This window comes from Nuphar pumila, chromosome 2 (assembly GCF_984573655.1).
Source record: "Nuphar pumila chromosome 2, dmNupPumi1.hap1.1, whole genome shotgun sequence".
In the NCBI taxonomy this organism is placed as follows: Eukaryota; Viridiplantae; Streptophyta; class Magnoliopsida; order Nymphaeales; family Nymphaeaceae; genus Nuphar; species Nuphar pumila.
In genome coordinates this window covers 22,650,885-22,795,063 of record NC_143250.1, presented here as the reverse complement: position 1 = coordinate 22,795,063, position 144,179 = coordinate 22,650,885, and the positions used below count along the sequence as shown (strand labels likewise).

The 144,179-nt window shown below is 36.7% G+C and overlaps 2 protein-coding genes and 2 pseudogenes across 2 annotated transcripts; 2 read left to right on the top strand and 2 right to left on the bottom strand.

Moving 5' to 3' along the window:
• Positions 1 to 7,869: 7,869 nt before the first annotated feature.
• On the top strand, positions 7,870 to 9,144 carry LOC149845023 (uncharacterized; annotated as a pseudogene).
• A 25,939-nt stretch (positions 9,145 to 35,083) lies between these two features.
• On the bottom strand, positions 35,084 to 37,850 carry LOC149845022 (large ribosomal subunit protein eL24z-like; annotated as a pseudogene).
• Positions 37,851 to 37,879: 29 nt separating this feature from the next.
• Positions 37,880 to 72,407, top strand: LOC149845021 (U-box domain-containing protein 33-like). Its single transcript, XM_089986773.1, has 10 exons — positions 37,880 to 37,927; positions 38,324 to 38,489; positions 38,839 to 39,042; positions 42,549 to 42,673; positions 43,325 to 43,449; positions 44,605 to 45,007; positions 46,110 to 46,208; positions 46,368 to 46,802; positions 63,113 to 63,853; positions 72,023 to 72,407. The coding sequence occupies exons 1-10, from the start codon at positions 37,880 to 37,882 to the stop codon at positions 72,203 to 72,205; spliced, it is 2,529 nt and encodes an 842-aa protein (XP_089842899.1). The 3' UTR covers positions 72,206 to 72,407.
• A 14,273-nt stretch (positions 72,408 to 86,680) lies between these two features.
• LOC149845020 (uncharacterized) lies at positions 86,681 to 117,312 on the bottom strand. The gene is made up of 10 exons (XM_089997427.1): positions 117,175 to 117,312; positions 92,596 to 93,067; positions 92,346 to 92,482; positions 91,713 to 91,757; positions 91,574 to 91,627; positions 90,835 to 90,939; positions 90,475 to 90,681; positions 90,053 to 90,138; positions 88,482 to 89,683; positions 86,681 to 87,465 (listed from the first exon to the last, which is right to left on the bottom strand). The coding sequence occupies exons 2-10, from the start codon at positions 93,029 to 93,031 to the stop codon at positions 87,140 to 87,142; spliced, it is 2,598 nt and encodes an 865-aa protein (XP_089853553.1). The 5' UTR covers positions 93,032 to 93,067; positions 117,175 to 117,312; the 3' UTR covers positions 86,681 to 87,139.
• Between the last annotated feature and the right edge of the window lie 26,867 nt (positions 117,313 to 144,179).

Sequence of the window (144,179 nt, the reverse complement as noted above, 5' to 3'; positions counted from 1 at the left end):
GCAGCATTTGTCAAGTTTGATTCACATAATTAAGGTGCTCCACTGTTCCACAATGGCTTAAAAAGAAGGCCTAGCGGAAGCTAGACTAATGATGATCGATTTCACCATGGATCTATTAATATGCCCTAAACTTTCAGATAATCCCTGCTCAGCTAGGAAATGAAAGGGGGTCTAATGAAACAATCAACCCAAAAATTTGGCTGTCTTTCCATTGCCTAAACTTCACCCTGCAATGCAGCCTTAACACATGCACACCACGACTAATTCCATTCTAACTTTAGGAACACTAGTTAGCCTTCTTGAAGAGACAAATAGACTTTCTAGATAAGTTCTTAGCAGTGAGAAACTTTCTCAGCTGGTTCTTCCTAGACATGAACCAGAGACCTCGTCCACAAATGAAATCACCGAACCTATGATCCAACGAATTATGACAGAATTCAATAGAACTTTTTTGGGGAGCAAGTCATCCTTCTTTGTGTTGTGCTCTCCAAGTGTGCTTGTTCCCCCTTCTTCTTTATCAATGAATGGCAAGACTTTGTAAAATGACCAATTAGAACATGTGAAAGTTGATCACCATGATGGACAGAATGACCAATAGCCGCTGGCTAGTCTTCACATAAGATGAAGCATGTCAAATGTATAATAAGTTGTGTTTCAACTGAATTGAATGGACACCAAAAACTTTGCTATTAGTTATGAACGCGAGCCAGTACAAGGACAGGAGTGTTATTGTTGAGGATTTGTAGTAAAGACTAAGGATACAAGGCGCATGTAATATAAGACATCAATTGTGAGATTTCATGTGCTACTAGTTTTTCATGCAAAGAAGAAGACAGTAGAAGAAATCTGTGTTTTACTGACGCACCTGGCAGTAGCGCCATTGTAAAATGCATTTTACTGGCAAAAAAAGGGGTGTGCCAGTAAAACATGGACTGGAAAATGATATTTCACTGGCACAACTTTGAGTTGCATCAAAGAATATAAGGTTTTATTGGCACGCTGCTTCAAACAGTGCCAGTAAATACTTATCTCCGACGCCAATAAAGAAGAAATCCCACAATGCCATTATAAATACATTTTCTGGCACAGTAAGGACTGCGGCAGAAAAGAGAGTTCCCCCCCCCCCCCAAAAAAAAAAAAAAAAATTTGATGTGTTCATCTCCCTTTCTCTGTCATCGCTGCTTCTCCCTTTCTTCATCCCCAATCTTCACTGAGATGTTGATGATCGCACGATGCAGAACACCGGAGACCTAATCTTTATCCATCCTTCTCCCTTAATCCCTCATCCAGGTCTCTCTCTAAACAACCAGAGGGAGGTAGAGGAGAAGATGCAGCGGCAACACAAGGCAGATTGTAACGACTCAAATCGGGGCCTCTCGAGCCCAGGTTCGTGGACGTTAGTTTTTCGAAGGAAAATTATGAAAATAACCTTAAAACTATGCTAGAAAAAAATTTATAAAAATTAAAGATCCATACATCCAAAGATAATAACCATTACCATCCAATATTGTTATAAGTACATTAACAAAATAAATAGAAAAATAAACTCAATAATACTAAGTATGGTGAAGTCTGATGGCAGCCGAGTAAAAAGTCTATGATTAGCTTCTTTTGTTGGCAGTAGATTCTGAACCTACTGTTATAACCAAGAGAGGGGGTGAGTCTACAACTGAGTAAGTTTTTATTTACAAATTAGACAGGATCATTACAATTGTAGTGAGCTCTAAGCTCCTAATTTTAGTTTGCTAACCAAGCACATATATTGTTCATAGATTTTTACCCTTTTTATCATATCTCTAACATCATTCTCAAAATAAATACTCATATTCTACTCTAATCGACTATTCCAAGAATATCCTCTTCAGGTGTAGCAACCCATGTAGACAACTCAGAGTCTACGACGTTGGCTAGTCATATGAATCACTTATAACAACATAGTCAAAACCGGCTAGACTATGGACACAATTGTTGCAGCTGCTCGCTAAGAGCCACAAAGTACTCATCAGTAGCTAGCCGAAGAGCTCAAGAGGCTATGTCTGCCCCTAAGGTACTCAATGAGCTATACCTGTCCCCAAGGTGTCGAGAAGCTATATCTGCTCCCAAGGTTTTGTGATTTATGCCACATTCTACATGTGACTAGTGGGTAATGCTTGAACCCTTAAGGGTCACCTAAGATTTTCTGAGCAAATCATAAGGTACAAACGAGGTATACACCTCCAACAATGCCCTAGACCATGCCTCACCTAGTAGAATTTCTTATCATGCTCTGTGTTGTTATCTTATGCACATTATTTTTTCAACTTTCAGTTCTTAAAGTTAGTGCTTTATATAATCATCAATGTATGTCCACTAACTACTTATAACATGTATACACATATCGTATATTTAAAGATAATATTCCACTACAAAGTCTAGTAACTAAGTCACGACACTTACAATGTCCCTCCTAAAGTATAAGCGTGATGTTCTTAGAACAAATCTCATCTCAAAACTCTAGAACTTTGCATTCATTTCTTGAAGTCATACATCAACCTTTAACAATATTTTACATGCAGAAATGCTATAATAAACTCCACACAAGATACATTCATAATTTGAATAATATCATAAAGCAAGAAACATGTAGCATGTATCATCACATTTAAGCATCATACAGAACGTCAGGGTTATGGATTTTTAAGCATGCTAAACAGTTATTTTATTCAAAATAAAATAAAACTAGCACACTTAAAATATAAGGAATCATATTGCATGATGCCTAAACTAATCAACATGTATTTTATTTAACTAAGGAGAAATTTGCAAATGTTCACTTACCTGGAATACTTAAGTTCCAAATTCAAAGAATAACCTTAATCTTCTTGTAAGTTTTGATCTGAAATAGACAAAAATCCCATAATCATTTAAAGTCACGTTTTGGTAAAAAATTATGAAAATACATCTAAGTTTTAATGTCAAACTCTGACTCTGTATTCTTAAAATTTGCCATCATATCTCTTGGTGGTGGATCTTACTCGAAGAGAGGAATCCAAGGATTCAAAAATTACTTGAATCTGATATCAGAGCAAAAAGTTATGTCTCATTTACTAATTGGGCATATCGAGGGCAAAATATTTTTTTTACTTTTCAATCACCCTTGGGTTCATGTGATTTTTCTTAATTCATTTTTTTTACACCACACCTAATTCGCATTCACTACAATTTAGATTTAGTGCAACTGGATCATTCAATTGACTTTCTGTTCCAGATCCACTCTTATTAAAAAATGGTTCATTTAAGTTTTTAACTATAAACTTAACTGAATCTAGGATCTGGTACTCCCGATAGAAATATTTTCATGATGGTTTGGCACAAGTATAGCTTCAACTATGAGAAGAACATAGATTTAGACTAACTCCAGCTGGACCCACTTAGTTTTGGATCCACTTTATGTACACACGGTTCGATTTGAGTTTGGATCCAAACCCGAATCCCACTTGAGGTCTTTGCCTTCTCGATTTCAACCGTTCTTCGTGTACATGTTCATATCCACTTTTGCCCATATATATATATTCTCATATTTACATATATATTTGTTTATTACATATATTTTCTAAAACCTGGCTGACTCAATCTAGACCAAGGTGGTCTACCCTAAATCGTTAGCCCGACTCGATCTGGACTGAGTCATATCCTTTATGTACACACAAGCAAAAAGTTTATGCATACTGATATGCGTAAATAAATATACAGGTCATTCGTACCTATATGTATAAATATACAGATCACATATACTTTTATATGCACAGAAATTTTAATATATAATCATACGTACCTGTACTTATGAATATACTTATGCGCACATGTTATTCAAATATACTCTTACATTCACATGCAATTCATGCATACAGTTATACATTCATTTCACTTAAGCCTATAATTAGGCTCACGAACAACACATGTATATTATTATGCATAATAATTTATACAGGTATATCGTCTTGCTCTCTTAGCAATTTATGCATCGTATTATACACGTTTATTTTCTCCTATTACCCTAGGATGCACAAGTGATTAATAGTTACGATATAACCTACGTAACTCATATATCATTCTATGGTGACGTAAACATACAATCCACACATACCTTTATGCGTACAAAGAAAAACCATTTGTGCATTTTTTTTGTATATATCAAGCATGCTATTCACATATACCTTTATACATATATGAGTACACAAACTAAGTACACCCTTGCATAATTAAACACATAATCCACACATACTTTTATGCATATAAGTTATTCAAATATATATAATCATAAACACCTGTATTGACAGATTCACTTATGCATACAGGTCATTCGAGCATACACTCATACTCACGAGAAATTCATACATATCGTTATGCATTCATATCAATCAACCATATAATCAGTTTGCAAATAGATCATGCATACCTTTATGCATAATTCACCTGAATATACAATCAATTTATAAGTCTTTTGCACTCACAAAACTTTATGAGTCAACCACTCATCTGATTCACATATTCTATCGTGTAAGTCAACCACACGATCTTAAAACCACAATAGGTTACGTACCTATGTACATAACCATAAATCATTCTATGATGATTCGAAACACAATATCCATATATATTTATATGTATGATACTACACACCAGTTGTGCATACTTCTATGCAAAATCTGTGCAAATCTACGTATATATTTATGCATAGATCTTAGAACATAGTGTACACATACCTAAATGCTTGCACCAAAACAATTCATGCATACTAGTAGTTGCGTATACTCTTACGCCCAAATCAATCAAGCATAACGCTATGAAATTAATTGTCAAACTGACATACAATCATAATAACACTCAGTTCAGCCTACAATCACGTTTCGATAGAATTCAAATATGCAATCATATTTATAATGAATTCAACATACATTTATGTATAATCTAGAATTCAAGCGAGCAATCATGACTTACACAACACTAGTGTTTAAGCATTGGTCGACCCTCATGGCTGAATTAGCGCAACTATCACTTGCGCAGTGGGACAATGGCATCTTGTGTGTGTTAGTAAGGGATGGAGAATTCATGGCATCACTTTTTTTATCATGCTTTGAGGTGCCATTCGATGTGATGGCTCTCAAGTGGGGCATTGTGAGGTGGGGGACTCCCAAGTAGAGGCGCTCTCATGGGATGACAAATTCTACTTAAGAGGGTGAATATAGAAGCACAATTAAAGCAATGAGGTTTTCACTTGGTCAGCCAGTGTAATATATGCTGGTGTTAGGGGGAGTGTATCTCTCATCTCTTTTGGGAGTGTAGCAAATTACACAGCTTGCTGAGCCAAGCATGTAGGGATTTCAACCTTTATTGCAATAGGTTTGTCTTCCCCAAAGAGGTGCTGATTGCGACACACTTAAATCCAAGAGGTAAAGAATGAAAATTCGTTTAGAGAACCTGGATTCTCACTGCTTGAAAGATATTTTGGAGTGAACGCAATAACTAGATTTTCAAGGGTGTGCATGTTAATTATGTTGCATTACTTGAGACATTACAGTGCAGCGCTGCCTCTGCCTCCTTTCTTTGTTTCTGTCTCCTTAGGAGGGCAACTTCGCCCACCCTTGCCTGCAAAGGATGAATAAGCATAATATAATATGGTCTTGTGAACACCTCAAATTTTTCAAAAATTTAAAATTTCCCTTCTTTGCCCCTAGGACCCACCTTCCGAGTCAGTCAGAAGAGCGATTGAGTCAATTTCTAATTATTTATTGGATTCACTTTCTGGTTGAAGGTCTGAAGCCCAATCTCATGACCTAATCTCTGATCCAGATCAGATATCCAAATCTAATTTTGAGCATGATTATCCTATTTTCAATTCAAAATCTAAAGTCTAAAATCAATTCACTGTATGGCTCAGATATTTTGTCCAGATCCAATCTCCATTTGGTTCCACTCTATTTATTTTTCCTCAGTTCGAGATCTAAACTCGATATTTACTCAAAAATCTTGGATTCAGATCTATTTTGAAAATCCAATTTTTAAAATTAACTCTATTATTTCAAAAACTCTCCTTTTATAAAATCCTCAAAATTTCAAATTTAATATTTCCTTAAATTTTTCAAAAAACTCATCTCGATCCCATCTCTTAAGTCCCTCATATTTTCTATGTATTTTAGGTTTTTCCTTCAAGGATATCATAAATGGGGCAAATTTTCAGAAAAAGTAAACTTTAGGATTTTTTAGAATCTTTGTAAATAAAAGCCTCTCTTTGAAATTTTTTAAAACCTCGAGGGATTGTTTTTAAAAATTTTGTAATGGCCTCCTCCGTTATAAACTAGCGCAGGGGAAGGCACCAAACCATAGAGCATCATCGAGCATTGCAAAGAAGAGATGATCAAGCCTCACAACGAGCTCTCCTGATTTCTCTTCTCCCTTTTTCTTTTCCTTCTCCCCTTAATCTCTTATTTTCCTTCTTTCTTTTCCCTCTGGTTTTTCTCCTCTTGATCGATTAAAGGAGACCAGTCCGACAACAACAACACTCAGAGGAAGCACTTCTTCTCCCCTCAATTCGATCGAGTCTGGACTGGTGAGTATTGCTCTTTCTTCATTTACTTTATTCTGTTTTGTGTTTTTCATTCATCTTATATTTCAGTATCCAGCATTAGTGGTTATTTTCCGCCTGTTTTGTGCATTTCCTTTAAATTTTATGTATTGTTCTTAGTGAATATTTCAGTTAATTAGTTGTCATTCCCTTTTCTTTCTTTTAATCAATAATTTCCATCTCTTCTCTGTGTTTTTGCATTGAATTAATGCACACATATTTCATCTTATCCTCTGTTTTGTATTTTTATCATATATTGAGCCTGCATTTGACCATCGTATATGCATTTGGTTGGTATTTCCTGCATCTTTTTTCGTTCAAAGTGAGCAACCTCTATGCTAGCATCCATCTGTGTGAGCAATGGTTTGACATATGTGATGTAGAGAGCCTGGCTGCAGCATCGTATAGTCTTCTCATCTCATCGACACCTATTTCCACCTGCATTTCATCATTTACATCTATTTGAATCTTCAGTTCACATCTGATCATCTGTGATTCCAAGTTTGTAGATGGTCATTGATGTTCCTCTGCTAGACATTATGCATTGGTTGTTTCCTGTTTTAATTGCATCTATATCATAGCTCATCTGCATCATATCCATGACATCCATCAACACCCAACATATCCTTGCAAGTATGAGAGGTACCTTCATTGATGTAGCCTTTGTGCATCGACATCCTATTTTTTATATAATACACATGTTGTGCATTCAAATTCTGCATCTCATTGGCCACTGCATCGATTCCTCTCCAACAACCTCTCATTTATATCGTATGCATATTATGGGTTCAAGCATTGCATCTAGTTGCAATCCTTGTTCACTCCCTTGGTTTCACCGTGTTATTTTTCTTTTGATTCATATGATTTTCTCACTTTCATTTGGCATCGCATTTCCTGCTCCATTTTGCGCATCTATGTGTTTCTGTTTTGAACTGATTGCATTCTCCCCTCATGTGTTTTATCACCGCACCTTATTTACCTATTTACATTAGCATTTCATTGTGTAATCTCATCTCAGTCGACATCTGATCATACGCCAATCCTTCGTCCATTACGTGCTTCACTTGTTTGCTTCATTATTGTATAAGCATAGCATCTGCATTCGTTTTAGCCTCATTGCATTTCTCTCAGCAGTTTTAATTCCAATAGCATTCTCTATCACATTCTGCATGTCAGAAGAAATTTTGGAATTGTTTTTTAGGGAGAGAAAATTGAATGGAGACTTCATATAAAAAGATTCTGATATACTCTGGGGCAGGGATGTGATGAGACCAGATGAATTGGAAGCTGGAGTAACAGTTGAGAATAGTCAACAATTTCAAGAGGCCATCAATGATAAAAATGTTGGTGGATTTCTCAAGCTCACACAAACTCAAGAGTGGGTTGCAAGTGACATGATTGCACATTTTAACAAGAAAGCAATTGTTAAGGAATGGCATAATGACATTGAAAGAAGAAAGAGACTTGGCCTGCTGAAATATGATGCTTTGAAGTAGGAATTAAGGCTTTTAACTGTTGATATGGGAGCTGCAAGATGAAATATGATGCTTTGAAGCAGAAATTAAGGCTTTTAACTGTTGATATGGGAGCTGCTTGCAGTGGATATTGTTTGTTAACCTTGTCTTTCCAGGCTGCTATCAATTATCAGAAGTTCCCTTCAGCTGCTTGTATCTTCAGCTCCTCTATAATCATGCGGATAACATCTCAAGGGAAATTGTGCCCCAGATTTTTATGCAAAAAGAAATCCAAGAAGATTGGAATTCAAAGTGATGATTTGAAGGGTTCCTTTGAAAGAGTTTTGAATGAAAGCACCTTAGCCTTGTCATCTTCTAGGCTTGTGATTCCTGTGGCCATTTATGGACTCTGGGGCATATTGCACTTTAATGATTCCTTTTATTTTCAGCTGACCACAACAATGGTTGGAATGCTTGCATACAAAGTTGTTGCTCTGGTTCAAGTTTACAGAGACAATGAGGACCTAAATTCATTTTTCTGGAGAATGAGGATGATCCAAATCCTCGAAACAAGGCTATCTGCTTTAGTTGAGAATTTGAGAAGTAAGGGTTTGGAAAACTTACCAAAATACAAACATGTACTGTGGCATGTCATCTTATATTTACTGTGTTCCAAAAATGTGATACAACCATTTAGCCCATACATGATTATTTTCTTTTACTGTATCCAAGACAAGGGCAGTACCCTTAGTTGTAGCCTCAACATTCAAAATATCACTTCCCAAAGATACATTGCCAACTATGTCTTCTGCTCTGCTATCAGCCCCATTGGTACCTTTTGAGTTTGTTGAACTGGTCAAGATACCAGCTTCTCTGTTCAGAAGAACTTGACACAGTTTCGTCCAGTCATCTTTAGGGTCTTGAACTTCCAGTTGAACAACCTTGTCAGACCCACTTCCATTAGATTCAAGAGTAAGTGCAGTACTTCCAACAATTAAACCATAATTTCTAGAGATCTCTGCATATTGTAATCAGCATCTGATCCAGCATCTTACCATCTGTTATTTGGTCATTTATGCAGCATAGGTTAATTGTGCATTAGTTCTCCTTCTTCCATTCATTGCATAATATCATCTATATATATGCCTCAGATGTGGGCGATTTTTCACTGATGTTATGTTCTAATTCATAGTTGTGTGTGATTTGTATCCTAACCATGCCTGTATATATATTTGCATCAGTTCATTTTCATGCATACCTCTGCATTAGCCCACAACTGTGTGCATTTCTACATCCTAATTCACATCTGTACATATATCTTTGCGTTAGTTCATAATCATGTATACCTTTGCATTAGTCTATGGTTGTGTGCATTTCTGTATCTTAATTCATATCTGCGCATATCCCTACACTAGCTCATAGTCATATACATCCCCGCACTAGTTCATAACTGTATATATTTCTGTAGTTTGGTTCATGGCATGCATTTCTTTGCATTGATTCACGTCTGTGCATTTCTATATATCTTTGCGATAGCATTTAGTTCCATCATCATCACGATGTTTTGATTTCACAGATTTTCCTCATTCTATTTGAGTGGTGCCGTCCATATTTCATTAGTGCCTAATGTCATCGTAGAACTCTAGGTTTTCTTTTGGATTATTGCATATCATCACAGATGTTCTCTATAGCTACCTACGAAATGTGAAATGCAAATCATGCTCATGTGCTCCAACTACAATTTTGTCACCTTCTAGTCGTAACTGCTACCTTCACATTCATGTATTCAAAGTGCACTTTAACTATACCTATTACTTTCACACTCACACATTCAACATACACTTCAGCTGCATCTGTTGCATTCATACTCTTCTTTGTCACATGGATGTAGTATTTGCAAAATATGAGTCATGTCTGTCTAATTTTCACCATATCTTCATCTCAGTTTCATTAGTATTATGTCAATCTTTAGGTTAATTTGATTTGGCATATCATATTTTAGTTTACCTTTTGCATATGGAGTGTGTATCTTTACTTCTGTTACTTATCTTTATTCACATTTCTATATCATATGCATTTCTTCATTAGTATAAGCATTGCACTTAGGCAAATGCATATGCATTTCTTCATAAGCATTACACTTAAGCAAATGCATATGCACTTTCTCATAAGCATAAACATTGCACTTAGACAATGCATATGCATTTCTTCATTAGCATAGGCATTGCGCTTAGGCAAATGCACATGCATTTCTTCCTTACCATAAGCATTGCACTTAGGCAAATGCATATGCATTTCTTCGTAAGCATAAGCATTGCACTTAAGCAGATGCATATGCATTTCTTCATAAGTATAGGCATTATAATTAGGCAAATGCATGTGCATCTCATTCATGCATAAGCATTGTATCTTTACTTATGCATATGCATTTCCATTGAAGCATAGGCATAATTATATGTATGTTAGCTTTAACATAGCATTTTTAATTTCTTTCTATATTTTACATTTCTGTTGCCTTGTGCTATCTCATATTTGCAAGAAAGCATGAAAGATCCTGATTTCTTTTCCTAGATTAGGAAGTTTCAACATTCAATTTTAATTTAAGATTGTAATAATTTCATATTAATGATAATTTCTATTTTTTCTGTTTAGATTAGAATGTATGAGCATATAGTTGCACTTTAAATTCTCATAATTACTTATGACATTTTATTCTTTAAAGAGCACTATGGTATAACACGAATGACACATGCACCATTCTAATAAGACGTAAATGACCCTAAGTAAATGATTCACATTTATGGCCATAGTCAAAATGCGAACAATACTTAGGATTTTTATCTTTTATAGAATAAAATTTGATCTATGCTTTAGGTCCTTTTTGAAAAACATCATATTTTCTAAAAAAATGGATATCTTTTTCTTTCTCTATCAGAATTTAAGATATATTTATGGCCATAATCATGAATATATTAAAAATTAATTTTATTTTAAATCCTATAAAGGAACAAAAATTTATTTTATCCTTTATTAGAATTCAAATAAAGATTAGATTAAAATATGTTTGTGACCATAGTCATAAATGTATTAAAATTTAATCTTATTTTAATTCTATTAAAGAATAAAATTTGCTTTTAAATTCTAATTTTAAACCAATTCTTTCAATGCATTCATCATTTAAGATAGAGATGCATCATTATTTTCCATATTTTTAAATTATTTCAAGTCATTTTCAAAATTCTAAGTGATTTTCGAAATTTCTTTTCCATTTTCAAGAATTAAATTCAAAAACTATTTTTGAAGTTTAATTTCAATTTCAAATTCAAAATCATTTGCAAATTCAAAGCATTTCCAAAATCATTTTCAAAATCCAAAGTAAATTCAATTTTGATTTCAATTTCCATTTCAATTTCAAACTTTCAAATTCAAATTCCTATTTCAAATCCAAACTTCAATTGCAATTTCAAGTTCAAGTTTAAATTTTCAAGTTCAATTCTGATCTTAAATCTCAAAATCGATTTCTAAGTTTGATTCTTAATTCAAAATTCGATTTTCAATCAATTTCAGATTTTAAAGTTTTCAACTTTGAGTTCAATTTCAAAATCTTCAAAATTTCAAGCACTCAATTCAAATTCATTTCAAGTTCCAACCTTTCAATTCGAAAATCGATTTCTGAATTTCAAAAGTTTACTTCTTAAAGGGATGTTTTCAAATCCATTTCAGAATTACTTGAAAAATCTGAATTTCTGAAATATTTTCAAAGAGCATACACATTCTTCAAAATCATAGCACAAGCCTTATTCAATGTGCGTTTAGGACTTAAAATAATCTCTTAGACAAATTTAGGCAAAGCAAAAAGCATTGATTTGATTCTTAGTTCAATTATCCCTGGTAAAGGCGTCAGGAATGGTTGAACCTTGTATCGACGAGTGAATCCCGTTTCTTCATTTTTCAGCAAAATTTCAAAATGGACGAGAGTTATTTCAAAATCTATCTTTCTTTCGAAAAAGGTCAAGTGCGACCTTGCAAAGAGTTTCTTTTTCTCTTTTTCCCCTCAAAAAAGAGGATTTTTTTTTTTGCAACGATCACAGGTCTCTATGCATGTGAATGATCATAAAAAACCGAATACCACTAAAGACCCTTCCCTGCTGTTCCAATTTTTTTTCAGTTTCTTTTAAATCCTGCAGCCAACAGTAATGCTCGTGCGTTCCGAATGAGCTTAATTTCTTATTTGCATTCTTACCTTCTGTTTGGCCTCAATGACATATTCTTACCTTCTGTTTGGCCTCAATGACATCATGTTCTGCCTTTTGGCGTCTTTCTGATTCTAGGTAAGCCTCTCTTTTTAGATTTTGTGCTTCCTCGATATAGCTGTCTTCAACCGCTAATCCTTCAATTTCCTTGTGATGATCTAGACCCTGAAACTAATTAAGTGGCATTTCCCATATAATAATATGACGTACCTCTACAGACATACATGTGCACATAAGGTTCATTGTGATGTCAATTGAACATTTGCATGTTCCTCATTATATGGCATTACCATGACCAAGCATGCACTTAATATGTTTATCTGGCATGCACGTGTTGAAGATTATTTGAGCCAGAAAGAAGGAGAACCTCTTGAAATATCATCAGGATTTTATGTCATGAAAATCTCAGCATTACTCGTGACTGTACTAAGAAAACATTTGGTTGTGATGACCAAGTTCATGTATTTAACTGGTCATCTCAGTCTACTTAATGATTAAAGCGTACATATATGTTTAAGAGAACACAAACACACTCAAGAACACAATATTTACCGTGGTTTGACAATGGCAATGCCTACGTGAACGGCTCTCTCTCTCTCTCTCTCTCTCTCTCTCTCTCTCTCTCTCTCTCTCTCTCTCTCTCTCTCTCTCTCTCAATCACCTGAGAGCCTTCCACATTATATTATCTATAATGTTAAGAGTTGTTGGCTCTATGAGAGTCCTTGTTACAATTGACATTTATCTTGAGATTGAGATCTTGATCCATTCTAACTCTGGACTCTTGAACAGCCTTGGATTCTTGATAGGAGAGTCCAACTTGTATTCTAACACCGTTTTGGTGTCCAAACTAGATTTTTCAAATATACAGACTGGGTTTAGGAGACCAACTAGCTTAAATATAACTCTTGAGCAATTGCATGATGCAGACCCATCTTTTGCTTGATATTTCACGGGTGCAACCTTTTCTGATATTCCCCACGGAGACGGAAGGTTCATGTAACAATGATCAAACAAAGACCTTTAACCTCTACCACGTATAAAGGTGAAAAACGTTCATTGTGCTAAAATTTTTCTATTTTTACCTTTATTCTAAGAACACAAGATTACCCTTGTAAAGCACGCAGAATGCCTAAGTACTCTCTTATCTGCTGTGAACTTCCGTTAAGATGTTGCGAGCTTGCAAATGACAAGCAAATAAGGGTTCTAAACGAAGTTCAAAACAGATTCCTACCGATCTTCTAAGTCTTGTATAAGATATTTCTAAATTTCGATTAATTATTTGCAAATCAACATTATATTTGGTTTGGCTCAGAATCAAGTTTTTCACTTGAAAATTGGCAGGTGTAACTCATTTTTAGCAGATCCTGTTTCACAAGTTCACATTCTCTGACCAGATTCAACACTTTTTTTGTGAGACATGAGGTGGTAACTGACAACGAATTTCAGTAAAATCCGAGTCTTTAGAAAGGAATTACGCGTGAGACTCGTGTTGTATATAAACCAAGTCAAAACTTTGCAAGCACTTTTAGTCAAAAGAGTTCAAAAGTGTAATACGGAGGAATCTGTATTTTCCATAGCGCAAAACCCCGATGCGGTTCCACAAATGCCAATGAAGGAGGATATATTTCATCAGAAGAATTAATGTTTGATGGTGTGTTCAAGATTGGATGGAACAGCAGAACATAACAGAGAACACATGTTATATCTGTTCTGTAATAACTTATCTGTTCTGTAATAACTGTACTATGTCCAGCATTTGTTTCGACTGAACAAGAAGTTGTGTTCTTTGTGTCCAGTGTTTGATTTTTACGAATGTGCGGACAGCTTGAACACATATTCATATGGATCAGATTACTTTGTTTTGGATAGTAGGACTCGATCCGCTCAATCATATGAGTGTTTTAACATGTTTATTATGGATTTTACCTCTAGATATGGATCTCGTATAGACTCTAAAAACTAAAATCTGTGTAACAAAATGAGTAATTTAAGAAAAAATAAGAATTGTTAGATTTTGATATATAAATGTTTTAATTGGTGTCATATTAGATCTAATTATGAAAGCTTATAAAAAAATTATGGATTTTAGCCCCAAATATGGATATCAAACTGGATCCAAGTACCAAAAAAATGTTTAAATTTGGTTAATTTGAGAAAAAATAAGAATTCATATTTTTATATACAAATGCAAAAAACATAAATAAATCATAATTCCTAAAATACAATAAAGTAAATCATAAATAAACCATAAATAGACCAAAAAATCATAAACTACAAGAAAAATAAACCATAAATAAAAATTAAATAAAATATAAAGAGCATTAATTCAAACTCTAATAAAAGAAGATAAAGAAAAAGACCCAATCAAATACAAGGAAAGCCTTGATCAAATTAAGTAAAAAAAAGCTTTAATTAAAAAATTTGACTCAAAACCCTAATCAAAGAAAAAAAATCTTAATCAAATTAAATATCAAAAACCTTAATTAAACAAAAACAAAGGAAAAAAGCTCTAATAAAAAAAATAAAATAAAAACCCTAATTAAATATATTTGATTCAAAACTCTAATCAATGAAAATAAAGAACCCAAATCAATGAAAATAAAAAAATACTAATAAAAAATTAAAGAAAGAAACCCTAATCAAAGAAGAAGAACAAAGAAGGGAGAGAGCGAGAGAGGAATGAAGAAGGGGAAGCGCGAGAGTAGGCCTCACTGCCGGATCACTGCATAGAAGAGAGAGAATGAGGGAGGGTTAGGGTTAGACCCCCTTCCACCAGAGTTTCTTTTTAAAGTGGTGTTTCCCCATTCTGTTCTCATCGTAAGAGGGGATGCAAACACAACAAACGTTCATTGCATGTATCTGACACATCCAGCGTTTGATCAGTGCAACATTTCCCATGTCCATGACATCGCGCACGAAGGGTGGGATGCACGATCAAACACCTTCTAAAGTTTTTGTTTTTTTTCTTGAAGGACAGAGAAAACATGCTCTGAATTAGGGACCTACTTGTCGTGGCTAAGCCTGCCACACTTACTATTGTTGTCCCGATGGTAAATGGTGTACATTTTATAAAAGATATTTTTGATCAAATCGATTTGTGTAAACCAAACACCAAATAATAAAATCGGTTCACACTAGGGTCAAATTTGTGTTGAACTCAAGGAACGGGGTGAAAACTTTTGTATTCCAAACAGAGCACGCCTTTATTGCTTTAATAAAAAAAAATTAAAGGAGAGTGCAACAAACAAGCGCGTAAAAACTTAATACAAATTCGTGAACAGAAAGGAAATTAATTACAATCCAAAATGTGGTCTAAGACCCTACTTAACTAAGAAATAATATAAAAACAAAAAGAAAAAGAAACAACAACCTTTGTTCACAACTACAATCCGAATTCGCAGGTGCTGATCTTTGTGCGTCCACTTAGAAACCACCCACCTAGCCCACAACAGCCACCTGCAAAATAAAAATAAACAAACAAACAAACCAAACTCCACATGACTAGGTTAGTTCAAAAATGTAGAAATCAAAAGAGAAAAAATTTAAAACAAAAGAAAAGAACAAAACTAAAAACACAAAAACTAACAGAATTTTTGTGGGTTTCTGGACTAGAACAAAGTGTCCTCCTTTCTAGGACACGACACACAAAATAAATTTTATGAAACAAAAATTAAGAAATGCAAAAACACCAATTTCATCCTACACGATTTTGAGGAATTGTCCTGTCTAGACAGATCCTCGTAAATTTGACGAACGAATGAGTAAATTGTGTCGAATCCTTCTAAAATTTTATAGATTCGTTTCTAACACAATCAAGAATATGACACACTTTATGGAGTTGAAAAACTCTACATGAAACTTATGAAGCAATTATTCTAAACAGAAAAATACAGAAAAACAATGTTTTTCTGGATAGATTCACATAAATTGATGCGACAGTCCATCAATCAGAGTCAGAATCTGACAAAAATTTGCAGAATACAAATAGACTCATCCAAAAACTAAATACAATTTACAGATTAAAAAAATGAATCTGGGAACTCCAGATACGCATAAAACAAGAATAGGCAAATGGATAAAGAAAGCAGAAAATCTAACTACCGATTTTTCCTAAATTCAATGGCTATTCTAATTAACGATTTCTAAAAATAAAATTCAATTATACTAATCAACTGAATAGAACACTAAAAAAATTAAGATCCTAATTAATCAGACAAAATAAACTAAAAAAAATTAAGAACAAAAAATAAAGTAAAGAAAACGTTATGCTAGATCTATTCGATGGTTTGAGTTGGACGATAGCCAATCCAAACCATCAATTTATATTTTTTTATGTTTTCAATAGAAAAATGAACAGAAACACATATCATAAAAAAATGCAGTAATCCTAATTAATCAGCAAAATAAAATAAATAATTTAAATAACAAAAATGCAGAAAAGAAAATGCTAATCTAGATATGATCGGTGGTTTGTATAGAACGATGGTTGATCCAAACCGTCAATCTATCTTTTTTATTCTTTTTATTTTTTTTCAAAAAAATTAAATAAAGAAAAAGTAGAATAATAAATGGATCAGATTAATTTTAAATCTATTCTATAAAAAAATTAAAACTAACTAAAAAAAGTAGAAATTTACATTGAATCTACAATCGAATAGGGGGAAGAAGGAAGTACCAAATCGAAGATTCGGCATTTCTCGATGGCTTGGGTTGAGAAGAGAGTGAGTCCTCACCTTGTGCAGCATGCAACAGCCTCCTAGAGTGGATCCTATGTAGATCTTCCAAAAGAAATAAGAAATAGAAAAGAAAAAGAAGAAGAGGAGGGAGAGACAGGGAAGAAGAAGAAGAAGAAGAAGAAAGGAGGTCATGCGTAAAGTGGGAGGAAGAGGGGATTTAGGAGGAGGGGGCGTGTTCTAGAAAGAGGGATGGAACTGAGTTCACACCCCTCTCAACTTAGTTTTTATACTAAGTTTTAGGTTTTACAAAAATTACAAAAAGAGTCCAAAAATTAAAATACTTTCTAAAAGTTACTTAAACATATTCTAATTTGCAAAAAGAGGGTGGCGCCAAGAAGGAGAGGTTTTTTTTAGAATTTTATAATTGAATCTGAGTGAATTGGGTTGCTAATCACGTGTGGATCAGATCCAAGATCCACCAGGTGTTATTTGGACTGGATCTGGGCCAGTTTTACTTGAAGTTTGCTCCAAAAATAGTAAAACAGTTATAACTTTGTCGTTTTAACTTCGAATTGAACGAAATTTGAATTGTGGCTCTATGACACCTAAATAATTATAAACATGGGCATCAACACAGTAAAATATACATAAATGCATGAATTTAATAATAATAATAATGAATGTATTTTCATAGATTATCAAAATTTTCCATGCTTATTGTTTGTTAGTCCTCAAGTAAAAACTAATCCTAAACTAATATACAATGTCTAACTCACTTTTGTAGGAATCACGATTGTATTTAGTGTATGAAACAAGCGCTTTAAACCCTTGGGTTACCTTAGTGGACGAGTGTGGTCTCGTGAGGCTTTTCAGTGATGATACCCGCAAACATCTCTGTCATGCATACTTACACAATTTTCAAAAATATTAGGCAATTGACGCTATTTTCAACAAATATATTTCATAAAATCACATTCTTTTTCATTTTTTGAATCAGCAATACCTCTACAGTAGAAAAATTTTCTATCTATTTCTTTAGAATTCAAGATTATCTATGCTTTATTCTTAGAGCAACTTGCCTACTCATGTCATCATCTATTATCATTACGCGAATGCTTTTGCACAGTTTTGCAAAACTTTTCAAAGCAATATTTGTTTTTCTTTAAGCTCTTATTATATATATATATTTCTCTCTGAGCACTATGTTAATTTTCGGATTTTGTGACCTATGTAAGGAGCTTTAGGCCAGATGGCCTTATGACACTAGACACAGAGTATCCCTCAAACTTAATCACTCGAGTCACTACAACCTAGAATTTCTATAGCTACTTGTAATTTTTCTTCATGTCATTTCCAATATCTTCACTGACCGAGATTTTAAATTGATCCATGTAGCAAGCTTTGGGCTGGTGGCTCTGAAGCCAGATGGTTTTAGAGTACCAGGTGTAAAATACCCCTCAGACTTAATTGCTCTAATTCAAAAGGCTTCATGTGTCGGTTAGACAGAGAGTTTCGATAGTCTAAGCTGCCCTATTCACATTATTACAGACACTTCAACTCGTGTCTGAACGTATCTACTAAGGATCTTATTCACATGAGCGCAAGCACTTCAACTTGTGCCTGAACCCCGCTATTAAGGGCGAACAACTAAAAACATCAAAATATTACTTGTATACTCTTTCTTTTCTTTTCTTGCTAACATTGCACATTTTCAAAAATTCAGTGCATCTACATTTGTATCAATAAAGGTAGACTCTAACAATTATAAACAAGTATTTTCTTCAAAAGTCACATAAGTAACCTCTTTATATAAATTGATTTTGGACAAAAATTCTACATGGGCTTAAAAAATTATCTTAAAATGTCAAAGACATGCAAAAACTATCATATATTTTTAAAATTTGCTTCAAAAATACCTAGTTTTATGAGTTTTATTAAAATTAATACATTGACAAAAAAAAATAGGTATGCATCATACCTTCCCCCCATGCTTGAATGTCACTATCCTCAGTAACACTTCTCCATGCTTAAATAAAACTATATAAATGCATGAATGCACATAAAGAACAACATGAAAGAGGAAAAAGGAAAGATACGACCTGATATATGTTGGAGCTCGCTTGAGATAATGCCTCATTTTGTACTATCATGCACATGCAGGGCTCCTTAAGGGGCTCCAAACTATCCTATCACTTGTAACTCATAAGCTTTATCAATGTATACCTGATCTGACATCCATGCTCGTAAAATGATTAAAAAGATAGAAAAACTACTAAAATTACAACACTAGTATGGGTTGCCTCCTAAAAAGCGCTAAGTTTTACGTCTTCAGTCAAACGAATCACTGGTTGTCTTTTATTGTCCAAGAGATCAATGGACTCAAGGTCATGTTCAATCGGGAGGTCTGAGATATATAGTTTTATCTTTTGCTCTGTCCATTGTGTCCCAAAAACTTACTCTTTTGGACCTTGCAATGGCTCTTTTTTTCGTTATGAACGAGCTTAGCCTCCACGCATATTTGAAAATCTTTATGAATCTCATGGAGATGATTCTCAGATAATGATGAGTCATGCACTGAATAGTCATCCATACAAGTCTCCAACTATGGATCAGATTGCTCTCATTGAAGATTAGTGTTATCCACATGAAAGCATTTGTCATTTCCTGTCGTTCTCATGGCAGTATCAAAGATGTTTATTTGCATTCTTTTGTTGCCAAATGAGACATCCATCTCCCTAGTATGACAATTAATCCAAGCATTGATAATAGCTAAGAATGGTCTGCCCAAAATAATGGGGGTCTGGTGAAGGACATCAGTGCCTTTCATATCCATAACAACAAAATCAATGGAAAAATAAAAGTCCTCGACCTTGACTAACATATATTTCAATATTCTTCGAGGAATCTTGATAGATCTGTCGACCAACTGTAGGATGGTGAGGTGGGTTTTAAATTCCCAATCCCAAAAATGTCATACACGAAACCCGACAATATGTTTACACTGACCCCGAGATCGAGCAAAGCACGCTCGATGGTTATGTTTCCTATGACACACAAGATGATCGGTGTCCTAGGATCCTTAAAATTAGGTGAAACTTGGTGCCAAAGCACTGAGCTTGCCTGCTCAGTCAGAAAGATTTTCTTGGGCAAAGATCTTGAATTTCTTTTCTGCGTGCAAAGTTCTTTAAGAAACTTTGCATATGCAGGCACTTGTTGGATGACATCTAATAGGGAAAGTTTATTTGAACATGCTTGAATATCTCAAACATCTCTTGCATTTTCGCCCTTTGCTTGCCAAAAAATTTTGGTTTCTCTAAGGCCTTAGGAAAGGGATCTTTGGGAATATACGAAGTAGGGGGCACAGGCCGTGGGCCCTGGCCACTTTCCTTGGACTTGACAGGAGAAGTAGACTGGTCTTTAGTCTTTTCCTTTGCTGAACTGGGTGAAATTCATTTTCACTCTAAAGGGTCATAACTGAGTTGGTCTGCTCTTGGTGAGTCTCTGTCATGTACAAGCTAGAGCGCATGGGTTCCTTATCCTTTGGGTTGACAACAGACTGACTAGGGAGGCTCCTTTCGTTGTGCCTGCCTAAGGTCTCAGCCAATTGTATCATTTGAGTCTCTAGCTTCGCTATTGACTATATATGGGAGTTAAAGTTGTTGAAAGCCTAAAAATCAAGAGTATAATAAAAAACCTACAGTTTAAAATGCTTTTGAACAAAACAAGACACCTAAAAAACAAAAACAATACAACTCTCAATGATCTTTAAATAAAAAATTTATAAAGTTTCATCAAACATATGAAGAGGTCTTTCGATTTTCACAGTTCGAAGCTCATTATAATGGATTCATATATGCAAAGGGATAAAACACACATACATATTTGATATGAACTAACTATATGAAATAAAAAGAAATAGCCAAAGGATTTGAAAAATATCTTTTTCGAACTTGGGAGTCTGTTTTGCTCCTCTAGGGCTTCCTTCAATTGAGTAGCACCTCCTCGTAAGTTGGATAGTTCTTGCAGTAGCTTTGGTAGCACCTCCGCATAGGTATAACAACTTAAGGTTTATAAGAGGAAGGGTCTGAGCATAGGCAGAATGTGGGTAGGCTTCTCTTTAAGGCAACAACCAGCTATATGATTTCTAGATGTTCTAGGTTCTAGGGGGCTATCCCTATTTATAATAATGTTGGATGAGATATGAATGAGGTTTTTTTTGGGTTTGAATCCAACTTAAATGGATTTCTTCTTATCCTCGTGGGTGATAAGACTCATCCAGGAAAAGTCCTACACAAACTGCACAAGAGGAGTTTGAGTTCAATCGAGACACACTTCCTTTGAAGGCCTATCTACGCATTTAATGAAACTAGACAACACACCATAGTGTCATCCCATGTGAGACCACACATTGGACTGTTGTCTAGTAATGGGACCGCAGACTGAACTGTTGTCTGGTAATGAGACTGCAAATTGGACTGTCATCCCATACCAAAATGGGATTTTTTAAGCCTCTTTTTGGCAGAGTTATTTCCTATATCCTTCGGTTTGTCATTTTTAGGGATTTATAAAAAATTTAGGGTGTCTATATATTCTCAATTTAAAGCTATGTATATTTGGGTCTCAAACTGACTATGATTAAGCAATATTAATGTGGAGGTTTAAACCTAAAAGATACCTTCATAAATATGCTGAATATTCTTTATTAGCCTCTTAAATCCTATCAGAATTTTGATCAACATAGGGGATTGTTGGAATTGTTATCCAAAATTATGAAATTACCTAGTTCAAACTCTTGATCATGTTTGTCTTGACTTTGACCAAGTCACCTACCTAGGCTAAGCTCATGATTATGTATAATTTGACTTTGACGTTTTACACTCTTCTAAACTAGTTGTTAGAAAATTAATTTAATTGTTATTTTACTATTGAATGCTTAGTTGAATTAGTCATTATTTGACAATTTGACTTGGTCATAACCATTCAACATCCTTGCATGGACCCTTTAATGGTCATAATGATCCAGAATCTGTCTTACTATTAGACCTTGTAGTTGACCAGATTTTGATGGATTTTTTTAGTCTTTTGAAGATCATTTTGAACCCTCAACTACTCTTTTGGTCTATTACTACACTTAATCCATTTACTCCCTTTGACTAGCCATTTGACCCACTAAATGCTATTTACTCTTAGTAGTTGAGCTCATTTAGGGCCACCTAATAGTAGCTGTTGGGCTTGGGTCTATATAAACCCAAGTTATCCCCTCCTTTTTACCATCAAAATTTTGAGGTATCTCTCTCTCTAGTCTAAACATAGTCAAGTCTAATACAGTTGAATCAAGAGGCTATTGAAGGTGGTATGTGTTGAGTTACATGGTCTTGCAGTGTAGGAAATGGGCCAACCTTTCTAAGTATGTGAAAACTCGATTGTATCCGGAGAGCAACATTGCATGCATACCTATTGCACCAAGGATCTAATCCTAAGGCAACTATTGCTTCAAAGATAACAGGTAAAATATGTGCTTCCGAGCTACTTTCGATTGAGCTTAGTTGTTATACCCACTCAATTTCCCAGAATACGAGTCATGGGAACTCAAAATCTCAGCAGCACCGAACTTCAACAATAACAAGCATACATTTAGGAAACCTAGGATGAGAATTGGAGAATATGTCCTCCATTACCGTGTTTCAAGCATGCGTGGTTCAAAGTCAATTTCAAGAACCCAGCCACGAGGAAATCACCCAATGGCCTACAAATTGTGTAGGCACCACCAATACTTGAAAACAATTAAACAAATATTACTTGAATATCGATTTGCAAGTTAGGTGTGGGGGACTGTAGAATAGGGACAATACCGCATTGTGCCCAACATGCCACCAACAACTTAGAATGGTCATCTCATTGCAGCTTTGTTAGTTTTTCTTCACCGACAATCCAAACTTCTTGCATGATCTAAGACATGGTAGGAAGTATTTTTATGACAAAGTTTGTTCCAGAGAATCCAAATTTTCTGCACAACATGAAAACTTATTGCATTTTTCAACCACTTCCAATGGAATTTCAATCCAATAACAAGGATGTGAAGGTACCCTATGCTACTAAAAATCTAGAGAACGCAAATGATGGTTGGTCTCTTGGGCTTGCTTCAGGGTCTTATTTGCTAAAACAATGGGATGTTGAGACCAAGAACTAGATACCTTGGGTACATAAAACCTGCACTTTCGGTGCCCTCTAGGAACTCTCTCAGCATCTTTGGATGATACTCAAGGATTTCTCTGTAGATGAGCTCCCTTATGTCTTCTTTTGTTATCCTTCTCTTTTCAAATTCAAACTCCATTTTCGTGATAGGCTGATCTGAAGGCTCTCCCTCAACCTTAGCTAAACCCTTGAAATATGGATCCGCCAAAGCCTGACACCACTACAAGAAATCTGTGGATTAGCGACGACCTAAATCCATCGCTAATCCGACGCTAATCTGTCACTAAGTTGTTTAGCGACGGATTAGCATTGGATTATCGATGGATATCTTCCATCGTGATTTTTTTGATGCTAATTAGCGACAGAATATATCTGTCGCCCATTCTGTCGCTAAGTAGTGATAAAATGTATCTGTCGCCAGTTTCATCGCTAAGTTGCGATGGAATAACGAATGCCAACATCCGTCATAAGGCCATCGTTACTATACGACGATTTTGGTGTTGCGACGGATTTATAATCGTTGCTAATTCATCGCTATATTCAACGCTAATAGTAATTAGCGACAGATATATCCATCGCCAATCCGTCGCAAACAAGGAAAAAATTTTAAAAAAATATTTGAAAATTAAATATCGAGAAAAAATTTCTCGTGATACAATTTATATTTTCCGTACAATTTATATTTCCTGTGAATAAAAAATAAAGTACACATCAAAATACATATAAAAGGAAGCTAAAACAATTAATCGATCCACTGTAAAATTCGCAAGTTCTAATTATTTACAATTCAACATTTATATTTTTGAAACAAAAAGAAGGTAGAACAAATTCAACACATGAATCTAATCATCGCCAAGATTTTGTGCATCCTCTTGTTCATTGTCTTGATCTGTCCCTTTAACTCCACTACACTGATTATCACCAACAACCTACACGAGAAAAGAAAGGTCAATATTGATAAACAAAATATACTGAAATAAATTATACTCTATATGTGATTCTATCATGCTCATATGTGTTCTAAAGCAGTAAAAAAACTATATATGTGATTCTATCATGCTCATATGTGTTCTAAAGCAGTAAAAAAACTATATATGTGATTTTATCATGCTCATATGTGTTCTCAAGGCAGTAAAAAAAACTTATATGTGATTCAATCATGCTCATATGTGCTCTAAGGCATTCAAAAAAATGTATATGTGATTCTACCATGCTCGTATGTGTTCTAAGGCAGTAAAAAAACTTTATATGTGATTCAATCATGCTCATATGTATTCTAAAGACAGTAAAAAAATTGTTTTTATGATTCTATCATACTTATATATATGTGCTCTAAGGAAGTAAAAAAATTGTATATGTGATTCTATCATGGTCATATGTGCTCTAAGGCAAGCAAAAAATTGTATTGTAATTATATCATGCTCATATGTGTTCTACGGCAGTTAAAAAATTTTATATGTGATTCAATCATGCTCATATGTGTTCTAAAGACAGTAAAAAAACTATTTTTGTGATTCTATTATACTCATATATATGTGCTCTAAGGTAGTAAAAAAATTGTATATGTGATTCTATCATGCTCATATGTGTTCTAAGGCAGACAAAAAACTGTATATGTGATTATATCATGTTCATATGTGTTCTAAGGCACTTAAAAAACTTTATATGTGATTCAATCATGCTCATATGTGTTCTAAGGCAGGCAAAAAACTGTATATGTGATTATATCATGCTCATATGTGTTCTAAGGCAGTCAAAAAAACTGTATATGTGATTTTATTATGCTCATATGTGCTCTAAGGCAGTAAAAAAACTTTATTTGTGATTCTATCATGCTCATATATGTTCTAAGGTAGACAAAAAACTGTATATGTGATTATATCATGCTCATATATGTTCTAAGGCAGTCAAAAAAGTTGTATATGTGATTTTATCATGCTCATATGTGCTCTAAGGAAGTCAAAAAACTGTATATGTGATTCTATCATGCTCATATATGTTCTAAGGCAGGCAAAAAACTGTATATGTGATTCTATCATGCTCATATGTGCTCTAAGGCAGTCAAAAAATTGTATATGTGATTCTATCATGCTTATATGTGTTCTAAGGCAGGCAAAAAACTGTATATGTGATTATATCATGCTCATATGTGCTCTAAGATAGTCAAAAAACTATATATGTGATTCTATCATGCTCATATGTGTTCTAAGACAGGCAAAAAACTGTATATGTGATTATATCATGCTCATATGTGCTCTAAGGTAATCAAAAAAATTGTATATATGATTCTACCATGCTCATATGTGCTCTAAGGCAGTCAAAAAACTGTATATGTGATTTTACCATGCTCATATGTGTTCTAAGGCAGTAAAAAAATTGTATATGTGATTATATCATGCTCATATGTGTTTAAAGGCAGTAAAAAACTGTATATGTGATTCTATCATGCTCATATGTGTTCTAAGGCAGTAAAAATATTATACTGAAATATTATATAAAAGGTCAGTATTGATAAACAAAATATACTGAAATAAATTATATGCAATGCACCTAAGTTAAGGCAATCAAAGTTATATGAAATCTAACGACATGCAATACATCACATGAAACTTTCATACCTGAGAGGCACCTGTAAACGAAGCTCCCCTATTCTGCAAAAAACTGTTGAACTCATCTCGGAGAACGTCGGCAATTGTTTCATGGAAGTAGTCAAGCATTGTGTCTTTAACGATCTGACGTACATCATCCCAAGAATCAGTCGGATGCTTGGAGCTGATGTTGATGGGAGAAGTCTCTGAGCCGTGACTGGAGGAAGCAACGACTGATGAGGTGTTCATATTACTCCCAAACCTGAACACACGACCCTTTTTGGGTTCAGCTGCTGCAGTCACCCATGCTGCAAGATCAAATGATGGATGCTGAGTAGAGTCATCGCCATATCGCTCTACCATCTGTTGCTCATATGACTCCTACAAAATAATGTTTACAGTATGAATTAATAATTAAGAATTATAATATTTATGATAACTTGTATATTACAATGATTATTAATACAATAAATACATACTGTTTTCGTTCTCGCCTTCTCCGATACGAACTCTCCCGTGGTCTTACGTTTATGTGTTTGAACAAACACATCCCTGTATGGCACAATGTCTTCTTTTTCTGCTTCCTGCGAAGTGAAATGATAAAAGATTTAGTTAACAGGTTTGCAACAATACTTATAGAATTGATTTGTTTATATATTGATGAGTTACCATTTTCTTCAAGTGGCTTCTAAAAGTCCTAGATCCACCTGTGTGTAGATGGGTTTCAGGCATTTTCACTCGATTTTGTGCAACCTTGAATATTTGTACAACAAATTGGGGAACCAACAACTGTTTCATTCCCAGTAGAAACTTTCGATACTCCATTCCAGGATTCTCCATGATCACTTCTCACGTATTTTGACTTCCGACCCTTTCTTCGTTATTTCATTGCCTTCATGTCTCTCCGAGATTATATTAAAGAGCCAAAGACACAAGGTAAAGAAATTTTGAGCAGCCAAAATACCCATCAATTTAAAGAAAAAGAAAGTACTAGAATATCACAACAATGTCACTAGAGCGTGATAAATCATCGTCATCAACCCATAATGTAAAAACTACCATAAAAAAAAGAAAGTCGAGAAACAAAAGAAAAGGATAAGGATTAGGCTTGCCTGATTGTTTGATCGAAAGGTTGTCGGCAGACCTAGCGCAACCATTTTCTTACACATTTCCATGTCCTCCAAAGACAATGCAATATCTGCGTGGTTAAGGAATTCTTAGCAAAAACAACCAAAGCAACGACATGTTTGGATTGCCTGGAATTCCCATTCCAGAATTGAAATTCCATGCCAATTGAGCTCCAATGTTCAGATAGACTGATTGGCAAATTCAGTAAACAATTTCCCCATGTCTGAAACTTTGGACCAAATATGTCGGAGTTCGAAACACCTAAGACTTTGTAAACGAACCCTAATGCATACAACCGATATCCGAATTCGGGAACTCAACGACCTTGGAATCCCAACTTCAACAAATTTTAGATTCAAAGCATCCAAACACACCCTAACGAAGGAAGTTCAGACTTCAGACACATAGACTTTGCAGGATAATTGGAAATTTTGCATCATAATCCAAAAGAAACAGAAGAATACCAACACCCTGCTACCAATTGCTCATTCATAAATAGCATATGATTCAAAAAATCTATAAATGAAAAGTCAAGCAGATGGCCACAAGCATACAACATCAAATCAAAGCTCTCTTTTAGTTCACTACAATAAATTCGCATTGACTCATCAGATTCATCGTAAATTTTGTTCAACGGCATCGTCCGAAGAAAGAAAGCAAGAAAAAACTAAAATCTGGAAGCAGATAAAGGAAAGAAAGAGTCACAGAGCGATCGGGAAGAAGAGATCCAAACCTGCAACAAGCTCGCTGCTCGGACTCGTGGTCGAACCAGATTCCGAAACCGGCTCCTCCTGAATTTCAATGAAATCTTCATCGTCGTTCTTGCATGAGAACGGGAGTCAGTACAAGCGAAACCCTAGCTCGTCTGGGGTTCTGCTAGTTGCCCTAGTTTTTCACACAGGAGGAATGGGGAGAGAGAGAGAGAGAACTCACCGGAGGAACACTTGGGTGAGCTTGAACGGTTGACCTAAAGACTCCATCGGAGAGGGGCCGACGCTCAGATCAACGGCCATGGGTGCGCGACCACGAGCAGGCAGAGAGCTCTCTCTCGCTCGCTCTTCCCTTTGAGGAAGTTTCCCTCCTTTCCATTTCGCAGACAGTACCGTTCAATAGAACGGGGGGCGATGGGCCAGGGGCGGCGACGGGCGGCGGAACGGGGGGCGATGAGCTGGGGGAGGGACGGGCGGCGGAATGTGGGGCGATTAGCCGGGGGAGGGACGAGCGGCGGACCGGGGAGCGACGGGCGTCGGGCTGGGGAGTGCGTCGGGCGGGAGAGGGTGGCGGCCGGAGGAGTGCGTCGGGCAGGAGAGACGAAACATGAAAGAGAAAGAAGGGTTCTGATTAGGGATTTATGGGAAACTTAGCGACGGATTTGGCGACGGCCTACTTCTGTCGCAACTCTGTCGCAAATTTACATGACCAGTTAGCGACGAAATATTTCCGTCGCTAACATCGTCGCTACGTAGTGAGGGAAAAACCTCCGTCACCAAATCTGTCGCTAAATGTTGTGGGTATTGCGACAAAAACCTGACGTCGCTAAGCCATCGCTAATTAGCGACGAATTTGGCGACGAAAGTTTTTTCGTCGGTATTTTCGTAAATATTACAGATTTTAGCGACAGATTTGTTTCTCTCATTAATCTGCCGCAAAGTTGCGACGGAAAAAATTCATCGCAAACTTTCGTCGCTAATGGCCATTTTTCTTGTAGTGCACCTCGTGACAACATTTTTTTTGTTGGAATGTGAATGAGAAGTGGTATTAACAAAATGCAGTTTGAAAGATGGATATTAATTCCATCCACAGTTTAAAAGCTTGGTTGCTGGGACTTTAGGAAATGAACGAGTTGACCAAATATAGCATAAGTTGGTGCCACCAACTCAACACTGATCTTACCCTGTCAGCCCAAGCCAAACTACTCTGCTAGAGCAAGAATAAAACCTCTCCATTCCTGAAGTGCACTTGCAGGCTTTAAACAGGGTCCCAAAACGAATGCACACATTAAACAATACCTCTTCAGCAGTAGGCTGGTCCTTTGGTTCAAATGCAAGCATTCTTTCCAATAAATGTAGAGTAAGTGGATCCATATTCAGAAACTTTTGTGTAAATGGAATTGGTTTCTTCTTATGCTTGCCACCCAAGTATCGCCTGGCTTTTTCATTATGTACCTGCATTTGAGCCTTTAGCTTGAAAAAACAAATCTAAAAACTTTTGGGATTAGTGATCTAGAACTTGTAATAGCCACTTAAAAAAATAAATCTGAAATCTAAGCATTCCTTTGGTTCTTTCTTTATTTCACTTTTTTTAATTTGCGTCATTTACATATAAGCACATAATGTTAGTGAATTTACATTTAGCTGCCACACTTTTCAAATATTTAAGATAAAGACTCACCTTTTCAAGAAATTGCTCAAATCACCCCCCATGGTATTTTTACGCTTTGAAATTACTTACTTTCCCTTCACTGTAGCAATAAAAATGAGAGGCTACAAAAGTGACATTCAATAATTAAGAATAAAGCCAAGGCTGAAAGCAAGGTACCGTATCGTTACCTGTATCGGTCAAGCCCAAAATAAGATATGTATTGTATCCTATCATAAACATTTATATAAAGATCCCTGGATAAGCTGCATAACACTTTAACCCTTGATAGTAAAACAAAATGATCATGAGCATATGTCCAAGCAGTTCGCAAACAGACCACAGTGACCACATGCAACATCTACTAAAGATAGAACAATCAAAAGCTAAAGATTGAAACTAAAGTTGGAGTTATGAAGGAGAAGATAATTGAAGGCAATGAAGCAAATCAAGCAACATTGTACAATACAAGTCATGAAACTACATGCCACCAACGTATTCATATTCGATTACCTATAGAATCTTGCCTTTGGAATAATGAATTGAAATGAACATTAAAGGCTTAACATGTAACACATTGTGTCAGAAATTAGCAGTCCAAGATACCAGGAGAATCAAATATTGAAACTTCAATCATCAAACAATCCAAGAGAACCATCAAGTATTGAAACATTAATAATCTTTTTTGTAATTCAAGAAAAATATAATTAAGGCTCACACAAATGAATATGTTTATGGAAAATCAAGGACACTAGCTAAGGATCAGTGTAATATGTTGATACTATAATTAAGATTTGCATAATCTTTGCATTTCTCAAGCATTGTAGAGGGACCCAACAAGCAAAACAACATTATAAGTATTAGTTTGAACAATCCATAGCTCTTGGTGTAATATTGTGTATTTTCATACTTGGTCAAATTCGAGATTTCGAAAGTTTAGCTAAGAGAAAAATCGGTAAAACCTTGTGATAGGCATATGTCCTTTGAGTCTGGGTTTGGCCCAGGTCTTATCGACAAGGCCTAAATGAGCCAACGAAAAGGTGAGAAAAAGTTTTATTTTTTACCTTTAAATTCAAGTGAAATTCAAGTGAAATTCAAGCAAAATTCAGGTTAAATTCAGACGAATTTCATAGGCAAAATTCGAGTTACATATCGTTGGATGCGTCTCAAAATTTTGAGCGTAATGATATTTTATTTTTTTGAATTTGGGCCCCAGTTGACCCAAAATCATAATTTTTCAAAAAAAAACTGTCTCGACGGGCCGAGTCTAGATTTGGATCGGACTAGATCTAATGTATATGATCCAAATTAATATGGATCTGGACTCAGTCTAAGACCCATATTAATATGAAATTGATCCATCCCATGATCCAAATGAGTTTTGGATATGGATTTGGATCTTGGATTCGAATTAAAATCCAAAATCCATACCCAACAAAAATACAACTTTAAATTCAATATTTAGGCTTAAATTGAAATTAACTAGAGTTAAAAAGACTCACAGAGGGATAAGGTACGCTCTAAAAGTTTTGGGTATTTAATTATTAATTAATTTAATTATTATTAAATTAAAATTAATTCTGAATTTCAGTTTTGGTTAACTAAATAGACTCTCTAAAAGAGTCCTTAAATTGCTAAGAGATAAGAATAAAAAGAGCTATTAAAAAAAAAGAAAGACTTCTTTAGGAAAGAATTGAAAAGTCAATAAAAGAGAGAATTTAAAAAAAAAATGGAAAGTAGGTGAGAGAGACTCCCAAAAGAAGAAGTCTTCTCTCCAGCCTACATCAGAAGAGGTTGGAAGGATAAGGGCTTATTTTTCTATAAAAAGATAAAAAACAAAATAAGAAAGAGAGAAAAAAAAGAAAAAGAGAGAGAAATAGAGAAGGGAAGAAGGAAAAGAAGGAGAAAGAAGAAGCGGAGATCCTCTTTCTCTCCAACCATCCGATGTTTCATCCATCTCCCTTTTCGAACGTCAATAAGGTATGGGTTTTTTCTTTTGATTCAGATGAGAAAAAGAGCATAAATCAGATTTAGGCCATATATTGAAGAAAACTATAAATCCATTTTTTTTGGTTTCACATGTTTCAACCCATGAAAATCGTTATATGCATGTTTAGAGATAGGTATTTTCATTTAAATCTTGATTTCGTACCCTACATACGTCTATGCTTGTGTGTATATATATACATATATGTGTGCCAAACCATATATATATATATGAAGGGGTATTAATACATACATGAATAATGCATGATTTATGTAAGATACAGTCACGGTTTGGGCCAGATCTGACCCAAACCAAGACTGTTGCGGTATCTCATATATATATATATAAGTGGGATTTTCGGTCAGAGTGACCTTTAACCCCTGAAAGACTGGTTTCGATCAAATCTAATCCAAACCATATATATATACTTAGCAAGCCTGTTAGGCCGAATCAGTTCTATTCAGCCCTTAGTTTAAAAAGAGACCCTATGTGTAGATATAAACCTAGAATCTGTAAGCTTACACTACAAGAATAGCTAAGGGTGCTGAAATGTGTGAAACCAATTTAGACACGTGAGAGACTGTTAGAAAGGATATTGATAACTCCTTGTATCTATTTTGTTTTTGTTGGTAGACTTGCATGTAAATGATCACTGTGAATTCAAACAAGATGTTCATACAATTTCTTATCTATACATAATATCCATGTGAGATTAATTTTCTTCCTTAGCACTCTGTCTGTGTGCTCTACACCTTATCGTGTTTTTGCTGCTTAAAAAAAAAATCTGTTGTGATGTGAGTATTGGTTGGCTAGCATATATCAGGGTAATGTACCTAACAGTTTTAATGTATATCAAGCCTAGCCGAACCTATGTTGGCTGGGCAGATTTAATAACACAAAAATAAATTTTTTTTTACAATGGGCCAACTCAGTCGACTGTCGGCTGGGCAACCACTTGACCAGCCGACTATTGGATGGGCAAAGTATTGAACAAAAAAAAAGTATTAACATTTTTTTATTTGTGATGCAGAATTGTTGTCGACCCAGCTGAACCAGGTTTAGTTAGGCAGCAGCATGACCTGCCAAGCCCAACCAAACTAGGTTTAGCTGGGCAGGTGAAGGGCTTGCCAGGCCCAGTCCACTGGGTCGGCTGGTCAAAACTTGTATAAAAAAATCGATGCATGTTATTCGTATCAGTTAAAATGTCCAAGATTTTCCTTATGTTAATCATGCATCAAATTCCATTATACGTTCAATTTTTTGCATAGATGATTTCATATTTGTACATGACAAATTTTCCATTCATGCATACCAGTTGGGCTTATTTGAGATCGAATAAAATTTTAGTATAGCGTACTAAATTTCCAGATTTGCCTATAATGAAAGAGTAGGCGATATGCATGTTAAAAAAAATTGGGTTTCGCATGCTTGTGATGAATTAACTACGCATGTTCGTGTTTCTAATGTAATGCTACTTACATGTGCATGTGCAAACTCGAAAATTTATGAGTTTCGGCATGTGCATCATTGCATGAGTGTTTGCATGTTTAGTTTGAGATAATTCATGAATAAAAACATGCATATAAAAAATGTTACTCATGCATATCCTTGTTTAGCATGTGTGAATGTGCATCTAAAAGCATGTGAAATGAATGCATAAGTGTCATGTTCTTTATTATTTTTGCTTTTGATGCATCGATGATCAAAAGTGGATCATCGTAATCCATGTAAACCTTGAGCAGGTATTGCTTCTTGTTTAGTTGTTTTTATACATCGCGAAAATTAAACTTGATATTATTACTCTAATTGCATTGTTTCATGTTGCCACATGTCGTAGTCTCGTGATGAGTTTCGCATGTTGATTTGTGAAATGTATGTTGTTGGTTTTGCATGTTGATTTGCAAAAAAAAAAAATTAAAATAATAAAAAGATAAAAGAAGTTAACAATACAATTCATGCTTCCTGCTTGTGTCTTCTTTAGTGTAGGAATTTTGGACTTGCAGTTTTGGGGGACCGTAAGGATATTAAAACTTTGTGTGCATGTTGTGCCCTTGAACCCAACTAGGTGGTTCACCTCCCGGCCACAGTTTTATGAAGATTCCGTCACTTTGCCTAGGGGTGGTGTGTAGACACAACTTTTGTTTTTGGTATATCAAGAATGTAGTATTAGTGGATGTTGATTTTCATAATGTTCCAACATTAGATGTTGACTTTTAATGTTTCAATGGATGTAGTTGATTCCTGATATCGATCGAGAAATAAGTGTGAAACTCAGTAATAAAATACAAGTCGTGTGTTAAGCTACAACTGGAGACTTAACTTGACCTTAAATTTTTTTTACCCGTTTTGGGTATCTGCGGGCAATGATAATAAAAAAATGAACTAAAGTTTATGTGCATTTAATAGGGACATGCATATAAAAGAAAATTATGATAAAATATAATAATTTATTCATGCATATACACTGAAATCATGCATATTCATGTTATTTTTATCATGCATATTTATTTGATCTCTTACTCGTGATAAATTAATGATTGTATGATATTTACTTTCTAATGCATGATAAATGTTTTGTATTGCTTAATAGTGATCTTTATTATTTAATAATTGTTTTTTCTTGCTTAATAATTATTCTCTATTATATGAATGATTAATTGAATTATGAATTTGTTATATTTGCATCTCTCTAAAATGTTTCATGAATCTTATTTATAATCTTTTTACTTATTTGATTCGTTAGAGAGACTCGTACACATGATATTTGATTTTGACACCCTTGTTTTTGTATTTTTTACAGTCTTTGAGGTTCGGTCAAAAAGCCTGCTATTACGAGGAGCTACAAGGGCTATAAGACTGCTTGACAGATTCTTTTAAGGACAAAGTGACTCCATTTTTTTGGATTATTTATATATACTTACATTTGTTCTCAGACTTTATGTTTTTTATTAATAAAGTTGATTTTGTTTGGATGATAGTAGTGTAAGATCTCTTGTGGTTGTGGAATGATTATGACTGTAAAAGCTGAGTCTCTGAAAATGTTTTTGCAAATGTTAAAAAAAAAAATTTGCCACTTTTTAACGGGTATAAGTTGAGGTCATTGCACTTGGGTTGGAAACAAATACAAGGTGGCAGTCTTAAAGTTTCAGTTTGCTTTATGTTTTTCAGTCATGACCAAGTCAAAGACATCACAAACCCAAAAACAATGTTCATACAGGTTGCGCTACTACCAAGTGTTGATTATGCACAACATATGAGAAAATAAAAGAAACAAGATGAAGAAATAGTGAGTGAAGAGGAGGATGAATGACGAGAGCGCAAGGAAAATACAACCAGACTCGGGTGCTATTTACTCATAAACATAACCAGAAGGATACACTTGAATATCTAGGTAGAGATGCTACTAACAAGACATGTGAAATGTTGATATAGAAAAAGACATATTTGCATAAGCAGAGCACACAACAACATAGCTCCCTTTGCCAATAATTTCTTCAATCTTGTACTGGTTGCCTTCTCCTCTTTCAACGAAGAAATCCACTTCAAATGTCTGCATCAGCAATAGGCATTTATCAGTTCCTAGCATCAACTTAGTAACTGAAAAAGAAGAAAAACAGAGACATTTGTCTCTAATATAGATAGAGGTCTCACCAAAATGCATGCAATCCAAACAAAAGTTTAGCAAACAAATAAATGAGTTACAGCCCTGAGCCAAAAGAACAAAAACCCCATTCCTTTATGTCCAAAAAAGATCTCATACTCCCTAAAGTGTTGTAAAAAGTAGTTAGCTCTTTTTTCTTCTTTTCTTAATACCCACTAGGAGAAGAGGGTCAAGGGTGGTCAGCGCTTCCCTCCACCACCACCCAAGTTTTGGGCCTTTTGGTGTAGCAGCCTTGGGCACATTACCCTTGGGCTGGGATTTCTGCGTCTTGGCCTTCAACTCTGCCTTCTTGGCAACCTTGGTTTTCTTGATCCTCTCTTTGATCTCACTGCATAAAGCCCAAGTTATCTAAGAATCTTACAAGGATGAAGATAACCACCAATACAAAATAACAATGATTCATAGCGCCCCCCCCCCCCCCCCCCCCCCTCCAAAAAAAAAAAAAAAAACTTTAGAAAGCTGAGAACAAGTTGAAACAAAGTCTTCTTCAATTCGTAAAATGCATACCAGCTCCATTTTTAAAGTCATGCGACAGAAAGTAAGATGAGTTTCCATACCGAAGGGCAGCTTCTCTCGCAGAATCTCGAACTTCAGCCTTCTAGGTTCTTTTCTTCTGCATTACTTCAAGGGTAGCACCAACGATCGACCTAGAATATGGCTTCTTTGTGGTACGCCTTCTTTTCTTTACAGCCTCTGCAAGAATGTCCTGGAGAGTGATATGGATCAGATCCAGTAATCAACAAATACTAAAAATATGTTTTAGAAGTTATAGGGTGAAAAATACTAACGAAATATACAAATGAGAATAACAAGTTGCAAAAAATATAAAACAAAGAGACAAAACAAAGCCATAGAATTAACCTTCTTATGCTGCTTCCTGTACATAGCTGTCCAAGTAAGCTCTGATGGCTTCAATCGGTTGTGGAAGTACCTCTTACATTTCGAATTGAAGAAAAGGAAAACCTACACGGCATTTATCGTTTGGCACGGTGATGTCCTAAAAATCAGAGAATGGGAGAGAATTAGGGGAGAGAGAGAGAGAGGGAAAATGGACGAGAGAGAGAAAAAGTCACACCTTGTGGAAGAAGTTGGAGAGCAGAGGAGGGCGAAAACCAGCGCCGATGGCGGTTGGGCGCAGCGATCAGCGGAGGTGCATCCAGCGTCTGATGAAGGGTTTTCAAGAGAGAGAAGTTTAGGGCTGAAAAGAAAAAGAGCGTGGGAGTCCTCCCACAAAACAAAAATAAATGAAACCCTTTACCGGCGCAATTTAGACTGCGCCAAAGGCAATAGGTGAAACCTTATATTCTTTGGCGCAATCCCTTTTTGCGCCAGTAAAATGCGTTTTACAATGGCGCTACCGCTAGAGTGCGCCAGTAAAATGCAGATTTTTGTAGTGAACATAATAAACCAGCTCAGACCTTCATTTTAAGGCCTATTAATTGGGATTTTTGAAAGAAAAAAAAATCTCATGATAATTTCAAAATTTTGGGGGAAAATATGATGTTATGAAAAGACAATATTTTGACTTTGTTATAAGTTTACCAATAACTTTTATGTGAATTAATGGCACTAGAATCATGACAAATGCAAATTCTTGCCAATGTCTGTACGTATATATATGCTTTAACGAAGAGGAAAGACCAACTGGCTTCACGCTAGGAGATCATCAAAACGCTAGCCCAAATTGGTTGAATTTTCATGACATAAGCATTGGAATTCACTTAGGTTAGTCAATTTTTTATTTGAAACTTTATGTTTGAACTTAATTTGGATTTTTTTTTAGTTAGATATTGGATCCATGTGGGATCCACATTGGAATTAGGGTTTATTTTCTCTATGGATAGTCACTATATTGACAGATCTGAGAATGCGGAGATTGATTATTGAGTATTTTTATTAATTAAATGTAATTTTCTTTGACTTTTTCGTAGATCAGTAGTTTAGCATAGCATAGCGTCAGGTAGCACGTAGATTATGGCTTAGTTATGCATATCCCTCTATGGTGCTCATGCATCACTCAAGCGCAAAGGACATGAAAGCCCAATTTGTTAAATTCTCGGAGGCTTTTACCAAACTATACATTGATTTTTTTTTCAATGCAGAAAAGCATCAAGTTATTCAGTCGCCATCAAAGAGTAAGTCCCCCCTGCCCAGGAGGAATACCCCCAGCTTCGACCTTGCAGCAAGGGACGCCACCTGTGGGTTTCGATCTTGTGATGTCCCATTAACTTGATGACATTCACGAGTCACCCCTACCACACGGTCAGGCTAACTACGTGAACAATAACTAATTCTGCTTGGATATTCACATCTTAGAATTTTCTAGATTCTGTTTTTTATTTGTCTTTGTGACCATCTGCATATAAAATTGTCCAATCTCTACTAGGATACAAGTATATGTCAAAACACCAATTAATCTCTGCCCAAGGGTGTCCAATTGTGTGTGTTGGTACATAATCAGACCCTTGAACCTCATGTTATTAAGGTGGGATTGTATGGAGCTTATGCCAAACCATCTTGACTTACAGCCCGGACTAACTTAATTTCTCCTTTTAGTAAGGGCCAGATGTGTAAGATGGATCTATAAGTTCCCATAATCATAACCATGGTCTAAATTCCATCCAGGTTGATCTGTAATGTAGTCAACAAATCGGGTTTCTGATCCATTTGGATGTACCGAATCCAACTACATAATGTTTGAGGTTCAAAGGGTTGAGAAAATGGCCTGTTAAACTAAAAATGAAGTAAAACTATGCGTTTTTACTTTGAAAAACATAAATTAAATTCTTGGGTAAGAGCAGTGGGGTTTGGATATCTGACAGGAATCCAAGCTCAAAGCCGAACCCAACTTTTGGGTCTGCATTTTTATACTTAATATTGGGTTATTCTGATTTAGGTTGGGCTGGGTATCTGATACAGATCCAACTCACTGACAACCCTACTCATCTCCCCAGCTTGGCTACCTGCAGATGTAGATGTGCTGTGAGATAGTTCGTGGGATCCTCCTAGAAACTGCTTACCAAGTAAGCCCTTAAATATTCTTCCTTACGGCATTGACTTTACAATGTCTTCTAAAAATGTATAATATGATAGAATAGTCAACATCAAAAATATCTACGGAGAGAGTGGGTTTGAAAAAACAAGCCCAGACAACCAGATGAACGCACGTGTCTGTTATGAACTTCTATTATGGGGAATCTTCTCCAACCTTTTTATTAATTAGATTCAAAGTATGACAATTAGTACAAGTGTCAGCATGAAGTATGGGGACTTGATGTCTTCGTTTGCACCTGGATCACCAAGTAGCTGCAAAAAATCTTGTAAGGAAGCGTTCTTGGCTTAGTCAAGAAGAAAGTTCTTTTAAGGAAGCATGCCTTCAAAAGATATTGCAGTGTACTTTCTTCAAATGTTGGTACAAGAGAGTCGAGATCAAGCAGAAAGTTCTGGTGCTTGACTGTGGAGAAATATTGGGATCTTTGTTAGGGTTTTGCAGAGATGCCATATTCTTCGTGAAGAAGGTTTGTGATCGAAGAACAATGAAAAGATTTCCTGATAAGGAAGAAATGAGAGTTGCAGTGATTTCAGGTAAGAATGATTTTTGCAGTTAGTGCAATATAATTAGACCTTCTTTCATTTGGTACTACCATATTTAAAGTGCCTTGCTTTCCACTCCATAATCCTCCTAGATTCTTTTGGTTTCATAAGCATGGAGGAAAAAGATTAAGTTGCCGAATTGTTTTCATATCAAAATGTTATTTTGAAGAGGGAATATTATTGGAAGAATGTCCTCAATACTGAAGAAATAGTTCTATTGTTGTTTTCAAATTCGAAGTTGTCAATGAATGAAATTGTCATAAATTTAGGAGAATTTTACATGCAGGCTAACATTTGGCATCCAACTTGATGTTTTGAGGCTTACTTCTACTTGCAACAGGTTTGGACGATCATGGCAATTTGTTTGAGCGAGATTTGACCCAAGGAGGAGTTGATGCAAGAACAGGTTCAACAGATAAGGTTTACGTTGCCCTTGGTAGAGATTTAAAAGAGAACAAAAGAAACTTGCTATGGAGTTTGCAGAATTTCCGAGGACAAAAGATTGTGATCCTTCACATCCATCAACTGGCTCAGATTATTCCTGGTATGCCTCATTTTATCCTCACATTTCTTATTTAACTTCAACCAATATCTTGCCCATTTACATTTTATCCCCTTTATTTTATGTGAGGGTTGATATTTGAATTGTTACCCTCGTGGGTGAGGAACCCCCAAGTAAAAGACAGTAATATATTTTATTTTTTAATGTTTTTTATACATCTGACCGTCCAGATGTGATTTACATGTTTGAGTTAGTAGAAATCGGTGCTTAGATAGATCATATTATTCTAACGTGTATACATGATTTTGTATGGGGCTGAAAAGTCAATGGCATGCAATGTACCAGAATTTCAACCCTCATAAAATCATGTTATTTATGTCAAAAAAATACTACCCAAGAGATGATTCCCACTATTTTGATCATGCTCAACACTTTCGTGGGGTTAGATTTTGTCAAAACAACCTCCACTGTCAGTTCCAATTAAAGGTCCTTTACCCCATCAGGGTAAGGAATACTTCCCCTTGAACTTACATATTTAGGGCACGTTTGGAAGCGAGAAAGATGTAAGAAAAGTGATGCAAAATGAAAAATCTATAACGACCCTTCCAAACAAGAGAGATTTTTTTTCGTTAAGAGTTTTTCTAAAAAGTACACTTTTTGATAGGAAACATTCTTCCATAAGCGGAGGGGGGTGGAGGAATGTTTCCTACCAAAAGAAAATTTATTTTTACATTCCCTTCCCCGTCACCACCACCCACCATCTCACCATCACTACATCCATCTCACCACCAACCCACTAGTAAAAAACAATATAGCGGAGAACATGAGTTGGATGTGGTAAACTTGCATTTGGTTTGGATTTGATTAGCATTTATATGACCAATTCCTTTCCAAATATATTCGGCCATTTATTTCATCATGAATTTTCCCTGCTTCATCATATGATAAACTTTATAAATGTTCATTCATTAGGAATCACACTTTGAAACCGTCACCTAATGAGGAAAATCCCAGTGAGGCCTCATGACCACCTTGCCTTACGTGCCCATGCACCAGTGGGATTTGATCCAGTGCCTTCGTTTCATCACCCTCACCATCATACATTGGTAGGCTTCCATTTGGTAAAAGCCTTGATGTCCATCTTGCTCGGCAAGAAATACACACAGTTTGACCTTATAGAAAATGAAGCCAATCAATGGGTTTCAAACCGTGGTCGTGACAAAAAATGGTCGCCTCTGGATAGGAAGGTGAAGCTCTTATAGGCACTTTGGAGTGAGCTGCGTACAAAATTAATTTCCTTAATCGAAAATATTAAGTTCACCTTTGACCATTGACTTTTTATGGCCTTAATCTGCTTCCACTTCACAATCACATGATCTAAAACAAGTTTTTAATCAATTAAGTCATCTATATTTTATTTATATTTTTGTCTTATTGCAAAGAATTCCACTAAGTTTGTGCCCTAATTTTGCCCTACCCTATAGTGGTAAACCATGGGAAGAGCGAACCAACCAACAGGAGCTCCGGGTGGTTGTAGGAGCTGTCAGTGCACGTCTTCCAGCGGTGGGACGTTGCAGGTTCAAAACCCCAGTGGTACATTGAATAAATAACTGGTGGGGTCTGCCTAACCCCAGCTTGCATTTCTAAAAAAAAAAAAAGGAAGAGTGAACCAGCCCCACAGTGCTGTTCTATACTTTATCGTGGTTTCATTTCACGGGCTAGAATCGAACTCATGACATTTGGGGCCTGCGAACATTCTGATGCTCAGCTTAACCAATTTGATGACCCACGGAGGTACATTTGTAGGATTTATGTATAAGAAAAAAAAAATGTTGAAAACTGATGTTTTCTACTATCATTATGATATACATGGGTTAATGTTTGCTATAATAAATAAATCTAAATTTCAAATTGCACTTTTTTTTTGCCATGTTTAACATTGTTCTTTTAGTGGGAACCGCCTTTTGGATTGTTGAAATCCGACTTGTATATAGGTTTTTTTGGTAATCCAAAAATCAATAGCTATGAATGCATCGATTTTTCTCAATTAAAAACATGTTTTATCATTGAAAAAATGTGATCCAAGGATTGATTACCGCGAAATCAACCATGCCCAACACAATTATGATCTTAGATTGAGTCAAAACAACTTGCATCATAAAATACCAACTAGATTGTAGGTACAATTGATGGTAGTAAATATATATTCTATACATATTTAAGGACCATATTTGCTACAAATGCCTCCTTTTTCTTTTCTTTTTTTATTTATTTTTATTGTTTTCGATGAAACTAACCTTAGAGATGTATCTACACGTTTTTCTTAACTGGAATTTGTTCTTCGATCCTCTGAATATGACATGTAGGTAGATTTTTATTACTTAAAAAATTAACAGCCTATGATGTGTGATGCATTCCCAGGCTATAAAATTGCAATTTTCATAAAAAAATGATCCCCACTAATTTGGGCATACTGAATTCATTTATGAGGTTCGAGTGGTTCAAAACAATCTGCACCATAGAGATTGAGAGGTGTTTGTACCTACAAATATTTTTTTCAGAGAGACGCAAGTACTCCAGTATGATCTGATCTGTCAAATAATAGTTTGCATGTAATTAAGTTCTCTCTAGTGTACCGTTGATAGAATGATTCATGAATGAAATAAATTTTCAACAAAATATTCTCAAAATCATTGCCAGTTCTTCTTGGATAGTCTAGATCCTAATGGGGCCAAGCAATTTTTTCAGTATTTTCCTTCTTATGAAACAGTGGTTGAATAGATTAGGAGAAACTTTGAATCTTAGGGAGGGTGTTTGGTTGAGGGCCTTTTGTAAGAAAAGAGGATGAATGGGGAAACAAAACCCCCCGAGGCCCACACGTCGTTTCTTGTGAAACACCCTGTTTGGTATGAAAATTGTGTAGAATAAATGACTCAAGCAAGGGTATGGCTGGGTCTGCTTGGGTGGGGTTGGACATCAATTGTCACATTTTATTGAACTTTTTTTTTCTTTCAAAAAGCATTTCCGAGAATTGCAGGAAATTACTTAGAAAAAAAAACTTCGATCTTTTTACTTTTGTGAATTTACCTTGTTCTTCTGCAATCCACTTTTACCATACAACCTTAAATCCAAGAGCACCCATAATTTTATGCATAATCTATTTCAAGGCCAAGTTTAACTACAGAAAAGGGACCCAGTTCTCCATGGGTGGGCTCCAATGACAAGCTCAAGTTTAAGCGTGAAGCCTTTATTTCTTTCTTTCTTTTTCATGACAAGGAACCCTGATTGAAGTGAGAAAACTCCGAGTGGGGCCCCATGACCACCTTGCTTTACCTGGCCCACCTCTGAAAGCTACCAACATACCTGTGCTCCAGTAAGCTTTAATCTGGCGCCTTCATCACAGCACCCTCACAACCAGCCTGCGGGCCTCACAGGGTGAAGCATTTATTTCAAGCTAGCTTGTACAGACCTTTTCTAGCACCTTAGATGAAATTGAGTTGTACAGCTTTAAACTGATATACTCCCTTAATATATTGTCTATTTTGCAGTTGGGTGGAGAAATGTGCCTGCGAGTGCTATCAGTTCTGCAAAATTAAGTGCACATAGGCATCAAGATTATGAAGATACAATGAAAACAATCAATCAGTACCTTGAAATATGCTCTCTTGAGAAGGTCTCTCTCTCTCTCTCTCTCTCTCTCTCACACACACACACACACACACACACACTTATTCTGGACTTGGTTTCTTGTGTTGTCCTTTAAAAATTGAAAAATACTCATTCATTAATCTCACAAGAAAAAGTAAATATTTTGAACTCTTAACGATGGAGGTCACTGTTATAATTTGACCTGTGATTCACCTGAGTTAAAAGACTAATAAAATGTAAACTCTTGTTTGGTAGTTTATAGGAACACAGAGGCCCATATTTGGAATTTGAGAAATGTGAGGGCAATATTCGAAATTAGGGATCAAAGGTTGGCCCCTAAATGAAATTTGTCCCTTCGTATCTCACACATCTAACAGCACGATATGTACGGAACATGGAGCCTTTGGTAGTTCTTTTGTTCTTCAGTACCATGTTTGATGACCAATGTTGTCGGTATCGGCCCTGAATCGTTTGGCCACCGATTCAGCTGTAATACTGATACTCAACTGAGCAGTTTTGTATTCGGTTCAAAAATAATAAAAAATTATTACGTGTCAATCACAACGTGGCATCTGTTAAAACCATTAAAAAATAATTTTTAGTATTTTTTTTATATTGATTAAAAATAGTTTATTCAGGGGTGGGCCTAACTAAGGGAGTTGTGTTGATTCCACAGGCACAAAGGGACAAACTTGTTGATATAGTAGAATACGATATCGAGAAGGGAATCACTGAACTGATAGCTCAACATCAAATCGAGAGGCTTGTCATGGGTGCAGATGCCGACAAAAGATACTCACAGTAAGTTAACCCATCTTCATCCTCATCAAGTGTGTCATCTTCGTGAGTCTTGAAGAACTTGCTACATCCAACCCACTGAAATACAGTCAAATCTGAATGTCAGTAGAGGGTCCTAAACCAAGTTATGCCTTTGCTTTTAGAGCCTGCTAGAATCTTGTAAAAATAGAGGGCACAAGGCCCTTCTTTTTATTTACCTTGTATCACTTCATGCTGTTAACTCAGAATTATCGTTATGGTCAGGCTATAACTTGATTCCTGACTCAATCAGCTGGGTCAGGTTTGTCGTGGCTTGCCCAAGTTGCCAAGTCATATACATGATTAGATTTGATTCGAATCACATTATTAGATTTGAAAAAAAGAAGAGAACCATGACAGTCTCAATTTACACCGTTGAGTTATATATATCCACGCAAAAATCACGGTTCACACATCAGTTCCGAGTCACTAGAATGTGTGAACAATGATTTTCATGATTTTTTTATTCTTTTCTCTTGACTCTGTCTTTTCTTTAGAAAGCTTTTCTCTTGAATCTAACCCTACGGATGTGATCTTCATGCTTGCTTTTATAAGAAGCCTTTGTTGAATCATCCGATTTTGATGCATAAACAAGATCTTTTTAGGCTTTAAAATCAATGGCTCATAATTTTCATAAATATTCAAACATTCAAAAATCACATTTTTCTTCAAAAATACATTATCCAATTGTTGATTCCTAGCCAATTCACCATGCCAAGCACATCCACATGGTTGGATTTGCAAAAAAAAGTGTTGAAAATGCTCATATTTTTAGTTCTCATATATATATATATATATATCAACCATGTGGACGTACCTGCCACAGTAAATTTGCTAGGAATAAACCATTGGATTGTGAAAATGTGATTTTTGAATGATTGAATATTTATGAAGATTATGATCCATTGATTTTAAAGCCTTAAAAAAATCTAGTTTATGCATCAAAATCAGACTATGCAAGCGAGGCTTTTTATAAAACCAAGCGTAAAGATCACCGTTAGATTCAAGAGAAAAGAATAAAAAATCCATGAAAATGGCTGTTCACACATTAGTTCTCATATTTCTAGTTCTCATATATATATATATATATATATATAGCTGAAAATAATAGCATAACAAGGCGTTGTTCACAATTTACAGAAGTATGAAATTCCCCAGCTCAAAGAAAGCAATCTATGTGAACCGGTATGCCCTCCCATCATGCCGGATATGGTTTGTCTGCAAGGGAAACCTCGTCTACACTCGGGAACCTTACTCAGGCCCCAATGGGCCATTCCCATCGCTGCCACCGTCGCCCTCCATCTTCTCCAACTCGTCCAGACCCGATGGGAACCGATCCCCATCTGTTGATACTTTGCTAAGCAGACCAGGGTCACCATTTTTTGATCCGCCAGCCGTGAATGAGCATAACAATAATAGGAGCGAAGAAGGAGCAGGCTCTTCCAAAGATCCAAGTGAAGTTGTCAACGAGTCCCAGATGTCCGAATCGGTAGCACATACTCTAGAAACCATTGCTCCAACTTGGGATAGAGTTGCTGACCAGGTAACCAAGGGTTTTTGTGAACTTGCTTTCCTGTCCAAAAAACGAAAATATGAGACCTTCATTGACAAATATGAGGGAGGATCAGGTATCCTGTGATTGCACACTTTTAGTGTGTTGCTGCATTTGATCACCCACCATCTTTGGATATAGCCTGTCAGCTGTGGAGCCCAACAGAAGATGTGAGTGATCAGCTGTAGCAGCACATTGCACCTGAACTGCCCTTGACAAATATCAGGTTTTTTTTTTTTAAAGTATCGAGATTTTATTGTGTAATTTTTTCTGAAATTTTAGACAATATTCAGAAAGAAATGTGATCTTTTTCAAAATATCAGCTATTTTAAAAACATGACATTAATGATATTCCGATATTTAATGTGATAAAAACAGTTCATTTATTTATATTTTATATTTTCTTAATTATTGTATAGATTTGTAGTTTTGAATATATTATATATAGGGGTGTCAATTGGTCAGGTTTGACCCGGACCCAACCCGTACCAAACCATATAGGGTCAGGGTTTGATGATAAATAAGAAAGCCCGATTAGAATCTGGGTAGGAGTCGGGTATGGTTTGTCAAATTTCATACCAGACCCAAGTTTCGATTAAGATCAATTTTTCAATGTAAAAATGATAAAAAAAACATTATTTTACCAGGTACGGTCTGAGTCTGCTTTTGTACTCCTTATTGGATCTAGGTATGGTTTCTCTTATGGTGGTTCCAATTAGACTCGGGTTTGAACTTAGTCTCAAATGAGGTTTGGATGTAGTTCTACCTGGATCCGAACCAAACCTGACCTGTTGACACCCTAATTATATATATGCTGATAACTCTCTTAAAAGCGTTTTTATTTTATCTCAAGATTTATTTTTGAGATTTTCTTTTTTATGGGAAAGCTGGGTTTGAGCAGACCCCTCCCAATTCGTTAATAAAATTAGCAATTCAAGTACAACTGCAGCCTATCCTTGCTACATCAACAAAGCAACAAAGTTCCTAGCTGTACAATGAGTGTCCAACATTTTTGTTAAAAAGAAATTAGACAAAACCATGAAAAGGTTTTCTTTGTATGCAAAATCTACAGATGCTACATCAACTATTGCAGGAACAGGACATTCACATAAAAGAAGTACTTGACCAATTGAAGAAAAAGGAAGAGGCCCTGAAACAAGCACAACAGGAAGTTCTCGAGGTCATGCATCAAGTAAGAATACAACTTTAGCATCTTTTTTTCTGATAAGCAACCGTGAACTGTTGAACTCTAGATGAAAGGTTTTTGTTGTTTCTTCTCTTTTTCTTTTCTAACCTTTCTTTTAAACTTGAGGCTTTAAAGCATGACTACTGTTTATATGGAAAAGCGCAGAAACAAAGGAAAGAAGCAGACGAGAAGCTTGAGCTTAACAGGTTGGTGAAACAACAGGAGAATACCATTGCAGAGCTTCAAAGACAGTGTGATGAGAAACTGCAGCTCGAAGCGAGAATCGCGGAATTGGAACGCGAGTTAGGCGAAACAGTCGAGAAGTTGCAGGCATCTGAGAGAGAGAAGCAGGAGATACAGCATCAGAGGAATGCTGCTGTGGCACGGGCAGGATCTGGGGGACCTTCCAGGAGCTTACAAAGTTTCACTGAATTCTCTCCTGATGAGGTGGTGGAGGCCACGAGTAATTTCCACCTGAGCAAGAAAATAGGAGAAGGGGGATTCGGGGCTGTGTATAAGGGGCAAATGCGATACACAGTGGTGGCCATCAAGAAGCTTCACGCTCAGAGCATGCAGGGAATGTCCGAGTTCAACCAAGAGGTACTTTTAATTTCTCGATCAGTTTTCTTTTTTGATAATGAACAGAATCTACCGTTATAGTTCAGATGACCCGTTGCGAGAAGACAGGTGTTACATTGATCATGGCCCTGTTTCGATGATCTAAAACTTGTTTTTCACTAAATAATAATTGTAGATCATATCTATAGGGTCTAATCAACAGCAGAAAAAACTCAAAAAAATTTATAATTTGAATCTATCATTGTATATATAAACGAATCCCATGATTTATGGGGTATGACTCATGACTTTTGGGATATGATAAAATAATATGAAAAAGGAAAAAGTCTCGCTCATTATAACAAGAAAAAATTAAGCCAAAGAAAAAACATAAAGAACAGCCAAATTGAAATAAATGGAGATGGGAACAAATGGCTGGTGCCAAATCTGATCATGCGTGATGGAGATGATGCCACATCTTACAAGTCAATGAAAATAAATGGAGATGGAAACAAATGGGTGACTCAGAGTCTGAACATGGGTGGCGCCAAATCTGAACATGCGTGCAACAGATCACGCTAAATCTTAACACTTCCCCTCAAACTGGAGTGTGCAAATCACAAACGCCTAGTTTGGAAACAAGGTAAAGAAATTGATCCTTTCCAAGTGCCTTAGTAAACAGGTTTACAATTCGATCTTTAGATCGGACATGTGAATTGCAGTTTTATTATCACAAAATAGTTAAACCAGTTTTAAAAGATAGACACAAAGATCTGTGAGAAGATTCTTGAGCCATACTACATTAGATGTCACATTTGCCATTGTCTGATATTCTGCTTCAACAAAGGTCAAGGTACAGTAGTTTTCTTCTTTGACTTCTATGAGATAGGGCGACCAAGAAACGTACAATGCCCAGAAATAGGTCTTTGAGTGTCTCAGCAACTAGCCCAATCAGAGTCGCAAAATATATGAAATTGAAGATTGTTGTCACTTTCCAAAAAAAATTCTTGAGCAGGATTTTTCTTCAAGTACCTAACCACTCTTAATGTTGCATCCATATGAGTTTGTTGAGGAGTTTCCATGAATCTACTGAGAATATGGACTACATATAAGATATCTGGCCTTGAAATGGTTAGGTAGATCTTTTGTCCAACAAGGCGACAATAGGTTGTCGGATTCTCAAGCACATCATGTTCAGAATTTGACAAAGAGATGCCGCTCCATTGGGAAATCAAGTAGTTTGCCACCAAGTAATCTCACTTCATCAATGATCTCGAAGACATATTTTTGTTGAGATAGAAAAATTCCATATTTTGAGTGAGCAATTTCTATCCCAAGAAAGTATCTAAGTGGTCCAAGATCTTTCATTTGAAATTGATGATTTAAATAATCTTTCAAATGAGAAATTGCCTCATCATTTCCTGATATACCAACACAACATTGAACTTGTTGCCTTGAACATGTGTGAACAAAGAATAGTCAGCCTTTGATTGAATGAATCCATAAGATATGAAAGCTTGAAAAAAGTTAGAAAACCAATTCCTTGGGGCCTACTTAAGCCCGTACAGACTTATTAGTTTGCATATCAAATTCTCCCCCTTATTAGTAATGCCAAGAGGTAAGGTCATATACACTTCCTGATGGAGATAATCATGCATAAATGCATTGTGAACATCCATTTGATGGAGAAACCGATTCTTTACAGAGGCTACCGCAAGTAGGCAACGAACATAGACTGACTTGGCTACAGGAGCATATGTTTCATGATAATCCATCCCTTCTTGTTGAGAGTGGCACTTGACAACTAAACATGACTTATATCTCTCAAAGGTTCCATCAGATTTGTACTTGATTTTATAAATTCATTTACTACCCACAGGTTTGACACTTTCAGGTAGCATGGCGATGGTCCTAGTATGATTTTCTTATAATGCTTTGATCTCGGTGGATATAGCATTTCTCCAACAAGATTCCTTAACATCTTGACTAAAGGTCTTAGGTTCAGAATTGGATTTTATGGCTACAAGAAAAGTTTGGTGGGCTAGAGAGAATCTATCAAATGATTCAAAATTTGCGATGAGATAACGAGTTTCATTGAATTTTTCTTTTTCATAAGGCAACATTGAATGAGGTGCATTAAGAGCTACTGAACAATAGAGATCTCTAAGCAAGGTTGAGGGTTTACGTTCACATGAAAAGCGATGTAGTTCAGGCTGATTGTTGATTTGGGTTACTTGTGAATCAAATTGGACTGGCTGGATTGGTTTACTTGAATCCTGATTTGAGTTAAGTGATGAATCTGGTTCTTGAGTTGATATTTCATCATTTTCTTGAGGTGAAGGTTCAGTGGTAGTATTACCTGGTTCAGGACGCTGGTTCATTGTTGGCACTAGAAGCAAGACAAATGAGGGACTATCACATCATTCATAAGAAAGACTTTTTCATGGAAAATCACATCTCTACTAGTAAAAAAGACGTGAATCTAAATCATATTCACGATAGCCTTTTTGAGCAAAAGGATATCCCCAAAATATACACTTTTTAGCACAATTATCAAATTTTGATAAAGGATTCAAATTTGTAATATAACACAGACACCCAAACACATGAAGATGAGAATACTGTAGCTTTTTATTGGATCCCAAAATTAGATCATTCTATTAATAAAAATGGTCGATGAACAGAAAATTGACAACATTGTTTTGACAGGAATATGAATGAACTTCAGTGAATTGCAAACAAACTCGGTTGATCAAAGCTTGATTCAGCTATGCACAGTGTCAACATGAACCAGGAAGATCAATGAAGTGTTGATCGACTCGAAAACAAGAATTTGTTTTGCTTCAAACAAAATTAACGTTGTAAGTCCAAAATCAAACACAATAAAATTACATTGACTAATCTCTAACAACAACAACCAGATTCTATCATATTTGAGACAAAAGCTAGTGATGATTCAATAAGTTGCACAAACAGATTAAAGACAAAAATACAGAATTCATTCTGCTCTCAACATATTCACACAGAAATCTATCCAGGTTCCTTCACACACAGGTCAATTATTCGACCGTCTTTCCACGCAGTAGTCTGGCAATGGTTAGCAACAATGAGGATGAAAGGATCGGTGGGATGAGAGGGATGGTTTCTCTCTTTCACACGATTTTCTCAAGAAGTTTAAAGGTTCAAAACAAGAAGCTCTCTTCTCTTTTGGGGTTTTGGGTTTTAAAGAAATGGGTAGGGATGATTGGAGGGGGTGGAGGTGGAAGAACATTAGGTAAGGGGACAAGAATGTTGGAGGAGAAGGTGGCGAGTGGTGGTCATGGGTGGCAGCCCTAGGTCGGCAAAGGAGAAAAGGAAAAATGAATGAGGAAGAAGGGCAGTAGGTGAGGAGAAAAGGAAATAAGTGGGGAGGGGGTCGACTTCCCTACTTTTGTTCTTAGCTGGGGCTGGTCTAGATTTGGGATCAGACCCGCCTGGCCTAGTTTTGGCTTGAGGGCCATCTAACTCACTTGGGTGGGTCTTTGATCCCGGTTCTCTTCACAAAATGGACCCAAAATATAAAAGATACTACCCTGAACCCACCTACACCCTCCGACGACATAAATAAATCCTAACGGTTGTTGGAACAACAACAAAAAAATAAAAAATAAAAATAATTACATTGATTCAAATCTACACAAAATAAATGTCTTGGGTATGATCGAGTATGCTCCTTGTGGCTTCTAGGTGCCTCATGCTTGGTGCGAACTTGGCTTTCGCACTCAATTTCAATGGTACACTTTTTTGGAGTGTGTCTTCAGCATGCTCTCCTCGAGATCTTCAAGATGTGTTGCATCAACATCCATCTCTATATCATAATAAATTGTTTTATGAGTATGATTCTAGTATTTGTATGTCTAATACTTGCTTGTGTGAAGTTTGTCATTTGGCCAAACAAACTCGGTAATCTTTTCTTGCTAGTGATATTTCATCTACTTCTCCTTTTGATCTCATTCATTGTGATATTTAGGGGGGGGAGGGTACTCATAGGCTTCTGTGTCTGTGGAACATTATTTTCTTAGTATTGTTGATGACTACACTCACTACATGTGGGTTTATTTGATGCAACATAAATACAAAATGAAGTTTTTGTTATGGTTCAAAACCAATATCAGACTCAAATAAAAAAATATTCGATAAGATAATGGGATTGATTTTTTTTCATAACATTCAGTCTTTTCTAACCAATAATGGAATTGTTCATCAACATAGTTGTGTGTATGCTCCTCAACAAAATGGGATAGTTGAACACCATCACAAGCATCTCTTAGAAGTTGCTTGTGCTCTACTATTTCAAGCTAATTTACCATTTAAGTTTGGGGAGAGTTTGTCTTAACTGTTGCCTACCTAATCAATTGTACTCCTACCCCTCGTTTGAGTGGATGAGGAACAGGCTCCGAGGAAGAAGCCTTTTGAGTCCAGGAGGCTTAATGCAGCATATCTAAAAGATCTCGAGGAGAGTGTGTTGAAGACACATTCTGGAAAAGTGTACCATCCAAATCGAGTGTGAAAGCCAAGTTTGCACCAAGCATGAGGCGTCCAGACTCCAGACGCCATAAAGAGCGTACCCAATCATATCCAAGACATTTATTTTGTGTAGATTTGAATCAATGTAATTTTTATTTTAATTTTATATTATTATTTTTTTTCTGATGACCGTAAGGTTTATTTGTGACATCGGAGGGTGTATGTGGGTCTAGGGTAGTTTCTTTTATATTTTGGGTCCATTTTGTGAAGAGAACCGGGATCCAAGACCTGCCCAAGTGAGTTGGATGGCTCTCAAGCTAAAATAAGGCCAAGTGGGCCGGATCCCAAATCAAGATCCCCATTCGTTTTTCTTTTTCTCCTTTGCCAACCTAGGGCTGCCACCCATGACCACCACTCTCCGCCTCCTCCAACGTTCATGTCCCCTTACCTAACGTTCTTCCACCTCCACCCTCTGCAATCATCTCCCTCACCCATTTCTAAACAGAAGGGAGCTTCTTGGTTTAGACCTTTAAACTTCTTGAGAAAATCGTGTGAAAGAGAGAAAAACCATCCCTCTCATCCCACCGATCCTTTCATCCTCGTTGTTGCTAACCATTGCCAAACTGCTGCCCAGGAAGATGGCCGGATAATTGACTTGTGTGGATGTCTTGACCGAGTGCTATAGCATTGGGGCGAATTTGGCTAACGTTAGCAAGCGCTGGAGCTAAGAAATTCCTCCTTGTCGAAAATTTCGGTTTCATTATATCTATATATATATATATATATATATATATATATATATATATATATTGTTCTTGCTCAACATTATTAGGCTGTCCTAATCTCCCTGTAGTGATGTTGAGACCTCTGTTTATGTGTAAAGGAACCTGGATAGATATTTGTGTGAATCTATTGAGAGCAAAATGAATTCTGTCATTCTGTATTTTTGTCTTTAATCTTTTTGTGCAACTTATTGAATCATAACTAGCTTCTGTCTGAAATCTGCTTGAATATGGTTGTTGTAGTTAAAGAGTAATTTTTTTGTGTTTGATTTTTGCCTTACAATGTTAATTTTGTTTGAAGCAAAACAAATTGTTGTTTCTGAGACGATCAACACTTCATTAGTCTTCCCTGGTTCATGTTGACACTGTGCATAGCTGAATCATGCTTTGATCATTCGGGTTGTTTGCAGTTCACTGAATGTCATTCATATTTCTGTCAAAATAACATACTGTCAATTTTCTGTTCATAGACCATTTCTGTTAATCGAATTATCTGAATTTGGGATGTGTCAAATAGGCTCTAAGATATATTTTCCTGTTCAATGTTTAATATGTCCTGCGTTAAATTAAATTCCTCTGCTCAGTATTAAATCAATTATCTACAATAAATTTCCTATTTTCCTATCATTAACCTGCTTACATTAATTTCTTGACTGTTTTCCCTGTTGAATGGTGATGTCAGTGTTGTTACGTGAAGTTTATTTGATCTTCGCAATTAGGGCAAAGAGATTGAGAGGGCTCACTTTCTGTTTTTCCTGAAAATAGCTACAAGTTAATCTGTCTTTGGATTCACGGTAGCGTGGGAACACGCACATTGTCCGTATGAGTCTTGAAAGGGTATACATTGAAAATTCAACATCATTAGAGTTTTGAGAACTCTGGGTACTTACGAAAATATTCTCACTCTCTCTCTCTATATATATACATATATATATATATATATATATGTATATATATAGAGAGAGAGCGAGAGAACTGAACATATTAGGCTGCATTTCTTGTTTTGTCCCGTTCTGCCCCATAGGTTTTAAGTGTTTTATGATAGATCAGAACTGTTAGATGTGTTTTAAGTGCTTAATTTAGTGGGAATCAACTCTTGGATCATGTTTTTTCGACAATAAAATAGATTTTTATGAGCAGGAAAAACTGACACCTTCATAGCCATTGATTTTGGGTCACCGGAAAAACTGTATACAGGTCAGATTCCAGCGGTCCAAAAGCCGGTTCCCACTAAACAAAATCTATAGATTACATCTATGGTGTTAGAAGTGAGAAAAAAAACTTAAAACTATGATTTTTGAAGGGACCTAATGAGACCTAACGAATATATATATATATATATATATATATATATATATATATATATATATATATATATATATATATATATATACATAGGGTTACTTGCGTACGAGTCCGATCATCATTAGGAAATGTGTCCGTGATTTTTTAATCTAAATGTGTTTCTCCAAAGAAAAAGCTTCCATAAGCCCATTTGGCGGGTGGCAACCTGTTGATCAGATATCAGCCAACAATTGTTTCTCAGGTGGACTACACAAAAGTAGGAAAAGTTTAGAAGAAAAGTGGGCTGGTTGGGTATGGGTTAGCAGGTTTAGAAAAAAAAAACTGAATATCTGTTAGCAGGTTTCATTTAGCATCGTACCTCCACGGCCATGGCAACAGGGGCGTGGTTTGGTAATACGCCGATTTGGCCACTATTAGTAGATAAAATGATTTCTTTCACTTCTGAATCCCAAATAATTCTATTAGAAGTCAGTGCTCGGGAAAACTATCTAATTCTCCGGAAAGGATCAGTTGAAACCCCCTAATTGTTTCTGCGAGACCAACATACTATTTTATAGGTTTCAATTTCCATATATATATATATATATATATATATATATATATATATATATATATATATATATATATACTGATGGTATGAAACTAATGAGTAGAAATCAATTTTTTCTTCAAAAATTTCTAATTTTTGGTAGTTCAAATGTTACGTATGTGATCTACATGGTTTTTTTAGTAAAGAAATTGTTTTGAATCATGTGATTATGACAAGTAATTATGTTTTTAAAGGGGTCCAAAAATCAATGGCCCACAATGTGCCAATTAGAACACTCTCAACAATGTCAATGTGATGCAACAAATAGGTAAACAGCAGTGTAACACTAAGCTCCTTAAAGGTTAAACACAAATATATTCTGAATTCTATCAACAAACAATTTTCTTAAGCATCTTTGTGCATGGTGTTCCTATATAATGTGAGCCTAAACCATTAATCAATAAAAATTACCTCCAAAGGAAGAGTTACAATCAATGGGGTGCAGAACTCATATGTTAGTGACTGCTGAGTTGTAACATATACAGATTTAATCTGAACAGCATAAGCAACAAACACCAAATGATCATAATGAAATCACATTGAGCTTCGAAACCAAAAAGATCACTATCAAAGAAAAGCCACAAATTGGAGATCCAATCAGGAGAAATTATATCATATGAATGGCATAAATCTCTCTCTCTCTCTCTCTCGCTACAACAACAACAACAACAACAACTACGCCTTCATCCCAAAACAATTGGGGTCGGCGATATGAACAAAAAAAAAAATCATTCTGGGTCTTCCACATGAATCCTTCTCCTCCAATCATTTTTATCCAATGCCATGTCCTCGGTGAGGTTCAAAGCATTCATATCCTTTCCTATCACCTCCATCCATGTCTTCCTAGGCCTACTCCGACCTCTTCTAACTAATATATTTTCCCATTTCTCCATCCTTCTAACTGGAGCATCATTAGGCCTTCGCCGAATATGTCCAAACCACCGTAAACGATTCTCTCTCATCTTATTTTCAATGGGTGCAACGCCTACCTTCTTACGTATCTCCTTATTCCGAATCTTATCTTTTATTGTATTTCCACACATCCATCTCAGCATACGCATCTCAGCTACACTCATTTTTTGAATATGATGTTTCTTGGCAGCCCAACATTCCGTACCATATAGTAAAGCGGGCCTAATAGTTGTCCTATAAAACTTTCCCTTCAACCGCAATGGCATTCTACGATCGCACAACACTCCTGTTGCACTTTTCCATTTCATCCACCCAACCTTTATCCTATGATTTACATCTCCATCAATTTCTCCATACTTTTGAATGATAGATCCCAAATATTTGAAACAATCATCCACCGGTATTTCTTGCTCACCAAGCCTCACTACACTTTCATCACTGCTTCGTTGCTTACTAAACCGACATTCCATGTATTCTGTCTTACTCTTACTCAACTTAAAACCTCTTGCTTCCAATGTCTGTCTCCATAATTCTAACTTAGCATTAACCCCAGCTCTAGACTCATCAATTAAAACAATATCATCAGCAAACAACATACACCACGACACATTTTCTTGAATTGATATCGTAAGCTCATCCATCACTATAGCAAATAGGAAAGGGCTTAAAGCAGATCCTTGATGTAACTCAACCGTTATAGGAAAATTGGTTGTCACCCCTCTACAAGTGCGAACATTGATTACTACTCCTTCATATATATCCTTAATTATACTAATGTACTTGAGAGAAACACCTTTCTTCATCATTGTCCACCAGAGAACGTCCCTAGGTACTCTATCGTATGCCTTCTCCAAATCAATAAAAACCATATGCAAATCTTTGTTCCTCTCTCTATTTCTCTCAATAAGTTGTCTAAGAAGATGTATAGCTTCTATAGTTGATCTTCCAGGCATAAAACCAAATTGATTCTCTGATATCATGACAACCTATATCACAGGGATTCGGCTAGCAGGGTGCCGCACCCGCGTCGATGCGACTCGACGCGGGTGCGTGTGCAGGTGCGGCACCGGGTGCGGTCAACCCTATCCTGGGTGCGTTGACCGCACCCAGGATCATTTAGGTCCATTCTTGTTTTGGATTTTTTTTTTTTTTAAAAATTGCCCAAATGGGCTGCGAATTTTTTTTTTAAAAAAGTAATGCTGACAGCAGCAGCAGCTGTCAGAACAGCTGCAGCAGTCTGTTGACAGCAGCTGCTGTCAGCTGTTCTGACAGCAGCTGTCTGTCAGTTGTTGCAGCTGACCCCCTTTATATATATATATATATATATATATATATATATATATATATTTACATTTTTGCCCCTGCCGCACCCCCGCACCCGGGTTTTTTGGAAGTGCCGAATCCCCGCACCCGCACCCGCACCCGCACCCATGTGACATAGATGACAACCTTCCTCAACCTAGACTCAATCACTCTCTCCCAAAGTTTCATAGTATGACTCATGAGTTTTATACCACGATAGTTTGTGCAATCTTGTATATCACCCTTATTCTTATATAGAGGCACCAAAGTACTCTTCCTCTACTCATTAGGCATCTTATTTGTCCGCCAAATCTTGTTAAAAAGATTTGTCAACCATTCTAAACCTTTCTCTCCCAAGCATTTCCAAGCTTCGATAGGTATACCATCTGGGCCAACTGCCCTTCTTAATTTCATTTTCTTCAAAGCCTCTGCAATTTCTTTCTTTTGAATCTTGCGCATGAAGTCACGATTCATCTCATGAAAAGGAATGGAGAAGTCTCCAAGATCTTGAGCATGACTTTCATTAAATAGCTTATCAAAATAATATTTCCATCTCTCCTTAATCTCCTCATCTTTGACTAAAACCCTTTGCATTTCATCTTTGATACATCTAACCATACCCAGATCCCTCGATTTCCTATCTCTCATCTTTGCAAGCCTATAAATATACTTCTCGCCCTCTTTGGTATCCAACTTGTCATAAACCTCCTTATATACCTTATCCCTCACATTCCGAACTACTTTTTTCGCTTCCTTCTTTGCTATCATATACTTCTCCAAATTCTCATTATCACGACTCTTACTTAGATTTCTATAACACTCTCTTTTAACCTTATTAGCTAATTTGACATCCTCGTTCCACCACGATGTATCCTTACCTAGTTGTGCACCGCCTTTAGACTCACCCAATACCTCCTTAGCCACCTTTCTCATGTCAGCCGCTATCTTATTCCACATTGATTCTGAATCCTCCTCGAGACACCAATCAACTTCCTTAACTACCTGCTCTACAAACATTCCTTGTTTAGCTCCTTTCAGTGCCCACCACTTAATTCTAGGATCTATCCTATGTCTATCCCTTTTGCGGCATTGTCTAATTCTAAGATCTAAAATTAAGACTCTATGTTGTGTAGCTACACTTTCTCCCGGTATAACCTTACAATCGATGCAACAACCCCTATCTCTCTTTCTAAGTAGGAAAAAATCTATCTGACTCGTATTAACCCCACTTTTAAATGTTACTAGGTAAGACTCCCTCTTCCTAAACCAAGTGTTTGCTAAGATCATATCATAGGACAAACCAAAATCTAAAATCCTTTCTCCACTTTCGTTTCTTTCTCGTATACCATAGCCTCCATGGATGCTCTCAAATCCATCCCTACTAATGCCTACATGCCCATTAAGGTCACCAGCGATGAAAAGCCTTTCTCCATAAGATATCCCTTGTACTACTCCATCTAAATCTTCCCAAAATTGACGCTTAATGGAATCATCTAAACCTACTTGAGGTGCATAAACACTAATAATATTAATAATATCCGAACCTAATACTAATTTAATAAGTAAAATCCTATCACCCTTCCTACGGACCTCAACTACATTATCTATAAACTCACGACTCATAACAATCCCTACTCCGTTCCTATTCCTATTTATTCCTGTATACCAAATCTTATATCCCCAAGGTTCTATCACTTTTGCTTTCTCACCTACCCATTTGGTCTCTTGTAGGCATAAAATATCAATCTTTCTCCTACACATAACATCTACTAACTCTACCAACTTACCAGTTAAAGATCCTATGTTCCAAGTGGCTAACCTAATTTTATGGTCTTGGACTAACTTCTTTACCCCCACCCGTCCAACAAAGTGAGGGAACCCTTGCCTATTTGACACCACACCCGGGCGCCGGTGTGACGCGTCGCTTCCGGGCGACGACCTAACAACCCTTGCCCATTTATCACTGCCTTCGGGCCTATAGAGTACAGCGCGTCGCTCAGTAGGGAACGCCCCAACGAAATTCTCATATTGGTTCATATTCATAGGGTATGACTAAGTTTTTATGATGGCTGTCACAGGCCTACCGCAACCCTCCTCTTTTATCCGGGCTTGGGACCGGCAGTGTATAACTAAACAGTTATACACAGGCAGAGTTCTCTCTCTCTCTCTCTCTCTCTATATATATATATATATATATATATATATATATATATATATATATAAATTCTCTCTCTCTCCGCCTTTAGACTCACCCAATGAAATTCTCTCTCTCTCTCTCTCTCTCTCTATATATATATATATATATATATCACTAAAAATCTGTGTAAGATGACACTGCTGTAATATGAATATTGAATAATTTTGCAAATGCCAAGATTTCCTCATTGGAAACACGTCCACCAGTCCTAACATTTAAACTTTGGTTACTGAAACTTTTCACACACATGCACAAAATAAAGAAGGAAGAAACACATAAAAATGAATGGAGATGCATACATACATTTTGATTTCATCAAGTATATACATGTAGAATAATAAAAACTGTGGAAGTCAACTTTTTAGTACATTAAGACATCAGACATCAGAACCATAAGTTTCAGTGTTCAATTTTTTTAATTTTCTTTATTATCTTCACTGAAAACATGTGTTTATAGAAACTACAATTTAGTACCCAAATACACAGACAAGGTATAAAGCTTTTGCACAAAAGAGCATCAATGAAATATATGTTGGACATTATGGGTTATGGATCCAACCCACACTGTGACCCGGTTTGACACCCATTAGTGGGTCACGTTAGTGGCCACGTAATGGGGTTAGTGGGTGGGAGTTACGTGAATTTGGAGAAACCACATTCACGTAACTACCTAATCTTCCATTATATAAGGGGTTAGGGGCTATGAGGATGATGAGACGTTCATAGCATTTACCCTGCCAAAATAGTTTCACATTCTGATATAGTGGAACAGAGTCTTGCTCACCGTCGATCTAAGGCCTGGGCTCATTGTGGGCGTTGACCGGCTGAGGAGAACGCCGAATTTTCTACACGCACTCCATGACGAATTCAGGTACGCTTCCTGTCAGTGTTTGTTTCACAGGCATCAATGAAAAGTAGCCACATGAATATCATTGGAAATGCAAAACTGTTTTCGAAAAGCAGGTAAAGCAAAAGACTTCCTTCGTTAGGTGGCCCACAAACTAAGGGAAGTCTAACAAGTCATAATTTCACAGCATAGGCAGCTTTACCATATTTTTTATTGTGAATAATACAATTATGAACAAGAACACCAATGTTTAACTGCTAATTAAACGCATAAAGATATGATTCAAGCTATAGATATTCCTTAGTGAATTATAGCCATGAAATTCCTCCAAACATTGGAACATGAAGTTATTCTTTGGAAAACTTCCTAGATTTTTGCAGTAAAATGTTAGAGTTTCAAAGTTAATCATTTAATACTCATTCATGAATGATGCTATTCCTTGGTTGCAATCAATTCACTAAAATGGGAAGAACGATGTCCTATAACTTTTCATTGCCATAGTGCTCTCTCAATGGATAAGAGGATCCTACTCATCGTTCCTTCATCTTCAAAAGGTCACCATCATCAAGTCCAGAGCTTCAAAAAAGAGAAGAAGAAGAAGAAGAAGAAACCATAATTTTTGAATCAGAAGAAGAGAAGAGGAAAACCCTAGAAAGCAAAAGCACCCCTTGGCATAGCAACTCATTAACGATGACAATGACAGGGAAAGAGCAGAAAGAACCGAAGGATAACCTGAAAAATCACTTGTGGAATAATCAAACCAAGTAAAGCCAGTATGTACTACGGTTTACCATCCCCAAAAAGATAACCTGCAATAATCAGCAAAAGATAAAGATGCAAATGATCAACATAAATGTCCTCTTCTGAGTGACTTTTGTCAAAATTCATACTTCAGAAATGACCGATCCTCATATTATAGTCAAGCTAGAGATCTTACAAAGTACAAACCATACTTCTTCTATACTATAGCACTTAATAAAGCTATAGGCCAATTTAGTTAAAGCGATACAGTTTAGTCTTTTATATCTGTGAGAAATCATTGCCAAAAATATGAGAAATCTTTGTTGTTGCTATCTTATTGGTTTCAATCATCAACAAGTGGTGATATTTTTGTGAAAGCTGATATGAAACACCATAGTGCTCATGCATATTAAGTTTCTCTTTTATTTTATTTGTATCTTTTATTTTTTACAAATTATAATCCATGCTTTTTAAATCTATAAGGTACTAAAGACTCGTTCCATGAACATAACTCGTGGCATTCAGAAAGAACTAGTGACCATATATCATTATAGAAGTGATCTGCAATCATTTAGCACCACAAGAGAAAGTTAAGCAAAAAATGGCAGTGCCTCAAGCTTTTATGGAAAACATGCATTATGGAACACCATGCATAACCAATTACTTGGATTGGGTTCACATAGATCAGCTCAAATTTAATCTGCCTTAGATTTCAGACTCTCATATTTCAGAGATTCAAAAACCGTTATATTTTGACATTTAGTTCCCAGTTTAAATCCCACATGAACAAACGGCATGTGCTTCACTTAACTCGATCTCAATGAAGCCTATTCATGTCATTTGAGACTCTAATTAATGGATACGAGATCACTTCAGACCATCAGCATATTAGTTCAACATAAGCATTTCCTGAATATTCATCTGTTAGTTCATTCATTCATAGCATATTGACCAATATCTTCATTGCAGTTTGATTGGTTTTTGTACCAAGATTCTAGAAGACTATTCAATTCCAACAGGTTCCAATGCTAACTTCTCTAAATTAGACATTAAAATCCTTTCAGTGTACATGCATATGGTGTATATGGACTGAACTCATAAGGCTGCATGTAGAATAGGTACGGAGAGAGTGATCTGCCCTTGAAATTCCTGACTTATTGAGAACAAAGGAAAAATAAAATAAAATTGGAGAAAAATACTTGAAACTAAAGGAGATATTTATGATGAACTTAGGTCCTAAAAATTAACCAAAAACTTACATCTCTAATGAGAGATTCATGGTTTGAGCCTCTTTTCTTCAGATTCTACAAAACAAACACATAGAAAACAAAGTAAAAAAACAAAAGATCAAAACTCTTTAGTTTCAACGTTTCAACAAGATTTGTTTGGTTCTCACCAGACGAACAGAGTGGAAGAGGGCGTCGGGTGGTGTTGTGCAGCAGAGAAACAGGAGGAAGAGGAGAGGTGGGCGCAGGGTGTCCCCACTTGCGCCAACTGGAACTGCGCAGGAAGGGGAGGTGGGCACAGGGTGCCCCCCTTTCCTTCATTTGAGCCCTTTTTATAGACATCACGATAAGTGTCGTAGTTATAGAGTAAAATATTATCGCAGCACCGTTATTTATTTATAACAGCGAGATCTTTTAGCTGTTGTTGATCTATAAGCATTTCAGGGGATATCCAGCTCGCCGTTATTGATGAAGCTAATAGTGGTGAGATTCATGATCGTAGTACGGCGAGATATTTATGCCCTTGTTATTACCTATCAATTAACATGGACAATAATATCATTGTTATTGCTTTTTCAATAGTGGCGAGATTTTTTCTTGCTGAAAAAAAGTCACCGCTATTGACCCTCATCCTTGTAGTGCTTTTAAATTTTAAATCCCATTTCAGGCTTTTTGAACTAATATAAATATTAAAAGAAAAATTACTACATAGAAGGCTTTGCTCCTCCCTTCATGTGGGTAAGCACTAGCACTTATGCGAACTCATATCCTACCATCATTGTGGGCATGGGCAGGTTTTGATCAAATTTGTCCATGTAGTGTGATCTAGATGAGGCGTGGTTGTGTGTTTGGGGCTGAACACTCTCGGAAGGAGGGTGGGGGCAGTACACTGGGCCCCTCTTTAACAGGGTGCCTCACTACGTGGCTCCCCCTAGTTGGGCAGAACACTGTTGTGAGTGCTTTGCCCCAACACTGATCAGCTGCCGATCTAGATGGTCTATTTAGTAAAAATGAGTATTTGAGTCACCGGAATCCGACTTATGTGCAGGATTTTTTAATGACTCAAAAATCAACAGCCGTGAAAAACACTGAAATTTTATGATTTAAAAATCATCTATTTTTATAAAACGTGATAGAAAAGTCGATTCCTATCCAATCAACAACTAAATCCGTCTACAGGGTTAGATTTAATCAAAACAACTTCCAATAATGTGATACAAGGGTGATATGACAGTAGGGTATGAGTTTATAAGAGATGACTGGATCCGAATTAGTACTATTGACTTTTGGCAGTTGGAGCAGACCCCATCTTATGGACATCCTAAGGCCCTCTCCCTTCTCCCTTCTCAACCAATTTGGGACTATTCCCATAATCTCTCTCTCTGAGTTCTTAATATATGTTTTCACCTTAATAATACTAAATGTAAGCTCATTTTGTGTGTTTAATAGGCTAGTTTCAATCCATAAACTTAAAAAACACAGTTCTTAAATATCCTAAGATATTCTTCTTGTCAGAATATCTCAAGAACGATATTCGTGACTACGGTCCCAGGCTTCCATTATGTTTTTTTTAAGGTGGAAACGTTCTTTTAGCGCCATAGGGCTGCAAAAGAATCAAGACGTAGTCAGATATTTGATCCAAAACCAACATACTATTTCTTGATTCGGACTTCAAACAAGAACTGGATCTGGAACCGAGTATGAATTCAGCTTTGCTTTAGATTATTTTTGGACTGGGATCAGCATTTCAGGTTGATTCATATGGATTTAGATCAAAATCCAATTCAATTGCATTTTTTTACATTGTGAAGGTTTGTTTTTTGAACTTTCTTTCACCATACCCATTATTATCACCTGCATCATCTGATAATTTGCTTATTCAATAACCTGTGACCCATAAGTGCCGTCAGATTACTAGGTCATTTTGTTTGTTCCTTCTACACAGGTGAACGTGCTAAGCCGGATGCGGCACCCGAACCTTGTCACTCTCATAGGCGCGTGCACCGAGTCCCGCGCCCTCATCTACGAGTACCTCCCCAACGGCAGCCTGGAAGACCGAATACAATGCAGGGACGGCACCCCACCGCTCACATGGCAAGACCGCACCCGCATCGCAGCCGAGATCTGCTCTGCACTCCTCTTCCTTCATTCTTCTGGCATAGTCCACGGCGACCTGAAGCCCGCAAACATCCTCCTTGATGCCAACCTCTCCGTGAAGATTGGTGACTTCGGCATCTGCAGAATCCTTCCGGAGTGCGTCAACACAATGAGCATCGGCATCAACACGGATCCAAAGGGGACGTTTGCGTACATCGACCCAGAGTTCCTCACCACCGGCAAGCTCACACCCAAGTCGGACATGTATGCGTTCGGCGTCATCCTGCTGCAGCTGCTCACTGGGAGGGCCCCTCTGTGGATCGCTAGGGATGTGCAGGAGGCGGTATCTACAGATAAAGTGGAGAAGATCATCGATCCGGCGGCGGACTGGCCGTTCATCCAGGCGGTGCAGCTTGCAAACATTGGGCTGAGCTGCTGCCATGTGGAGCGCAGGGGCAGGCAGTCAGAGTTGGAGGTGTGGAAGGCGTTGGAGCCCATGAGAGCATCGCTGCCTTCTGCTAGTCACTCTTCCCCGCTTGCTCTGCAGTGGAAGTACCCTCCTGCGTACTTCATCTGTCCCATCTTGAAGGTTGGTGTTTAAACAACAGATACACTCTTGAAGGTTGCCTCTATCCCATCTTGAAGGTTGCGTGTGGGGGTAGAGAAGCAGATTTGTCCGGTCACACCAATAATCTCTCTCTCCAGCCCTAGGTCAGCCATCAGCTTGCAACCGTTCAACATGCCTTTTGCAGTAAGTTTGCTGGTGATTCGGGGATTTCATGACGGCTGAAGAGGGTCATCAACAACATATCCTCAATTCTTTGAAGATTTGGGGGTTGCACCGCCCTCGCTCACACGTCGTGCTCCAGCCCCTGGTTGACCACAAACTTCAATCGTCTATCGTGCCTTTGGCAGCTAGGTACTTTACTCACCCACAACCTAAAACCCATCAGAAAATCGTTAAAACCCACCTAAAATGCATCAAAATTCAATCCAACGTCGTGGCACCCTCCGTTGGCATCCAACATTATTCTGCCATTCAACATCCCAAATCATATTATCCTCTCTCTCTCTCTCATGAGTCGATGGTTGCACGTTTTCAGGAAACTTATTTGCGATTACTCTTTGGGAGCAAATCAACAGGCCCACCATATCATTCAGGATGCTCTTAATGACTGGGGCATAACATTCGTCATTCGACGGTGGGGTTTCGATATTGACCTATCATTCAGACTCAAGTATCGTTTATTTTTTAATCTCTCGAAGGTCTTTGGTTCATGCCTGGACACGGGTTCTCTACATATCTTGAACGTCAGAAAATTCATGTGTCGTTATGAGGGAGCCTCTTGATGCCTGTTATATCATGGTGCTGCTTGACTCGTCTTTCTTTTTTTGTGAGTTTCCGCATTGGGTCACTGATCGGGCCTGGCGGTAGGTCTCGTCTTCATGACAAAGCTTCTTCTACGTATTTCGCATAAGATCTAAGTTGTGTTGCGCTAGACTGAAGGATTGGTGGTGTGCAACATGTTTCTCTTTGAATTTTTAGAAATGTTCTGATTGTCATAGGTGTGGTTCCTCTTTCCTTGTTTGTCGTCATCTTTTTTTAAAGCGAAGGTGAACAAATGTTTCTTATCACCATTCAATTGGGAAGCCTCTTGACTCTGGCGATTCTTCTGTGTTGGGGAGCTACTTCGCTTGTCAGAGTTTTAAGAGGCCTCCGCGGCGTACTTTCTCACCATGGGTTTTGATTGGAGATCTTCAGGAGCCAAAGATTTCTTTTCATACCATCAAGATTGGGACTATCTGGGTCTAGGTCCAACTATCGCATGCTCTGCCCAGACAATTCACCAAAAAATCTTTTTCGACTTCGATTTTGGTTAAATCATCACCATCTTCGACGTATGATAGCAAACCCCTCACGTCTGCTCGACTCCTCCTATCTCGCTTCCAACAATCATTGAACGTGCTTCTGGGGGGCCTCGAGAAATCTGCTGCAGCTAATTTTGATTATTATCCTGTTAGTGATCAGTCCATCATTATTCTTCATGCTCATGTCCATCATGGAATCTTTGTCAATGACTCTGCTCTTTATACGACTAGCGTCCCTTCTCGAGGTGGATTGGCGATGCAGTTGGACAGTCATGCAATAGGTAAAAAAATGTCGATTTTGCTCTCATCCTTTATTATTTTCCAATCAGGTATTTTGATTATATGGTGGTTCACATTATGGTGTTTAATGCTCGCTCCACTGAGGCTCACAAATGCATAATTATTGGCCTATCGGTTCTTTTTCTTTTCTCCCATGTTGTCATTGAGGTCACTACTACTGTCACTATCGTCATTGATTTCGCGTACAGTTCTTGGGGGGTGTGACTCTCTCTTCCGCTCCACCCCTTCCTCGGTAGCACCTCCCTTTGTCGCCTTTGGGTGTTGAGGTTGAAAAGGCATTTCAAATGCTTGATATCTCTCACTCCTCGTCGCAGCTGCTTTATATAATTGTCGATATGGTATCTGTCATTTCGGTAGTCTCTACTATTGTATGTGGCTCCCTAGGTCCTTCACTCGGTGATGTTTTCAGTCTGAGGGTTGATTCTTCTGGTTCTTCGAGGGCTACTGAGCGTGCGAGGGTTGTTTGACATCAGCACGTTAGCAGTGGTAGTAGAAGTAAGAGGAGCAACCCCTTCAATGTTACAAGGTCTCCACGAAGGTCGACAAGGCCATACACTCCTCGGATTTTTCCTGAATGTGTGTCATGAAGTCTCTTTGTTGGAATATCAGGGGCTTGAATTGCTCTGCCAAGCGTATGTTTTTGGCTAATTGGGTTAGACAGGAGAAGCCCGACCTGATTGCTATTTGTGAAACCAAGATGAATGACGTTTCTCATTTTGTTGCCTTTGGTATATGGAGGGGTGTTGACTATTTTTTTAAGTCTGCGGTCAGCCATGCCGATCATATCCTTATTTTGGGAAAATCGTCTTTACAAAGTTTTCAGCAGGACATGGGTCTTTTTTCATTGTTTGTTGCTTTCACTTTGCAAGATAGTGACATGAGAGTCGTAGTCATTGTTGTGTATGACCTTAATCACGCCGTCATGAGACCTGCTTTCTGGAATGACTTAAATAGGATCGTCGTCTCAAACGGGAGTACCATTTTTTAATGTACTTTAGAGATTTCTTTGTATTGGGACAAATGAAGTAGGCAATTAAAATCCTCCATTAGGAAATGGTACTCCCTGTTTGAGATGACGATCTTATTTAAGTCGTTATAGAAAGCAGGCTTCATGACAGCATGATTAGGATCATACACAATAGTGATCATGACTCTCCTGTCACTATCTTGCAAAGTGAAGGCAACAGACAATGAAAAAAACCCATGTTCAGTTGGAAAATTTGTAAAGACTGCTTTCCCAAAATAAGAATATGATCGGCATGGTTGATCGCAAACTTAAAAAAAATGTCAACACCCCTCCATATATCAAAGGTAACAGAACAAGAAATGTCATTCATCTTGGTTTCATAAATAGCAATCAGGTCGGGCTTCTTCTGTCTAACCCAATTAGCCAAAAACATACGCATGGCGGGGCAATTCAAGCCCCTGATATTCTAACAAAGAGCATTCATGACACACAATCAGGGAAAATTTGGGGAGTGTGTGGCCTTACCGACCTTCATGGAGACCTGTCATCTAAAGTCGTAACATTGAAGGGGTTGTTCCTCCTACTTCTACTACCACTGCTAACGTGCTGATGAATAACTCTCGCATGTTCAGTAGCCTTCGAAGAACCAGGAGAATCAATCCTCAGACAAGAGACAACACCGAGTGAAGGATCTAGGTAGCCACATACAATAGTAGAGACTGCCGAAATGGTAGATATCATATTGATAGTGATATGAAGCAGCTGTGATGAGGAGAGAGAGATATCAAGCATATGAGTTGCCTCTTCAACCTCAACACCCAAAGGCAATAGAGGGAGGCACTGTTGAGGAAGGGGTGAAGCGGAAGGGAGAGCCACATCCCCCAAGAACTACATGTAGAATCAATGACGGTAGGGGCAGTACTAGTGGTCTCAATGATGGTAGGCGAGAAAGGAAAATGAACTGGTAGGCTAATAATCATGTATCTGTGAGCCTCAGTGGAGCGAGCATTAAACGTCATAATGTGAACCACCATATAATCAAAACGCCTGATTGAAAAAATAATGAAGGACGAAGGCAAAATTGACATTTTCTCACCTATTGCATGATTGTCCAACTACGCCACCAATCCACTTCGAGAAAGGGTGCTAGTCGTATAAAGCGCAGAGTCACTGACAGGAAATCCATGATAGATATGAGCATGGTGAATAATGATGGACTGATCACGAGCAGGATAATAATCAAAATTAGTTGCATCAGATTTCTCGAGGCCCCCTAGCAGCACGTTCGGCGACTACTGGAAATAGGATACGATGAGTCGAGCAGACGTGAGGGGTTTGCCATTATACGTCGGAGATGGTAACGATTTAGCTTGAATCGGAGTTGAAAAAGATTTTTCGGTGAACTATCTGGGTAGAGCATGCGATAGCCGGACCTAGACCCAGATAGTCCCAATCTTGATGGCATGAAAAAAAATCTTCGGCTCCTAGAGATCTCCAATTTGCACCCATGGCGAGAAATAAGTATGCCATAGAGACCGCTTAGAACTCTGATGGGCGAAGTGACTCCCCAACGCAGAAGAATTGCGGGAGTCAAGAGACTTCCTGATTGAATGGTGATGAAAAACATTTGTTCGCATTCGCTTCCAAAAAGGATGACGACAAGCAAGGAAAGAGGAACCACACCTATGGCAATCAGAGCGTTTCTGAAAATTCAGAGAGCAACATGTTGCGCACCACCAATCTCCCGATCTAACGCGACGCAACTGAGATCTTGTGCGAAGGGCGTAGAAGGAGCTTTGCCATGGATACGGGACCTGCTACCAGCCTCGATCAGTGACCCAACGCGAAAGCTCCCGAAAAAAGAAAGGCGGGTCAAGCAGCGCCATGGCAGAACATGCTTCGAGAGGCTCCTTCCTAACGACACAAATGAATTTTCTGACGTCTGAGATATTTAGAGAACTCGCGTTCAGGCATGAACCGAAGACCTCTGAGAGATTGAAAAATAAATGGTACTTGAGTCTGAATAGCAAGTCAACATCGAAACCCCACCATCGGAGGATGAATGTTGTGCCTCAGTCATTAAGAGCATCTTGAGTGATATGGAGGGCCCATTGATTTGCTCTCAAAGAGTGATCGAAAGCAAGACTCTAGAAAATGCGCGACGAGCAACTCATGAGAGAGAAATTGGAGAGAGATAGAGAGGATAATATGATTTGGGATATTGAATGACAGAATGAGGTTGGACACCACTGGAGGGTGCCACAACGTTGGATTGAATTTTGATGAATTTTTGGTGGGTTTCAGGTCATGGGTGTAGTGATTTTCTAGTGGGTTTTAGGTTGTGGGTGGGTTTTCATCGTATTGAGAGAGAGACAGAGCACCTGGTTGTCGGAGGCGTGGTGGACAGTTGCAGTCGGTGGTCGTCCTAGGGCTGGAGCACGGTGTGTGAACGTGGGCGATGCAACCCCCAAATTTCCAAAGAACTGAGGATCTGTTGTCGATGGCCCTCTTCAGCAGTCATGAAACCCCTAAATCTCCAAAGAACTGGTTGCCGAAGGCGTAGTGGACGGTTGCAGTCGGTGGTTGACCTAGGGCTGGAGCACGGCGTGTGAGCGAGGGTGATACAACCCTCAAATCTCCAAAGAACTGAGGATCTGCTATCGATGGCCCTCTTCAGCAGTCATGAAACCCCCAAATCACCAAAGAACTGGCTGTCGAAGGTGCGGTGGACGGTTGTAGCCGATGGTTGACTTAGGGCGGGAGAGAGAGAGAGAGAGAGAGAGATCTTTCCTCTATCCCTAAATTTTTCATGTCAATGTTTGTGATGCTTGTGGGTGTGGAGGAGCAGATTTATCGTTTAATGGCATATTTTCTTTGGTCTGGTTGTCAACTCTAGGGTAAGCGTCATTTGGTTGGTTCGTGATGCTTAGGTGTTTTTGCACCCTTGGATGACCCATCAACCAGGTTCTTCATTTGCTCGTTTGCTTCATGCTAAATATGGTGCTCCTGATTTATCTCTTCTTCGTCATGGAACCCGAGGGTTCGTGATTTTGTACTTGTGAAGCATGTGACTGAGAGTCTTATCGTTCTTCAAAGATCAAATTGGGGATCCGGGAATTTACGATCAATGGTTGCAATGGGTGATTGTGCCAAATGGTGTGTTCCACACACACAAAGTGTATAAATTGTTGCCCCCCCCCCCCCCCCCCGGGGGCCGATTGGTTTCCTGAGTGCGTGTTGAAATTAGACAATGCAAGTGATAGAGGTTGATCCGGAAGACGTGGTTGCTTACTACTTGGTGGTTTGTTTGGATGGTGTGCAATGATGCTATTTTCCATCAAATTCTGGTCGTCCTCAATAATTTTGTCCATAAAATCCTGGTTGATGTATATGTGATTTTACGTATGCATCTTAGAGACCTCCCCTTCCCTCTAATCAACGTTCACTTATCGGTGGTGCCTTCTAGTCCAATGGATCCTAGTTGAACTTGGCTTTGTTGTCTATTGTTATATATCTGTAATTTTTTTTCCTTTAGCTTCTTATTTTTCTATATTTCTATTTTTGTTTTATATCTTGTTCTGTTCATGGGTTCAACATTTTGTTGATCTTCATGAGTGGTAATGTTGATCCTCTCTCTCTCTCTCTCTCTCTCTCTCTATATATATATATATATATATATATATATGATGAATAGAAAACCTCTCAATCTTACCCAATAAAAAATATTTATTAAATTTTTGTTATTTTTTTTGAAATTATGATGTTTAGCATGTTTGATTTACTAGAAATAGACACTTGAATCATGCATTTTAAATGAAAAAATGATATTTGAAGCTTCAAAAATTTATGAAATTGTAATCTTGAAAGCTTGTAAAAGCATATCCATGCATCAGAATCAAATGCTTCAAGAACTGATTCTTATAAAAACAGCTGCATAGATCATCTTTAAGGTCATAATTTCAAAAAAACACCAAAAAATTGATAAATAATTCTTATTGAGTAGCTTTGAGAGGTTTATATATATATATATATATATATATATATATATATATATATATATATATATATATATATATATATATATATATATATATATATCATCCAACCAAAAAAGGTCCAAAGTCTACAAACGATGATAATCGACAACATTCTTTCTCTAACGATCAATCAAAGTTTACATATTTGATTTTTATCGTTCATTTAGTAAGCGACATGTTTTGGATTATGAATTTTCAATGTTTAGATGTGTTTTTAAAAGTGTTAAAAATCAATAACCCACAATACTTTGCATTGTAAAGTTTTAAATGCATTGCGAGCCATCAATTTTTTAAGTTTCAAAAAACATGTTTATGCATTGTAAAGTCTTTGTGTAAAGCATATTTTTTAATAAATTATAAAGATCAAATATAAGAGGTTTGATCCATGAGATGCTCAAGCATTAAAAAAGATTAGAGAGCCATATGATCGTCATTGGTTGTAAATTTTGGACCTTCCTTTGGTTGGACGGTCTCCCTTCCATATATATATGTGTGTGTTTCATATCATTTATCTCCTAGACTGCTCAAAACACCTTTAAAAAATGTATATGCATGTGTTTAATGTTTAATCTAATCCTGCAAATGGGTGCATCATTGTTTATTAACTAATAATGATGCTTTGGATTGAATCAATTTAACAAGAATTCTTAACTTTTAGTTGATCATGTTTTTAATGTAATATGAACCGTGATATCTTTTGTTATGTTAAAACTATATCTAAACATGAAAAGTATTTAAACTAATACATGTTTACTACTAAATAAAGTCTAGGGATCACATTAACGTATTTAGATTAAGTAAAAAAACACATGTAAATATGTTTTTTTCTAATGGAGTCTAGGATGGTCTAGAAGTTAAATAGTCTAGAACTTACACACACACACACACACATATATATATATATATATATATATATATATATATATATATATATATATATATATATATATATATATATATATATATATATATATATATATATATAAATGTTTGATACCCTCGTGGGTATGGAATCTTCCCAATGAAAGATTGTAATATTTTTTCAGTTTTTTGCAAATTTGACCTTTGATCTATAATCTACATATTAATTTTAGTATAAACTCACATTTAGATCATGTTTTTTTGACATATAGTTTAGATTTTATTGTTTTAAGTAAAGTATAAACTCACTCTCAAAAAATATTGTTTGTAAGTAAAGTTTTGTTCTAAACATTTCTCTAGAAAGGACGCATTTTTTCCACTTTCTGTGTGGGAACGCACGCACACACAACAGACAAGCCAAAAGCGCCCTCACCATCAAAAGAAGGGTTCCTAAACTTTTAATCCCTTAAAGTCGAGGATTTGGTAATTCATACTGGGAAAAATGCATTTTGAATGGAGTATGCTATCTATGGGCCTTACAGCTTACTTCTAAAGCCTATGCCTCCTAGAGGACCAACATTAGGAAGAGCTTCATTGTTCTATCGTGTCATAATGTTTACATATATATCGACTCTTCATGTTTTCTTGTTTCCCAACTTGTTATTACCTTACTATAAACTTTTTACTCCCGATGTGTGACATGTAATGTGAATTAAAAATGTAGGAAATCATGCAAGACCCTCACGTAGCAGCAGATGGCCACACTTACGAAGCCGAGGCACTGCGCGGATGGTTGGCTAGTGGCCGCAACACATCCCCAATGACCAACTTGATGCTTCAACATCAGAAGCTCATACCAAATCATTCTCTTCGCTCTGCCATCCAAGAATGGCTGCAGCATGCATGAGCAAATGGCCCTTACAGTACCACAAGTGGACCAAGCAGACACTGGAGCCTGCCCTATTAGTATGAGGTCGGGGCCTTGTGCCAATTTTTCCAGTTTTCATGTTTGGTATAAAGTTTAAGTTAAGGTGCATTTTGTACTCATTATGTTGTGATCTCACTTAAGTTTTCAGAAAAGACCAGTTGGAAATAGATATGTTTGATCACATTGCATGTAATTTTCATGCTTCACATCTATGCTTGATTCATGTCATTTGGTTATGTTAATACATGTGATCCAACACAAACACCTTGAATTCTATTTCTTGTTATCCTTTGGATCGATGAACTGGAGAGGCGGGAGGATGAAAGAAGCATACGGGAGTTTTGGGGGTATTGTAAACCAAAACGAAGAGAGAGAAAGAATGAGCACCGATTTAACCTGGTTGAGCTTGACAAGCATATGTCCGTGGGGGGAGAAATTGCAATGCTTATTCACAAGCCTCAAGCAGTTTTTTCTTGTGAGGAAATTAAATTTCATTCACGTTATAAACCATTACAGAGAGCAGCAAGTGATGAGGTATCACATGTTGCAGCAGAAAACAGAGCACCCAAAAAAAAAATGCACAGTCCATCACAGAGTAGCGTAAGAAAGAAAGGAAACAGTTAATTCCCATGACCACAGTTGCTGAAGAAAATAGGTAACTGCTGCACAACTGCAGAAAGGCAATCTGCGAAAAACAGAAAAACTATAGTGCTGAACCAAAAATTCTATCAATGCAGCTGGCCATTAGGTTGCAGGACAACCTCCCGAGCTGAAGCACCATGCAGCGTCTCAGCCCTGCGTGTTGTGGGCTGCCCAACATGCCTGATGCATATCATTCCCCAATCCAGCTGAAGTTTGTACCCGGCCATCGTAAATGAATTCGTTCCAACAGCATATCATTTATTGACTATAACAGGCCCGGCGGAGAGACATGTGAACCTCTAAAAACTTTGTTATTCCTCTCCAACCACACGCACCTCCACAAAATCAGAACCCAACATCTCTAAATAAGCACCCATTTGGAGCCCATACCCCAATCTTGTGAGGCATGGGCTCGTAAGTGTGCAGTAGGCCACCAAAGTAGGCCCTTATCGCCCTATGCAGTGTTCACCAAAAATTGTGCCGTAGGACATTCTCAAAACATGTGGAAAGTATCTTCCTTCACAGCTAGACAAAAAGAGCATCTACTCGGTAGTTGAAATCCTCTCTTCTTCATATTCGCCTCTGTTAGAATCTTGTCCAAGAGAACCAGCCACCACATGAAAGCGACCCTAACTAAAAGACTACTCCACAAAGACATGAGGTGGGAGCCACTGTGCCATCGGGTTTAAAATATAAACATAATCATTCGCTAATGTAAGCTCTAGGCCTCTAAATGTTTTCCACCATAGTTTGTCAGGTGAGGTGTTTAACACTATAGGAGCAAGAAGCTCCATGAGTTGAATCCATGCAAGGGCAACCTGTGGAGTAGGGTTGGCCCTTAGAACTACGTCCCTTGAGGCGACCAGCGCCCTGCCACCAAACTCCCTTTATGTCTAGTTGCACAATAGAGAGATGAAAAAACCAACATAAGCGGAGAGTCCAAGAGCCAAGGATCCTTCCAAAACAATGTGTTCATCACATTCTCAACCTTCACCATGCATTCATCTGCCATAATATTTACCTCGTTACTCTATGCCTTTCAAATACTGGAACCCAACCTCCACTTGGAATTCGATGACCATCTCTAAGGCCACTCGTGCAACCCTTATTTAGACAGCATAACAGCGTTCTATTCTTTGTCCTCTACACAAGAGCCAAAGCCATTTAATTTGAAATGCAAAGTTCAATTTTCTGAAGTCCTGAATGCCCAACCTCCATGATTGAAGGATTTGGACATGAGGTCTCATGAGACTATGTGAGGGGCCTTCCTAGCCTCTGACCCGCCTTAAATAATTTTTTTAAATACCTTCTTGATTCTTTTTTTCACACTGGACGGCATTTTAAGAATCTGCAATAAGTGAGGGAATAGTCACCAAGACATAACTCACCAAAACAAGTCTACCCGAGACTACAAGAGGGCGTCCCAAGCAAACTATCTATCCTCTCAGTGACCTTGCTCTCCACCTTCGCCCAATGTGAGTCCCTGGTCACATCAATGTGCAAGGGGATCTCCAAATAATGTAACGGTAAGGAACTCCTTGCACACCCCGAATATGATTGGTGCAGTTGTGCACACCTTCATGAGCATTAAAAAGTGTAACCTGACTCTTGGACTCATTAATCTGCAACCATGAAATATCCGAAAAACACTGCAATACCAACCACAAGTATCACAAGTTCTGCATAGTCTCCTCTCCAAAAATGAGATCATCAACATATAGGAGGTGGCTAAAATTTGGGCTTCTAGGTAGAGGAACCCCTTTGAAAGAATCTGTCGCAGCAGCTGCATTTAACATAGAGGTAAAGGTGATGCATAACAATGTCAAAAAATAGAGGGAGAGTGGGTCGCCTTGCTTGAGACCAAATTGTGGAGTAAAGAAATCTCTCTTGCTACCGTTGACACAAATGGTAGTAGAAGAAGAAGATATCAAACATTTGATCCATGCAATCCATCGATTTCCAAACCCCATTTTCCTTAAAGCATGACACAAGATACTCCCAACTGACTGAGTCAAAGGCCTTTGATAAATCAATCTTAAAAACAAATGCAGACTTCTTGGTTAGATGAATATGGTGTAAGGCCTCATGTGCCAACACCACACTTTCATGAATGTGCCTTCCAAGAATAAATGCACATTGCACATGAGAAACAACTTTATGAATGACCGACCACCTTTAACTTCTCAGTCAGGGCCAGTGTTATTAAAAACGCGCCTCAAGGCGAGGGCCTTTGTGCCTTGAGGCGCAGCATAAAAGCATAAATACCCTAAGGCGTACGCCTCATACGCCTTGAGGCATACGCCTCAGGGCGAGGCGCGCCTCAAAGTGAGGCGTAGACGCCTCAAATTTTTGGTCAAATGGGGGTCAAAGCACCCATTTGACTGAAAATTAAGGTTAATATATCGAGGGCCCTCATTCTCTCCTCGTTTCTCTGTGAGGCAAACAGTCTGCGTAAGCTCACCCAACAGGGGGGCATTTAGCCAATCCCTTCCGCCTGGCTTGTGGCAGCAGCAATAGGGTTGCTGCAGTTGTCGCCAGCGGCAAAAAAAAGAAAAGTAGAAGAAGAAGAAGAAGGGGAGGAGGGCACTCACCTGCACAGTGGGCGGCGACGACGACTTTCTTGGTGGTGGTAGTGGAGTAGGTAGAGCAGAGAGAGGGATCTGAGAGGGAGCGTGGGGGTAAACATAGATAGGAGTGAACGAGAGAGAGACTGTCATGAAGAGGAAGAGTCGGGGGTGGAGGTCAGAGCGTGGGGGTAAACCTCGATCTAAACCCTTTGTTTTAAGAGGGTCGGTTAGATTGTTTGGATTTGGGTTGAATCTAAGTGGGTCGAACCTTGATCCAAACCATCTTAAGAGAGGGGAAATCGGTTAATGAGGTCAGATTGGGTTGGGCCCATTTGGACCCAACTCAATCTAATTACATATTTATTTAATATATATATATATATATCATTTGGGTGTTGTTATTTCAGATTGGATTGGTCATGTTGGATCCAAGATCCGAACAAAACCAAAAATGAGTCTCACATTGAATAGCTTTGGGTTTGGATCCAAACGGACCCAACCAAATTCTAAATACAACACAATTGCATTGAATTGGAATTGGATCCAATCCAATCTCAATCCAATGCAATATAACGTAGAGATAGATTTTTAAAATGGATTTGGATTTGTATCCAAATCCAAAACCACACCTACACTATATATATCATCTACAGTTAGGTCTTTGCATGTCTTGACAATGAGTCCATATCCAATTCTAGACCCATAGTTCTTATCAATATGGACCTAGCTTGGATCCAACCTGTTTTGGAGATTGGATCTATCAAATGGATACGGTTTTATGACATTAAAGGTTTTTTGAGTGGTTCGGGTATCTTAAGAGATCTGGCTATATATATTCTTCTAAACCCAGATAGGGTTCATTGACAGGATCCAAGTCCTTGTTATGATGTTTTACAATTTTGGACCTATTACTGGATCCCAACACATTTAAATTTTTTTTATTCATAATTTTAGATATTTTTTAGTCTTTTTTAAGTTCAAATTTTTTTTTTGAGGCTTACGCTTTACGCCTCGCCTCAGATTTTTGTGGAGCGCCTCGCTACGCCTCAACGCTTTTCACAACGCTGGTCAGGGCTTTTGAAATAACCTTATAATTAAATACATCCAAGCAAGGATATGGGCCTCAGCTGGCCAATGTCATCTGTGCTTCCTTCTTTAGGAATGAGAACCATCAAGATTTTACAAAGCTCTCTAGGAAGCTTAGCATTGTCATAGAACTGCATCATCATCTAAAAAAAATCCTTTTCACACACTTCCTAGATGGTATGAAAACCATCCAAGTTAGGAGCTTTTTACAAGTAGGTAGAGCCCAAGCAATTCCTCTCTAACCTCTTCCCTCAAGAAAGGCCTCTCAATGGAGCAACTTTCCTCAGGAGGGAGAACAGCGAAGCTAAATTCTCACAGACAATGAGCGAAACCATTGAAATACAAAAATGATCTTTAAAGAACGAAGTTACCTCATGTAGAATGGCATCCCTCACCACTTGTAAACCGTTAATAGAAATCACCATGATGAAATTGATTTTGGTGTGGAAGTATGTGGTGTTCACATCTCTATGCTGGAGTCATTGCACTCTGCCCCTGTGTTTCCATCTGATCTCTTTGCGTAGGCTCCATTCTTTTAATCTAAGATGTCAAATATTCTTGCTCAAAGGATAATTGTTGAACCACCTCCCGCAAAAAATCCTTACCTACCACCATTCACATCCCTTGTTTCAAACATGAAAACATGTTAAGACCCCTGTAAATACCCACTTACGCCCTCACTCACTCACTCTAAAGTCTCTCTCCCTTAACACCTCCTCTCACTTGTGTTATGGTGAGGTGAAGACAACTACCTTCAACACCACCACCAGCCTCACCACCACTACCACTCTCTCTCTTTTTGGTTTGGTCCTAGTAGAGGAGACACCAAAGATCAACTCGCCTTTCACTGTGATTCCTACCACCACCTTTGTCATCGAACCTGCTTAAAAGTGTGATAGACCATGCACGTACTCCCGTGCTTGCAATACAAAACCTGAGGCATGTGTAAGACCGCACTCACTTTTGCATCTGTCGGCAAGCACAAAATAGGTGGAGGAAAATTCCTATGTATATTGTTTGCATTTTCTGTTTCTTATAAAACTGCATGGATTATGAGGTAGGATCACTTTGACTTAACGTGTATGTGTAGACTTAGTTTGCATGATTTGAAGTTCGCATTTTAGTTAAGTACCCATTTTTTTGTCAAGTATGAGTATTTTATGTACAAAGATACATATGCATGATTTGAATTAAGTATGAATGTTTTGGATTTTGTAGACTTGTACATATTACAAAAATGTTGGTCAGATTTCAAATGATATAAGATATTAACTATGCATGTTTTTGAACTGTAAGTTGTTAAAAAAAAGAGGTGTGAAAATAATTTGCTTAGTTAATTATGGTTGTGTAATCAGATTTATTTTAAGCATGTGTATAAATGAAAAACCAGATTGACAATGAGTATAGTTGTAAAGATCAGGATTTATGAAATGTATTAGCATGATGCTTATGACATGAAGTAGTGCTTAATGAATGATGCAATGCATGTTGAATAATGCATAATGATTAGACTTCACCACAATGAAAATATAATATATGCAACTATTTCTTTTGATATAAGATCAAGTGAATGTGTGAGCCCAAATGGGTGGCTCCTAACCTTGTGTGTGGTCAACTTAATCGATATGTATTGGTGCCCCAAGTGATAGTCGGTAACCTTATGATTGATTAATTAAAATCATACATATTTGTGCCCTATAGAGACCATTGATCTTGTAAGTGATTAATCATATTTAAGCATGTATGTTAAGAGAATTAATTAAATAATGAATGATATGCATGCTAACTCTCTTGTGGCTTACAATGAGAGGGTAAGCGGTACACTAGGCTTCGTGGGGTTTTGTTAAGTACAAAGAGTTGCTTCCCTAGCCACAAAAATTGCGGATAGCTACCACTGATGTCATAAGATGGTAGTGAGATTGTTTCAGCTGAAATTAAATTATGATATATCAAGTTAAGGGTTTTAGGGTCTCTCTTTCGACAGGTTCGTCCCTCACCCAGAATTGGAAAAGATGTGCAAGGCTAGAGTAATAAGACATATTAATTGAAACAAGAGCTATTGGCAGAAGTGATGTCCATGACTTGTTATCTCATCATTAGGTTTCTTTCTGTGGTATTATATGGAAAGACTCTACAAGAAGTGGTTTCAAACTCTTTATGATTATAAACATTTAAAGATATTTGGTTGTGATTCTTATGCTTCAATTCCAAATTATCAAAGGAATAAGCTTGACTACAAATTCAAGATGTGTATATTGTTGGTTATGGCAAGGGTGTGAAATGTTACCGGTTATGGGATTCATTACATGCAAGTTAATCATAACTTGATGTATACATTTGGATGAGCCTTGGGTGCTTTCCAAGACCATTGGTTATTAGTTATGAGATTTATTACCTGCAAGTTAATCATAAGCTGAGATATAAATTTTAATGAGTTTGCTTTCCAAGACCATAGAAAAGGATAGTGATAATGTAGATCCACGTGAATTGAAGCATTTTTATTTTACTCTAAAATTTTCAAGTTTAGAAATTGTCTATCCTAACGAACATGTAGCCAATGAGGATCGATTATAAAGCTGAAGAACATAACGATGATGATCTTCAAGCACCACCACCATCATTAGATTGATCAAAGCATGAGAGGTGTTGCTAACTCAAAAGGATTGTGTGAATTCTATGGTCATAGTGCTTTGCTAATGGAAGATGGCAAACCATGTTCCTAAGAAGGAGCAAGAAAATGTACAAACTCAACGAGTTAGAAGCATGTTATTGATCAGAAGATGTGTGCTTTTTCAAGAACTTATCATGGGAGTGATGGAACTACTAAAGAGTTGAAAGGCAGGTGCAAATGGGTTTATAAAATCAAGAGAGGCATTATTAGAAAATTGACAGATATCATGGTTGGTTACTGAAAGATTTGTACAAAAGAATGATGATTTTTTTTTTGAAATTTTTGCACTAAGTGTCAACACTTGTAGTTAAATATGATTTAGAGCTTGAGCAAATGGATGTGAAGACATTTTTTTTTATGGAGACCTTATCGAAGAAGTATACATGAAACATCCTTAAGGATTAGTTGAGGAGGGCTAGAGTCTTGTGTGTAGTTTCAAAAAATCTTATATGAACTCAAGCAAACATTATGACAATGGTATAAAAAATTAAACTCTTGTAGATCCTAAGTTTTTAAAAAACTAAAAACATAAGTTTTTTGTCAAAAATTATTTAAAAAATGGATCCGGGATCCAAATTTGAATTTTAGAAGAAAATGGGAATTGTTCTTCAAGATCTCACCCCTTTCTTCCTCCGTTGAGTAGGAATCAGGCAGATCAGAGATGTCGAATCGTTGCTGCTAGAGATGTGTTGCAAAGAAAAAGCATATCTCATACACAAAAACCCATAAAAAGTGAGTTCAGTTGTGGAAACCACCAAAACTCAAAACAAAATAAAAAATGATAAATCTATGAACATTAGATAAATCTAAGTTATAAAAATATATAAATTAATTAAAATAATCGCAAAAATATAACCAAACTTACCATGGTCTTAGGTAGCCCTCTCTACGATGGTTAAGTGTAGGAGAGCATGGATGACACTTCGGCTTGGTTAGAGATCTAAAAAGAGGTAAGTTGGGTGAATTAGACCCTAAGCTAAGCTAGGCTATGCTAGACTAGGTTGTGAAAGAATTTCTACAAAGTAAGGTTGCTCGAGTTTTTTATTTCAGATCTTATGAAATAGGGAGAAGGCCCCTTGTTTATAGGATTTGAGTAGATCCATATATGTTTCTTACATATCTAAGATCCAAAGGTAGATCTACGATTGTGGTTGAATAAAAGGTTGAGATTTGATATTGGAAAGGAGACTAGGGAATAGGATCTTGGCTTTAAGTAGGTCATTAAGTAAAGGAGACAACTTGAGCTGTCAAAAATGCACAAAGACGAGCTGGGATGCACTTTTTTATGCTGTTAACATCCAAAACATGGGATATTTCAAAAAAACATTAACAACAATTTGTCAAGGTATAACGACAATTGATTTGTTGTTATAACTCTATTAAGGACAAATGATTTATCATTATAGCTCCAATAACAAGATATAATTACAAGGATTTTAAAAGTTATAATGACATATATGAGATATAACTACAAATGATGTCATAACTGAAATGATCTATTTTGGAAAGGGATATAACAACATAGGTATAATGACAATTTATGGTGATAACGATAGTTCAGAGGGTAATAACAATAATTGATTTGTTGTTATAACTTTGAAACTAATTTTGGTCATAACTTTTGATTGCGATGTCTGATTAACCTGATTTTTTACTTGTTCAAAAGTTGAGAATCTACTCTTCAACTTTTCTTTTGATAAAAAACCTTGAAGAAGGAGTTTTTAAGGCTAAAAACTATATTGAAACAATCTCTATAAAGATAAAATATCTTGGTCCGAAATTAGGTGTCTACAAAATGCTTCATTGTTCAATAACAATAAAGAAGACACATCAATTGAGAGGAAGCAAAAAATATTGGCTTTGACAAAGTTTTTCTAAAAGAAGAAATGTGTTTATAAAGGCAAAGACAAAGATGGCTTGACGGTGCAAGAAGATAGCTAGAGGTGCATACATAGCTTAACATAGAGGACTTTCTATTGTGCATGTTATATAAGCAGAGAGGTTTGGCCAAACGTGCTTGGATTGCAGACTAAGCTAGTACCTTGTTCTACATGAGAGTTTTTCCTTAAACTCGGTGTTGTGAGCAAGAAATCTCGTCTGAGCAAGATTAGACAAAAACAGAACAAGTACCTGATCGCTTGGAATCACACGGAAGGTAACTAATGATTTTGTCAAAGACAACGACTTCTTTTTACAAAGACAAAGACAAACTTTTTTAGGCAAAAAACATTGAGAAAATACCTTTTTGAGATATTTTGGATCACTTTGAAAATCATGGAATCACATGGAAGGAGATTTTGCTCAAAAGACAATTCTCTAGGACAAGAATGGGGTTTAGGATGGTTCATGTGCTCAACGTGGATGTCGATGGTTTAGTATAAATTTTAGAAGAAAATGGGATCCATTCTTCAAGATCCCACATTTTTCCTCGTCCATTGAGAGAGGATCAACTGGATTAGAGACTTTAAATCATTATTGTTGGAGCTGCATTGCAAGGAGGAAGCGTACCTCTGAAGCGAAAACCTAGAAAAAGTGAGTTCGGTGGTAGAAATCACCAAAACTCAGAAAAAACAAGAAAATGACAAATCTACAAATACTAGATAAATATAAGGCTATAAAAATATATAGAATAATTAAAATAATAACAAAAATATAACCAAACTTACCGTGGGCTTAGGTAGCCTTCTCTACAATGGTTGAGTGCAGAGGAGCACAGACAACACTTTGGCTTGGCTCGAGCTCCAAAAGGGGGTAAGTTAGGTGATCTAGACCCTAGGCTAGGCTAGATAGGGTAGGCTAAGCTAGACTAGGTCGTTAAAGAATTTCTACATAGTAAGGTTGCTCTGGATTTTTATTCCAGATCTTCTGAAATAGGGAGAAGACCCCCCCTATTTATAGGATTTGAGTGGATCTGGATATGTTTCTTACATATCCAAGATCCAAAGGTAGATCTAAGGTTGTAGTTAAAAGGATTTAAATAAAAGATTTAGATTTGATCTTAGAGAGGAGGTTAGGGGATATAATCTTGGTTTTAAAGTCATTAAGTGAGTGGGACAACTTGGGCTGTCAAAAATGCACAAGGACAGGTTAAGATGCGCTTTTTGAGGCTGCTAACATCCAAATTATGGGATGTTTCAAAAAATGTTTTAACGACAATTGGGCGAGGTATAATGACAAATCAATAACGAGATATAACAATACGGATTTTGAAAGTTATAACGACAAATATGAGATATAATGACAAATATGAGATATAATGACAAATGACATTATAACTGAAAATAGTCATTTTAGAAAGGGATACAACGACATAGGTATAATGATGATTCAAGGTGATAACAACAATTCAAAGAGTAATAATGATAATTGATTTGTCATTATAACTCTAAAACTAATTTTGGTTATAACTTTCGACCTGATTTTTTGCTTGTTTGAAAGTTGAGAATCTCGTCCTCAACTATGTTTTTTTGTCAAAAACCTTGAAGTTGGAGTTTTTAAGGCTAAAAGTCATATTTAAACAAGCTCTGTGAAGACAAAATATCTTGGTCTGAAATTGGGTGTCTACATCTCTTCATGTAAAATCATGGTTTATGTGAAAGTATGACCGCCATGTATACATGAAGTTTTATAAAAATGATACATTCTTGTTATTGGTTTTATATGTTGATGATTTGCTACTATCCTAAAAAGACAAGAGCAAAATTGATGAGCTCAAAGGACAACTGAGTATAACATTTGAGATGAAAGATTTTATTTGACAAAATATATAAAACATAGCAATCGATAGACAAAAGGGAACATTACCATATCACAAAAGTGATTTATGGAAAAGGTTCTCCGCAAGCTTGGTATGGCCAAAGCAAAAGGCATTACTAGCAACCGGCTCAAGTTATCTTTAGAATATTGTCTTATAATGAAACAAGAATTAAAGAATGGATGATGTTCAATATGTTAGTTTGGTGGGTAGTTTGATGTTTTTTATGGTATTACTAGGCTGAACATAGCTTATGTGGTTACGATTATGAGTTTATTTATGACAAATCTAACAAATAATCATTGAAAAACAGCTAAACGAGTACTTAGGCATTTGAAAAGTACAAATAATTATGCTATCACATATAGTAAGAGTTGCGACTCATTGCATAGTTATGTTGGTAATCTTGACAAGATGAAGTTTATTAATATGAGAATGGTCTAATAAGTTGGATGTTGAAGCTTCAATCAATCATAGCGTTGTCTACTATTGGGGACGAATACATGGTATTAATGGATGCTAGCAAAGTTTTTTGGGTCTAATTCCAAGGTTTGATAGATGCGATTGATGGAAATTTTAAACCCATGATTTAATTTTGTGACAATATGAGTATAATATCTATGGCTAAAAACTCAATCTATCACGAGAATAAAGCATATTGTTGTTTAATGTCACCACATTCGAAATAGTGGAAGAAGGCACAGTGAATGTGTTAAAGGTTAGAACCAAAGAGAACTTAGGGAATATGCTCATCAAGGTGGTTGAAGAGTGTTCTTTAGTCGAGCTTGGCTTTCTTATGTATCAAGGCATGATGAACTCGAGAGTTTGTCAATGTCATGTGGGTGATTTTCTACCATTAGGTTAATGATATCAATCGCATCTTTTGTCTTTTAGAGTTAGTAAGTCTTTTTTTTTTTTATTGAGAGGTATTTTGGTTATTGTATCTTTTTAACATTAGAAAAAAGAAACAAAAAAAAGGTTGATCCTCTTAAGGTTTAGGGGTGACTTTCTCTCATTATATAAGTGAATAATAGAAGGGGTTTTATCTCCAAAAGCTTCCCACATCCATGCCCTAAGGCTCCAAGGTGATGTTATGGGTGGCGGCCATTATGAAGTTCATCGAATCACATATACAAATGTGGGAATAGGTTGTGGTTTCTTTTGGTGGGGTTGTAGGTTGTGAGGTGTTAAGAGTTCTCATCAAATTGAGGTAACAAGGATGGTGATCCCCAATATAATTTCCTTGTGATCTCCTTGTCGATAGTGGAATCCCTTATGCGTTAACCACGTAAATCTTAGTGTTATGGTTTGTGTCATCTTTATTTCTTTATTTTCTATTGCTATTGTGTGCATGCATCTTGAGATGCTTCCATGGGTTTCTTGATTTGATTCAGAGTAATTACAAGCGATCTGATTAGTGGTGGTTTGGCCACAACAAAAACTCTCCATGAGCAAATTAGTGTGGGGGTAAAGAGCTGCAATCGCTCTTACAATGGTCACTCATGATCGCCTCCAACGCCTTGGTTTTCAGCTTGTTAGTAGATGAGGCCTTTGCCTCAACGATGTAGAATTGGTGCTGCATCTCTTTAAAAAGCTTTTGAGGCATGATACTCTGACAATTTGGAGTTTACCTAGAATAAGTGTGGGGGCATGCGCTTAATAAGTAGAGGAAAGTGTATTTTGGTAATAAAAAGCGTACGGGCATGATTATGTGATGCAGATAATGCAGTCAGTTTAGCATCCTATTGGACCGAAATGGCTGTGTGCCGATAGATGGGGACCGTGGGAGAGAAGATGGATCAGTTTTGCTATCTTTTCATATTGCAAGTTCCAATAGTCAATTGATTTTGCTCCAAGGAAGATGAAGGATTTATTGAATTGGGATGGATGATTCGACCAAAGAATTTTTGTTTTTTTTTTGAAAGGCAAGCTGGGGTGGGGTTAGGCTGACCCCCCTACCAGTTATACAATTATACCATTGGGTTTTGAACCTGCAACTTGTAATTCTATCGCATTATTAATCTGGAAGGATGAAAGAGACATCCAATCCGATACTGACAACATTTATTAGACCTCCCCAGGAGTCCGCTACTGCTAGATCCACAAATCAAAGCCTATTTCACAAAGTCCATTCCATGCGCCAAACGTGTCATGAAAAACATGCTTCCGTTAGCAGAGTTGATTAAAAACAAACAAACAAACAAACAAACAAAACTTGCAGCGCCAACCTAGCCACAGCCACAAAGATCATCGAGATTTTGGGAACTTTTGAGATATCAGCTCAAAATATTTGCACGCCACGAAAATCTGAATACTATTGTTAGATTTTCTATATCTTACCTGTTTTCAATTTATCACGATACTGTCAGCTATAACGTTTGGTACTTTTATATGGTTGTTTTGTGTTTTTTAAATATTATATGATTCCAAATGTTTCTCCAGAAAAGAAAAATTAAAAAATCTCACGAGTTTTTCCATTGCCAAGAGAAAAGAATTTTGACACAGCCGTAAATAACATCGACCGTATAGGAATAATTCATATACTTTGAGGATTAGCAGAAGCAAGATAATGGGGCTATTTACTAATCCTATGTGAGAGGAAGAGAAAGGGGTTTTCCCACCTAAACCCAAAGCCTTCCTGTTTTTGCATCACATGAACATGTTTATCTTAGATTCCTAACCTTTTTAGCGACTTCCATAGAAGCGTTACCTTTTCAAACTTTTAGCTATTCCCTACATCACTCATGATGAGCCCACAATGGCTCCACTCATCTGGTAGGGGCAGCAACTTGTGAATGTCACCAAGTTGGCGTCCTTGGGGTGATCTCGTAGTTCCTACGGGATGGAGACGGTGGGGTTGGTCCATGGGTTTTCATTTCTTTTGCCACATTTCGCTCAAAGGGTTGAAGGGAGATAGTGTGTCAAGCTGTTCGCAAGGGCCAACTTGGTCCTCTTCCCCAGGGATCCCAGATGAGGTAACCCTAGGAGAGCCACCGACTCCATACCCTCCATCCATGGAGGGCATACAGCATTCTGATCCCCCACAATATCAAATAGTATTGTAGGTATGATGAGATTATTTTGGTAACGAACTAATCAGAACCTTATTACAAATGAATTGAATTCCAGGACATCACAAGTTTAAAACCCATGGGTAGCATCCCTTACTGCAAGGCCAAAGCTGGATGTACTCCCCATTGGGCAGTGGGGACCTCAAGGGTTTTACCAACCAGACGCTAGCCAATGGGAGGGTATCACTCGTGATGCTTTTTCCAAATGAATGATTGTAGCAACCCAAAATCCACTCCAAACATAGAAAATTGAACTAGACAGTTAATAATCACCTTGTCAGACACAGGCTTCCAAAATGAATGAGATAATGACCAACACTTTAGAAATAATGAAAACAATGAAGAACACGGTAATTCAAAAAACGAGCCATCAATCTTCACTGCTCTCATCCTTGCCAACGATTGTAGGCTAAATCAAAACAATCTGAAGTGCAGATGGACAATCAAACATCAGTCCACTTCAGATAACATGTGTCTTAACAACGTCAACAATTATGATGATCAAAGATGTTTGATCACAGCTGACCATGGAAACTGTTTTCAATCTTTCCACTATGGCAGAACTCTCTCCACGACACTAGAAGGAATATATGATTATGATCAGCATAAGTTAACAATTGGAACCATAAAATATCTCTACAAATTTCGACAAAACCAAATAGGATTGACCTCCAAAATCAACTCATCTGCAACCCTCCAATAAAATTGCCAAATATCATAAACCATGTCTTTCGAATGACTAATTCATGATATAGAAAGATTATGACAGTTACCAACACCCGACTCTCAAGCACGAGATCTGATTCATGCAAACCCCAATGCATACAGAGCTTGCCCCAGAAAAAACATACTAAATACAAAACTGACCCTTTTATCTCTAAAACAAAGGGACAAAACTGAGTAAAGATCCTGAAAAACACTAGCATCAGTGAATGCTAAAACCACAAAAATTACAATATAAAAAATTTTAATCCTACAAAAGGACACAGCCTCTTTACCCAACTCAAATGCCGCAAGGGAGCTATTTGCAGGAGGAGAAGCAGCACCAAGAGATACAGAAGCCTTTCTTTAAAAATTCGAAACCTCTGATTAGAATGGATGGTAGGAAGCCATAATTGGTCACTAGTGGGCACTATTTCTCTGCTTAGGGATGTACTTCAGCCGGCTGGCTTTTGCAGAGTTTGATTGTGATATGGGTTTTGACGCACCGCTTGTACCACTGTGCTGCTCAGCATTGTCCAACCGGTTTTTGGTACTGGCAATGACAAGGACACTCTTCCCATCATGGTTGAAACCTCCATGGGTGTCCTTAGGTTCAGAGTTCTCAGGATCAATGGATGTGGATGGTTCTGCAGAAGCGATCTGAGGATGCACTGATGCCAAGGACACCTCAAAGTCAGGGGATATCACAACCGTCACATGATCACCAGATATTGCTTCCTTCCATCCTGCAAAAAGGGGAATGACAATCTTACAAACTTTGAGTTTGTTCACCTAATCTACATGTGATAAACATGAAGATGTCCATCAGTTTATGGCTTTTAGAAAATTATGAACTTTAAAAGGAAAATTACTAGCTGTAATCAACCATGAACCAATAAGGGCCAGTCCAATCATCACATCATCATGCACCAAGTTGGTTACAATTGGATAGATCTAATTTGGAACTGGCTTTGGAAATGGGAACAACAATAAGCATGAAACTATTTAGCTGTATGGTACAGAACCTATCTGAAATAGTGTGAACATATTGGTCCATGCAGCCAACACCTCTTGCTGGATGACATAAAAAGACATTTTATATGAGGCATTGATTTGCCAGTGCTCAAATCTAAATTTCCAAGTAGGTTCATGGTATGATATTTAACTGCTTCAATGTCATAGCACTGAACCACTTTTAGGATGATACTTGCCATCAATCACTATAGAAAATAGATAGATCCATCACTTTGTGTTAAGTACGCAATCTTCTTTACCCTTAGCTCCATGATTAATTCCTAAAACTTTGCATGGTAAACTCATGATTTTGCATGACATTGTGGCCCTGTGGACGAGTTCACATGCATATGTGTGGTCATGTGTATAACATCATCAGTTTTCCTCTCTGTCACAAAGATGCAAAGATATGAGGACACGGATTTGACTTGAAAGTTTGAAATATTTTTGAAAATTTTAACATGAGGACACGGAATTTTTTAATTTTTATAATCAATAAAAAACTAATTTTTGATATTTTAATATTAAAAATGATTTTTTTATTGAAATAATACTTAAAACTATTAAAATATTACCAGTACATGTCAGTGTCCGTGTCCATGTGTCTGCTCATGGGACACACCACCAAAATGGCATGGCCCTGTGACATAGGTTTTCCTTTAGAAATAAAGGATCTAGCCATCAACAGCTTGATGTGCAATGTTAGATGATTCTGGAAGAGAACTAGGATGGAGACAAGTATCCTTACTCTGGTTGAGGAAAATCTCAGCAGCACGGCTTGAGAATAACGTCTCACCAATCTGGTTTACAGAATCAGCCTCCTCCACTTTGTCCAAAGAACTTTCACACCTATCGAATCCGTCTCCAGTTTCAGGCTGTCTATAACAGTTCCCAATTGCTCCACTCCTGTCAGATATCTTGTCCGAAACAGCATTTTGGCTTGCTTCCCTTCTGTCACAAGACAAACCATTACTTTGTTCTGCAGTGGTACCTCCCCCTTCATTCCTGGAGCCTCCAACCATCCCAACTGGCCTCCAGAGCTTCACTTTGGAATGGTTGACAGAGGTCTGACCAGAATCTGGCTTACCCAACTTCTCGGAGATGGGATTCCTCTTTGTAGCTTGTTCATCAGCAGTTGGTTGTGCAAACAACTGATTGATGTTGGTACAACCTTGGTGATGTGTTCGAACAGCTAGTGTAGTATCAACATCATCCTCCCTAGACCCATTACTTTCAGAAATTGCTACAGATATGGAGCCAATCAGAACCTCACAATTCTTGCTTTGCTCCAATTGTTCATGCACTTCTCTCTTTCCTTTATTATCTAAATCCTCTCGCTCTCCTTCCACTTTCGATTTCCTGGTCCACACCTTATGACTGTTTGTTTGTGAAGGAATCTTTTGATCCTTGAAGCTGCCATGTTTCTGGTTCATAACTGATTTAGAAACAATCTCTGGACCAGAAGTAAATCCATTTGGCATATATCGTGATTGCCAAATAGCTTGGCGACGAGCCACATTTGAATGTCGCTTTCCAAAAGCATATGGTGCCTTATGATCCGTGCTATGAGAATCAGATGGACCCTCATATGCTTTGTGATCTGTGTTATGAGAATCAGATGGATCCACACTTATTGGGTCATTCAAGTGGCTTCCGTCTATATCACAGGATGCTGAAAGGTATCCATCATTTGCTCCATTATTCTCACCATTTACATCTGTTAACAAGGCAGGTTCTAGTGGACAGATGGAATCACACGTAGACTCTGGGCATTCAAGGTCTACTATACTAGGAACTGTCAAGGATGGTGTTTCCACAAGAGGAGATGAATCATTAGACAGATTCAGCAAAACATCATTATTTTCTGTGCCTTCATCAGCCTGTTCCCTCACTTTCTGCTCTTTGTGCCTCAATTTCTTCAGTCTTTTCTTCTCCAAGAGCTCAGCTTCCCTATAAAATGTAAAAGGATCCAAAATCATTGCATACAAAAATGGCAAATTTACTGACATGGGAAAAGACAAGCATAAAGGCCTAAAATGTCTAACAATAGGTTGCATGGAAGCAATTTCTAATTTTTCTACAATGTGGCAGTAAAATATTGCAGTACATGTATGCACACACGCACATATGTTACTAGTGAAAAAGAAATTTAACAGAAGCACCAAAGGATGTGTGATTAACTTAGGTATCCTGAGGCTAAATGAGATTTATCCCAGTTAATTGTAGTTGATAGAACATGCTAAGACTGAGCTGATCTTTTACCCAAATGAATTAGATTTTTGTCAAATGATACAAGAAGCCACACAGAGCAGACTGTACCTTTTTTGAGCAGCTTCTTCTTCTTCAACAAGAAGTTTCTGACATCTTAGAGCTTCAGCATCTTTGTCAGCCATCCATGCCACAACCTACAAAAACAAAAACATTGTAAAAACTAGTTTGCAAAAGACCCTGGTGAGGTCAAGGTGTTCTTTGACTGGATAAACAGACCAATACTAGACCACCAAGAATCACAGCAGCAGTGCTCTATCAAAGCAAGACCAAATCAAGTCCCTAGATGAGGGACAAAGAACAACATTACTTGCAAATCAGTAGGCTAGGAGTCAACAATCATCAAAGCAAAACAACTAGCGTCCAGGTTCTTAGAGTGACAACATATGATATGCAACTAATTTAACTTGACAAGAAATAGCAAGTAAACATGTTTATTCAGATTCACAAATAGAAGAGAATCTTATACGTACCAGCTTCTGTTCAACAATGAAGCTGGTGCATGCAACAATGTTCCTTGTCTCCAGACCAATCTTTGCAGCTTCTCCATCAAATACAAACCTATGCATTGAAACAGCTGTACCAGCACATAAGAAGGTCCGTTCACTGGCATCATCAAGTATGGCAAACAACTCCTTTGAAGAAATGGGCAGCATAGAAGGCCTGGCTTGAATGATATCCTGTACACAAGGATAACAACAGGTAAGATCCTTATCAAATACATAGTAAGTTGCAATTGCAGGGAGTATAAAATAGAAAGAGCAATCAGGAAAAAACAGAAGGAAAATGCAGAGAAAAAAGGATGATAAGAAAGAGAAAGAATGCAGCTCTACCAGAAGTGCAGCACCAGCTTTTATGTAGGATTGTGGAAGAGAAGTGAAACCAGGTTTTCGAACGAATGCTGTCAATGTTTTTATGATCGATGACCCGGGAACCTCCTACACGATACCAAGTATGTCATTGCATGACATATATCAGTAGGTGATAGATGCTGTAGAGTAAAACTGATTATTAAAAGCATTTCCATATCAAGAAAATGAGAAGTAGAGTGAGTTTTGGATTTTTGCATGTCTATCTAGTTGCAACATTCTGTCCCAAAAATTTATATTCCTGCAGGTCAACATGACCTGACCATACTAATGCATAAGCCAAGCCAACCAAGAAGCAGAGAGAGCATGTACAGTATCTCCCCAGTGAGTTAACTGAATAATAACAGCAGCAGCAGCAGCAACAACAACGAAATAAAAATCTCCCCAGAGATTTAACTGAATAATAACATCTGCAGCAGCAACAACGATGACAACAAAAACAAAATAAAAGAAAAAAACAAAAACAACAAAGCCAACCAAGTAAAAGACAGAAAAACATGTGTGCAGATAGTTGCACAAGTATGCCCTGTTTTATCCATCTATCTTCTAAAAATCGAAAAGAGCATAAAAATAAAATAAGAACAAAAATGCAATTTATTCTGGGAAAGACAAAAGGTGATCAAAGATAAACTCTTTTGAACATGTATTTATTTAGCAAACTGTGACAATGAAACAGAAAAAAAAAAGACAATGGAACCATCACCTCCAGCGCCATATTCTTGAATGACATAGTTTCTATTGCTTCTTCCAAAGATAGCTGGAAATAAGCAAATCAATAAATCAAGGTGGAGATAGAAATCACACAATATATGATCTCATATAACACATTTACAAGCAGATACCTTATCCCAGAATGCACCCAAGTAATTTCTGTTCTTCGATGAGTCCTACAAGATGAGAATCAGACAGTTATGTAAAGAAAGATACCAAAAAAGATGATAAGCACAATTGTAACTATTTACACATTGCAACCACCACATTAATTGTTTGAGAAAGGCCAAAAAAACCAACAGTGTTTGCAACAAATGCAGAAAATATTAACTTCAAAAACCATAAGCACTGTTGATAGAATATGAAAAGTTTTATATGGCATACTGCAAAAGCAGAATGAATTCCTTTAATCATGATGACAAGATGCAATTTTAACCGACAGGTGAAGCAACATTAGAAGTGTAGCATGTAGTTAATCAGACGAAAGTGCTTTTTGAAGTTTGATTGATTAAATAACTGGCTCAGCATAATACCTTTTGGACAGCAAAGTTAAAACCAACACATTCAGAACAATACTTTAAAAGCCAGGATGAGTCTAAAGGTAAAATATTTAATCATTTTTCTGATACTCGTATTCTAAATCTTAAGAGTAGAAAATATTTCTATTACAGATAGTCACAGAGTTGGGCTTGTGAAAGAGCACTATCATTTTACTGGTATGTAACAAAGGCCAAGACTCCAAGTTTAGTTTGACAGAGACAAACCTTATCAATGTTCAAAGAACGGCGATGTATACGGATGTGCCTTCTATAGTTGATTAGTGAACAGAACTCCAGTGAACACTTATCACATTTTTGCAACTGCACTTTTGAAGGTAATGACAAGGGCCATCCAGGAAAATCTGCCATAAAGCACCCACAATCAGCATCGGCTAAATACCTTAATTTGCTTCAAGATGAAGCAATCTACCAAGGTACCTGATATATGATAGTGACATACATTTTTCACTCTCACCATTCGCCTTTGCAGCTGCCAAGGCAACAATTTCGGGAAGTTTGCGATGATGGATATATTCAGGAGGAAGTTTTGTCCCTTTTAGAGGTGATCCTGTTCCCTTTGAGTGAATGGAGTCCTTAAACCCATTCATTTCAGATGAGAGCAAGCTGATGCCATTGCAGTGTTCTTGTATCCAGTCCTTCCCATCAACCCCATTCACAGCCTTTGAACCCTTAGAGAGCTTGTTGGTTCCTTGTTGATCTAGAGCATGCAGTAACTGAATCCACTGAACATGATCATCACCAGCCCTTGAAAATGATATAAATGGTTCCTTCCCTATTGCTTGCCTGATAATATTGTCAAAAGGGTCATGACCTTCCTCCTTTTCAGGTTTGCAAACCTTCTGCTCAGGCTTCATCATGTCCGAAGAGGATCTTGGTTTTGCTAATGGCATCACCAATATGACAAGCAGCGCATTTACAAAAGTCTCCTGCATCAGGAAAAAAAAAAGATTTGATAATTGGTACCATGGTTTATAATCACCACATTTTCTAAAGGCAATTAAACCCGGTTCCTCTACTATTTTTAACATTTATTAGGGAAGGAACGAACCTTTTCATATTTTGAGTTCTGTTCTAACTGATAGTGTTTAGACAAAAGTAGTTTTCAGCCTGGGAAATCTTTCAGAGCGGACTAAATCAAGGTTTGACATGCTTGTGCCTTAATCAATTCTCGAGTCAAGATTGCAATATGGCTGTCACTAAATTTTAATCGAGCAACTTGTAATATGCGTAGAGCACACACTGCAAAGGTTAAGGATTAAGTTCTTCGTTATACACAGGGGTACACATGGGCTAGATGGGTAAGTGGTCCATCAGGCATCGAAGAAAAGTATGGCCAAATGAGCTCAGACCTAGGCCCTTTCAGCTGGCCCATGGCCAAAACAAAAGTCCATCTACATGTACTATCAGCGAGTGTGTATGCATGTATTATCAGGCTAGGTCTATCCAAAACATTTTCACATCCAAGCTTTAACACGTATCAGACAGCACCTTACTCGCACGTGGAGCCAAATTTTGGCCCTGAGCCTGGTTTCCAAGTACATAACTTGTTGCCCCTGCTAGTTATATACACCCATGCCTTTTATGTTACTGCTAATGTTATTCCCACAAAAAATTGCTGACACTGCATCTTATTGAGCTAAAGTAGGAGTTTATTTTCCATATTTAGGCAAGAACAGCTATCCTCTGCAAAACCTTCACAGTTTTATCCAAGGTTGTAAGTATCGTATCGGGCCCAAAGTAACACCATATCGTAAATTAAAAAAAAATACAAAAAATCAAAAAAAAAAAGAAAAATCAGAAAAATTTAACAAAAAATTTTAAAAAATCATAACACATGAAACAATGATGAATTGCACAAAATACAATCATAAAATCACATTTATGTCCCTATGAGCTACATAAGACATCATCAAAACATCAACAAATATAGAATTATAGACAATATTGCATGCATATCTCATGAGAACAATGCCACAAGACTCATACTTTCATATTATATAAACAAAAACAAAATAACCAAGTTTATGAAGTAGGATTCAAAAAAAAATGATACAGGGGATGTATCGTACAATACATCCGATATAGGTACGAGATATGGGTGTGTATCGTATCGTTTTCCCCCTAAGTAACGATATGTATCATACCGTATTGTATGATACTTACAACACTGGATTTATTAATGAATGGGAAAAAACTTAGCAGGCCTTTCCATGGTATTTATGAGGTTGATATCTTTCTTCTTATGCTTGCCAGACCACTTTCTTGGTCCAAAACTCCAAATCAGTCCAACCACACAGTGTCACCGATAAGCAAGTTCCATTGTGACCTTCCCGTGCCCGTGCCATAAATATGCACAGCATTAGGATTGCTTTCTAAGTGTTACTCTAGAGATTGAATTAACATGTTTCTATAAAGGTTAGTCAGCATTCTAGAGAAGTAATTGATGAAGAATGTGCAAATAACAATATGCCCAAATTTGATCTTTTTGTCCAACATCAGATGTTATTTTTTCATGGCCACTGAATCTGTAACTTTAGCATTAGAAAGCATATTGTTTGAACATGTTTTGCAAGAAATCTGGCACCAGGCCGATGTATGTAAATTAACATATCATCAAGTTTTACGGTGCTGTTTGAATTGTTTATCTGGTGTACCATTGACTTTTTGCCTATATGCTGCCAAATCAAAGGGCATGCAATCTTTGCAGAATTAGTGTCTATATAAAGTAACCTACATTTTACAATTTTGCATTCCTTTGCTGCACCCGAGAGAGATAGCATTGTAAAATTTGATCCTTTAAAGAAGTTTTGTTTTGCAATAAGAGAAAAGGAGGGACCTGAAGTTTGGTATGTTCTTTTTATTCAGTACTGTTGTCAAGGATATTTTTCAAAATTACTTAACTGAAGATATAATTATAAAATTTCTAGAATTAAAATTTTTATATAGTAACTAGTTGCACAATTTCTTTTTTCCACAGAGAAAGCTGGGGTTAGGCAGACCCCTACCAGTTATACAACAATACCATTGGGATTCAAATTTGCAACGTCCCAACACAAGGTGACATGCACTAACTGCTCCTGCCAGACTAGTGGAGCCCCCATTGGTTGGTTGCACAATTTCTACAATCAGGATGAATAGCTAAAAGTCATCAAAAGAATGAATGAATAAAGAATTACAAGTTAGATGGTATTGGGTATCTCTAATTAATATAAATAGTGACAAGAGGCTTTTGAATACGATAAGGTAGACCTCATTTAATCACTTTTTTAGTCAGCCTCCCCTAACTTAAATTTGATTAGATCAATTTTCTCTTTCTCACATTTTTGGGGGGATGGCACTATGGCAAAGGGCTGCTGGTGTGTATTGCTCTCTCTCTCTCTCTCTCTCTCTCTCTCTCTCTCTCTCTCTCTCTCTCTCTCTCTCTCTCTCTCTCTCTCTCCATATATATATATATTGTTAAAATATATGTAATTCATATATATGTATATGTTTATATACATATATATATATATATGTATTATCTAAAATACCCAATAGGGGTATTTTAGTCATTTCACAAGTACCCGATAGGGGTACTTGTTTCTTTTCTTTATTTTTTGTAAATTCTTTTTTCTTTTTTCTTTTTTCTTTTTTCTTTTTTTACTTTTTATTTTTTATATTTTTGCCCACCTAAAAGGGGCCCCACCATGGAGTCGATGGGGCCCCCAACGGTCACATTTGTGACCGTTGGGGGCTCCCAACGACTCCATGGGAGCCCCTAGGTGGCTCTTCTTTTAAGGCCATAAGGCCACTCTTCCTCTCCTTCTTTTTGTGTATAAATAGGGGTGAACCCCTCTTGTATTTTTCACTCTTGAGAGTTCTCTCTCTTTTCAATAAGAGACATTTATATTTTTATGTTGTGTTGTCTCTTGTGGGTTTGGGTGTTAGCCCTTTTGTTTGTTCATTAGTGGATGTTGTAAGTGCTTAATGCACTCTTTGCTTTTCCGCATATTTCATTACATGGTATCAGAGCCTTGTGTATGCTCTTCTTCTTAATATAGCTAGTTGTGTAGCTATATTTTTTTATTGTTGTATCTCTCTTCATTTATCCTCTTGTGAGTGATTAAAATGGAAGGAGAACAAAAGATTGATCTCTCCTTCAAGCTCAATGACTCCCACTACATGATGTGGGCCGCCGCCATGGAGAACAACCTCAAAGGTAAAAAACTTTGGGGATACGTTATGGGCACCATTCCGGAACCACAACTTCAACTAACTAAGATGGATGGTGATCAAGAAAAAGCTCTTGAAGGAAATGCCCGCATGAAGGCCATTGAAGATCACCAATCTAAAGTGGAAGATTGGGAAAGTAAGCATGCCAAAATTCTTGCTTGGTTCATGAACAATGTGGAGCTCAAGATTTGCACCAACATTGCCAAGTTTCGGATGGCTAATGAAGCATGGTTCTTTATGAAATGTATGTTTACTCAAAAAGACCTTGCTCGTCAATTCTTTCTTCAAGAAAAAATCCGGACTATCAAGCAAGGAGAATTGAGTGTAAGGGATTACTTTAGAAATCTTGGTCCCCTATGGGATGAACTATCTTTACTAGAACCAAAATGGGTTTCTAGTGTGGATGTGGAATTAATGAGAGAACAAATGGAAAAAGAACACTTTTCCAATTTTTACATGGGCTTAGGCCCGAATATGAACAAGTTAGATCTTCCCTCCTACATAGATCTAAGCCTCTTCCCTTGGAAGATGCCATAGCCGAAATATGCCAAGAAGAAACTTGTCTTGGCATGATTAAAGGAGGAGATGATGTCTTGGCCGTATCAAAACCCGGCAACCAAACCTCCACATTTTGGAAGGCAAAATAATTATAATGGCAACTATAGAAAAGTCATTTGCCATCATTGTCAAGAGCCGGGTCATATAAGACCTAATTGCCCTAAGTTGAATGAAGCACCTAAAAATAAGGTTGCTTCCGTTGAAGAAGCTACTCAAAAGAAAGAGGAAACCATCAAAGGGAAGGAATCTTTTTCTCTTGCTCAACTATCGGAAGCACTACAAACTCTACTCAAGATACCATCAACCTCGGGTGCCGCCATAGCTTCTTTCTCTCTTCCAGGTATGTCTTCTTTATTCCTTGACTCTGGAGCTTCCTTTCATATGACCCCACTTGAAAATGAGCTTTCTGATTTGTGTAATAATTATAAAAACTCCTATGTTTTAACTGCCGATGGTACATCTTTACAAGTAAAAAGTTTTGGAACTTTAAACTTTTCAAAAGATTTCTTTGTGTCAAACGTGAGAGTTGTATCTCAACTTAATTTAAATCTCCTCTCTGTTGCTCAAATATGTGATCATGGATGTGAAATCTCCTTCTCAACTAAGGATTGCTCTATACTAGATCTCTGGTCCGGGAAGCAGATTGGGCAAGGCCATAGGAGGGGAGATCTCTATTACATGAGCAACTTGAAACTCCCCACTAACTCTTTTTGTAACCATATCCAAGATAAAAATATTGAAATTTGGCATCAAAGACTTGGACATCCAAGTTTCTCAAAAAATGTACTCCTTTCCATTTGGAAAGAAATTTTGTAATGAGAAACATTTTGTTTGCAAGAATTGTATTTTTGGCAAAATGAAATCTACTCCTTTTCCAAACCGAACTTTTGTGTCCAAAAGACCTTTTGAGTTAGTCCATTCGGACGTTTGGGGTCCTTCCCCGGTCATGTCTAAAGGAGGGTACTCCTATTACGTTACTTTCATTGATGACTACACTAGGTATGTATGGATCTACTTTCTCAATTTAAAATCCGAAGTCTTTGACTTCTTCAAAAAATTTCATATGATAGTTAAAAATCAATTTTCAAGTAATATCTCTACTCTTAGATCTGATTCGGGTGGAGAATATTTATCAAACGAATTTCAAAATTATTTAGAAGTAAATTGAATTTGTCAACAAAGATCGTGTTCAAGGACTCCCCAACAAAACGGCTTGGCCGAAAGAAAGCATAGACACCTCATGGAAACCACTAGGACACTCCTTATTTCCAAAGAAATTCCAAAGAGTTTTTGGGCCGAAGCGGCCTTAACCTCAACTTACTTAATAAATAGAATGATATCTTCATCCTTACAAAATACATCTCCATATGAAAAACTATTTGAAAGAACACCCGATTTCAATAGATTAAGAATTTTTGGATGTAAATGTTTTGTCCTTACACATAAACGGGACAAATTATCTCATAAAGTTATTGAATGTGTTTTCTTGGGATATGGAGAAAATCAAAAGGGTTTTAGATATTTTGACTTGAAAAAAAACAAACTCTATGTATCCAAAGATGTAACCTTTTTGGAAAATGGAAATGGTTTTGTGAAAACTAAAGATATTGACGAAAGTGAATATGCTTTTTTATTTGTTCTATCTCAAGAAGATGAGACTCCTCAAGAAGAGGAAATGTCTAATGAGTCTTTGAATGACCTAGAGGATATTCCTCTTGACAATGTTACAGATGAAAGTGATAAACTAATCCAAACCTATGTTAGGCGTGGTCAACAAACTCAAATGAGCGCCTTAGAAAAATACTCTCAAGGATCCAACATAGAAGAAACCTCTTTAAGAAGATCCAGTCGGATCTCCAATCCTCCTAATAGGTTTGTTTCCTATGAGTCCCTAACTCCAAGATATAGAGTATGTCTAATTGCGTTGCACTCATTTCATGAACCTTCACACTATAATGAGGCCAAAAACATTCCCCAATGGGTTGAAGCCATGAACTTAGAGCTTAGTGCCCTTGAAAAAGCAAAAACTTGGGAAATAACTTTGTTACCCACTGGAAAGAAATCAATTGGATGTAGATGGGTCTTCAAAATTAAAACTAAGAGTGATGGTTCATTAGAACGTTATAAAGCACGATTAGTAGCTAAAGGATATGCTCAAGAACATGATATAGATTATGAAAAAACCTTCGCACCTGTTGCTAGAATGACTAGTGTTAGGACTCTTATTGCAATTGCGTCAGTGAAAAAATGGCCTATCTATCAACTAGATATTAAGAATGCATTTCTAAATGGCGAATTAAATGAAGAAGTTTACATGGATCCCCCACCAGGAGTATGTATTGGTAAAAATAAAATTCTCAAACTTAAAAAGGCATTATATGGTTTAAAACAAGCCCCAAAGGCTTGGCATGATAGATTTACTAATGTAATGACATGTTTGAATTTTCGTTCATGTTATACTGACACTGCTTTGTTTGTAAAAAGTGCAGGGTCTTCAGTAGTTATTTTACTACTTTATGTTGATGATATAATCATCACTGGAAGTGATGAGCAAGGAATTTATGATATTAAGAAAGTTTTAAAAGAACATTTTGACATGTTTGATCTTGGTTTCTTAAGATACTTTTTAGGGATTGAAGTGGCGTACTCTCTTCGAGGGTACATTCTCTCTCAGATGAAGTTGGCTGCTGACATTTGTTCTAAATCTGGTATCTCCGATGATAAGAAGACAGAAACCCCTGAAGTCATCAATGCAAAGTTAAGGTTGGAAGATGGAACACCTCTCGAGGATCCTACTCCCTACCGGCAACTTGTTGGGTCTCTAACCTACTTATCCATTACTCGGCCAGACATAGCTCATGTTGTCCACTCTGTCAGTCAGTTTCAACATGCACCTACAACCGTGCACATGAGTGTAATCTTAAGGATTGTCAGATATATCAAAAACACCATAACTAAGGGAGTTTTTTTCCTCCTCCTCACCACTTGATTTAATTGCTTATATTGATGCTGATTGGGGAGGAAATTCCAATGACCGAGTCTCAACTACGGGATTTTGTGTTTTCTTAGGTGACTATGATTTCTTGGAGATGCAAGAAGCAACACAAAGTATCCTTATCCTCAACGGAAGCGGAATATCGTGCTATGGCCACTACAACCATGAAACTTGTATGGCTAAGAAGTCTCCTCAATGATATGGGCATTGTCATCTCTACTCCTTCGAAGATGTGTTGTGACAACAAAAGTGCAATTTATATTGCAAGCAATCACACCTTCCATGAGCGTACTAAGCATATTGAGATGGACTGTCATTACGTACGTGATGAATACCTGAGAGGAACCATAGCACTACCTTACGTCACATCTGAGTACCAGTTGGCGGACTTCTTCACTAAGGCCCTTGCTGCTCCTCGCTTTTTATTTCTCCTTAACAAGCTTTTGGTTATATCCCCGTAAAGCTTGAGGGAGGGTGTTAAAATATATGTAATTCATATATATGTATATGTTTATATACATATATATGTATATGTTTATATACATATATATATATATGTATTATCTAAAATACCTGATAGGGGTATTTTAGTCATTTCACAAGTACCCGATAGAGGTACTTGTTTCTTTTTCTTTATTTTTTGTAAATTCTTTTTTCTTTTTTTACTTTTTATTTTTTATATTTTTGCCCACCTAAAAGGGGCCCCACCATGGAGTCGATGGGGCCCCCAACGATCACATTTGTGACTGTTGGGGGCTCCCAACGACTCCATGGGAGCCCCTAGGTGGCTCTTCTTTTAAGGCCATAAGGCCACTCCTCCTCTCCTTTTTGTGTATAAATAGGGGTGAACCCCTCTTGTATTTTTCACTCTTGAGAGTTCTCTCTCATTCTTTTCAATAAGAGACATTTATATTTTTATGTTGTGTTGTCTCTTGTGGGTTTGGGTGTTAGCCCTTTTGTTTGTTCATTAGTGGATGTTGTAAGTGCTTAATGCACTCTTTGCTTTTCCGCATATTTCATTATATATATATATATATATATATATATATATGATGCAGTGAGGAAGCCGAAAACCCTTCACGTAAAGGATGCTGACGTGATGATCCTAGTTGCAGTGAGGGAATGGACGTTGTTCCGCTGTTGGGCTAACGTTGGGGTTGCTCTCCCAGTGCACAATCATGCAGCAACAGTAACTCAATGAAAGATGTGGAAGACAAGGAATCGGATCAACTGATACGATTAATGGTTTATTAGAAAATAGGAAAGACTACAATGAATAAAGACAAAGTAAATAGTAAAGTGAAACTAGCGGTTGGAATGAAAGAAAATAAAGGCAAAAATGAAAGTGTGGTAACGACTGGCAACCAAAACAAAAGAACCTAAATGCAGATAGCCAAAAAGTTGTTGTAGGCTGAACGTGACAGTAAGAAATAACAAAATAAATAAACAGAAAAAAAGTAAAGGCTGCTGCAGAAAATCCGTCTCCTTTTCACGCAACCCTAAACAAGGTATTAATAGGTTGCTAACGGATCTGGATCTCGGGACCAGTCCCAGGACCCGAGACAAACTCGATGCGGCTGACGAACTGGAACGTTGTTGACGTGCGTGTGCATGCTTCAGACCTTTGCTCGTGGTCGGATCCATCATCTGGGTCCAATTGTCCATCCCATTGGCGCCGGGCTGGGTCACGTTGTAGGGGTCCGGTCCAGTCCTGCTATGCATCATTCTACCCTGGTTGGGAAGAAGTCGGCTCTGACGACTTATTGTCACCACAGTATGCATATAGATCAGACACATCTTCAGTAGCGGCCTTTGTATACAAAATCTTGGTTCCAAGTACGTGAATCCAGGAAGGGGTCCACGAGAGCATCCAGTAACAAACTTCAAAAATTTCTTTTGGTGCTCTGGTGAGAAACCTCTTAGGCCTCCCCGAAACATCTCAATGTTAGGATGCTTCCCATTATATCCACCAGCATAAGGTGCAGTTGAGCATAAGTCATCAACATCCATACCACCAAGTGATCCTGAAATAAGAAGCTGGAGTTCATGCTCATTGAACATCCCTATCCAATCCGACTGTAGGAGCTGCTGAAATCCTTGAAGAAAATTTGAACTTTGTTGACGAATCTGAATATTCAAACGATGGTTGGCAACAAGGGGAATGAACATTATTACACTCTCATTTGTAACATGTAAATCTTGTTCACCCGGAAGGAGCTCCTCTTCAGTTTGCTCACCGCACGCATTATTTACGACTACGAAATATAGCCCTATCTCAGAAATGTCGCTTTTATAATGCTTCAAGAAAAGGAGATGTTGGTACAATTTTGGGTCCAAAGAAGGCAAGTCATTGAGGCAGTTATGCTTTTGCTTCAACTTGCTCAAGAAGAAAGTTGCAAAAGGTATTTCGACAAGAATACCCTCGAACAGTGCCTTTCCAAGGACAGTTCCAAGAAACCAAAAGTATTGGAGGTGTTGTTCATGTATCATTCCTGAGGCAGGGTTCGGATATAACATGTGATCAGAGGTTTCCTTAAATAGGCCATATTGCACACCAACAGCAGCTCTGGTTATGTTTTCCATAAAATCCTTAAAAATCCCTCCTCCATCTATGGCATCCCATGGAAGCACAAGTTGAATTTATGTCCCTCCGGCACGCGGTCTTAGGGGTCTGGCTAGAATACCAATGAGACAAGTAGGCTTACCAACAACTAGACCACCTTCCATTCCAGGCAGGTGTCTTATATCAGCCATCAACAGCAAGTTGCTTGAAGCAACTGACGGACAACGATTCGCAACCACACCCACAAAGACACTATTAAAGAAGTGTAATGGTGAGAGTATCCCAAATGGTGAGCCCATTGCCAGAAGAATATCACTTCTTTTATTACTCAGTGAAATCTTGACATGTGGTCGATCCTTGGTGTCTATCCCAGTAAGTCTAAGAAAAGCAAGTTTCATAGTTGATACGGCCACATTTGCACTGTCTATGTCGCTCACACTCTGACTCTCTTGCGGATAATATGCAACTCTATTTTCATCCTAAACTTGCAGCGAGTGGATATTTGATTGTGGAACATTCTTTGATGAAACCAAGGACCAACCCATCTCCCAAGAACCATCCGCAGAGTGACCACCATGTCCTTTTAGTAGGGAAGTAAGTGCAATAGATGATGTTGGAATATCCACCAACATAAGAAGCTTTGTTGGTAGCCAAGATGGATCTTCATAATCCATAGTACCACCATGTTTGTCTGATGTTTTCCCTCTGGTCTCGATAAGCACATCAATTTGTGCACCAGTGATCAATTGTGGTAATCACTGTGATTCAACATGAAGATGTTGTTTCCCACTAGAATGAAAATGTTCCACCAAGGAGGCGATGGTAACAACCAGTGCCGACATGGTTGGATTCTTTCCTCCATGCCTAATTAAGTGCTCAATTGGGAACTGGATTGCAAAGGAATCAGGCAACAGAAGCCCTGATGATGATACGGTCGTCTTTCCCGAGTTTGCATGATAGAAGGTATGGCCCTGCATTTTGCGACCCCATGGGTCCGTCTGCTGGATGGTCGCGTGGTCGACATCCCTGTGCAGGCCCGCCTCAAAGCCATCCAGTTGCACAACAGGTCGGTGGAAGGTTGGCCGGACTAGTTCGGCTGCTCTTGCATCCGCATGAACAACAGCATCAACGCCCAATCCACCAATCGTTTTCAGCATGGACGTTGCGCGCGTTTCCACCGACGACTCGAGGACCACGAGCCGATCTTCGAGTCCATCCAACTGTTTCGATATGCCAACGACATCCTCACTTAAGTGTAGCATGTTTTCTTGGAGCTTCATCATCATATTGAGCATCTACATCATTGGGTCCTAGTTGTCGGTTTCCTCCCGCTCTTTTCCGCTTGCAGGATCATCCCTCACCTCGTGAGCCATACCGCTAACGAAGGAGAAAGACCTGGGCTATGATACCATTTTGATACAGTGAGAAAGCCGAAAACCCTTCACGTAAAGGATGCCGACGTGATGATTATAGTTGCAGCGAGGGAATGGACGTTGTTCCGCTATTGGGCTAACGTTGGGGCTGCTCTCCCAGTGCACAATCATGCAGCAAAAGTAACTAAATGAAAGATGTGGAAGACAAGGAATCGGATCAATTGATCCGATTAATGGTTTATTAGAAAATAGGAAAGACTACAATGAAAGAAAATAAAGGCAAAAATGAAAGTGTTGTAACGACTGGCAACCAAAACAAAAGAACCTAAATGCAGATAGCCAAAAGGTTGTTGTAGGCTGAACGTGACAGTAAGAAATAACAAAATAAAAAAACAGAAAGAAAGTAAAGGCTGCTGCAGAAAATACGTCTCCTTTTCACGCAACCCTAAACAGGGTATTAATAGGTTGCTAACGGATCTGGATCCCGGGTCCAGTCCCAGGACCCGAGACAAACTCGATGCGGTTGACGTGCTGACGAACTGGAACGTTGTTGACATGCGTGTGCATGCTTCAGGTGGTCAGATCCATCATCTGGGTCCAATCGTCCATCCCATTGGCGCCGGCCTGGGTTACGTTGTAGGGGTCCGGCCCGATCCTACTCTACATCAATATATATATTTCTTACAATCGATTGTACCTATAGTCTACTTAGATAAAACCTCTTTTTGGCAAATCCAACCTCAGATGTGATCAAGATGCTCCATTTAGTAGGAAGTGGCTTTTGGATTTCCACAATCAACGTGTATACAAGTTAGATAAATTGCCACAAACCCACCACATTTTCCCAACTGAAAAGAACAAGGGTTGATTCTCACTAAATTGACCATGTTGAACACATCGACGAGGTTAGATTTTGACAAAAACACTTGCATTGTGAGATCCCAACTAGATTGTAGGTACAATCAATTATATATATAGATAGATAGATAGATATATAGATATATATATATATATGTCGATCCTCAAGCAAAGTTTCATCGTTGAGCAGGAAATGGGAAATTCATAGAAAATTGCAATCCCCACCACATAATAGTGAACCTATACATCTTCATCGCCATTGTTTTTTGACCGAAAGACCTAGAGCTAACTATCAAGACTTTGGGCTATCCGGACACGTGCATATATATATATATATATATATATATATATATATATATATATATATATATATATATATATATATATATATATAGGGTGCTCCCGAAGCACCTACTCCCACCTAATAAGAGCTTCAAAATTTCAGAATTTTCAAACTTTTTTTGTTGATCAGACCCTTTAGATATGATCTACAATCATTATGTAGTGGAAAGAAGTTTTGGATCATGTGATTATGGCATACATGTAGGCTTTTTAAGATATTCAAAAATCAATGGCTCACAATGTACCAAAATTTTATGACTTAAAAAATCTTATTTTTATGTCCAAAAAACATGATTCCTATCAAATAAACTAAGTTAAATACATCTATAAGGTCTGATTGAGAAGATGAAACCTACAACTATAATTTCTAGTAGGTGGGAATAGGTGCTCCCGAAGCATTACCATATATATATATATATATATATATATATATATATATATATATATATATATATATATATATATATAAACATTCTTATTTGACAAATCCTCAATTGATCTTTAATGCTTAGATGATTATTTAGAGATTATTCAAGACAGTCAAACATAAAATTAATGTAAGACCTACATACAACTAGATAAGCATACGCCTAATTAGAGTTGGCCAATAAAAACTGCCTCAGGTTCATACTTTTTCCACTGGCAGCAAATAAAATGGCATCACCAGAGTTGCAAATTATCTTTTTCCTGAAACATATTCTCGGGGAAAAGCATTACTAGATTTATCTCGTCAACTATTTCATATGACATTATGGGTCGTACTAAAACAAAATCTTTACAAGATCAGCATCCACTACATGAAGTGTTATCTTCAACAAGATACTAAGATCAAGACCTTAATATTCTTGATAACAAATACGTGCACACATGCACAATAAGAACACTTAGAACACTTGTGCACAAAAGCACAAATCAATCTCACAAATGCACTAAAAGAATAAAGGCTTTATTGAATGCTTGAGCTTTGACCCAAAGCCATGAAAATACACAAGGGGAGAGGCCATGAAAATACACAAGGGGAGAGGCCATGAAAATAGAGGAAGTGGAGGCCTTGGAGGGGCTCCACTTCTAGTCGTTGGAGCCCCTCCAACGGTCACAAATGTGACCGTTGGAAGGGGCCCAACGACTAGATGGTGGGCCCCTCCAAGGTACACACTACCTTTTACAAAAAACAATAAAATAAAATGAAAAAGAAAAAAAGAAAAAAATTACAAAACATATTCAAAAAAGAATATGTTGTAAAAAGACTAAACTACCCCTACAGCTAATCAATAGGAAAATATATATATTTTATATATATAATAAGTAGATACATATACATATATATAATATATGTATATGTATTACCTTATATATATAATATATATATTAGATTACATGGTTGATTACATAATTTAACAACATATTCCCAGGGAAAAGCATTACTAGATTTATCTCGTCACCTATTTCATATGACATTATGGGTCGTACTAAAACAAAATCTTTACAAGATCAGCATCCACTACATGAATTGTTTTGAAAATGGGATAATTTTTAATAATGAAGAGGCAAACAAGAATCTGAAGTATTGTGGAGAACCTCAGATTAAAGGTGTCGGAAACAATAGTAGAATAAATGGAATGCAAGATCAGTATTAAGACAAGCCAAGGATATCATCATTAAAATAGAAAACTTTAAGCACTTTTCCTCATCAATATGATGTGTTTTAGACATCAACAGAAGGACCAGTTGTCCGGTGCATACAGTGAAGAGAAACTAGTGTGATATGCGATAAATAGGCATGTCTCTGGCCAAAGAGAACTTATATTATAAGATACATCACAGAAGAATTGGCAAATAAGAAACTGTGAAAGGATAGAGTGCATGTGGCTAAGGATCACTATCATCATCAATTCACTACATAAAGAAAGATCATAAATAAGCCTCTTAAAGAAAAGTTACTGACAAAGCAATCAAAGAAGAACTAGGCGTGCAGTATAGAAAAACAAAAGCAGTACAAATAGCCAATGTGATGCAAGATAAAGGAGCTAACAGAAGGGGGAGACCAACAACAACTTGAAGAAAGACACTAGAGGTATAGCATTAGACAGGAATAAATATTGCAATAGGACTCGAACAAGTTGAACTTACTAGATGGTACAACCCATGTCACACGGACGCGTTAAAAAGGTTGCCGCACCCGTGTTGATGCGACGTGACGTGGGTGCAGTAAATATTAATTTTTTTTGCACTGGGTGTGATCAAATACACCTAGGCATGGTCAACCCACAACCAAGGTTTTATTTGTTCAAAATGTACTCAGTAAACTTTGAATGAGTCCATTTTGGTTCAATTTTTAAAAAATGAAATCTGGGTGTGTGTGTGTGTGGGGGGGGGGGGGGGGTAGGGCACGGTCGCGCCACCCCTCCCCAACCACTCCTCCTCCCCCTCCCCAACTCTTCTTCCGATGGCGGCAACGACGACGACAGTAGTGTGGTGAAATAGGTACATCTCTCTATCTCTATCTCTATCTCCTGCTTTTTCTTTTTCTTTTTCTTTTTCTTTTTCTTTTTCTTTTTCTTTTTCTTTTTCTTTTTCTTCCTTCAACTCCTCCTTTTGTTTCTCTTCTTCTTCCTTCTCTGCCTCCTCTCTTTCTTCTTCCTTCTCCTCCTCCGTCTGTCGTCTCCTCCTCTCTTTCTTCTTCTTATTCCTTCTCACACGCTCCAGTTTTACCCCATAAGGTTAACACAATCTAACCAGAAGTTGTGATTCCTACGTGGGACCACGTCACACATGCTCCAGTTTTACCCCCATACACTATTCCTAATGGAAAACTCATTAAAGGATAGACATAGCTGGTATGGTGTAATATTGTATGTTTTTCTACTATGTTAAATTCTGACATTTCAGAAAATTTGGCTAGGTGTTTTGGTAAAGTTGATAAAATCTTTGATTTTAGGTGGCGTCTACTGAGTCTGGGCGTGGCATAGGACCCATTGACAAGACCTAAACGAGCCAATTAAGATTTGGTAAAACTTTTTATTTTTGACCTTTAAAATCGAGCAAAATTCGAGTTAAATTCAGGCAAAATTCAGAGGCAAAATTTAGGTAATATATCAATAGATGTGTCTCAAAATTATGAAAACATTGATATTTTGTTTTTCTGAATTTGGGCTACGGTTGGCTTGAAAATTGCATTTTTTTCAAAAATGACCCGTCTCGATATCGATCTGGACCCAGTCCAAGACTCATTAATTAGGATCTGATCCAGTTTGAAATCCATATGAATATTGGGTATGGATTTTGATCTTGGATCTGAATCTAGATCCGAAATCCAATTTCAACTAATTTAAAGTTTTAAATTCAATATAAAGGTTAAATTAAGTTAAAATCTATGCTAAGAAGACTCTCAGAGGGGTGAGATACCCTCTGAAACTTTTTGAAATTTTATTATTTAATAAATAATAAATAATAATTAATTTGTAGGGATTCTAGAAGATCCCAAATATGTTTAAAGTAAAATAGTAAAACAAAATAAAATACCAAATAGATAAAAAGTAGTTAAAAAGGAAAGAGGAGGTTAGAGATAGAGTTCTACATTATAAGAACTCTATCTCATAGTCAAATGAGAATCTCGAGAAGGGACGCCACCCTCTCTCTAGAAGACAAAAAAAAATTATAAAAGGGTCTAACTCGCTCCTCTCTCTAGATTTCGTTTTGTACAAAGAGAGAGAGAGAGAGGGAAGAAGGGAAAAAAAGAAAGAGTGAGAGAGGAAAAGAGAAGAAGAAAGAGAAGAAGGAAAGGAGGATCCTTTCCGTTCTGATCGCCCGACGAAGATTTTCCGATTCTTTTTCTATCTTTCATCCATGGTACGAGTTCCTCTCTTGATTTGAACAGGGGAAAACGGTCTAAATCTAGTTTATGTAAGATTTTAGGGGAAAATCTGAATTAGAATACAAATATATATAAATATATATGTGTGATTGTTAAATCAATCATTTATTTTCTTTTTGGCATGTACACGCTTCCTGATCTCGTGCTTATAGTGTCTGTTTCAAAGCTGAATCCATGTTAATTTATGTGCACATTTCTAGTTTTGCATATTTTAAGAACTCAAAAAGAAAATCCGATCTGCCACTATACATGTGGATAGGTCTGGACAGATCTGTCACACCATGCTTGTGGACAGATCTGTCACACCGTGCATGTGGACAGGTCTGGATCTGTCACACTGTCCATGTGAACAGATCTGTCACACCGTGCGTGTGGACAGATCTGTCCCACTGTTCATGTGGACAGATTTTTGGATAATAGGCTAGGTCATTCAAAATTTCTGATTTATGTTTGTCATATCATGATTAGATCTATGTGTTTTTCTTTGGATTTAATAATGCGTCCAGATTGTGTATTAATCAAATCATATGGGTCATGCATTTTAGAATTTTAATAACCTAAATTGGTTATGCGTTTAGAATAAATCTTATCATGGTGCGGGTGCGGGTGCGGATGTGCGGCACTTTAAAAAAGCTTGGGTGCGGGGGTGCGGGAAGGATGTATATATAGTTTTAAGTTAACACACTATGTATTTGTGTGCATTTATGTATTTATATATATATATATATATATATATATATATATACATATATAATATAGATACAAATGGGCTTGATTAGGGTTAACTGAATCTACTTTTGGATAGAAATGGACCTCAGTGTGGTTGACTTCACCTAACATAAAGGAAGTTGTGTCCAAGTGTCGCACCCGCCTGGGTACGGGTGCGACGCGGGTAGGGTGCCCTGTTAGAAGAGTCAGTGTGACATAGTGAACTGTATATGCGTGTGGGAGTTTGTTTAATGGCTGAGTCTGTTTATGTGTTTTAGATTTCTTGTTTATGTGTTTTAGAGCTGTTAGTAGCCTAACCTATTTGTGTGTTTTGGACAGGATAATCACTTGTTCTGTTTATGCATGCTGGATTATTAATCACTTAAAATTGTTTATGTGTTTGTGATGTTATCAGCATAAATAGATTTTTAATGTAGGTTCTATAAAATTTGATATGTAATGTCCCTGATCAGACTTATTGCATGTTCCGTTTAATTAAACCTGCATTTTTTTTTATGATTGCAAGTTATTTTAAGCTTGATTTTTTGGTGTATGTGTGACTTATGCAAACATGTAAATCAGGTTAGTGGTGTGTGTTGTGTGCACACAGGTAATCCCGATTTCCTTTGGTGTGTGTTGTATGCACACAATTTAAGGAACATGATCAGATTCATTAGCTGGTACAACCTCAGGTGCTAATCACGACACACTGCCATGTACTGTGAACAGCATGTTGTTGTTTGCCTTAGTGCACCAGTAACATATTGATTTACAAAATGTTATTGTGCAGAATGTATCATACTTGCTTATGTTCAATTCAGGTTGTGCTATTTGTGTGTATAAGTTGTCTTGTCTTATGCATTGCTTGAACACCTGCAATTTGATCGGGACTGGCAATGATTGCACTGGTGTGCTCTGATTAGATTTGTTGAATGGCAAGCCTTGTGCAACCCGACTAGATCGCCATGATTTGTGGCACTTAGATTTTTGTTCAGATTAGTAATATGGTATGTTTTGTTTTGCTGAACTATGTAGTTATGCTCTGTATCACGAGCATGCCCAAATTTATTCATGAATGGTAAAAGTGTTATTGGTTATATATGCCCATACAATTGAATATTTTGTTGGCATTGATGTGCACATCATGAACATGAAATTCTGAAGTTATTTTGATGTTGCATTAACATGATCATGTGCATGTTTGGATGTTATGCATGAGATGAATCATAAAAGAAAAATGCATGTTGCAAGCAATTGTTCATATACATATGCAATTTGGTTTATATGTACATTCTTGATTGTGTGTGACTGAATGTGCATTGTGAACATGTTTCAATACTTGTGTGTATGCATGTTCACTGAGAATTTTGCTTAAGATGCATCGGTGGTCAGATGTGAATCACTGTAGGCCATGTGGGCCAGAAGCATATGTGGCTCCAGATTAGTACTTATGCATTGCAAAATTCACTCTTGAAATTATTAGCTTTCTAATTTAATTGCACTATTAAAATTGTAGCGGGTCAAGTCCCATGTTGTGTTTTGTATGTTGATTTGCAAAACTATTTTTTTACAAAGAATTGGACTTTTGTTAAAAAGATAAAACAGACATACAGTGTAATTAATGTTTTTTTTCCTAGATGTCCCTTCCACAGTGTAGAAATCCTAGATAACAGTTTTGGAAAAACCGTGAGGATACTAAAACTCCGTGTGCGATTGTGCCCCTGAACCCGATATAGTAGTTCACCTCCTAGCCACGGTTTTAGGGATTTTTCAACCACTTTGCCTGGGGGTGGTGTGGTAGATACATCTGTTGTTATTGGTATATCAAGAAAGTGGCATCAGTGGATGTTGATTTCCCTGGTGTCCCGACATTAGATGTTGATTTCTAATGTCCCGATGGATGGTGTTGATTCTTAATATCGGTCGAAGAACAAGTGTGAAACCCAGTAATAAAATACAAATTGTGTGTTACGCTACAACTGAGAACTCATCATAGACTTCGAGAATTGTTGTGCCCGTTTTAAGTATCCGCGGATTTTAATGAAAAGTAGAACTAAACTTGTGTGCATTTAATAGGGGCATGCATGCAAAAGAGAACTCTGATAATAACTTAATAAATTGTTCATGCATGTGCATTGAATCATGCATATTTATTGTTTTGCATTAGTTAATGCATTCTTACTTGTTCTGTCTCATATGAGATATTGTTATTGCATGATAATTGCTTTTAAATTCTTGAATGGTAACTGAATTGTGAAATTGTTGTAGTTATGTTCTTCTGAAAACTTGCATGAATTTGATTTATGCTTTTTCTTGCCTATTTGGATTTTTAGAAGAATTCGTATAAAGAATCTTTGATTCTTACCTAGTACTCTCTATGTTTTTTATAGGATCTGGAGCTTAGTAATGAGGACGACTGCCATAGGGAGCCTACGAGACTGCGCGACTTACTTCTGTTATTCTTGGACAGTGTGGCTCTAGGATTTTAAACTTTAATTTACTTCTGTTTTCCAACTTTGATTATTGATTAATAAAGTTAATTGTTTTGATTTGTTGATTCAATGTAAAGATCCCTTGTGGTTTGGAATTTGGTTAAGTCTATGAGACCTCGGAACCTTGGGTTTTGGTTTCCGCAATTGTTTTTAAAATAAAAAATAAATCCACTTTTCACGGGGATGAGTTGGGGTCGTTACATATGGCCCTAACCATCTGATATGTTACAAATCTTGGCATTAGGACCTTCTTGGCGAGGAAGACTCCGGGGATAAATTAAAACTTTTTGTTTCTTTCAAGAAAACCTCAAGAAAGCATCAACCAAAATAAAACATAAAAAATACAAATAATGTAAAACGAAACACAAAAACCTTTAAAATTTAAAAAAAGTTATCAGGTAAATATTAGGTTCACATCATGATATCTTAAAAATGTATTATTTTGAAATACCATGATATTTTGGGGATAATAATCAGTGTATGAAAATATTGTGATAAAGTTGTCTTTTTTGAAATATCGGCAATACTTGTGAAATCGGTTTTAAGAATTATTGCTTTTAGAGTACAACTAGAAGCTTACTCAAGAATCTATATCGGCAATTTTAAATTCTCTGATTCCAACAGAAAGCAAGATGATTCATTTTAATACAAGGCTATGCTATTAGCATTGAGAACCGATTTAGATTAATTTATGCATACCTTTAGAGTTGTCTTCTAGCAAAACTCTGTGTTAACTTATAGCAAAGTCCCCAAGTAATATAAGATAGACGCCTCATCGCTACTTGGGTTGAGCATTGAACAACAAATTTTCTAGTTAAACATTTGTTATCTGATTCAGGGATACACTCATTTGGCAGGTTTGCAAGTTCCATAGGTCTGATAATGGTGAAGAAATTGGACAAACAATGCACTTAATGAGTTGCAAAGGAAAAAAAAGATGAAAGCGCAAGCTAAGATCTTCCTTAATTGCATCAATTGAGCACCACATGGCATATCAATCATCATTTGTAAATTAGCCCAAGCATAACAATTAATCATGTTTTTGGGACGTTCTTGACAAGAAACTTTCTTATAAGACTTTAATCTATTGGTTTCTCTATTAAACTCTTGGCAAACCTCATAAAAAAGAAGGAAATGAAAATTGGCAAAGAAAAATTTATTTATTTTTCTCTTCCTATAAATTTGAAAAACACTGCAAATATATTGTAACACAGTAAGATACTAGATAGAAGTTTTCAGTCTCATAGCCAAATCGGCCTCTGATGCCAAATACTATCTGAAAAGCCCTAGTCTTTATAATATAATATATATTATTGTTTATAATAATATATATTTTTTATATATATTATATTTTTATTTTACTTATTTTTATTTCTTCCTTTTCTTTTTTATATTTCTTATTTTTTGTCTAGTTCACATTGAACTAGAGTTTTGAACTAAACAAATGTAGTCGTTGGAGCTAGTCCAACGGCTACAATTAGAGTTGTTGGACTAGCTCCAACGACTCTATGGAGCTTCTTAGAAGCTCCTTCATCCCCTTCACATTTGTGTATAAATAAGGGATAATCCCCCTCTCCTTTGTAAGAATGCTTTCATGCATTTCATATGAATAAAATAAAGTTTATTATTTTTACCTTGTGTTCTTCCATTTATTCCCTTTTATGGGTTATGATTGTAGTGTCTCCAATAGACACCTATTGCAAGCTTTTGTGCTTTTGTGGAAGATCCTCATTTCATTACAGTCTTCACACCATAGAGTCATAGACACAAATATCATTCTTGGCAATTTCTCCGCAAGGTTGTTCTTAGAAGGTTTTTTTTTTTGCTTTTCCAAGAGCATTTTTCCTCACAAAAGTTTAAGATGGTTTAAAAAAATAAAAAATGGAAAGAAAATTTTAAAAAGATAAGAAATAATGTTTTAGCAGTATTTTTTATGAAAACATAAAAGAAACAATTAGAAAAGTTTTCAAAAATAAAATAAACAAAAAAATAGGAAAATTTATTTTTCAAGTACATAAAATAAGATTTCTTTTATAATACTGTGATATTATCATGATACTTTTGTTATAGCCGATATTTGACCTATATTCCTTGTAAATATCGCAATATTTTCAAAATATTAGCAATATTTGTGGCTATGTTTGGTACTAATCCTTGAAGATGTTATTCTCCATTTTTGGCTGTTAATCAAATGAAAGGCCTAACCGATCTACACAGATAGTTTTTGGTAAGTTCGATGTTCTTAAAAATGCACCTCAAGGCGTAAAAGGCATGCCTCACCCCAAAGCAAGGCCCTTTGTGCCTTGAGGCACAAGTAAATGAAGTAAAGGCCCTAAGGCGCATGGCTCATGGGTTATTAGGCATACGCCTTAGGGTGAAGCATACCTCAGTGTGAGGCACACGCCTTATTAAATTGAGTGAAATGGGGGTCAAAGCACTCATTTGACTATTATTTGGGGCTAAGCCCAACCCTAATTAGGGTCGGGCCTCTCACATCTTCCTCTTTCTTGCCTCTCACTCTCCCTCTATCTCGCCTCTCGATTCTCATCCTCTCTCGCCTCTCGGGTTCTCCCTCTCTCTGTATGCATCTCGTATCTCCCTCTCTTTTTGCATCTCGCCTCTCCATCTCTCTGCATCTTCTCTCTCACTTCTCGACTCTCCCTCTCTCTCATGTCTCGTCTCTAAGAAGATGGAGAAAAAGAAGAAGAACCACAAGAAGAAGAAGAAGCTCACGGCATGTACCGTATACCTCTCTCTTCTTCTTCTTCTTCTTCTTCTTCTTCTTCTTCTTCTTCTTCTTCTTCTTCTTCTTCTTCTTCCACTCTGCTCCATCTTCCCCCTTCTTCTCACCCCCTCTTCTTCCTCTCCTTTCTTCTTTCACTCCCTCTTCATTTTTCTCTTCTCCTTCTTCCTCGGCCTCTTCTCCCCCCATTGTTTCCTCCTCTTCTCCCATGTTTTTTCTCTCTTCTTCTCGCCTGTTCTTTTTCTTCTTCTTCTCTCGTGTTCTTCCTCCCTTTCGCTCACCTCCTCCATCTTCTTTTGATTGTTATTTGTATGTTTTAGAAACTATTATTATGGAGGTTTGTATGTTTTAGAAACTACACGAGACTGACTTGAGTTAGGTTTACAGGTTAATTTGGATTCTAACTCAACATCATATGCAAAGAGATGAGACTATGGTACGTTTAAAATTCTGATGTTTCCTTGCACGGATGTTATTTACCGAAAACACAAAAGAAGAATCCTTCTGGTGGCTTCCTTCAAGCAAGTGGAATATAGCTATTGACATCCAGACAGAAGAGTGATCCACCTAAACAACAGACACACTTGCACCCTTCAAAGAGAATAACGCATTTTTCCATCACCAATTTTTTATGTCAAAGTAAGCCACCAGATATTTGCACTGAGTTAAAGGAGATATATGGATTGTCTAAGAATTAGGAAAGTGATGCTTCACTTTTATTAAGGTGGTGATAGGCTTACAAGTTCATCTGGATAAGGGACATAGCACATTCAATGGTGAATTAGACGTGGAAAGGGAACGGCTTGCAATATCTAATTTTGTTTTGAAGGGGCATTGACCAAATATTCTATGTCCAACCAAATTCCTTCTAAGGCCACCAATCACTTATTCATTGACCATTGAGCCCATGAAAAGAGTTCTCAAGCTTGTGGTACTGTATCTTACATTTGACGCTAACACCCAATCCATGTTGATAAGTACTTAGTGCTGCCAGTCCAACACTCCTGAGCAAATTATCCTCTCAAACTATGACGAGTTTATGATGTGGGGAACCAATTTCCTGTTCAAGCACTGTTCTATTTTGTATCTTTTCTCTCTTTGCTTTTCCTGTTATCGCCCCTTCAAACTGCATCTTGTGTAATCATCCACCATCAATGAATTCCAAACCCAATTATATGCCACGTTCATGAAAAGACTGCTCATATAACATCTTCTTATGCCAGTAATTTAAGTAAAAGGAAAGCATTTTGTAGAAATATATCAATGATATCATAAACAGAATAAGTACAGAAGCCACGTCTTGACGCTTTCACCAGAAGCTTTTGTTCTCACTACGCAGACACACACATCCAAGAACGATTCCAATCAATACATTCAGATGCACCACTTCACGAACATTTCATAACAACAACCATCGAGTAATCATGAAGTGCTAAACAAAAAGTGCATACCATGGCAATACATGATAAACAAGTGAATTAGAATTCTCCGACATGAAATCAATCAATGCAATAAAAAAAAGATACCGCCAAGAATGTGCAGAACATTGAAAAGAAAAACAGAGCACAGTGACTAGTTGTCTGCTTTTCTTTTCAATTTTTCTACATTCTTTATGCATTTTTTTTAATTTTATTGCAATAAAAATTTAAAAAAAATGAGCAAGAATGTAGAAAACATGACAGGAAATTAACATATAAACAGCTTAACGCCAATTGAATGCAGTCACTTAGTGATGGTCTGCACAGAAAATGACCCCCTAAGTTTTACCTAAAACTGCTAATGCCAAATCAGTAAAAACACAGAATTCAAAAAACTCATATGGCTACATGGTAAAAGAAATGAATATACAACCAAGAATCCGTATCTCAATCCATCCTCTGCGAATGATTAAGTCCTAAATACAATAAAATGAAAGAATTCACCAAACATAAATCACGCATTCACATAGAAAAATTACAGGAGAAGGAAGTAAATAAAGTAGATAATGTCATCAGATTCAAACCAATTCAAACTTCAAAATAAGAGAGAGAGAGAGAGAGAGAGAGAGAAATAAGAACGGAAGCTGACGAACAGAAGCGAAACAACAAGAACCCGATCAACAGCGGGAAAAAGAAAACCCTAGTGGCTCACGAATTCATTCCCGAAAGCATGATGAAGAGAAAGAAGCAAGCATCTCGTCGATCGGAGATCGCAGACCTCGAATTTCCATTCCAAAAAAGGAAAAAAACCAGAGTTCTGTCCGTGATCCTCTGCGGAGAACGCAGGAAACGGGAGGAGAAAGGAGAAGGAGGAAAGATTACGAGGAGGAGACGTACCGGAGAAGCTTCGGGGATCGCCGGACGTGTGGCCGGAATCCGGGATCGCGAGGGAGGTCGCCTGGCCGGAAGATAGGGAGAGGGAACGCCGGAAGTTGTACGGCAGGGAGGAGGCGGAGTAGGGGAAATGTGAGAAGCAAGAGGAGGTGGAGAGAAGAGAGTTGGGGCTTTATAGCGATGGTGAGATGCGAGAGAGAGAGAGAAGCGGGGGGAAGGAGCTCTGAGAGAAAGAGAGAGAGAGAAAGGCTCGAAGGAAAATGTATCCTTGAACAAGAAGTCTTCTTAAAAACAAGTGATGTGTGACTTTTTGCCACATATAAAAGACTGGCACCGTCTCAGAAGAAATTCTTTGTCTTCTTCATCAATGACTAATAATGGCCTCTGACCGTGTGCAGCCGGTGAGACTTGATATTTAGCCACAACCTAGCGTCACTTTAGGTGGACGACTTGTCACCGGGGACTTGATCTATCGCCTGACCCATGAGAGAGAGGCTGAACCGGGTCTGAGTTCGAGTAAGTTGAACCCGGTCTGGGTTCAGATATGGAGGTATTACTTAATCCAGCTTAAATGGATATTGCCTAATTGAATCTGGGAAAAGGTCATATGAAATCCAGGTCCAACTAACTTAAATATGTAGTCTGATATGGATTCGGACTTGGACTCCTATTCGTTTAGATTCTGATGTAAAACTTAGCTAATTCGAACCCTATTATTATTCAAATGTTTGTGTACTTAATAAGTGGATTCAGATTAAGTTGAATATCCTACCTAGATCCGTACAGCTCAACAGTAGAAACTGCATCGGTATTACCCTATCTAACCAATCAGACCTGACTTGATCTGATCCTCGTAGACCCATAGCTTCAGGTGAGGTCTAAATTGAGATCGATCTTAGAAATAGGTCAGTTCTTGATTAAGAAAAGCTAAGACTCAACTAGTTTTTACCCAACCTCTTTTTTTATGCCCGACCCAAACAGTTCTATGCAATTTACACCAGAACCAACGTGAACTTGAACCTGGTTCTTAATACTCTACTGATCCTGAACCATCCCAAACGTAAAACCACGTATCGTCCAAACCAACCCAAACCCAAATCGATTTAAAAATGAATATCTAAAATCCAACCTGCTTTTACCCAAATCCATAGCCCATACGGGTCTATAATTTCAAATCCAAATCAAACTAGGTCCCGTCCGTGTTCAATTTTTAGACCCAATAAAGCCATTGGGCTCCAATTTTTAGAACCGGTAAAAAACGGATCTGTTCAAAACCCAACCAGAATATACTCAACCCAATTTATACCTGAACCACTGACCCATCCATGACCTACCCAGACCTGGACCTAGAAACTCGAACCACCGGGTCTGAGTTCAATACTTAGACCTGTGTCAGAAACGGGTCTGACAAAGCCTGACCTGAACCGACCCAAGTATACACGTGAGAGAGAGATTGTCTACTTGATTTCAAACCCAGGGTAACTTTGTCCGGTCATCTGGACCCACTGTGGGGCCCAGACCCCTTCTGAAACTTAGTTTTGTTGTATAGGCAAGCTGGGGTTAGGCAGACCCACCGGTTCTACATCTTCCATTGGGTCTTGAACCTTCCACGTCCCAAAACAAAGTGACCTGCACTAACAGCTCCTACCAAACAAGCGAAGCTCCCATTGGTACCTCTGAAACTTAGTTATAAACATTAAACAACATAGGGATAGAGACATCAAGAACACATCGATTTGGACGCGTGGTACAAAAGAAAAAACTCTAATGCTTTTGATATTTTATATACAGCTCATTCTTATTTATGTTGCTACGTGGTCATGTTTTTATTATTTATTTATAAATTTGTGGATCTCCTTTATTTTTGAAAAACAAAAACAAAAGTTTTTCTTACTTCAGAAAATAATTTTACGTGGGTCCAAAAACTCTGATCCGAAATTGAAAAAATATGGGGTACGTTCTTCAAAGTAAAAAGCCTTTTTTTCTCCAAAGCCTAACCAGAAACTCTCAATCGTTGTATCTGAATCCTATAAACAGAAGATGAGTTTGGTGGCGGGAACCACCAAAACTCAAAAAAACATGAAGCAAATAATATAGGAAACATTAGACAATCCAAATCATGATTAAATGCATTAAATAGCCAAAATAAACATTAAAATAAGAATCAAAGCTTGCATCATACTTAAGTAGCCCTTTCTATGTTTGATGAGCACGAGAGAGTGCAAAGGACATTTTGGCTAGGCACGGTCTCTAGAAGACTAATGAGATAAGGATCTGGGTCCTAGACTAGGCTACGCTAGGCTAAAATTGGTTAAGTTAGGTTTTGTCGAGATTCAGATGCTAAAATAGAGAGGAGTGCATTCCCATTTATAGTTTTTAGGCAGATCAAGATTTGTTTCTTATATATTGGAGATCCATCTAGATGGATGGTTGTTGGATGGATAGGTTTGAACGAACGTTTGAGATTTATCTAGGGTTTGTTGCCTTGGATTGGTGCTCTATCATAAGGAAATAGATTTGAGGGAGGTGGCCTTCTATTTTCGTTTTGGAAGGCTGAGGGGGCAAATCTCACTCAAGAGGCACGCTTAAAAAGGTGGTTAATGACAAGCTGCTAACGACAACTAATGTTAATAATAACTCAGCGCTAACAACAACACAAGTTGTCGTTAATGATAGGTGTTAATGACAATTTTAGTTTGGGTGAACAATGGTGACAATTGAACAGATGCTGACGACAATTTAGATTGTCATTAGGGGTAGATGACATCGCCTTCCAAAAAGAGGAGTCTCCTTTGACGATAACTTAAAGTTGGTGGTGACAACTAGAAAGTATTGACAATAATTCTTGAGATCTGACGAGAATACTTGAGGAGTTGACGACACCTCAGGTTGTTGTTAGGGATAGTGAATGATATTTTGGCCATAACTTTTCACTTTGATGTCAGACTGGAGTAATTTTTGATGTGTTACAAAGTTAAAAATGTCCTCTACAACTTTTATGTTGACAAAAAAATCTGAAAGAACTCATTTTATAGGGCCAACATCAGATTGAAGATAGCAAAACATGTATTTTCTATGAAAAAAATATCTCAGTTAAAAATAGGGTTTCTACATATTACCCTCTTTGTTATTCAGTATGCAAAGCTCGATCGGTAACAAAGAAAGTAAAGAGCAAAAGATCGTAACTGACAAGGCATTTTTGAAAATTGATCTTTAATAGAAGACAAATAGACAGCTTTATGGTTGATGTGAGCTAAAGACGTGCACATAGCTTAACACAACAGACTCCCTTATTGCACCGATTTGTATAGGCAGAGAGGTTTGGCCAAGAAGCTAGACTGCATACTAAGCTTAGTACCTTGTTTCACATGAGGGCTCTCCCTTGAACTCAGTATTGTGAGTGAAAAGTCTTGTTGATTGAGGTTAGATAAAGATGAAACAAGTATCTTGTTGCTCAGAATCACATGAAAACGACAGACATTTTTGACAAATGACAAAGATTTCTTCTTGAAAAGATGAAGATAGAGACAAGCTTTTTGGGTCAAAAGCATAAAAAACTCTGAGACATTTTGATATTTGATGGGATAAAATTAATGGGATGCATTATTTTGACTTTTTTTTATAGGATAGAATAAAGTGGAATGGAATGGAGCTTTTTAAGTATGCACGTCTGAGACCAAATTAGGCTTGGGATGGTTTTGTGCTCTTCAATTGGGTTTTGGATTGCTCTATCAATTTGTGAGACATTATATAGGCCTAATGTCCATATATCTACAAGTGGATCATAAGATAGGACTAGGTAGGCTTTTTCTATTAGGACAAGAGATGAATAGAGGATTTTTGCATCACAAAAGCGGTTAGCAAAAAGGATACAATATGCATAAATGCATAAGATGTGCATAAAATTTAAATGAACACATAGACAATATGCATGAAATGCTTAAAAGAATGCATAAAAATGATGACTGAAGGGACCTTTGGGAATAAAAAGCCTTGCTTGATGGGCTTCTCCTGACGATAACTTGGTTTATCATTAAAAATCTGTTAATGAGAACTAGCTACAACTGGTGACACCTTGTTGGAGCTGGAAAAAAAATATTTCTGCTGATGATAACCTGAGTTGTCGTTATGGGACTTTCCTGAATGTCTGATGATAACCTGTGTTGTCGTTAAAGAACTTTCCCTTTTCCTTGATAACAACTAGGCCTCGTGGGTTTTTTGTTTGGAAACTTGCCTTAACTGCTAATGATAATTGCCAGATCTGCAACATTTGCTTATGACAACTGACCCTTATGACTTGAGAGACCAAGGCCGCCAGGCTTTTAGGCTTAGTACCTGAAGGGACCTTGACTTTGTTCAAGATTTCCTCCATCACTTTTCTGTGCTCTGAGGACACTTGAATGAGCTCTAGTATGGAAATCAGTGCAGTTTTTTTGAACAAGTGACTCTTGATATCATATTGTCCTTTTTTTGAGGTTCTGCCTTAGCAGGAACAACTTCTTTTTCATTTCCAAGAGGTTGTTGTGGACAAGAATTGATCTGATTAGGGAGGAGAGGCACTTTCTTTTTGGTATACTTTAGTTGGTAAAGACTTTCGGATCGAGTGAGCTGATCTACTCCTTTTGCTCGGTCCAAAGAGATGACAAGAGACAGTAGTCCCTTTGACACTTTTTGTTGGGTACTACTCTCAGAAGGTGACTGGCAAATTTTCCTGTAGATTGGTCAAGGCATACGGCATTAAATTTCTTTAGATTCCTGATTTCTTTCTGTGCAACTTGTCCAACTTTGTCAACTGACATAGTGGTCCATCTGGGAACTTGATGATATATTCTTATGTCCTCTTCAATGACATATACCTGAGGTATCACCAAGACTTGTGATTTTCTTAGGCGAGAATGCTAATCTGATTGTCCTCTTAGACTAAGAACTTCTATGGCTTCAAGACTGTTACTCTGCTTATGGTCGAGGAACGGGCTGGTGTAAATTTTTAGGTCCTCATATACTGTGGCTTTCTCATCGCCTCCAGTCAGCTTGAGATTACCTTTGTCCAAAAGATCCTGAATAAGGTGCCTTAGAATGATGCATCTCTTTATATTGTGTCTTGTTGCCCGATGAAACTTGCAAAACTTAGAGGGATCTCTCTCCTTGACAACCAAGGGATTATGAATTGATGATAATCTTATTATTTAAGCTTTCAACAGTGATTTCATAACCTCGGTGAGGGAATGAGATAACCGAGTGAACTTGTGTTCTATGATCCAATTAGGGTTCTAGTTGAAACTTTGGTACTTCAGTTGTTGGTCCTCTTGTGGCTTGTATTGTCCCTAAGGCTTTTGCTGACTTTGGTTCTGGGATGCTTTAGATTGTCTTTTGCCTTTTTCAAGGTTAATAATACTGACCTAACTCTTAGGTTCAGATTTCTTTGTCCCAGAGTCCTTGTTGTTCCCAGATTTGACTATATGGCCTTCATATATTCCCCTCATGTGGTTAGATTCCATCTAACTGGCTACTTCGATGAAATCCATGAATGAATTATACTTTTGGGTAGCCAATAAGCCCTTTAATGGTTGGTTGAAATTGTTCATTATCAGTGTGATGGCATGGGACTTTGTGATAGGGTCCTTCATGTAGTGATACACTGACCTCCATCGGTTGATGAAGTCCTGAGCGCACTGATCATCGGTAGAGCATTTATCTTGAACAAAAAATGTTCAATAAACAAATTCATGAGAGTGGAGAACTGGAGGATTTGATGGGCATCCAAAGTAGAGAAGCAAGACAAAGCCTCCCATTCAAAACTCCTAAGGAACCACCTGATCAAAGTGCAGTCATTCTGAAGACAATTTGTGTAGTCTTCATATTTGGTGGGACGAAGCTGGACAACTTCATACTTATGAGGTTGGATGATTTCATAGCCACTAAGACACGGCTGGACAACTTTGTATCCACTAGGACATTGCTGAACAACTTCATAGCCACTGGGAAGCGGTTGGTTGACTCTGACTATCACTTTAGGGATTCTAATAGGCAGAATCTACTTGAGAGGAATGCTTTGAACCTTCCACTTATGACTTCGCTTGTACTGCCTTAACGAAGCTTCATTCTCAAGAAACGTTTGTTGTACCTCTTGGATCAAGGTTTTCAAAGCGGCATTTGAGTTTTCTAATTCTTCGAGAGTAGGCCTTCTCGGTGGCTCGTGGGCAATTCCTTTTCTTGTCCTTTTGCACAATCTGGACCTCATCTTCTTCTGTTTCTGGATTTGTTTCTTTAGGATCTGTTTTTCTTCCTTCTTGACTATCGATTTTTGCATTATTGGGTTGACCTGAGGATCTGAGTTGAAAGACCCCTCCCATTCCTTGGAGAGAACCTCCACCCAAAATGAATCATAATTTTTGAGTGCCTAGAGATAGTTTTTGGGTATTCCTAGGCAAAATCATGGATGTAGACTTAGGTGAGTTTGGGTTATAGAAAGTGGGGCTCATTTTAATATTCAAATTCCTTGGCGGATCACTGGGATCTACTGGCAGAATAATGACTTAGGATTTAAATGCAAACAAGAGTCCAATTTAAGCATACAAAAAATATATTAGATTTTTTTTAAAAAAATGGGCTTCTTAAATCTCCTCAAAAGCTCCACGAATCTGTGAGGTCACTTCAAATGGATCTAACATGACGGGCTTTCTCCATACCAGACCTTTCACGATATACCTAAACTAAGATTCTTGGTGTTGCAAGTGGGTTCACGATCTCCTTGGACCACCACTAATATACCTTAGCTGATGACTCTTGATATTAGTGGGGTGGATCCGTAGATCCAAAATATAGGACAGGAATAGGGTTTTGAAATCAAATATAAAGTAGTAACCCTACAATCAGAATCTTGAGAGAGAGAGGATAAAAATAGGAAAGAAACAATCACAAAACAAAAAATGTCTCAATCATGCTAACTTCTCTAACTTGTTAGGGTTTTAAGATATTTCTAGAAAAAAGGACACTAGATGGCGTGATTCCCTAAGAAGAGTTTCTAAATTAATTATGCTAAATATCTAAGACAAAAAAAGAAACACCAAATCTACCTAAAATTTCTTCCCAAAATAGAAAAAAATTAATTGTATGCCAAAATGCTATGTTTTGTTTTCAAAATGGTTTTTTCGCACGAAAAAGGAAAGTGGATCAGATCTTGGACCCAGATATGGATCTTACCCAAAAGCTATATCCAAAATCCGATGAAACAAAAGCAAACAATGACAGGATGCAAGCACAGATTTATGGAGTTGGGGCTGTGAAATCCAAGAAAATAAGATATGATCCAAGAAAAGAAAATTCTTCTGAATAATCTTTTAAGTCTGGAAAATAGTAGCAGATAAAGCAGCTATTTTTTACCAAAATATTACATATTATGGAAAAAGTCCCAATAGAGAAAAGATAGATAGTCAAAATACCTTTTCAATTACATATGATACACAAGATTTTGACAAGTGGGTGCTAAGATACGACCCTAGGAACAACCCTAAAACATGTGTTGAACAAGGGTGGGATGCCCCTGTTTCGACTGAAACTAGCTATTTTCTAGGCACTTATGCCAGAAAAATAGAAAAATAATAAAAAGGATAGAAAAGAATTTTTTTGTCTTTCTAATACCACCATAATCATAGCAATTCAGTGAACGGTTAGAGAGATACGTTTCCGAGAAGGCTGACTAGTAGACTATTTCTCTATACAAAAAAGGAATTTGTATCCAATTTTGACTCAAAAAAACAAAGTCTCCGGAGAAGGATTCAATGGCTCAAAACTAAGTAGAGCTAGATCTGTTTTTTAGTATTCTAACGAGCCAAAAAAATAGAGATTTTTATCATTGGATAGCTAAGAAATGTGAAAAACAAATCTGACAAAAAATAGTTACAGAAATTACTGTTTTTTACAATTCATGCGTATTTTTAAAGATTGTAATGACATAATCTAGAAATAGGCCGAACATGAGACGTGAATCTTTGTTCATCAGATTTCCAACGAGCCTAAGAAAAAAAAAACGAACTTAAAATGAGAGAGATAAACCTGTGTCACCATGACAAGGTTTGATAGTTAAAAATAAGTGGATTGGATTCGAGGTGCATCTAGATCCTAAAACACATGAAAATGAAAATAAGGGTACCGACCTCGTAACACCATTTTTTTAGAAACCCAAATATTCAAGTTGAGCTAATGTCCTATCATGATCATCATTTTGTGGATCACCTTTGTTTTTGAAAAACAAAAACAAAAGTTTTTCTCACTTGAAAAAATCATTTTACATGGGTTCGAAAAACCATATTCGAATTTGAGAAAATATGGGGTATGTTCTTTAAGGTAAAGAGTCTTTCCTCCGATAACAAGGGATTAGTCTAACTAGAAACTCTCGATCATCGTATCTATAGTGGCGGTGTTACAATAATTTGTACCTTTTTTGTGAATCCTATAAAAAGGTAAGTTTGGTGACAGGAACCACTGAAACTCAAAAAGAATATGAGACAAACAATATATGAAACACTAGTCAATCTAAAACATGATTAAATGCATTAAATGATTGAAATAAACAACAAAATAAGAATCAAATCGAGCTTAGGTAGCTTTTTTCTATGTTTGATGAGCACAAAAGAGCACGAACAACACTTCGGTTGTGCGTCTCTAGAAGACTAGTGAGACAGGGATCTGGGTTCCAGACTAGGTTGGGCTAGGCTAAGGTGGACTAAGTTATGTTCTGTTGGGATTCCGGCAGAGTTATGATGCTAAGGGACTTGAGGACTAGATAAACCAGATGCTAAAACATGGAGGAGTGTATCCCTATTTATAGTTTTTAGGCAAATTTAGATATGTTTCGTGCATATCTAAGATTCATCTAGATGGACGATTGTTGGATGGATAAGTTTGAATGAACGGTTCAGATTTGTCTAGGGTTTGTTGTTTTGGATGGGTTTTCTATCAAAGGAAAGTGGATTTGGGAGATGGTGACCTTCTTTTTCGGTTTTGGAAGGCTGAGGCAGCAAATCTCGCTCAAGCAACAATGTAATATGCATAAATTTTCTATAATTATTAAACAAATAAATGATAAACACAAAGCATTCAGAACTATATTGATAAATAACTGATGTAAATTTTATGAAATGATATTTTTAATAAAAACAATTTTGTGAAAGCCAGACACCAAATAATAAAAATTGGCTCACACTAGTTGTGAATCCGAGTCGAACTCAGGAAATGGGAGAAAGCTTTGTATTCCACACAATAACAAGCTTTATTTCCAAAAATAAAAATAACTAACTATTAGAATGTGTTACCCTCTTGCAGAGGGCTCAAAAAGAATAATAAATGGTTTTATTATAAACCCAAATTAATGAAATAAATAAACCTAATCTAAAAGAGAGGGAAAAGAGGTCTTAAGTTGCTTAAGCTTGTAGTCTCTTTATATGCACTGCTTTCCTTTAATGCTTAGAGTATTATCATGTAATCTTTAAGCTCATTTACTCTTTGCTCACTTGATGAAACATTCCTTAAGGGGCCCTTTAGAGGCCTTCTGAGGGCTCAGAGGGACCTCAGAGGGCTCTTCAGGGGTACTTTTGAGGGCCTACTGCACGTCCAACCACTTCCTTGCAAAATAAAAACACAAACCAAACATAACAACCCAAAGAAACAATATCAAAATCTAATATTTCAATCAAGAAAAATCAAGAAACTAATCTAACAAACTAATTAATATGCTAAAGGATGAATAACAAACTAACAACTAATAAATAACAACTATGATGTACGACAATGATAAACTATCTAATAAATAAATCAAGAAATAATAAAATAAAGAACTAACTTAGAAACTAATAAAAAAGCAAGAAAAAACACTAATCGAATTTCAAGATTTGACTAATTAATTAACTCACAAAAACAATTATGTTGTACGGAATAGCTAACTTAATAAGATCTGAACAATAATAACAATAATTAACTATATCTAATCTATCTAAGTACATGAATGAATTAAATAACAAAACAAGAATCGGCTAAGAAATTTATTTCTATTCTAAACGATTATCAAGACAAAAATTAAAAGCTAAACTAACAATTTAATGTAAATCTAATAAACTAACTAGCTGTTAAATTAAAACTAATATTAACCTACAACTAATCACATTTTTAACAAAAAAAATATTATTAACTACACTAATTCAAGAAAACCCGATAATTGAAAGAAAGAACAAATCGGCTAAATAATTTAAGTCTAAACTAATTAATCTAATGACGTAAAACTAACTACCAGACTACTCTAATTACTGGAGAAATAAAAATTGATGTGAATTAAAATTAACTAAAAGGAAAAAAAATCATAACTATCTAAATTGACTAGCAATAATCTAATTGAATAAAAAATGATAATTAATCTAAAATAACTATTATCTAAACTAATTACTAAAATTAAATTTCTGGAATTAAAACTAACTTTAACTACTAATAAAGACATCAAATTAAACTATCCTATTCTATGGAAATAAAAAATAATTATAATATCTAATTATTCTACTGATTAATCTAATTTAATCTAATAATTAAATAAAACTAACTAAAGCAATTAATGAATATCAAGAACATGAATTAAACACTAACCAAACTATTCTAATACTAAAAATAAATAGAAAATATTCAGATCTAATTGACAAAAATTAAAAAGATTATAAAAACCTTAAATCAGCTAATTTATTCTAATCTAAATAATTAATATAATAAAGACTAAAAATAACGAACCTATTCTAAATTAGTTCTACACTAAATCTGGACCTAAACTAAATGAAATATAATGTGGTTAAAGGAAAACATCTAACTACATGTATCGATTCAATTAAAATAATATGATTAGGCATGCAAATCGAGAAAATTGGCTAAAACTAAATTAGTCTATTTTTTTTTCAGTGTATAAAAACAAAACTCATATAAACTATATGCAGCGATTAAACTATGCTATATGCAATGATGAAATAATATTCATGTATTCTAAAAAAAAAAAACTAATCCAAATAATAAACTATAGAGAGATGGGGGAGAAGAAGCAAACCTCATGATTCGGCTCCGATTGAGGGGTTGAGAAGAAGAAACAGTCTTTCCTCCAAGTTGCACGTGCCTCCAATGATGGAGAGAAGAAGAACCGTCCCTGGAAGAGATTTGAAGTAAAAAAAACAGGAGGCAGAGAGAGGAAGAGCAAAAGGGAGAACTGGTTGGGAACGAGAGGGAGGAAGGCAGAGGAACATGTTTTTTTCTCAAGAGGAAGACGCCCCCTATGGCTGGAAATTGGGTTTTTATATTAAAAAATTAGGTCAAAAATATGTTTTCTAAAAATCTCAATTAATTTTCAAAAATTCTAAAATACACTCCTCAAAAAACATATTTCATAAAAAAACACTTTTAAATAAAATATTATTTGAAAACTCATAAACTAATTAAGCAAATAATTAAAGGTCCCAAACTAATCAAAACACTAAAAAACATAGGGAAAAGTTTAAAAATATGATTTTACCTTTATTTTCAATTCTGAAGCAATTTCTCAAAAACACCGATAAGAATGAGTTTTTAATGCAATTTGTTAATGGATCATGCATAGAATTATATGAATCAAATGCAAAAATTATGCATAATCAATAACCTTAGTTAAATTTTAAGGATAAAATTTCTTTAAGGAGGAAAGCATGTAAAACCCATATATTTTTTATATTTTATTTGAAATAACATTGAATTAAGGCTAAAGTATTATTTAAAATTAAGATGAGATTTAATTTATAATTCAAACATTTATTAGGATTCAGAATAAATTTTTAGTGCAAAATTTATTCTGAATCAAGGTTTCAATTTTCAATCAGATTTGAATTTGAATTCGGATTTAATAAATATGTCTTGAACATTATAATTATATTTGAGTTTGATTCGAATCTAAAATAAGACTTAATTGAATGTTAATTCAAGTTGAAATATATGATAATTTGAATTTTTGTTGAAATTAAATTTGGAATCTTAAATTGAATATTGAAGCAATACCTACAAATTCCTTAGGGTATTTTTAATGAATAAAATAATATTAATGATGAACTTTATAAGAAAGAAGTGTAAAAATATAAATTAGCTTAAAATGAATTATAAGAAATATCCTATGAAAATTTAAAGTTGATTCGAGTTGATTTTAGCGAAATCCGCATTCATAATCAAATTTACGAAAAAGATAAAAATTCAATAAAATAGCTAGTAAATTTTATTGAAATAAAGTGAAATGGGATTTCAGATGAATTTAGGATAATTTAATATATATAATATATAAATTTAATAAAATTGATTTTTTGTTACATGAGATTGAAAACTAATTTACAAAAAAATAAAATAAAATATTCAAAACGACAACGGGTCCTACCATCCCTTGTGAAAATTGCTTTTGAAGTTCATTTTTGAGAAAATGATATTTTTAGAAAAGAAATTAAAAATCTAGATAATGCTAATATGTAATAAGTATTATTCTATAGGCTACGTACGACGTAGAATTTTTAAGAATATGAAATATACCCACACGCCCAAGGGAATCAGCCCTAGTAAATTTCCTTTCTTCAAAAATTATTTTTGAAGAATTTGAATTATCTCGAGTAAAGAATATATATATATATATATATATATATATATATATATATATATATATATATATATATATATATATATATATATATTTGAAACTTCAATAAAAGCACATGCCTTACATTTGAACCTAATTCAAATATCATTTATTGTCATTTCACTTAATTTTTACGTTTTAGTTTTTAAAAGAATTGAATTCTAAAATTTTAATTTAATTAATTAGGAATTTATTTAGTGAAATGGAACTTGTAATTTAACTAAAATTTATAATCTTGTAAGAGTCCCTAGGTGGGCCGTCCCATCCTATGTGGCATTCTATTTTAACTTTTAAAAATGTAAAATAACACTTAGCTTTAAAAACAAGGTTAAATTAAAACTTACTAAAATGCAAGTCATGCTCTTAAAAGTCAATACTTATCATTCTTGAAATTTAGAGCTTCCATGAGAGGGGCATCTTCTCCTAGATGGTTGTATGAGGGAGATGACTAGAATAAGAAAAAAAATAGTAAGTTAAAAGGAAATAAAAAAAAAGAATATATATATATATATAAGAGAATAGTCAAACTTGCTTGCCAAGCAAGCAAGTTTGAAAAATTGTTTATAGAAAGGTCCACCCCATGGGGGTCGACCAACCCATACTTTATTTTATCTAACATAATGTAAACTACATGGTATAAAATAAATACCTATAATACATATACTAACCTAAGTTACATAAAATAATAATGAAAAATATATTTATATGTAATATAAAGAAGAAAGGAAGTAAAGAGTGGGAGGAAATGAAAGTGAAATTGGGATTAGATCAAGGGCTGAGATTAGCCCAGCCCTTGACCTAACCTCTTAGCACTATAAAAGTAGAGAAGGGGCTCACACCCCCCCTATTTGCAAGTTTGAGATCTTGCCCCCTATTTGCTATTCTGAAGATTTTTTCCCTATTTGCTCCCTTATTTCTCCACTTTTTTCCCTTTTCCCATACGAATTCCTTGTGCATCCTTCCTTGGCCCAACAAGGAGGATACTCACGTGCATGTGAGGAGCGGAAGAACCTCATTGGCACGGTCATCGCACTTGTTGGCTAGTTGATCTATGCTTGAAGTTCAGATTCGCAAGCATAGGAGTCATTTTCGCTAAAAAGGTAGGGAATTCTATTCTTTACACGTAAATCAGAATTTGTTAGCACGAATTCCTCCGATTTCTTATAAGGACAGACCCTAAACCATGCCTCCCACGTGGGTTTGGCTTAGGGCTATCAAAATATAAGGTAGAAAGGGGTTGTTGAAATATAAATCAGATGTCTCAGTTCATTAAGTAGATATTTATAAAGTTCATCAAAGGTAAACCGCATAACACATGACTTAAAATAATCATTTAGTTATATATAGATGAATAATCATGCTTGAATATTTGCATTATCATGGCATATTTTCATTTCAAACAGTGTAAGTAAAAAGGTCTTTGTTTTGATATTTACCCCCATTGTGGGTACTCATAAGGGGAAACTCTAAGAGATACTAAGACCATATGAGAGTTTATTATGCTATGTATTTTAATACCATGTACAACTAGCTAACATGAAACCCATAGAAGACAGTATAATGACTGCACCTTAGCCTTCTGCAGAAGTTGTAGAAACTACCAACCTAGGACATACTTGCAGTAGATCTAGTTCCCTACCTTCGATGACCAGGGATGTCATGTTATTATCACTCAAAGAACATGTTTCATTAACAACAGTATCGATCGAAGTTGTACCACTTACCCTCTCCAAGGTAAGCATAAATCTGAATGAGCAACTTGGTTGTTCTTATTTAAAAGAACTTTGTCATTTCATGTGCCTCATATTTGTAGGCATTGTAGGGCTCAGTAGCCCAAGTACCCCTTTCGAGTATTCATTTTCTAATGCAATCATATGTATTCACCCATTTAGTATTGCTCTGGCACTTTTGGTACTTAAGAGCACTTTGCATGTGAAAGCGGATCTCTGCATTTGCTTATATGAGCACTTCGCTTGTGAAGGCAGATCCCAACATTAAGTTTACATGCATCATTCATCATGTTGCTTCATATCAACCCTTAGTTCACACACAAGCAAGCACTCACATATTCATGCTTTTCATGCTTTACAGTAATACAGATTTCATGCTATATAGCCTATGGTATCCATATTGCGCTAGAAGAGTTCTATGAACCTTGGATCCATCCTAAGCCGAATTCATCCATTGCATGCACATCATATGATAGAATGATGGGCTTACTTAATTACGTAAAAACATGGCCCGCAGAATCTCCTAAACTGGCATGGTGGATGAGAGTAGTAGCATGCAAAGAGAAAGAGAGGGAGATATTTGTGACAGTGTGAGTGGTCTGATAGAGAGGGAGGTGATGAGAGAGTAGTGAGGGTGGCAAGCGAGTGATAATTGAGCCAAGTTTGAGTGTGTGTAAAGGGGAACTTGAAAGGAGTGGGAGAGGCTGTAAGGAGGAGAGTTAATAACATGTGAATGAGGGAGTGGGTAAGGCTGCGTAAACAACAACAAGGTGGGTGAAAAGAGAGTTAGAGAGAGGGGGGGGGGATGGAAGGGGGGGCCTTGCCCTATTTGTGGAAACCCACTTCAGCCAGTTGCCCTCCACCATATTACCAACATGCCCTTGGCATGTGTGGTAATTCCCAAAGACCTAAAATATTTCAAAAATGCCCTTAAGATTTTTCCTAATCCCATGGTAACCCCTTAGTACCATTTTACCTATAGCCATCTTTCTAATTTTAATCTTACCCTATTGGTTAAAATAATAATTAATATCTTTTAAAGGTGTTGGGTTGGATCTATTTGATCCAATTCCAAATCAATATAGTTTATGTATAATACTATATAGTTATATAGGTATGATATCCGTTTGGATTCAAATTGATCTAAAACCCCTTTATTTTCTCATTTATCCTTAGCATGGGTTTAATTCTTTTCATTTTAAGGATCTGAAAGGTGGATTCATTTGGACCCAATTGAAGTAGCTTTCTTGTTTGTATCCTAAAATCCAATCTAGTTTTCTATCTGGATTGGATCCATCAAATGGATCCAAAAGTAAATTGAGTAACTTGGGTCTCTTTCTTCATCCATAACTAATTATCGTCTCCAAAACCCTAAAAAAAAATCACACTAAATATGCCAAAACATAAAAATTAACTATCAGGGTGAATACTTTATCATACATACAAAAAATTCCTCGTTTATTTATTTAAAAGGTACAAAAATTTGCAGTTATTACACCCATAGACTAAGAGGGGCCCACATAAGGGGGGGGGGTACCCCACTCTATGGTTCAATCTAATTGGATTAGATCTAATTTAAACTCTTTATTTAAGAGTCAAAATCCCACATTGATTTCAACATTAAAATTGTGATCCATGCACAATATTATCCGGGATCCATAAACAAAATTCTAATTTTAAATTCCCACAATATTGGACATAAAAATGCAGCTTTATTTATTTAATATCAAGAAAAAATCTCAAGTGTTACATGGGTCTGGTATAACATTTCACAAACCATACCCAAATTCTGATCCTTTCGATCTGATCCTGATTCTAATTGGGTATCACCAAACCCTGACCCTATAGGGTTTGGTACGGAATCCGACCCATTCACACCCCTACTAGAATATGTCAAATAGAGACCTCTTAAAGTACCTCATGTTAATCTTGAGTTATGTATAATAAAATTACTAAAATGCTTGTATTGCGTATTAAGCTAGAAAAATCACACCTTTTCATGCCAAAGGCCAAAAATGGTATTTTATACCGATCTCGACCATAAAATTATCTTCAGATCTCTTGAGAGTTTCAATAAAAAGTTGGGTCCTGAAAATTTTCCTACAAAACTACTTATTATAGTTGCCAACTGCTTATAAAATCCATAGTTATTGGAAGCATCTTGCTACCGATTCCCCGAAAACTTACTTTGAAAGCGGAAAACTTCTCGCTTCCCCAAAAGAGGGAAAGCTTTGAGAAACCTACTTTCAGAATATGGAAAACTCAATTCTCTTTAATTCGAAGCTCACTTCTTTTTCATTTCCTTGACATTTCTTTCTCGCTTCTTGTCACTTCTCACTTGTTTCTTCCTCATTTCCTATGTTATTCATATTAGAAATTTATATATATTTTAATAATAAGCTTGCATGTTAGTTTTATATTGTTATATGTTTATGGTCATGTCATTTTCTACTTGCATATGCCTGCACCTCATATTGCTTTCTATGTGTTTCTTTTTCGTTTTTGATGCACTTACATAATAGCTTCATAACCATATCTTGATTCCTAAGTTCATACTACTTTTTAACACTTTCTTCCCCGCTTCTGCTTCACTCATCATTTCTCATATATCTCTTAATGAGTAATTTGGTGCATCTTCTCTTATTTAAGGAAAAAGCCAAACTGATGTAGTGTTTCAGAATGAACGTTCTTGAAACCTATAGATTTGATACCTAAACGTGCAGCTACAACTAGATTATTCAAGACAAGTTAAAAATTTAAGAAAATAACTAAGAAAGCAGTAAATAACTAAAAAATTAAATGAAAAACTAGAAATTAATTTATTTCATTATCAAATTCAACTCTCCTCAAACTCCTACATTTTCCCTCTACTTATAGATGTGAAATTCCTATTTTGATAAACCCTACTAATTTTGATAAACTCTAAATAAGATGGCGTCCTAATTGTGGATAAGTTACATGGAAACAATATCTATTACAAAGTAATTAAAAAAATTTAACTATATACTGAATCCATGAAACCCAGGTTGCATCTTGCTTTGCTCCTGCATCAATCTCCTTGGGTTGGAGAAGACGCCCTAGAGTATGTATATGCATTTGTGCCTTTTTATTCTTCTTCATTATACCGGTTATGGTTCTGCAATGTTATTTTGGGTAAAAAAAATCATCTATTTTACCCTTGTTTTTTGTGCCCAAAGAAAGATCACAAAGTTGTCACATAAGGACAACCTGTCTTTCCAACCCTCTATCTCAGTGATCCCTAGGCATAATTGGGTGATTCTTGTCTCTTTAAAAGCTAAGACAAAGATCTTTTTCTATCACTTGTGTTGTTTTTCCTTATTTTTCTCTAGATAGTCATATTTATGTCCTTTTTGTTGTAGCCAAGCATTATGTTGTTTGTATTTTCCCATTTTGGGCATATAAATAGGGGTATATATTTGTCCTTGTTCATTATCTGCTGATGATCCTTGTGTCTTTAGGATATTTCGGTGACAATCCACATTTTGAGACTGCAATCCAATGACTGTACATCAAAATCTGGAGATTCTGATGTAGTTTGAAAGTTGATTCATTTCTTGTCATATGTTATTTTTGGCACTTTATGTGATTCATTTTCTATGTTGCATGGAATCTGTCCTTATTATGGAAAATGGGTTTCGATCTAGGAAAGTCTCATAGTATGCATACTTTCCTAAGATCAACTTTAGTCTCATGACTTCCCTTAGTTGTGAAAGAAAAGTTTATGTCACGAAACTTCTTTCTTTTTTTTAAATCTTAATTTCCAAAAAAAATAAAGTTTATTATGGTGTTTTACTTGCCTTTTTAGTTAGAAACCATAGGTAGGAAATTAATTTCTTGCATATTAAAAATTTCTTAGGGAAATCACTTGAGAATTTAGAAACCCTTATTGAAAAATTGCATGTCACATAATATTTAGAGAAATTTCAACTTTCAACAAGTTAGGTTTACATTTTGATCGAGACCTTGCTTTCTTTGTTTGTGCTTTTTCCTATTTTATCCTTTCTTTCTTAAGACTTTGATTGTAGAGCCTCTTATGTTCTGTGTAAATTTTTTAAAACCTCTATCAAAGTACCATTATTTGGATCTTTGAATCTCCCTACATGTACAAGGCACATAAGTTTAGAATATTGGTGGTGGACCAATGAAGTTGGATATCCACTCACACGTATTGCAAACATAGGTATGGGTATATATATATATATATATATATATATATATATATATATATATATATATATATATATATATATATATATATATATATATATATATATATATATATATATATGGTGGACCCAAAACACAACCTTAATGTAGTAGAACCTAAGAAGCACCTCACATATCCATGGAACATTCAAGGAGACCCAAGAAGCCTATTTTTAAAATTCAATCTTGTGTACAAGATGAATTGTTTGGACCCTTGTTTATGCTAGAAACCCAAACTGATAGATAAAGATGTAAAACTCGAGATTTGGCAATTAAAGTGAATAAATGATGAATTGTTGGTGCACCTATGACTATAGTGCGAATTCTTGATTTCAAATTATTATGAAATTAAGTCTCAAATTATGAAGAATGTTGCAAGAATAATTGTAAATTTTAAAATATATGGACTAAATAAAAAAGTAAATGATTTTGGACTATAGACATTAGATTTGGATCTAAATCCTAACATTTGGATCTAATACGGATTTCAGGTAATATTTGGATTTGATCTAATTTAAAATATTAATTAGATCCAATAGCAATGGATTGGACCCTCATATGAGACATCCTATGTGGACTCCATTTGGATCCAAGAGTCCATGTGGTTTAAAATTGCACCTAGTTTTAATTAAAACAAACAAATAAATAAAAGAAATAATTAGGACTTTATTTGGGAGATTAGTTTTTTTTCTAAAAATCTAATTAAATTATTGATTATGAAAATAAAGAGGGTGTGACGTTCCACACCTCTTGAATAAATTAAATAAGCTGGATATTATTAGTGATTAGCTTGTGGAAAAGTCAAACATGAAGAATCCTAATTAACTAAAATTTTAAAGAAATTAATTAACCAATTAAGAAAGGAGTCTAGAAGATAGAGATTAAGCTAGGTTAGGACTCCTCCCCCTTCCACACGATTTTAGAGGGGAGAGTTTTAACCACAATAGAACTTTGGGCTAGGTGAGAAGGCTATATAAACCCCCCTCCCACATGACCCTCTCATTCTAGAGTATTAAAAAAAAACATAAATAATCTTCTCTTTCTCTCTTTTCTTTTCCTTTTCTTGCTTTTTCTTCTTGCTATTCATGCTTAGGAGGTTTGGGGTGTGTGATGAGCAGCCATTAAACCTGTATAACCCTTGGTGGTAGTGGTGGTAGTGGTGGTGAACAGAGCGGATTACCTAATTTTCTTTTGGTTTAGCGAATCTATCGATTTTTCACATAAGATTTACGTAGTATATACTTTGTACATACACTGAGCATGCATATATGTACAATATATTATCTCAGCTATATATTTGCATTATTAGATTAGTCATACATATTTTTTTTTTAGGAAGAATTTGCTTATTTGGATTTGCAAAACACGAATCATGGGTTTTTCATCAAAACATTTTTGAAAGGCACACCTAAATAGGATTTCCTTGTTGATTCAGGTTAGATTCAGCCATAACATATTTTATTTTTGGTGATATTCATTAGTTAGTCCTTTTGAGATCTAGTTAAATCTAAAATACTAAGATTTCAAAGGTTTTATGGCCTCAAGAAAGTTTTAGCAAAGTTGTTTTCTGAGAAAGTCTTGTTTGAGATGACTAATATATTTTTTTCTAACTAGTTTTAGAAAAAAATTTGTATCTCCAAGAATATCAGTCCAAAAAATCTAAATAAAAATATTGGGTTAATCTACACATCTTAGGCTTAATTTTAGCATCTTATTGTACCTGATTAGATTTGTATTGAGGAAGAAACGACAATCCTAACACAGCTCCAGTTTCAGGCTCTGGTTACAGGACTATTTTGACCTATCTTTTTGAAAGGTATGAAAGCTCAAGCAAAATTACTCTGAATAAATTATGAAAATTTTGGATGAAGTCAAACATATAATAAAAGACTATGTAAAAAGGGTTTTGCCAAAAATATTTTCTATAAATTCCAAGAAATTCTTTAATCTGAAAAAATATTACAGTTTACAGAATCTGAGTTATAATTTTGTCAGAATAGGGTTTAGTAGAAGAATTTTAATTATTTTTTTACTCATTATTTTATAGATCAATTTTTTGAGTTGTATTTTTGACAGATAAAGGCAGTCACAATACAAATATGATGATTTTATATACTATCTACAATCTTTGGTGGATTTTGTAACAATGGGTTATTAGATACTCAAATTTTCCTAACGACTTATACTTATGATTAGACAATAACATATTTGGATCTTGTTGTTTTATTGTTTTTCTATCATGTTCTGCATATTATCAGTGTTAAACCATCTTATTGAATCATGAACAAAGAACCAAACACTAGGAAAGATCTAAATTTGAATTTGTGCAGGTTGTATTTGGAAGATATTGCAAAAGTTTGATTGTTATGTGAATTAACTAGTTTTGGTTGATTCCAAAGAAGAGTATTTTCATATATATAATTGTGTTCATCATGTGTAGCTTGTTAAATAATTGAAATATTGTTTGACTTAATGGAAATTTAATGGTTTGCATTTAAGAAAATCAAAACCCTGATTTTTTAGAAATCGATTTAAGGTTTTGGGTTCTTTCTTGGATTTCAATTCCTATAAATGAATATATTGTTGGGACTTAATCTTTTTAAGTTATTTGCAGCATGAACTGGATTAAATTATGTGTATTTTCCTTGGGTAAGCATGGCTACAACTGAAAATAATTAAAAACATATGAGCCTTCCGATTTGAGCTTATGGGGGCCTTAACTGGGAAAGCTGACTTGTGTGTTTTTTGTTATGGGTTAGTTGTAATAAACTCATTGATTCAATCTATTATTATTGTTATTTTAATCAAGTCTGATATAAATTAAAGTACTAAAGATCAATACATTAACTGGAGTCATGTCGATTTGCTCGATAAGGGTTTATGGGAGCTCCTATCGGAAAAGTCAGGTTTTGTGACTCTAATTATGTTTTGATGTTTTCTTCAAAAATTTCACAAATTCAGTTTTGAATTACATCAGATCTGATATAAATATTTATGATGCAGATGAAGGTGAGTTAGACCACGATCGGTAAGTTGTGGTTTTGGGTGTAAGAATACCCTATTTTGGAGAAATAGGATCCTATGCAAATTATGATTTATATTAATGATTAAATCCATCCATGACAGCCTGACTGTATTTATTTTTATGATAAATTGAACATGCTCATAATATTATCTGCAATGAATGCGAATTATGAATCTAGGCATGTTTGATTGCATTGTGATTGGCAAAACATGTTTAGATTATGCGATTTTGGGCTACTCTAGCCATGGGATCTAAACAACTTAACAATGATTTAAAACTGCGATTCACAAAATGATATATGTTTGTGATAATGATGCATGTTGATTTTTATTTATTAAAACTATGTGATACTGTATGAATAATTGTTGAATAGCATGTTTATATGATTCATTGTCTATGAAAATTCATGTGATGCTTTGAGATGCAGTATTTGTGAAATGCATGTTGGGTGATAGAAATCCCATAGTGTTGCATGGGCATATGAGTGCTCAATAAAATGCTGAATTAAGGTTTTAAAGAGGAAACAATGAGATGACAATGCGCTAACCTAAATGACAGATGCATTTACCCATGGCCTAATTAATAAGATAACCCTGATGAGGATTCCAGGTATGCCTTTACCGAGGTATGCTTAACTAAAATGGTCCTTGGTCTACCTTAGAGAAGGTAGGCGGTATGAAACTCTCTAGGCCATTTTCTTTTTATGCTTCGAAGGACAATGCCTCGGTACCCCCCAACCCAAAGAATTTAGGGGGGCTGAGACTACCTCTTTTGTCCTAGGTGGGCATGTCCTTGGGTCTTCTGCAAAAGTGACTGATCGATCACCATATAGCGTGAAGTCATTCCTCAAACAGTGTCTCTCGGTGCACGCCGCTACGTCTCACAGCCTGACTTTGCTTCTGAGAGATGACTTAGTCAGTTACTCGAGAAATTAAAATATGTAGTATAATAAACACTTGAGTAGTCTAGTTTGTTTCATAGAGGGCCTACGCATACCCGATAGGCTTTTTGGTAATCAAGTGAAAACTTAAAATACATGCTCACTTTACTTTTCTATACTTTTATATGTTCATATGATTATGTGGATGCATGCATATGATTAAATGTCTTGATTTGAATTATATTGCTGTTGTGTATGCTGAAAATTATGATATCATGATTGTGCATATTTTGAAATATGAATTCATGAACTTTACTTTTTAGTGATTCATCTTCATGTTAAATATTGAATTGTGTATAATATAATTGATACATATTGTGCAAGATTAGTGTGTTGTATATTTACGTTATTTGTGTGAATCTTACTGAGACTCTTTAAAGTCTTATGTTTTCAAAATAAAATATTTTTCATGTAACGTGATTTGATGGACCATTGGTGCGTTGGGAGGTTATGGCTAAATATGTTCATTTGGGGGGTCTTAGGTTATACCACTTAGGCGATTTTAATAGGGCATTCTTACCTAAGTGGGTTTGGGGTATATATGCCAATGAAGGTGTATTGGCTACCATGTTCTAAAAAAATATATAAGCTTCATGGTTGGCCTTGGAATTAGTCAAAATCTTATAGATGAAAGGGAAGTTCTGGGTTATGGAAGGGATGGATGATGGTTACGAAAGATTAATGTTGCTTCTCCAAGTGTGTGGTGGGAGATGGGGCGGCCACCCTATTCTGGCATGACGTGTGGTTTGATGATCAACCTTTTAAACTTGTTTATCCGGACGTCTATAAACTTGTTAGAAGGAAGTATTGTTGTGTCAAGGAATGCTGGTTGGAGGGCTTAGATGAATGGGATATTATCTTGAGAAGAGACTCAAAGGAGGGTGCACTCCAACAATGGTCTCTTCTTATGGCTAATTTGGAGAGCTTTTATTTGTCACAAGCTGTGTTTGAGTTGGACATTAACTTCTAATGGTGTCTACTCATTTGCCTCCTTGTATAGAGCTGCTTTTGTTTTCTATGCAATGGCTTCCAAGAAAAGCCCTTTGGGTTGGTTGTTTTCCATTGAGAGGCTCCTTACTAGGATGGTCTATCTTGCAGAGGAAAATTAGAACAGAATGCAGGCTCAAGAAGTTGGGATACAAGCTTTGCAGTAGATGTTCTTTGCGTTGCCATCAGGAGAAAACATGCCATCATTTGTTTTGGGAGTGTCAGTTCTTCAAATTTTTGTTGCTGCAGGCTTGGGGTGATTTTGGATTCATTTGGGACAGTTTGAAAGCTTGGACTTTGGTTTGGCAGGAGCACAACAACCGCATTTTTCAAGATCAATGCAGGGGACCAGATCATCATTTGATATATATATATATATTGTGTTGGGAGCTTACTTATAGAGTTCGCAAAAAATGGTCGGATGAATCCATATCATGTGCGGGTAATGAGCGGGTTTTCTGTTAAGATCTGGTGGCATGGAGCTGGGGTGAGGACTTTCATCTTATGTTTTTAGCTTGGTTCTATAGATTGTGTGTGTGTGTGTGTGTGTGTGTGTGAGAGAGAGAGAGAGAGAGAGAGTGGAGGTGTGCATGAGTGTGTATGGGGGCCGTGTGTGTGTGTGTGTGGGTATGGCTTCGAGGGGTTGTGCTTGCAGTAATATTTTTTTGCACTGCTCAGTTTCAAGGTTCTTAACCGAGCTAAGCTATGCTTCTCTTTCCCTGGATGCTATACTGGTATGTTTCCAGCTGATTACAGGAAACAACAGGATTCGCTTTGTGCGCACAACATAGCAGTGGGTGCAGAATCTCAGAGTTATTCTTCTATTGATCTTATTACTGACGCCGGGCCATTTCGCATACCTGCACTTAGGATCTAACGTGTTTGAGATTCTCAGGAGGTTCTGCTCGTACGGGGGCAGGAGTATTAGAGGTTTTCATTTGTCCTATTTTGCCATGCTTTCCTGGATGTCAAGATCCTCCACACAATGTTATCAGTGTCGGTTTCTCTGTTGTCTCACATTTTCTTATCACCAATTTTTTTGTTGTCGCTTTCTTTAGCTGGATATGACTACTAGATACGATCTCCTAGAGCAGTGGGGGCATTTAAAGGTAGCCGAATGTCAGTAGGGGCGATCATCGCTCAAATCGTAGAGGAGTTCTAAGAGTATCATCCTTGTCTGGCTCGGTGGTTTGAAATGGAGTAAATTACAACTTTTCTATATTTATTTTCTATTTCTATTGCAGCAAGTGATACCTCATCACTTGATGTAATGATGTAATGCTTTAATTCTTTATATCCCTTAATAAATTATCCTTTTGTAAAAAAAAAGATTAATTGTTCATGTATTGTTTAATTGCTTGTGCATAAAGGTAATATAGGCCATGTGTTATTTAAATTGTTTTAAATTGTTGGATGCTTTCTAAGTATATGTGCTAATCTGGATATATAGTTTGGACATATTTTTGTTTTGAATTATTGTTACATGATTATAAATTCACTACAAGAAAATACGTTGTTAGCGACAGACTTTAGCGACGGATTAACGAGTGAAAACCATCTGTCGCTATAATGAATGAAATTTACGAAAATAGCGACAGACGATATCCCGTCGCACAATCCATCGCTACTTAGTGACAGATTTTGCGACATAGTGTTTTGTCGTAACGGACGCAACATTTGGCGACGGCCTTTGCGACGAAACATTGTCCGTCGCTACGTAGCGATGAAATGGGCGACAAAATATATTTCGTCGCTAGTTTCGTAAATTTGATTTACATCAGCTTAGCGACAGAATTAATCTGTCGCTAAGCCGTCGTGAATTTTCGAATAACCTTAATCCCAGATAGATTTTCCTTTTCTTCTTTCACTGCTCCCGCCATTCGCCTGTTCCCGCCGTTTGCCCGCTCCCGTTGTTCGCCCGCTCCCGCCGTTCGCCATTTCCACCGTTCGCCGCCGCCCAGAGACAAGTAAACGAGGGAGTCAACCCCCATGCGTTTTTCGGCAGAGGGTCGACCCCCTGCCTGCCTTTCCGGCAGGGGGTTCTCTGCCTGTTCCGACAGGGGGTTAACCCCCTATAGGAACAGGCAGGGGTTTCGGCAGGGGGTCGACCCTCTGCCTGTTCAGGCAGGGGGTCGACCCCCTGCTATTCCGACAGGGGGTCGACTCACTGCCGAAAAGGCTGGGGGTCGACCCTCTGCCGGAACAGGGGGTCGACTCACTGCCGAAAAGGCTGGGGGTCGACCCTCTGCCGGAACAGGGGGTCGGTTAACCCCCTATGTTCCGTAAGGGGGTCGACCCCCTGCCAGAACAGCAGGGGAGTCGTCCCCCTGCCGGAACAACCTCCTTTTTTTTTGTGGTGACTTCATTTTAAAACAGTGTTTTTTTGTGCAGATTTTTAAACGGAACCAGCTTGTGCTCAGCCACCTGTGGTAAGTAAGTGACAAAAACAATGCAAATCGGGTAAATACCTGTGGTGAGTAAGTGATGCAAGCATATCACATGTTATTTAATTTATTAGATGTAACACTTTGTTGTTCACACACTCACTTAGTTGTTGATATTTAGGGTTGCTCTGTTGGCGTTCGGAGATCATGCTGAGCATGATTTTAATGTATGAATATGGAAGTGTTCTTATTTTTGGAGTACGGAGTTCATGCTAGGCATGGTAGTAGTTAGTGAAATATTAAAGTGTGTTTGCTGCAGGTACATGTTTGCCATTTGTTTGATATGAATGATTACGATGTATTGCAATGTTTGATGTAATTGTATCCATGCTTGCATGTAGTTACTTTCAATTTGATTATAGCTTCCATGTGAAATTGTATAATGAAAGCATGCTTCAAATGATTGTATCGTGTCATTAATAGTTTTCACATGAAAATATTAAGTTATCAATGCATGCATCAAAATTCTTGTTATTGTATGACATCATGTATTGCATGATAAATTTGATATTTTCTTCATCGTAGGATTCTGATTGTTCTCTTTTAATTCGTTAGGTTATTATTCGTAACATCATAAGAAAATGACTGCAAATCGTGAATGGATGTACCGTAGGTTAGTGGACAATGAGTTATCACATGAATTTATGGATGGTGTTGAAAGTTTTATTGAATTTGCAACGACAAGTGTCAGTACAGTGGATCTCACAGATCAGATTAGGTGTCTCTGCAAGATTTGTAAGAATAATCGATTTGTAGAACCTCATGGCGTTAGACATTACCTATACAGGAAGGGTTTTGTGAGTGATTATCAGAACTGGACGTTTCATGGAGAAGAATTTAGAAACAATTTTGATGCACGGGTGAATGTGGTGCACGATAATCCATATATGGATTTGATATTTGATGTCGCATGAACAAAACGGGGTTCTGCTATGAGTTCTAGTGATGTAAAAACTGTCGTAGATGAAGAATCACCAAACGATGT

Coding starts and splice junctions, on each gene's coding strand:
- LOC149845020 (XM_089997427.1), bottom strand. CDS start 93,031: ATGCCATTAGCAAAACCAAGATCCTCTTCGGACATGATGAAGCCTGAG. Junction 90,940..91,573: donor TCAAGAATATGGCGCTGGAG/GTGATGGTTCCA, acceptor GGTATCGTGTAG/GAGGTTCCCGGGTCATCGAT. Junction 90,139..90,474: donor TCATTGTTGAACAGAAGCTG/GTACGTATAAGA, acceptor TTGTTTTTGTAG/GTTGTGGCATGGATGGCTGA.
- LOC149845021 (XM_089986773.1), top strand. CDS start 37,880: ATGTGCTGTGAGATAGTTCGTGGGATCCTCCTAGAAACTGCTTACCAA. Junction 43,450..44,604: donor GCCGACAAAAGATACTCACA/GTAAGTTAACCC, acceptor CACAATTTACAG/AAGTATGAAATTCCCCAGCT. Junction 46,803..63,112: donor TGTCCGAGTTCAACCAAGAG/GTACTTTTAATT, acceptor CCTTCTACACAG/GTGAACGTGCTAAGCCGGAT.